We start from the raw sequence: 139,261 nt of genomic DNA on the forward strand, positions 1-139,261 counted from the left end.
GTCTCTACACAGGGCGACGCCAGGATCTGAACCATGGTCCTCAGAACTGTGAGGCCAGCGCATTACAGCTGCTCCACCTGGAGCATAAATACTCAAAATAAAACTACTTAGTAACAAGCTGAATATCTTAGTTTTACCTTTGTAGGTAGAATAGATCAGCTTGAGATCTGTGATATGCTGTTAAGTGACTTTATATACATAAACAGTGTTCACTTTAATGTATTTTAAGCTTAACATTGATGCAAAGCAATAAGGTTTTATTTATTTAAATGGTATGGAATACAAAGTTATACTGTGCGGTGGGGCTGGAGAGTGGGGGCAATAATTTATGATGAGGTGGAAGCAGCAGATTGACCAAACAATATTTTCCCGTTTTCAGCTCAGACTCGAGGACTGTAGAATGTTGGGGAAAAAAAAAAAAAAGGTACTAAGCACGACAATCAGTCATACCACAGTGGATGTATGCCATACAGTTAACAATCCTGATTTTAATTAAATGATGCAGAGTGATTTCAAATGTTGAACTAAAATTCTCGGGAATTCATAAGACTACTTAAAGAGTCATATTTATTTATTTTTTTATCAAATGAGGGTGACACTAAACTGTGAGGTTCAGTACATTGCTCAAACTATATTTCTGTTACATGCAACCTGTTGGTTAGTTTCTGTGCAGTCATCAAACCAAAGTGGGGGAGGGGAGAGTTGCTGTGACTGCTTTTGGAAGTTGGTAGACACTTGTGGGGGAGGGGAATGCACTTGCATGAGACGTTGGTTTTAAGTAGTACGGAAGTTACAGAACTACATGGATTGACATGTAAATCACCATGTTTATTTATACTAAAATGAACGATTGTTCAAGTTGGTGATGTTGGTGTGAACTATATATGTTTGTTTTGCCTGAGGTAATATTTTTGAATCTCAAACGTCGAATTTGCGAGTTACCTAAATCTCCCTTCAACATGAGGTTTGCGGTGCTCTGAATTTCCTTGGTGGAAGTGAATGCATCGTCTAAAACATAGTCTAGTTTGCTGCAGAACCAATGAGGCTTGTGAAAAGCTATTTATGTGGCGATCAGGAAGAAAAACGAATGAAAACAAATAACAACTAATCGAGTAAACAAATATGTCTTATATTTGATATTTCATCATACTAGGGGTTAATTTTTAGTTGTCCGTGGGATTTTCAGGCAGAATGAAACTGTTGCTAACTTCACAAACCTTTCTATTTTTTTACCCACTTTCATTGTGAGGACGTAATACATGCTAAATGTGTGAATATTTCATTTTCTGTGACTTTTTGGAACAATGCATCTCATACAGAGTAATGCTACTGAACAGAATTCTATTTTTAAGATATGCGAGGCAATTTAATAATTTTTCAATAGTTAATTAAACGTGTCCTTAGATGCATCAGAAAATAGAGAAGTTGGTGTGTCAATAAATGTAAAGAGAGATTTTGAGAATTATATCTTTGCCTTATTCTCAGCAGTTTGAAATTCGTCCTTTTTATATTACGCTACTCTACAGATGAAGAAAAAGAAGAGGAGACCAGAGTAGCAGGTACATTTCAACCGGGACATAATAAAAGTAACATTGAATTTTTTACATTATATATGAACCCATAATGTTCTTTAAAAAAATAAAACTTGAAAACAGGTTGGTTGCCATCTTAACAGACATTTTGTAACACAATTGCAAAATTTAACTCGTGATGATATACTGTATCTCAGGAACTCCTGGATGGATTTGGCTGAAAATAATAATGCGTAAAATGTGATGTTTGGGGCTGCATAGTAAATTCAACTTAATCTATACATGCCTGAATTTGTAAGACCTCCCCCTAAAAGCTACTCTTTTGGAATCTTTGACAACAATATCTGGGAAAATACCAATAATATGTGGTCAACAATTCTTCTGTGCGTAAGGAATCATGCAAAAGATGGGATTATTCCAAGATGCCATCTTTAGTAGATATCACAGTCTCTGCAATAGAAGTATAAATTTCAAGTACAGAATTTGGACCAACAGCATTTTAACATCCACTTGGGTTATATTTTCCCGATATTTACATTTTCTTAAACATTAACATGGGATAACTAGGCTTAAAAAAAGTAATTTGAGAAGGAGGCCTAAAAGGATAAAGGCATAACTGAACGACTGATTTTACAGTACAGTAATCCCTCGTTTTTCGTGGTTAGAGACCCACCCGTGAAAAGTAAAAAACCGCCAAGTAGGGGTAAATGGGTTTATTTATTTATTTGATTCATAGGTCCTTGTTGTTTCAATGGGGATGCCGCATTATACCCTATCAATACGGCTTCCCGCTACAGTACTGAACTAATGTATGGAAGCTGTTTCATTTATTTATTTTTGGCTTCATTGGTCCATGTCATGGCGCATTGGTACGCAGCGATCCGGGTATTTTTTTCTTTTTTTGGGGGGGGGGTCAGATATTCGTACACTGAATCCGCTATAGGTGATGCGCAAAGTAGAGAGGGTTTATTGTAATAGTTTTGTGCAATTGAAGAGTATTCAGACTTATTTTTGTTCTAATACAGCTTGCCATGATTTTAAAAATCTGGACATTTAGATGTTTTTTTTTTCCAGTGATTTTGTGATTTGTGTTGAACTTTGAGGTTGGCAGTTCTGTACTACTGTCAAGAGGATATCGCAGTAGTGTGTCTATAGTTCTGTTACCATGTCTCTTTCGAACCTCCCTGAAAATAATTTGTGTCAAAAACCATGAGTTCAAGTCACTGAAAAAACACAAAATCTTACTCAATGAATTGTTTCTCATTATTTCTTGTTGGTAAAATAGTTACTGTACTTATTTTAAGAAAGGTTTAACTTCTCTACATAAAACAGAAGAGAAAGACTAAGATCTTTCTTTTCAGAAAACTAAGATGTAAAATGGCAAAATGATTTAATGTAAGTGGAGTAAAATATTTTCACTAGAATTACGATAAATTCACTTTATAAGATTGTTTTTGCCATGTATATAGCACAGCAGAATTGTCATACTTTTACTGTTTATATAACACAAAACAATTTTCAGTGAGTATGCCATTACATTTCTTAATTTCTGATTTCTGTTTCAGGTCCGGATCACATATTTTTTCCCAGAAAGAAATGTCATTAGAAGCCTTGCAGTTATGAAGCAAATGGAGCAGTATTGTGACAAATAGGAGCATAGAATTATAATAAATTAAGATGTCATTTGACAAATACATTTTGTATTTCTTTGGGTTGTCTCTGAGTTATATTAAAATTGGTTTCATGATTTTAAACCTTTGTGTTTTGAGATTTATTCCCCCCCCCAAAAAAAAAACAAAAAACTGAAATCTTGAGGGGGCAAATAGTTTTTCACTGCACTGTAGATGCAGAACCAATTCTCTGCAATCATGATTGGAGGGATATTCAAAATCAAATTCACAATTCAATTATGTCACAAAAAAGGGGAAAGTAGACATATATATATATTTTTAAACAACAATGGATACTAAATACTACAGTTGTATTAAAAAAGGTATTCTGCTATCAAGTCTTACATCTCACTTTGATTTTAAAATAGGGGAAACTTACAATGGTGAATTAAAAAAGACACATGGTGTTTAATTTAGCTGCACTATGTGTTGCTGAAATAAATCTCCAAAATATGAGCAATACAGTGTCTTGTTTGAATAATATTGAGAGAGAAATTTTAAAATCAAACGTGTCATCAAATCTGCCTAGCAACAAGGGGCCGGTCCACACAACTACATAAAAAGATTGGCTTTTAGTTTAGTTTTTAGTTGGAGTGTTTTGCAATCTAAAGTGATATTCTGGCTCTCTAAACTCCTCTAGGGATGGCTATGTGAGTTGCATCATTCCAGCTATAGTGGAAGTGGTGGTCCTCACAATGAACTCAGAGAGTCATCGTCCACACAAAGTACCAAAAACATGTATGGGTGTGTGTGTGTGTGTGTTGTACCAGAATATTTAAAATATGTCAACAGTACAGCATTTATACTTTGTATACTTGAGACAAAAATTACAACAGTACAATTGTCTAGTTAAACAATAACAATAAAACAACAAAATTTTTATTGCAGTACGGAATTACAGTAACCTTCTTCACTGAGAGAATCTTCTGCTGAAGGTGCTTATGAGGTTTACGCAACCTAGGACATTTAACGTACGATATTCAAAGAAGAAAGATGAGGAATTTTTGCCCGCGAAGAAAACATAGGGTTTGCAATGTCTGCCCGTTCTCGCCACATCTCCACGAATCCTCCTTTTTATTCCCTCAGGCCAGTCCTCAACGTAACAAACAAAGCAAATGTGATAAACAAAGCAACCGTAAGCAAACATGACAAACACAGCAAATGTGTGATGCCTTCTACTGGAGAGCGCACAGCACAGAACCTTCCTGACGCACCCTTGTGATGTCCCCTCCGTCTCACTGTTGTGACGTCCTCTCTGTCCCATGCAATGTGGCTCTCTTCGTTGCATCACATTGTTTCGGCACGAGTAACATCAAGCATTAAAAGCAAAACAAGAGATAAATTTATGTACAATTAATCAAACAGTGCTGACGGTGTAACTGAGTTTTTTTTTTTTTTATCTTTGAGAAAAGCATGGTATTGTCTTTGTTTTTCCTTGTGCTTCAAAATTCCCCCGTACAAGAACATAACCTCATCAACATAATTGCTAAGCTCGACAGCTCGTATCATATTGTCGTTGATGTCTTGTGCAAATTCTCCCTCCACATAATGACGAGCAGCATCGTTGTTGCCGGAGGAAGCCTCACCATACAGAGGCACACTTCTGAGGACGTAACGCTTTTGAAATCTTTCAAACCTTCCTTTGCTTGCCGAAAAGCATCGTCCCCGGGAGGTGAGTGCCGCAATCGCTTCCGTGTACTTTCCATGAAGACGAATCTGTTCTCCCCCCCCCGATCATAGTTAATGAATGCGAGTTTGTGTAAAACCAGGGGTCATTTTTTTTAAAATATTGGTATTTGTATTGAATACTAGTTAAAAATGGATTCCAGCAAAGGTTAATGTGTGGCCGAACGCTTCCGCGTTCACGAGCCGTCAAACCGTCACTATGTGGGATTTATTCCTGGTTGAGAACAGATCCAGCAACTAAGTATTTGTATGCGTCCAGACTTTTATACGCTTTCAAACTCCTCCGTGTAAATCACGGCAATATACTCACCAGATAGATGTGTATATCCAGTTGTCCAAGACAAACGGAAGCAAAATTAACTGTCCAATTTTTGTCCTTATTGACGAAAACATCGAGTCCTCTATGGCGAGTGTATCTAATTTTTCCACGTAGCGTCCTTTATTTTCACCTAAATGTCTGACGATATTGGACAAGACTCTGGGCGTTGTGCTATAAGACACATTTTCTTGTTGTCTCCAACTGACTTAGCATGCTTTGTTAGACCGGCAATATGGCGACGTAAACAAAAGACGTGATTTTATGTAGGTGCACGAGCTCTCTCTCTCTCTCTCTCTCTCTCTCTCTCTATCTATCTATATATGTATATATATTTATTATTATTTTTTTTTTCTTAGCTGCTTATCATCACAAGGGTCTTGGAAGTGCTGGAGCCTTTCCCAGCTGTAAATGGGGAGGAGGTGGCGTCCACCCTAAACTGGGCACATAGAGACAATATATATAGTTCAGGGGGTGTACCCTGCCTCCTGCTCGTTGACAGCTGGGAAAGGCTCCAGCACTCCCGCGACCCTCGTGAGTATAAGCGGCTAAGAAAATGGATGGATGGATGGATAATATATTGGATAGGGTATGTCCATCTATGAGAACATATATAATTCTGTTTACTGAATAGGTATATGAGCTCTTTGTTGTTTTATCATATTTATTAAAGATAATAATTTAATAAACTGGATGGATGGGCACACAACACGGTCTGCGAATTAACTTTTGGTCCGGAAGTGATATACAAATGACGTTTGAGAACGCATGTTGATGTTATATTAATGTCCTGAAGAGGGTACCAAAGCTCCTCATATCACCTAACATCTCAACAATTTAAAAAAGAAGAAGAATGACTACTTCTGATTGTCCCTTTGCAGCGCATTGTTAATACAAATGAGTCAAGGTTTACTGTGTTGCCATAAAGCGAGTGTGGAGGTAAAGGAGGCGATTGGAACTTTGTGTAAATTACTCATGGCTACCGGACTCCAACATGTCCCGACGCCGGAGACGTTTAGACTGGCGAAGTTTGACAACGTCAATGTGGTAGGTGTCTCGACGTTTAAGTGCACTTTCATATGACTATGTCGGATGGTGTCCAAAGAGAAATATTAAACAATGTCACAGGCATGCCTCACAAGCAAGCAAGTTCAGGCCAAGAATGCACAGTAGCCTATCGTGTGCAAAGTTCGCAAACGTTTGTTTTACAAGAACTATTCTTTTCAGTTAACGAACTGAACCCAATTATTATGAAATGATTCCCTGTCTTTGCTTGGCGTGAGGCGAGCGGAACCGTTAAAGCGTTCTGATACTGTACTGTATTCGGCGAATGAGCAGCCTGCGTGCAGGCGGGGGCGGGACTCATGTGTGACCCCAGCAATGTCACTCTCGGCGTGAATGAGTAGACATTGTCGTGCAGGAGGGACTTAAAGTGTACGGAACGGCAATTTTCGAGTGGAAGTTATCTTGTTCAACTGTACCATAAAATAGACATCTTGTTCCATATTTTTACTGAAAAATATAAGTATTTATGAATAACAATACCTGAACTTTGACCTCGTTGGGCCTTACGTGTATTTTTGACTCTGACGTCATAGCTAGGTGATTTGTGTTTGTGGAACTGGATTATCGCTTGCAGCATGGCTTGTTGACAACAAAGAGAAAACCCATTTGTTTCGGGAATTGACCTCTCCGTGGATATTGCGCAATCCGCGTCACTGACCAATCAGAGGCCAGAGATCTGCATAAACCAAAGCCCGTTTTTGCTCCCGCCATTTTCTCAGACAACATTGCACGTTCCAGTATAGGTTTAGTTAGCGTTTTATCGCGTATTTGGGTTATTTAACAAAAAATATGGTTAAGAGGTGTAGTCACGGACTTTGTAATAGTGACGACAGGTATCCTGAAAGGCTAGTTGGTGGAGTTCGATTCGTACTCTTTCCAAAACCGAAGACCCAGTACGAAAAATGCCTTCGATGGATCAAACTTTGTGGGAGACCGCATCATCAACTAAATCCATCTAATATCAACCGGAATACATATGTTTGCACGAAGGTAAGCCCTATATTTGATTTTCAATACATGTCTCGTATAAATGAATTCGAAGTTCTTCGCTAGCATAACACTGCTGCGTGTGAACGATTGACACACTTATTCTTTGTTGAGCGATATTTAGCGATGATCGGACTGCACAAATGTATTGATTTCTTACTGGCTCGCGGCCGAAGCTTAACCAGACTGTGTTTGCGCGAAGATATGCCCTAAATTTGATTTTTAATACACGTCTCGTATAAATGAATGAGACGTTCTCCACTAGCATAACATTGCTACGTGTGAACGATTGACACACTTATTCTTTGTTGAGCGATATTTAGCGATGATCGGACTGCGCAAACGTATTGATTTCTTGTTGGCTCGCGGCAGAAGCTTAACCAGACTGTGTTTGCATGAAGATATGCCCTAAATTTGATTTTTAATACACGACTCGTATAAATGAATGAGACGTTCTCCGCTAGCATAACACTGCTACGTGTGAACGATTGACACACTTATTCTTTGTTGAGCGATATTTAGCGATAGTCGGACTGCGCAAACGTATTGATTTCTTGCTGGCTCGCGGCCGAACCTTAACCAGATTGTGTTTGCACGAAGATATGCCGTAAATTTGATTTTTAATACACGTCTCGTATAAATGAATGAGACGTTCTCCGCTAGCATAACATTGCTACGTGTGAATGATTGAATGAAATCAGAAGCATGGGGTCTCTCTCAGTTAAGAATGTATTGTATTTAGAATCTATAATATATCGTTGATTTGAATGAAATCAGAAGCATGGAGTTTGTCTCAGTTCAGAATGTATTGTATTGTATTTGCCATTTTTACTGTTTGTCTTACGTCAGCGCACGTGGCATGACATCACTTCAGGAGGCGTGGTTAAGTGCCCTGTACGGAGGGGTGAATTCCTCAGTGATTGGAAGCTAAAATCAATTTGTAATAATGATGAAGTGTGTGAAGCCAGATTAAGACTATTGTTGCTTTATATGCCTTATTAAACTGGAGGGTTACAAATCAAAAACATAATGTATGAACCCCTATTGTCCAGTTTAGAAGATATTGTCCAGTCAGGTTTGCTATAAGTCTCTAGTCTCACATGATACAGAATCAAGTAAAAATAGATTGGAGGCATGGAAACTAGATAATAAAGAAAATATTGAAGTAATTGATTGTGACATGCATGCCTTAAAGCACAAAAACAAACAATAAATACTAGAATGAGGCTATTACAATATAAATGGCTGATGAGAACTTATGTGGCTCCTGTTAAACTTCATCAGTGGACCCCTGACATTCCAGATACGTGTAGTAAGTGCTCTAATGACAAGGGTACTTTATATCATTTTTTATGGGATTGTTGGAAAGTCAAAGATTATTGGAAATCTATTGTTCAGACAATTTCAGTATAGTTGGAATTCAGGTTCCTCATTGCGCAACACTGTATATCTTAGGTATATATCCCAAGGATTTTGCTGTTCATAAAAAGAAGGCCATGCTTATAGACTTTGGTCTCCTGCAGGCCAGGAGAAGAATTGCATTATTTTGGAAAAAAGTGGACATTCCTTCAATAAAAGTATGGATGTTGGAAATGGCATCTTGTGTTGCACTGGAAATACTCACGTATATGGAATTTGAGGACATATGGAGACCCTTAGAAGAGTTTTTTGGAAAAAATGTGAATTATTTGTGATTTATGTGTGTTTTTTTTTTTAACACTATTATGTCTGTCCATACTGTGTTTTTTTGTTTTTGTTTTTGTTTTACTGTTACTGTGTTGTTTTTGTAAAATTATATATTAAAAATCTAATAAATATATTGTTTAAAATAATGATGAAGTGTGTTGTTTAATTTTGATGACATTCGATTTACTCTGCACACAGTTTGCATTATTTTACCCAAGATTCAAGCCTCAGAAGACAGTGGGTCAGGTTTGTGTAAACGAAGAGGACAAATTTTTCCAAACCCATTCAGCATTATGTCATATGCAGTGAACATTTCACCCTGGACTCTTTTACTGGTGGACTCATGTTTGAGATGGGTTTTTAATGTAAAAAAATGTTAAAACCTGGATTAGTGCTGACCATATAGCCAGCTCCGATACCTGAACAGATCGGTGTTGCTAAAGGGACCAAACAGCGAACTTGGATCAGCCGCTAAACCTGGACACGGTTTGACAAGATCAGACCCCCCCACAGAAAGTACCAAAACTTTGAAGAGCTTTTGTTAAGACAAGTTGCTGAGGTATGTTGATCATCTTTTATTTCCAGAAAACATTTAACACTGTTGACATAGTTTAATGAAAGCAGCATGTTGTTCTTGGCGAAAGATGTTTTATTACACCAAATCGTTTGACCGTTCTCAACAAGAAAAACAGGAAACTATTGTATACAAACCTTTATTATTTAACAATTTAATGACAGCTGTGCAAAATGTAAACAAAAAATGCCAGAGACTCCACCCCAAATGAGCAATATCACAAGGAAGTACTGTATATCTGGCTGACAACAGCAGGCCAACTTTTGTTCTGATGTGTGCAGGGTTTTTAATTCTAATAAAATACTACATAGTATTAAAACAAAAAGTTAAGCACTACATACTGGTCACTACCGGAATAGTTTCAAACCGCTAAATGTAAATAAGCGAAAACTGTGACAGTGACTGGCATCGGGTTGATTTATTTGGGAGAAAACACTCTTTGTAATACTTTAAATTAGATCAGTAAATTGAACTTTCCCTCGTGACCACATTGTCATGGAGATTTCATCGACATATGCTGCTTTAAAACCTCATCTAAAGTACGAAGCAAGGGTTGATTCAAATGAATTTGTGCTCTCCAGCGGGCCCGTTTTCACCTTATCAAAAATCCTTAGTGGACCATGAAATTCATTTGAAATAAACCTGTTCTTTGTCTGTACAATTTTTCTTATTTCATAAACTTTGATACTTATTTTTCTATATTAATTACAGATGTTGCAGGAAGCATCTTCTGCACAAGAGGTTGACATTGAACCAGCAAATGGTGAATCTCCATATTTGGTACATTCCAAAAACTGCCAGACTGAAGAAGTGCCTGTTCATAACAGTGATGAAAGTCCTCCGGATTTTCCCGGAATTCCGTTTTTTTTTTTTTTTTCATGAAAATAGCTCAGGAAAATTGAGGAATAATTGTCTAAAATTAATCCGAAGATTAGCTGACAACATTGGACGAACATGCGTTTGAGTTCGTTGTTTTGCCTTCACGAGCGTAGCCATGTTGAGTCACTAACGCTAGTAAGAGTAACGCCCCTCCCCTCGCATTCTCTCAAGATGTCGCTTATTTTGTGTGGTCTTGACATTAATTTACGTGTTTATTTCATAAACGTTGTTAACCAAAGAAGCCTGCTCCAACCGGTATTCACCCGGAAACAGGAAATGCAAGTTAACCGTACTGAACATGTACAGAGCAAGTACGAAAGCGCATGTTCAGAACTACTTCACGTAATGCGAGCGCATTTATGTCGACAGTCATCAAGATCATGAGGCATGTCAAAGGAAATTCAGTTACACCAGGGGTGCTTATTGCATCCATCGCGAGGCAGTGTGACTGCGTAAAAAACAACAAAAACAGACTATCATCCACCTTGTCGCTTTATTCAGGTGTGGCCAATACCTCGAGCGCATGCACATAAAGGTACGTTCTAGCAAGCCGGCCTCCTATTTACGGCAGTCCTGTGGTGCACCCCCCCCCCCCCAACAATACGTCACGATTGCCAACAGGAATGTTTGTTCCAATGTATCACGAGCTTGTTGCCATGAACGCCGATTCTGTTGAGCTAAACTTTGAGCATTTTCAAAACATTGCGAGTATAGTTTATTGTGTTTGTGTTTATTCCTTGACAGGCCAGTGCATTTAACTTTTCTTCAGATAAAGTTTGTCAGATTTATTGATGAAAATTTTTAAATACTGTTTTATATCATGTTCTACTAATATCAGTTGAAATTGGAAATTATCATTTCTGAGTTTTTAATTTTAGTTTTGTATTTATTCATGTATTTGTTTATTTAATTTTTAATTTACAGTTATGTTATATTAATCTAGTAAGTTATTTTAAGACCAACCCTTATCACACCCGCAACTTTATCTGCAAGCATGACCGACCACACCCGTATATTTTTCAAATATGACTGTGTGTATATAATATATATATATGTGGGTTTTTATTACAAAAAGAAAGTAGTTGGCAAAGAGAGGAAATAACTTGTTTCCCATTACTGAAATTAAGACTAAAAGCCCTTTTTGTTATATCAAATTGAGAGAGACAGACAAAAAAACCTAATTACCTATGTCCAGCTGCACCAAGTGCTATGCACATGACGCCATTAGAAAACAGAATAACATAACGATAAAGCAGATGAAGGTTATTTTGTGACAAGTGTTACAAACAGCATGACCGGGAGAGCAAGAAGCAACAACAGAACAAAGTCTGTGAAAGTTGAAGGTAAAACTTCCATCCATTTTCCAAGCCACTTCTCCTTGCAAGCGTTGCGGGAGTGCTCGAGCCAATCCCAGCTGTCATCAGGCATGAGGCAGGGTCCACCCTGAACTGGTTGCCAGCCAATCGCAGAGCACGCGGAGACGGACAACAGTCCCATTTACAATCATACCTTGGGGCAATTTAGAGTGTCTGATTAATTTCGCATCTTTTGGGGATGTGGGAGGAAACCCACGCAAATGTGGGGTGAGCATGCAAACTCCACACAGGCGGTTGCCTTTTGAAAAAATTGGGCCCCTTGAACTTTTCAACCTTTCATTTCACCACATTTCAGGCTTCAAACATAAAGATATAAAATTTTTCATTTTTTGTCAAGATTCAACAAGTGGGACACAATTGTGAAGTTGAATGAAATTTTTTTTGGACATTTTATCTATTTTTTTAACAAATAAAAAAACGGAAAAGTGTGGCGTGCAATATTATGCGACCCCTTTACTTTCAGTGCAGCAAACTCATTCCAGAAGTTCAATGAGGATCTCTGAATGATCCAATGTTGAATGGTGATGATAAATAGAATCCACCTGTGTGTAATATAGTCTATGTATTAATGCACCTGTTATGTGATAGTCTAAGGTTCTGTTTAAGTGCAGAGAGCGTCATGAAGCAAAACAAATTTATTTGTATAGCGTATTTCATACACGAGGTAACTCAATGTGATTTACATAATTAAAAGCATTTGAAAACATTTAAAACGGGCTAAAAACTAAAAATGACACAATCTTAAAAAAAGATTTAAAACTGCATACAGTGCAAGTAATATGATCAAAAAGTGGATATATTCTAAAAAGCATGAGGAAAAAAAGTCTTCAAACTGGATTTAAAAACATTCAGACTTGGGCCTGACCTCACCTCTGTTGGCAACTTGTTCCATTTCTGTGCAGCATAATAGCTAAATGCTGCTTCATCATGTTTGCTTTGGATTCTGCTCTCCACTATTTGACATGAGTTAATGGATCTCAGAGCTCGACTGGGTTTGCATTCCATAAGCATTTCTTTCATGTATTCAGGGCCTAAATCATTTATTGATTTAAAGACCAGTAGCAGAACTTTAAAATCTATTCTAAAGCTGACTGGAAGCCAGTGCAAGGACTTTAGGATTGGAGTTATATGCTCTGACCGCTCTGTTATGGCCAGAAAGCGAGCTGCAGCATTTTGAATGAGCTTCAGCTGTTTAATACTCTTACGGAAATCCAGTCAGAAGACCATTACAGGACTCAAGTCTACTTGGGATAAAAGCATGGATGAGCTTTTCCTGGTCTGCCTGACACAAAAGCCTTCACTGTAGGTATGTTCTTCAGATGGTAGAAAGCAGTTTTTGTGATTGATTTGATATGATTGTTGAAAGTCAGGTCGGAATCAATCAGAATACCAAGGTTTCGGACTTGGTCCTTGGTTTTTAAAGATAGAGAGTCCAGGTGTTTAAATAACAGCAATTATCTCAGTTTTGTTGTGATTTAGTTCAAGAAAATTTTGGCTCATCCAGTTATTTATCTGATTTACTCAGTGGCACAATACTTCAATTGAACTGTCATCTGGAAACACTGCAAAATACAGTATAACTATGTGTCATCTGCATCGCTATGGTTAGTCAAAATTAACGTTTTGAAGAATTTGACACAAGGGTAGCATATACTAACCCTTGAGGGACACCATAGGTCATTGCCATTCGCTGAGACCGAGCACCTTCAATGATCACAAAGTAACTCTTCTCTTCCAGGTAGGACCTAAACCATTTGAGGACCATTTAGTCCTACCCAGGTTTCCAACCTATTTAGCAATATATTGTGATTTACCGTATCAAAAGCCGCAGTGAGATCCAACAAGACCAAAATTGACACCTTTCCTGACACTGTCTGTAGAGGTCATTGTCAATTTGGAGTTTATTTTTTCTCCATTTGCGTTCCGCTTTCCTACACTCCGATTTAGATTTCTTGACCATCATTGTGCTCCTCCACTGTGTTCTAGGTCACTTCAGGATGGTCTTAATTTTAACAGGAGCGACAGCATTCGTGGCATTTGTGATTTTCGAGGTGAAATTGTCCAAAAGTTCTTCAACTGTCTCAGCATTCACAGTATGTGGCACAACCAGTCTACATAAACGTAGTGTTAAGTGAACAGAGTTTTCTCTTGGTGGTTTCAGAAGTGAGATCATTCTATGTTTTTGCTGATTTGTGCTGACATTTGACGACCAAGGAACACACCCTAAAGGCAGCTCCGAGATAATGTTGTGGAGAAGTTTAAAGCCAGATGTGAATACAAAAAGAATTCCCAAGCTTTAAACATCTCGAGCACTGTGCAAGCAATCAGATTGAGATGGAAGGAGTATCGGACCAACAAAGACCCGTCCCTCTAAACTTTCACCTCGAACAAGGAGAAGACTGATCAGAGATTCAGCCAAGAGGCCTATGATCACTCTGGATGAACTGCAGAGATCTACAGCTCAGGTGGGAGGGTCAGTCGTACACTGAACAAATCTGGCCTTTATGGAAGAGTGGCAAGAAGAAAGCCATTTCTCAAAGATATACGTAAAAAAATCTCGTTTAAAATTTGCCACAAGCCCCCTGGGAGACACACCAAACATGTGGAAGAAGATGCTCTGGTCAGATGAAACAAAAATCCAACTTTTTGGCCACAATGCAAAACGATATGTTTGGCGTAAAAGCGTTAGAGCTCATCACCCTGAACACACCAATCCCCACTGTCAAACATGGTGGTGGCAGCCTCCTGGTTTCGGCCTGCTTTTCTTCAGCAGGGACAGGGGAAGATGGTTAAAAATGATGGGAAGGTGAGTGGCGCCAAATACAGGACAATTCTGGAAGCAAACCTGTTGGCGTCTGCAAAAAAACTGAGACTGGGATGAAGATTTATCTTCCAACAGGACAATGATCGAAAATATAAAGCCAATTCTACAATGGAGTGCTACAAAGTATTAATGCAAGGATGCCGAATAATATTGCACGCCCCACTTTTCGGGTTTTTATTTAAAAAAAAAAAAGTTTAAAATATCCAATAAATTTCGTTCTACTTCACGATTGTGTCCCACTTATTTTTGATTCTTGACAAAAATATATTATTATTTTAAATATTTTATATCTTTGTTTGAAGTCTGAAATGTGGCAAAAGGTTGAAAAGTTCAAGGGGGTTGAATACATTCAAAAGGCACTAACAAAAACATTGCCGTTATCCCCTCCTCAAGCTGTGACCTTATCATGGTGGAGGGGTTTGTATGTCCCGATGATCCTAGAAGCTAAGTTGTCTGGGGCTTCATGCCCCTCGTAGGTTCACACATGAGAAAAAGGTCCTAGGTGAGGGACCAGACAAAGTACCCTAGGTCACAGTTCGATGATCAACTTTGTGGTCATGTCATCGGACTTGCGACTGCATGTCTTAGACACTCGGGTGAGGGGCGGAGGTGTCAACTGATCACCAGCTGGTGGTGAGTTGGCTCCGATGGTAGGGGAAGATGCCGGTCCGACGTGGTAGGCCCAAACGTATTGTGAGGGTCTGCTGGGAACGGCTGGCAGATTTCCTCGTCAGAAGGAATTTCAACTCCTAGTGCCGAAAGAACTTTGCTCACGTCCCAGAGGAGACGGGGGGACATTGAGTTCGAGTGGACGATGTTCTGCGCCTCCATTGCTGAGGCGGCCGACTGGCGCTGGGGCTGTAAGGTGGTCAGTGTCTGTCATGGCTGCAACCCGCGAACACATTGGTGGAGACCAAAGTGAGGGATGCTGTCAAGCTGAAGAAGAAGTCCTCCCGGGGATATTTGGCCTGTGGGACTCCAAGGCAGCTGATTGGTACCGGCTGGCAGCTTTGGTGGTCACTGAGACAAAAACCCGGGTGTGGGAGGACTTTGCTGAGGCCATGGAGAATGACTTCAAGACGGCTTTGAGGAAATTCCACCAACGAGTCTTCCCATGAGGAAGATAAGTCTGGGTGCTCTGAGACGGGCTCTTTTATCTCTGGGGTTGAGATCACTGATGTGTGTAAAAACCTCCTTGATGTCAGAGGCCTGGGGGTGGATGAAATTTGCCCGGAGTTCCTAAAGGCTCTGGATGTTGTGGGACTGTCCTGGTTGGCACGCCAGTGCAACATCGCGTGGACATCGGGGACAGTGCCTCTGGATTGGCAGACTGGGGTGGTGGTCCCCCTTTTTAAGAAGGGTGATTGGAGGGTGTGTTCCAACTATAGTAGGATCACACTCCTAAGCCTCCCTGGGAAGGTCGGGGGATGAGGTCCTGCACCAAGTGGAGGAGTTCAAGTATCTTGGTGTCTTGTTCACGAGTGAGGGAAGAATGGAGCGGGATATCGACAGACAGATCGGTGCAGCGTCTGCTGTGGTGGGGACTTTGTATCGGTCCGTTCTGGTAAAGAGGGAGCTAAGTCGGATGGTGAATCCCTCAATTTACCAGTCGATCTACGTTCGTACCCTCACCTATGGGCACGAGCTGTAGGTTGTGACCGAGAAAACAATATCCCAGATACAAGCGACCGTAATAAGTTTGCTCCGCAGGGTGTCTGGGCTCTCCATTAGAGTTAGGGTGAGAATCTCAGTCATCCGGGAGGGGCTGCTGCTCCTCCCCCCAGATGCCTCACGGACGGCTCCCTGGTGAGGTGTTCCGGGCATGTCCCATCGGAAAGAGACCCCGGTGCCGACCCAGGACATGCTGGAGAGACTCTCTCTCGGCTGGCTTGGGAACGCCTCAGGATCCCTCCGGAAGAGCTTGTAGAAGTGGCTGGGGAAAGGGAAGTCTGGGTATCCTTGCTGAAGCTACTTCCTCCGCGACCTGACCCGGAAAACCGGTAGAAGATGGATGGATGGATTTCCAACACATCAACCTCCAAATAATTCCTTGAGGTGGAGTAAGAAAGTTTTCGGTGAAAAAAATACTCAAGTACAAAGTAACAGTTGACAAAATTTAATTAAACCATGACCTCTTCTTCTTCTTCTTTTCCTTTCGGCTTGTCCCGTTAGGAGTCGCCACAGCGTGTCATCTTTTGCCATCTTAGCCTATCTCCTGCATCTTCCTCTCTAACCCCAACTGCCCTCATGTCTTCCCTCACCACATCCATAAACCTTCTCTTTGGTCTTCCTCTCGCTCTTTTGCCTGGGAGCTCCATCCTCAGCATCCTTCTACCAATATACTCACTCTCTCGCCTCTGAACATGTCCAAACCATCGAAGTCTGCTCTCTCGAATCTTGTCTCCAAAACATCCAGCTTTGGCTGTCCCTCGAATGAGCTCATTTCTAATCCTATCCAACCTGGTCACTCCGAGCGAGAACCTCAACATCTTCATTTCTGCCACCTCCAGTTCAGATTCCTGTTGTTTCTTCAGTGCCACCGTCTCTAATCTGTACATCATGGCCGGCCTCACCACTGTTTTGTAAACTTTGCCCTTCATCCTAGCAGAGACTCTTCTGTCACATAACACACCAGACACCTTTCGCCAGCTGTTCCAACCTGCTTGGACCCGTTTCTTCACTTCCTGACCACACTCTCCATTGCTCTGTATTGTTGACCCCAAGTATTTGAAGTCGTCCACCCTCGCTATCTCTTCTCCCTGTAGCCTCACTCTTCCCCCTCTACTTTTCTCATTCACGCACATATATTCTGTTTTACTTCTGCTAATCTTCATTCCTCTCCTTTCCAGTGCATGTCTCCATCTTTCCAATTGTTCCTCTGCATGCTCCCTGCTTTCACTGCATATCACAATATCATCTGCGAACATCATGGTCCAAGGGGATTCCAGTCTAACCTCATCTGTCAGCCTATCCATTACCACTGCAAACAGGAAGGGGCTCAGAGCTGATCCCTGATGCAGTCCCACCTCCACCTTAAATTCCTCTGTCACACCTAAGGCACACCTCACCATTGTTCTGCTGCCATCATACATGTCCTGTACTATTTTAACATACTTCTCTGCCACACCAGACTTACGCATGCAGTACCACAGTTCCTCTCTTGGTACTCTGTCATAGGCTTTCTCTAGATCCACAAAGACACAATGTAGCTCCTTCTGACCTTCTCTGTACTTTTCCACGAGCATCCTCAAGGGAAATAATGCATCTGTGGTACTCTTGCTAGGCATGAAACCATACTGTTGCTCGCAGATACTTACTTCTGTCCTGAGTCTAGCCTCCACTACTCTTTCCCATAACTTCATTGTGTGGCTCATCAACTTTATTCCTCTATAGTTCCCACAGCTCTGAACATCCCCTTTGTTCTTAAAAATGGGAACTAGAACACTTTTCCTCCATTCTTCAGGCATCTTTTCGCCCGCTAGTATTCTGTTGAATAAGTTGGTCAAAAACTCCACAGCCATCTCTCCAAATTGCTTCCATACCTCTACCAGTATGTCATCAGGACCAACTGCCTTCCCATTTTTCATCCTTTGTAATGCCTTTCTGACTTCCCCCTTAGTAATCATTTCCACTTCCTGGTCCTTCACTCTTGCCTCTTCAACTCTTCCTTCTCTGTCATTTTCTTCATTCTTCAACTTCTCAAAGTATTCTTTCCATCTATTTAGCACACTACCGGCACCAGTCAACACATTTCCATCTCTATCCTTAATCACCCTAACCTTCTGCACATCCTTCCCATCTCTATCCCTCTGTCTGGCCAACCTGTAGAGATCCTTTTCTCCTTCTTTCGTGTCCAACCTGGTGTACATGTCTTCATATGCCTCTTGTTTAGCCTTTGCCACCTCTACCTTTGCCCTACGTCGCATCTCGATGTACTCCTTTCGCCTCTCCTCAGTCCTCTCAGTATCCCACTTCTTCTTCGCTAATCTCTTTCCTTGTATGACTCCCTGTATTTTGGGGTTCCACCACCAAGTCTCCTTCTCCCCTTTCCTACCAGATGACACACCAAGTACTCTCCTGCCTGTCTCTCTGATCACCTTGGCTGTCGTCGTCCAGTCTTCCGGGAGCTTCGGTTGTCCATCGAGAGCCTGTCTCACCTCTTTCCGGAAGGCCGCACAACATTCTTCCTTTCTCAGCTTCCACCACATGGTTCTCTGCTCTACCTTTGTCTTCTTAATCTTCCTACCCACCACCAGAATCATCCTACATACTACCATCCTATGCTGTCGAGCTACACTCTCCCCTACCACTACTTTACAGTCAGTAACCTCCTTCAGATTACATCGTCTGCACAAAATATAATCTACCTGCGTGGTTCTACCTCCGCTCTTGTAGGTCACTATATGTTCCTCCCTCTTCTGGAAATAAGTGTTCACTACAGCCATCTCCATCCTTTTTGCAAAGTCCACCACCATCTGCCCTTCAAAGTTCCTTTCCTGGATGCCGTACTTACCCATCACTTCTTCATCGCCCCTGTTTCCTTTACCAATATGTCCATTACAATCTGCACCAATCACAACTCTCTCGCTGTCTGGGATGCTCAGAACTACTTCATCTAGTTCCTTCCAGAATTTCTCTTTCAACTCTAGGTCACATCCTACCTGTGGTGCATAGCCGCTAACCACATTGTACATAACACCCTCAATTTCAAATTTTAGTCTCATCACTCGATCTGATACTCTTTTCACCTCCAAGACATTCTTAGCCAGCTCTTCCTTTAAAATAACCCCTACTCCATTTCTCTTCCCATCTACTCCGTGGTAGAATAATTTAAACCCTGCTCCCAAACTTCTAGCCTTACTACCTTTCCACCTGCTCTCTTGGATGCACAGAATATCAACCTTTCTCCTAATCATCATGTCAACCAACTCCTGAGCTTTTCCTGTCATAATCCCAACATTCAAAGTCCCTACACTCAGTTGTAGGCTCTGTGCATTCCTCTTTTTCTTCTGACGCTGGATCCGGTTTCCTCCTCTTCTTTGTGTTCGACCCACAGTAGCTGAATTTCCACCGACGCCCTGCAGGTTAGCAGTGCCGGGGGCGGGCGTTGTTAACCCGGGCCACGACCGATCCGGTATGGGATTCTTTAGATGAACGCTCATATTTGTTTGGCACAGTTTTTACGCCGGATGCCCTTCCTGACGCAACCCTCTGCATTTATCCGGGCTTGGGACCGGCCTACAGATTGCACTGGTTTGTGCCCCCCATAGGGCTGCATTAATTAAATTAATGCATTAATTAAACCATGACCATCATTCAGTTAATCTTCTGAACTTCTTAACCTCATTAGGGTTTTGGGTGTGTTGGTTTGGTAGACCCTTAATTGGTCACCAGCCAATTACAGAAATTAAATAAATAAAATGTAAATGTGAAATATGAATTCAGATAATGCTGAGCATCATCACTTAATCCAAAGCAATAAATACAATCTTTATGAAATAACAAACAAAATAAAATCTTTTTAAAATGGATTAACATTAATTCAGGAAGGAATGGTCTTATACTATTCTGTTTCCACTTTTTAAACAGAATAGGGTAGCCAGACAGCGATTATATAAACAGGAAAAAGACGTGTGGATACAGTCTCCAAGGCCATGTTCAAATGCCAGCTTTTTTTTTAATACAGTTTCGACCTAAATAAATAATTTCATAACTTTTTCCACCATTAATGTGACTTAGGATTTGCACAAACATTTCTTGATGCATTTTACCTTTTTGAGAGGGGAGGTGAAAATAACTCAAACTTATATGATTAACTTGGACTTGTTTAATTTAATGCCTTCTTGGCTAGGTCACCATTGCAAAAGTCTCAACTAGTCTTTTACCTAGTTAAATAAAAGTTGAATAAAATAAAAATGAAAACATCTCGTTCCTCTTTTACAGAAAAGAAAAAAAACAGATGAAAGCATTTGCATGAAGCAGTGTGCATAACAGGACACTGAAGAAAATAAGTATTTGAACACCCTGCTATATTGCAAGTTCTCCCACTTAGAAATCGAGGGGTCTGAAATTTTCATCGTAGGTGCATGTGAGAGAGATAATCTAAAAAGAAAAATCGAGAAATCACAATGTATGATTTTTTTTTTTTTTTAAACGATTTGTGCGATACAGCTGCAAATAAGTGTTTGAACACCTGTCCATCAGCTAGAATTCTGACCCTCAAAGACCTGTTAGTCCGCCTTTAAAAGTCCACCTCCATTCCATGGCCAAGACCAAAGAGCTGTCCAAAGACACCAGAGACAAAATTGTACAACTCCACACGACTGGAAAGGGCTACGGAGAAATTACCAAGCAACTTGGTGAAAAAACTTCCACTGTTGGAGCAATCATTAGAAAATGGAAGAAGCTAAACATGACTCGCAATCTCAATCGGAGTGGAGCCCCATGTAAGATAACACTTCGTGGGGTCTCAATGATCCTTAGAAAGGTGAGTAATCAGCCCAGGACTACACAACAGGACTTGGTCAATGACCTAAAAAGAGCTGGGACCACCGTTTCCAAGGTGACTGGCGTTAATACACTAAGACGTCATGGTTTGAAATCATGCATGGCACGGAAGGTTCCGCTGCTTAAACCAGCACATGTCAATCCCGTATTAAGTTTGCCAATGACCATTTGGATGATACAGAGGAGTCATGGGCGAAAGGTTTGTAGTCAGATGAGACCAAAATGGAACTTTCTCACTGAGGAGGTGAGTTGGCAGGGAGGTGGGCGGCTGCGTGCGAGGAGGCGAAAAGAAAGTCACCAGTGGGCACCCCTGACATATTTACTTCGCCGGCATGGGTCCTCCTGAGTGCGCTATGTACACAAGATGTGTAAAAGGGTTAGGAAATCAAACAATTGTGGGCCAGTCATTTGGAATATTTGATCGGGTTCCTCATCTTCCTCATCTGTCTGTCGGGGAGTCTCTTGTCAGTTAAAGTTATCCACATATCATTTAATCTGGCTCAAAACGATAGGGTAATATGGCTCCGGTCGCTTTACTCGCTTCTGAGATGAGCTTCAGTCTCTAAAGGGGGTGTCAGAAAAATCCGAAAATCTCTCTTGTTCATCTCCCATAGCAGGTGGCACAGCGTGTTTTCAATGGTGACTGTCCCAGTGTGAATTTACATTTCGTCGCAGGCAATATGGCTGCCGCTGGGATATCAAGTGAGATGTCCGCAACTTTGCACATTGACACGCTCTCTGCTCATTTTTTTTCCGTATGAAAATTGAAGTGTATAATATATGCAGTTTTCATAAGAATATCTACTTTAAAATGTATATTTGGGTGTCAGTTGCTCTTTAAGTTCTGATACTGTCCTGTGTTAGCATGTCAAGTGTGCACTAAATTCCCGATTTACAGATTTTTTTTTTTGTGGCTCCGACAACACCCATATTTACGTTATTGGTTCATGTTGATGACGATATTTGGTAACTTGGGTTACATACATTGCCAAGTAATGGTTACAATTAGGGTGTGCCCTGCCTCCTGCCCAAAGATAGCTGGGATAGGCTCGAGCACTCCCATGATCCTTGTGGGTATAAGTGACTCAGAAAATGGATGGATGGATGGATGGATGGATGGGCACGGTTAATCTCGGTACCAATGACTCCAAATCAGTTTGGCACGGCCTCCATTCGCTCTCTAACTACAAGCGACGTTCACCCCTGATAGAAAACAAGAGCGAGCTAGGTGACTACCTAAATAGGTTTTACTGCAGATTCGAAATAGACTCTTCCCCACTACGTACCCACCAAGCCGCACCGCCTTCCACTCCACCTCTCCACCTTTTAGCATCCATGAAGGGGACGTTAGACAGATCTTCAAACAACAAACGATCAACAAAGCACCAGGCACAGACCTTGTCACCATCCTGCCTCAAAATCTGCGGAGACCAACTTGCTCCTGTCTTTTCAAAAATCTTCAATAGGTTTCTCTGTGTAGTACCAGCCTGCTTCAAATGCTCCACCATTATATCGGTCCCCAAAAATGCAACAGTCTCTGGTCTTAATGACTACAGGCCTGTTGCCTTGACATCTGTGGTCATGAAGTCCTTTGAACGCCTTGTGCTGTACCACCTCAAGAGCGTTACAGGTCCCCATCTGGACCCACTGCAGTTTGCCTATTGAGCTAACAGGTCTGTGGATGATGCAGTCAAGCATTGGTCCACACTTCATCCTTGAACATCTCGACAGTGAGGGTACCTATTCGAGGATCCTGTTCGTGGACTTCAGCTCTGCATTCAACACCATCCTTCCTGAACTCCTCTAAATTTCTCCCGCTTGGCGTCTTGCCTGTCATCTCCCAGTGGATCTACAACTTCCTGATGGGCAGGACAGAACAGGTTAGACTCGGGGACACCACCTCATCCACACGCACCATCAGCACCGGAGCACGCCAATGTTGTGTCCTCTCACCTCTGCCTTTCTCGCTCTACACTAACGACTGCACCTCATGGCATCCAACTGTCAAACTCATGAAGTTTGCAAATGACACCACGGTCATCGGCCTCATCAAAGTCCATATCGTCAAGCAGTGGCGAGACTGGAGCTTTGGTGTGGTCAACAGAATCTGGTGTTGAACACTCTTAAGACTGTAGAGATGATTATGGACTTCAGGAGGAAACCTTCACCGAAACAGCTGCCTCTGACAGTGTCCAACTGTCTTGTGGCGACTGTCGAGACTTTCAAGTTCTTGAGAATTACGATCTCAAAGGACCTGAGGTGGGAAACGAACATCAACTCCATCCTCAAAAAAGCCCAGCAAAGGATGTACTTCTTGCAGCTTCTGAGGAAGCATGGTCTAGCATATGAGCTGCTGAGTCAGTTCTACACAACGATCATCCAATCAGTGTTGTGTACCTCCATCACAGTCTGAGGCCGTCACAAAAAAGGACAAACTCCGACTACAATGAACAATCAAAACAGCTGAACGGATTATCGAACGGATTTGGTGCGATCCACTTGTGTTGTCATCGCCACAGAAATTAGTATATCTGGCCGCATTTGAATTGATCAGATAAAAGCCCACTGATCGTGAAAAATGGGAAGCAGTGGTATCGAAATACAATATTGTATTGTTGTAGTTTGACAGAGTGCAATCGTGAAAGTGGAAATTTGTCTTGTAGTCTGGTCCATGCATTCTGTGTTGTTTCTCAGCCGCCTTGTCGCTCCTATTGAACCAGTTTTTAAAAAATAACTTTATTGGCCATCAGATACTTACAGTACTCCGTCAACAGACACAGAAAAAACTATATAAATACCACTGCATAAATATGAATTAGCTTTTTGAATCTGATATACTGTGCACGACAGCTACTGGTCTATGAATCACTAAATGGTTTAGGCCATGTATACATGAAAGGAATGCTAATGGGATATAAACCCAGTAGGGCTCTGAGAATCAACAGACTCAGGTCAAATAGTGGAGAGCAAACATGGTGAAGCAGCATTTAGCTATTATGGTATGCACAAATGGAATATGTTGCCAACAGAAGTGACGTCAGCCCTAAATGTGAATGTGCAGTTCAGTCCATGTAAAAAAAACTTTTGTGTTCTCATGCTTTCATTTCAATTTCCAAATGTTTGTCACACTGTACACTGTTTTATTTGTACTTTTATATTTTCTGTTTTAAATATTTCCTTGTTTTAAATGTTTTAATCATGTAAATAACGTGGAGTTACCTTGTGTATGAAATGCATTAAACAAATTGCTTTGCTTTAAAGAGCCACTGTCATAAAATGCATGGTTTTTAGTATGTTATTAATGAAAAAAGGCAGCCGACATGGACCCGTCCATTTTTTCACCACAAAATATGATTTTGAGGTATACAGCTTTTTATAACTCCCACCATGAAAATCCTCTCGAGGGATTTGTTTTCGAGAAGAAGCAGGACGTGACGTAATGGACAGGACCGCCCTCAAGTGGACTCATTTCTTTCAATTAGTTTTACCTCCGAGAAGGTAGCTTGTTCTTCCTTCGTGTTAGCCAAAATGCCGGCTTGTTGCGTTGCTGGACATTGCTTGAACACTCGGGAGGATGTATTTACCCTTCATAAGTTTGCAAGAGACCCGGTTCATTGTGAAAAATGGATTGCATGGGTACAGAGGACGAGAGCTTCGTAGGTTCCAAATGACAGGTAGGTGTCGGCTACCAAAGAAGAATAATAGTTTGGGGCAGACCACGTAACGGTCTCTCATAACGTAACAAAAGATCCACGAAATGTGTCTGTGTTCGTTGGACGGCATCGGGCTGCTGCGTCGCTTCGCCAGCGAAGGCTGAGCTTCAGGCTCGCGGAAGGCGGCGGCTCTGAAGAAAGCTGCCACAGTGTCGCACTCAGCCGCGTGCTACAACAAGCGCCCCGGCTCGATGGTGTTGTTCATCGCATACTGCGGCGGCTATGAACAACCCCCTAAAGCAGCACGGTTCCGCTCCATTATAAACCACCACGGCCCTGAAAATGAGCCACACTGGCTAAGGCGTTGTGTTCGCCAGACACGGCTTCGGCGAAGGCTGCGCGTCGTGCTTGCGGATGGCAGCGGCTCTGAAGAATGCAGCTGACAATGCCTCACTCAGCCACGTGCGACGAACATGCAGTAAGGCGCCCGGCTCGACGGTGTTGTTCATCGTGTACTGCGGCCATGAACAACCCCCTAAACCAGCATGGCTTTGCTCCATTCTGAGCCACACCTGCTGAGGCGCCACGTTTGCCGGTCACTGCACGGCTCGGATAAGCCACCTCAGCGCCGAAAATGAGCCACACCGGCCGGCTGCAATGAGCCGCGATGCCTCATCTCTGCCACGGAAGTGGATCGGACGGGGAGGCGGTTTGGTCGTGATCGCTTATCATCTGAATATGGCTTGAGACAATCGTGTAATATTGCCCCGGTAACTTCACTCGGTTGTGTAGTGTTCTCCTTTTCGAAAAGAGCTTCCGTGTCAGAAGGGGCGTGTTCGTCTCACATAGTCTGGTGCACCGCGTGTTTTCATTGGTGAATGTCTGGGTGATGTCACGGACAGAGGATGCGGTCAATATGGCGACCACTTGGATGCCGTAGAATGACACTTCTGCAACTTTGCGCATGGATGACACGCTCTCTGCTTACATTTTTTTTTTCGTATAGACATTGAAGTGAATAATGTTATGTATTTTTCATTGCAATATCTATTTTAGAATATATATAGGGATGACACTTGACCTTTAAGATGCGCATGTTGAAATGCTAAACTGTATAAATAAAGTTGACTTGAGTATTGGTAAATTAGAATCTCACCGAATTTATCAACAATTTGTGCCAACTTTTCTGTCAAGGCACCTTTTTGGACAAAACGCCTGATAAGGATGTCATTAGATTTGTGCCAGTGTACCAAATCTGGTTGCTCGGTGTATGTTCAGAGAGATCAACTTTTCAGTTATCATAATGTGCAGTAGTCACAAAAACCCACAGTTATTCTATATAATTTTTTATTCTTTTGTTGTCTTACTGTTTTTCAGGAAGATCGATTGTGGCAGCTGCTCGTCAACATCTTGCAGACGACAACTGTGTCCTCTGTTGGCTGTACACGGATGATAAACGGTCAGTTGCAGGTTTTACACACTTGTAGGGCTTTCATGATATAATAATGTCAACATGCAAAGCGGAGCTGTTTCAATCAGAAGTTTGTTCCACTCGGGCTGATAAATGTTTTCCTCTTTGCTGTTTGTACTCTGTAGTCACCGGTGAGCGTAGGACGTTGGTGAGCACAGGCCTGTGGCAGAGTGGTTACCATGCGCGCTGGATGTATCGAAAGGAGGTGGGAGGAGTATCTAGTAGGGACCTCCTTCTGGCACTTGGCTGGCTGCTTGCTTCTGGAACCCTAGAGAAACTTCTGACCCAACGAGTACAAATGGACAAAACACTACTCCCACGCATACATGTAAGTCTGACCAGAACAGTCACCACTTTGTTCCTTAGTACACATTCGGTAAACACCATTCAGTATTTCCACAGTCTTTGGAATCATCATTGGCTACACACGAATGTTCTGTAATGATGACATCCAGTTTTAAAGCTGTATCAAAATCTGATTATGCATAAATCTTGTCACGTGGAGCGGTGGGTAGGAATCATGAAATCCAGATCAGGCTGACTGGAATATAACATTTTTTTGTTGCGGGGAATCCTGACTGAATCCCAATTCAAGCATGGGAAGAAAATGCCAACTGCAAAGAACATGCCATATGGAAAGACCCCTGAATTTGGGAAATAAGAATACTTCAAGCTATAGTTGAAACTTTTTTTCATTGAGGCAGCAGTGCTAACCACACTTCTCGCATGTTGCCAAAGATAATTATGTATGCATTTTTGAATTACACTTTAAAAGATGTAACAATTTTTGTAACATTGGCTTTTTAGTTTGCAGTGGTGTAGAACTCTATTCCAGTCTATCTAAATATGGTTTTCAAAAATCAGCTGTTAGCATACAGGTGGAGGGGGAGGAGGATGCAGTGCAGTTTAACACCTCTACAAACTACAACCGCAATGTTACATTGGTTTTTAAATCCAAGCTGTCAACTAATGTAGAAAAAGTATGCATTTAAATCTGTGGGTCGATTTGTTCACACAGCTGACTTTCACATACCTAGCATGGCATGCATTTCCATGAGAGCTGGTGGAAGAGTGGATCATTGCCAAAAGAATTTGGTGCATGATCTGTATAAAGATCCAGAACGAAAGTTCTTTGAAAAGGAAAAATTAATGTAGCCTGTGCTTTTCATTTGTAGATTATCATCATCATGTGTTACACTTTTGTATTGCTTTTGTAGCTACTTTACAACATCACATGTTATTCATTCACTCCTCAGTCATGCCTCATTAGCAGTAAACGACTAGTTGTAGTCCCAGCAGCCCTGGGCAGTCTGACGGATGTATGACTGGAATTCTGCACCTTCAGCCCCTCCGACCACCAAACATCCTACCACATTAATATGTCGGAAATAAGGCTTAAGTATCTTGTCGAAGGACACAACTACATGTGCTTAGGCGGGGATACGAACCTGCAAACATGCTGCTAACAAGTGTACCTAATGATTTGACAACTGTGTGAGTATATTTGAGATCTCGGTTTCTGTGTTTTTAGATGAAAGTTGAGATTCCTCAGGATACCCTGGTTGAGAACAGCTCAGTGAGAAGACTTCTGTGGCTCATTGGTTGCCTGAAACACCAGGGACGGATACTGCTATCCATGCAGGATGAGCAAGCCTCTTTGTTACATACTGTGAGGAGGTTTATCTTTATCTCTCTTGCCTAACAAAACCATCCATCCATCCATCCCTCTCCCTCCCTCCATCCATCCATCCATCCATCCATCCATCCATCCATCCATTTTCTGCTGCTTTTCCGGGTCGGGTTGCGGGGGAAGTAGCTTCAGCAGTGATACCCAGACTTCCCTTTCCTCACCCACTTCTTCCAGCTCTTCCGGAGGGATCCTGAGGCATTTCCAAGGCTGCTGAGAGACATAGTCTCTCCAGCGTGTCCTGGGTAGTCCCCGGGGGCTCTTTCCGGTGGGACATGCCCGGAACACCTCACCATCTGAATCAGATGCCCCAGCCGCCTCATCCAGCTCCTCTCAATGCCGAGGAGCAGCGGCTCGAAACTGAGCCCATCCCGGATGACCGAGCGCCTCACCTTAACTCTAAGGGAAGTCCCGGACACCCTGCAGAGGAAACTCATTTCGGCCGCTTGTATCTGGGATCTTGTTCTTTTGGTCACGATCCACAGCTTGTGCCCATCGGTGAGGGTAGGAATGTAGATCGACTGGTAAATTGAGAGGTTCGCCTTTCGACTTAGCTCTCTCTTTACCACAACAGACCGATACAAAGTCCGCATCACTGCAGCCGCTGCGCTGATCCGTCTGTCGATCTCCAGCTCCATTCTTCCCTCACTCGTGAACAAGACCCCAAGATACTTGAACTCCTCCACTTGGGTCAGGATCTCATCCCCAACCCAAAGAAGGCATGCCACCCTTTTCCGACTAAGGACCATGGTCTCAGATTTGGGGGTGCTGATTTTCATCCCAGCCGCTTTACGCTCAGCTGCGAACCACTCCAGTGAGAGCTGGAGATCATGGCTTGATGAAGCCAACAGAACCACATCATCTGCAACGAGAGAGCAGAGCAGAGATGCAATGCTGAGGCCACCAACTGGGCCCCCTCTACACCAAGAAACCGGACACACTCTACACCTTGGCTGCACCTAGAGATTCTGTCCATAAAAGTTATGAACAAAATCGGTGACGAAGGGCAGCCTTGGCGGAGTCCAACTCTCACTGGAAACGAGTTTGACTTATTGATGGCATTGCGGACCAAACTCTGACAACGGTTGCACAATGACCGAGCAGCTCGTATCAGGGGGTTCGTTACCCCATAGTCCGGAAGAACCCCCCACATACAAAACAAATTGACTCTCTCTCAATTTACTCTTGTGTGGTGGCTGACATGTCTTAAAGTTTTAAAAATCTGGTGGGGTCTTGTTGATTTGATGCCAATCAATGATTTTCACAAGTTTAGCTGGTTATTTGAAATTGGAAAGGAATTAGAAAATAATACATTGACAATTGCATGTGGATGCTGACAAATTCAATCATCAAACCAAATTGATATTGGCCTGATATGTTGGTTGACACATCATATACCATTATCATGTGAACAGAAAAAAAATTGGCTACTTGTATAAAAGACTTAACCATAAAATCAATTAAAATGTACACACTATTTGACATGATAACTGATATAATTTTGATTTTTCATTAGGTTTTTTCTACGAGTCTACCTTCTGGATTATCTTCGTCTGGTCAATGTTCTACAGCTCTGATTGAGGTGTGTGCAGAGATTACTGCTTGTAATCAGATAATAATGATAAATTATTATTACTTCAAGACGTATATTAATTTGTTAAAACTTTTACTCTAGGGTTAGCTAACCCTCAAGCCTTAATCTCAGTTTTATTTTGATATTTTCTTTGCCTGATTTGAATTCTGCAATGATGTTTGAATGTTTGAGATACAGGTATGACATGCAAAAAAGTGACATATTAATCCAGTAGAACCTTTAAAGGTCAATTTGATTTGGGATGTTGCCTGACCTCCAAATTGTTAAAATTTCTATTTTTTTTTTCATGCGTTCATGAACAAACTAATGTATTCATTGTAATATAAATATACAGATAATTTAACCACTATACAGTAAAACTGTATTGTGAGTGGTTGGGATGTGAGTTTCTTCACATTTACATTGGGAGGAAAAACTATGAGTACCCTTGGGAATGTATTAATTTGTTATTATTAGTCAAATGTGGATGCACTGATAATCTTCATCCACATCACAACAATAAAGACACGATCTGCCGAAACTCCACACATGATTTAATGTTTCTACCATGATGCTCCCTCCACCATGCTTCAGTCGATATAAGGTTTTGATACTTGTGTGCTGTGCGATCTATTTATTTTTTTTTAGTTATTTTTTCCTCCTCACATGACAGCACATGACCCCCCCCCCCCCCAAACAATTCAACTTTGGTTTCGTCTGTCTACAGAATAATTTCCTTGTACTGCTGTGGAAATTCCAAGTGTTATTTTGCAAACTCCAAACGTAAAGCAATGTTATTTTTTTTTTAAGAGGGCAAAGGCTCCCTCCTTAATGGAGCCCTATGGGGGCACAAACCAGTGCAATCTGTAGGCCGGTCCCAAGCCCGGAAAAATGCAGAGGGTTGCGTCAGGAAGGGCATCCGGCGTAAAAACTGTACCAAACAAATATGAGCGTTCATCTAAAGAATCCCATACCGGATCGGTCGTGGCCCGGGTTAACAACGCCCGCCCCCGGCACTGCTAACCTGCAGGGCGTCGGTGGAAATTCAGCTACTGTGGGTCGAAGACAAAGAAGAGGAGGAAACCGGATCCAGCGTCAGAAGAAAAAGAGGAATGCACAGAGCCTACAACTGAGTGTAGGGACTTTGAATGTTGGGACTATGACAGGAAAAGCACAGGAGTTGGTTGACATGATGATTAGGAGAAAGGTTGATATTCTGTGCATCCAAGAGAGCAGGTGGAAAGGTAGTAAGGCTAGAAGTTTGGGAGCAGGGTTTAAATTATTCTACCACGGAGTAGATGGGAAGAGAAATGGAGTAGGGGTTATTTTAAAGGAAGAGCTGGCTAAGAATGTCTTGGAGGTGAAAAGAGTATCAGATCGAGTGATGAGACTAAAATTTGAAATTGAGGGTGTTATGTATAATGTGGTTAGCGGCTATGCACCACAGGTAGGATGTGACCTAGAGTTGAAAGAGAAATTCTGGAAGGAACTAGATGAAGTAGTTCTGAGCATCCCAGACAGCGAGAGAGTTGTGATTGGTGCAGATTGTAATGGACATATTGGTAAAGGAAACAGGTGCGATGAAGAAGTGATGGGTAAGTACGGCATCCATGAAAGGAACTTTGAAGGGCAGATGGTGGTGGACTTTGCAAAAAGGATGGAGATGGCTGTAGTGAACACTTATTTCCAGAAGAGTGAGGAACATATAGTGACCTACAAGAGCGGAGGTAGAACCACGCAGGTAGATTATATTTTGTGCAGACGATGTAATCTGAAGGAGGTTACTGACTGTAAAGTAGTGGTAGGGGAGAGTGTAGCTCGACAGCATAGGATGGTAGTATGTAGGATGATTCTGGTGGTGGGTAGGAAGATTAAGAAGACAAAGGTAGAGCAGAGAACCATGTGGTGGAAGCTGAGAAAGGAAGAATGTTGTGCGGCCTTCCGGAAAGAGGTGAGACAGGCTCTCGATGGACAACCGAAGCTCCTGGAAGACTGGACGACGACAGCCAAGGTGATCAGAGAGACAGGCAGGAGAGTACTTGGTGTGTCATCTGGTAGGAAAGGGGAGAAGGAGACTTGGTGGTGGAACCCCAAAATACAGGGAGTCATACAAGGAAAGAGATTAGCGAAGAAGAAGTGGGATACTGAGAGGACTGAGGAGAGGCGAAAGGAGTACATCGAGATGCGACGTAGGGCAAAGGTAGAGGTGGCAAAGGCTAAACAAGAGGCATATGAAGACATGTACACCAGGTTGGACACGAAAGAAGGAGAAAAGGATCTCTACAGGTTGGCCAGACAGAGGGATAGAGATGGGAAGGATGTGCAGCAGGTAAGGGTGATTAAGGATAGAGATGGAAATGTGTTGACTGGTGCCGGTAGTGTACTAAATAGATGGAAAGAATACTTTGAGAAGTTGATGAATGAAGAAAATGAGAGAGAAGGAAGAGTCGAAGAGGCAAGAGTGAAGGACCAGGAAGTGGAAATGATTACTAAGGGGGAAGTCAGAAAGGCACTACAAAGGATGAAAAATGGAAAGGCAGTTGGTCCTGATGACATACCAGTGGAGGTATGGAAGTAATTTGGAGAGATGGCTGGGGAGTTTTTGACCAACTTATTCAACAGAATACTAGCGGGCGAAAAGATGCCTGAAGAATGGAGGAAAAGTGTTCTCGTTCCCATTTTTAAGAACAAAGGCGATGTTCATAGCTGTGGGAATTATAGAAGAATATAGTTGATGAGCCACACAATGGAGTTATGGGAAAGAGTAGTGGAGGCTAGACTCAGGACAGAAGTAAGTATCTGCAAGCAACAGTATGGTTTCATGCCTAAAAAGAGTACCACAGATGCATTATTTGCCTTGAGGATGCTAGTGGAAAAGTACAGAGAAGGTCAGAAGGAGCTACATTGTGTCTTTGTGGATCTAGAGAAAGCCTATGACAGAGTACCAAGAGAGGAACTGTGGTACTGCATGCGTAAGTCTGGCGTGGCAGAGAAGTACGTTAAAATAGTACAGGACATGTATGATGGCAGCAGAACAATGGTGAGGTGTGCCTTAGGTATGACAGTAGAATTTAAGGTGGAGGTGGGACTGCATCAGGGATCAGCTCTGAGCCCCTTCCTGTTTGCAGTGGTAATGGATAGGCTGACAGATAAGGTTAGACTGGAATCCTCTTGGACCATGATGTTCGCAGATGATATTGTGATATGCAATGAAAGCAGGGAGCATGCAGAGGAACAATTAGAAAGATGGAGACATGCACTGGAAAGGAAAGGAATGAAGATTAGCTGAAGTAAAACAATATATGTCCGTGAATGAGAGAGGTGGAGGGGGAAGAGTGAGGCTACAGGGAGAAGAGACAGCGAGGGTTGAGGACTTCAAATATTTAGGGTCAACAATCCAGAGCAATGGTGAGTGTGGTAAGGAAGTGAAGAAACCGCTCCAAGCAGGTTGGAACAGCTGGCGAAAGGTGTCTGGTGTGTTATGTGACAGAAGAGTGTCTGCTAGGACGAAGGGCAAAGTTTACAAAACAGTGGTGAGGCCGGCCATGAGGTACAGATTAGAGACGGTGGCACTGAAGAAACAACAGGAAGCTGAACTGGAGGTGGCAGAAATGAAGATGTTGAGGTTCTCGCTCGGAGTGACCAGGTTGGATAGGATTAGAAATGAGCTCATTCGAGGGACAGCCAAAGTTGAATGTTTTGGAGACAAGATTCGAGAGAGCAGACTTCGATGGTTTGGACATGTTCAGAGGCAAGGGAGTGAGTATATTGGTAGAAGGATGCTGAGGATGGAGCAGCCAGGCAAAAGAGCGAGAGGAAGACCAAAGAGAAGGTTTATGGATGTGGTGAGGGAAGACATGAGGGCAGTTGGGGTTAGAGAGGAAGATGCAGGAGATAGGCTAAGATGGCAAACGATGACACGCTGTGGCGACCCCTCACGGGACAAGCCGAAAGGAAAAGAAGAAGAAGAAGAAGAAGAAGAAAGGCTCCCTCCTTGTTGTTTTCCCGTGAACCCCCATTTTTGTTTGAACGTTTGCCTATGGTAGTTTAAAAAATAATAATATTTTTTTTTTTTCACCGAACATTCTGCGATTTGCTCTTGCAGTCAGCTTTGTAGGATGGCCACTTGTTAGAAGTGAAGAAACAATGATGAACTTTCTTAATCTATGGACAATTTGTCTAACCATGGACAGATGATGGCGGCACGGTAGAGCAACTGTAAAACGTTAGCCTCACAGTTCTGAGGACTGGGGTTCAAATCCCGGCCCCACTTGTCAGAAGTTTGCATGTTGTGTGGGTTTCTCCGGGCACTCTGGTTTCCTCCCACATCACAAACATGCATGGTAAGTTAATTGGAGACTCTAAATTGCCCCTAGGTGTGATTGTGAGTGCGGCTTTTGTCTGTCTCCATGTACCTTGCGATTGGCTGGCGACCAGTTCTGGGTGTACCCTGCCTCCTCCCCATTGACAGCTGGGATAGATTCCAGCACTCCTGTGAACCTTGTGAGGATAAACTGATCAGAAAATGGATGGATGGCTGGATGGATGAACATCAAGAATAATACTTTTGTAACCTTTTTTTGTTTCATACAAGTCATCAATTCTTAATCATTTTGAGTGAGGGATTGGACACATCAAGCAATGATACTTGATAAGAAAATTCAAAACAGATATGTGTTTTATAGTGGCTAGAGAAGCTTTAAGCGGACTCGCAGTGGGTCACACTTGATTTTTATAAGCGCATGGAGGATCCGCAGCCTAGAGGTTTTCTTCCCCCCTGTTGTGTGAATATTTCCATGTTGTGCTTCATAAAAACAAAAACAAATGTTTATTTGGTCTTAGTTTAAGCAGATTCCGCTCATTTATTGCTATGGTTTACATGAAGATCAGACCATATTTCATGACTGAAATTGGCCTTGTAATTTAATTTCAATGGGTTCACGTGCTTCTTTAGTGCCCACTCTTCTTCCTCTTTCCCAAAACAAAGGTGACGTTGGAAAGTCTAGTAAATCTACATCATTGTGTACATTTCCAGACATGCACTGGTGTACAGGAGCTTTGTGACCTTCTTGGATTGTACCTCAACTGGAAGCAGGTGGAAAACGTTTTCTGGATCTGGATGGTGAGTTGGATTTTGCGTGCGTCTCAAAACCCTCACAAATGTTGACACATATTTGTCTGTGTACTTGGAGGAAAGTGTGGTGGATTACCAAGTGAAGGACGCTGTCACTGAGAGCCCTATGGAAATTGTCACGAGGGGAGCAGATGCTTGCCACCCTGGACAGTTGGCTGTAGACGAGCTCGAGGATGTATTGCTGAGAGTGAAAACCGTGCAGGTGCTCTGTGACATAACTGACACAATACAGTGTAATACTCCATGTACACATTAAGAAAACTTGGATTGATCATTGTTCAGCTGTTGCCGTTACTACTGTCTTTAGATGGTGAGAAGTGGGAGTAGAAAAAGTGAGCGTGCAGCCACCCAAAGAGGGGAGAAGAATTGCCGTAAAAATATTTCATGATAAAAAAAATATTGAGTGCAGGTACAGAAATCAGTGCGCAAATTAAGCTTCTAGTTATAAATATTTTAAAAACATGATTTTTTTTTTTAATATAATAGTTGTGACAATTTATAGTTTGCTCACAATAAAAAGTGAAGTCCAGTATCTTAATTATGGTTAATTATGGTAATAAATACAACACAGCTCCTCTCGGAACACCAGTTCCACAAACAATAACCTCCTCAATGCGTCGATCACAAGGCAGTCTCGGTCGATCACGGGACGGTGTGCCCAAAAAAAAAAAGACGTCAGCCAATGTTCCCTCTACACTGCCTGCGTGCGCAATTGTGCACCGCTGATGCAATCTCTTCACAGATATTCTGCGTTGCGCGCAAAAAAAAAAAAAATCCTTTGCAAATTGAAGAATAACAGCTATTTAGTTTGTGGCATTTTGCAATGTGATTCAAGGAATGAGGGATGAGTGGTTGTTACATCAAACGGCACTATTCACATACGTACCGCCACTGGTTTCTTTTAAACAGCACATGGAACTTTCTCTAACAATGACCGCTGCTCTGCCACACTCTCTTTTTCCTAGTTTACCTTACACCTGAACCCCCCCCCCCGCTCTTAAAGACATACACTCATAATTATAAATGTTACAGTACTTACGCAGCCCATCAATGTGTTTTATAATGACAGCATCCACCACCGCTCCTTTCATTAGCAACACAGTCTGGGCAATGTAGCGCAAAGATGAGCTAAAAGAAATTGTGTTGTTTTAAGATTCAATGACTGTCAGAATATGTAAATAATAGATGAAAAAGTGGTTAAACTGGACGAGATTTTCTCTTTTCCGAGTGGGAAAGGTCTGGTCTGAAGCCAAAGTAGAAAGTGCAGGATGAGCTGGTGTGTAATTTTAAAATTCCACCTTGGCTGCAGCCTGATCCAGGATGAAAGCACAAACAATACAGTGCACAAAAAGCAAATTCTGGATTTTATATATAGGAGGCAACATAACATTAACCTTAAAACTCTTTGAGAGCATCATGCCCCACCCGTCATCGGTTGCTCGCGAGAAGCTGGCTGCTTGAAAAGTAGATCTGGGCACCCCTGACTTAGTGTAACCAAGATTTGTTTCCATTCAGTATCATTCATTTTATTCATTGTATTGGTGTTTATTTGCAGATCATGGAAAAGATTTCCTAAATTACACTCAAAAAGTTAACATTTCATAATTATAGAGTCGTCCACAATTTCAAGTATTTCATAATTTCTACATAATTTGGGTTTCCATTGTATATAACCCATGAAATCAGGAATTCAAAAAATTTGAATACTGTGAAGAAATCAGGTGGAACAGTGAATGACTGGTTAGAGCGTGCCTCACAGTTCTGAGGGCCGGGGTTCAAATTCCGTCCCCACCTGTGTGGAGTTTGCATGTTGGGTGGGTTTTCTTCAGGCCCTCTGGTATCTTCCCACATCCCAAACACATGCATGGTAAGTTAATTGGAAACTCTAAATTGCCGTTAGGTGTGATTATGAGTGTGGATGGTTGTTTGTTTCTATGTGCACTGCGATTAGCTGGCAACCGATTCAGGGTGTACCCTGCCTCTTGCCCAATGATAGCTGGGGTAGGCTTCAGCACTCCTGCGACCCACCAGATAATGGATGGATGAAAAAATCTGCCATTTTGCAGCCCATAAATGTTTTAAACTGATATTCACACAAAACACATATTAAACTAAAAGCACCTATACAGGATCCCCCCATGTCTCATTAAATGGCTTTGGTCCAGTTGTCTCATTTGGATTCAACATGGGAAAGACTGCAGATTTGGCAACTGGCCAGTAGACCAACATCAATACCCTCCATTGCTTGGGTAAGCCTGAATGCAGCCGTATGGGCACACAAGCCAGTGCAATCCGTAGGCTGGTCACAAGCCCGAATAAATGCAGAGGGTTACGTCACGAAGGGCATCCGGCGTAAAATTGTGCCAAACAAATATGAGCATTCATTTAAAAGTAAGTATATTGGTAGAAGACTGCTGAAGATGGAGCTGCCAGGCGAAAGAGTGAGAGAAAGACCAAAGAGAGGGTTGATGGATGTTGTGAGGGAAGACGTAAGGGCACAGGGTGTTAAAAGAGGAAGATGCAGAAGATTCGCTTGGATGGGAAAAGATGACACGCTGTGGCGACCCCTAAAGAGACAAGCCAAAAGGAGAAGAAGATGAAGCATGGGTAAAGCACAGATATTCCTAACTAAGGAGATTGGCTGTTCACACGGTTCTGGGTCCATGCGTACCAGTGGAAGGAAAAAAAATCTGGCAGCAGATGCACCAGTAAAATAGATTGCTGCGTCTTATCAGAGAAGATTCAAGAATCTAACAGAGATCCAGAAAGAGTGGAATGAGCCGGGAGTCACAGCGTCAAAGACCACCAGTCAAACTTATCCAGGAGATGGGCTACATCTCTCAGCTTAAGTAACTTCTGAACCTGAGACAACTTAGGAAGCATCTAAACTGGGCCAAGGAGAAGAAGGACTGTGGTCTGAGGTCCTTTTTTCTGATGAAAGTAGTCTTTCATTTGGGGATGTCCCCCATGCCTTCAATCTACAAGTAACTGTTGTGATGATACTTGTGTTCAAATATCTAGCAATCTCACTCTTGTTCTGCTGTTGTTTATACTCCTTGACCCTCTATTCCTCTATCCATTCCCTAAAACTCTTTTCTGACCAGCGGCAATTTAAAAAATCAGGTGTTGCAGGCATGTCACATTGGGAGGAGACACCGGGGATGCCCTAGGACACGCTGCAGAAAATACGTCTCTCAGCATTCTTGGGAACGCCTCAGGATCCCCCCCGGAACTGCTGAAGAAAGTGGCTGTTGTTGGAAGGAGGTCTTTTTGGGGTCCTTCCGTGTGATCGTCCAATTCCAGGTTTGGTCAATGACTGGACTCCAGAGGCGTGAAATGTGAAAGACTTCGAAGATTATTGAACAGAGCGCTTTGTTGACACACAGTGTGCACAGGCAAAGGCTGTGGTCCGTGTGTGTGTGTGTGTGTGTGGGTGTGGTGTGTGTGTGTGTGTGTGTGTGTGTGTGTGTGTGTGTGTGTGTGGTGTGTGTGTGTGTGTGTGAGTGTGTGTGAGTGAGTGAGTGAGTGAGTGAGTGAGTGAAAGGAGAACAAAGATTATATAGGCAATGTTGGATAGCTGCCTTTGGCGGACAAGTCTCAATACAGGATCTAACTAATGTAACTAGACACCCAAGGCCGTTGAGTCTGCTGAGAACACCTCTGTTGCGACTGGATACTCAAGACAGGTGCCTGCTGAAAAACAACTTCATTTTGGCTAGTCACACAAGGCTGAAGCCTGCTTAAAAACAACTTCATTTAAGGCAGTTCCTGGAACTGGGTATTAGCGCAGGTTGCTGTCCTAACTTAACCTTTCAGTCCCCCTTTTGGACTTGACAGAGTCAAACACAACAAAGCACGAAAATTTGATTTGGCAAAAAAATCCAATTTTTACAATCTGGTAATGAAAGCAATTACGACAACCCAGCAGCGAAATTTTAGCATCCCCCTTTTGAGTTCGAAAGAAATCAACAACTCAACAGATAAATAAAGGTTGATTGACAGGGACAGTTGTCTTTCGCGGTTGAGAGTGTGAAATTGGCCAGCAACAAAAAGGGAAAAGTGTGTGGTGCATTTTATTAATAAAATGTGGCATGTTGGGGTAAGTGTGTGTGGCGGTAAGATGGTGATAGGAGTCAAGGTTAGGGAATGGCAGGCGGGATGATGGCAGGGGCTGGTGACGTGGGGGCAGAACCGGGGCAAAAGGCTGTCCGGTCTGGGTACAAGCAGGGCGGGTCGATGAAAGATGGTACCACGTGTCCCCTTCTCCCTCCAATCGAACAGCGGATGAAGTTCGTTCCACCACCTTGTCGAGACCATCCCACCGGGGTTCAGACCACTTCCGCTTCAGTTCCTTGAGCCACACAAAAACACAATCATTAAGCACACAGGGAGCATCGGTTTGTTTTTTGGTGAGATGTGAAAACTTGAATGTTAATTGTTTTAGCTCGGGTGGCCCTTCAACTGGTCTTGCTGATAAAGGACTTGAGGGCGCTGGGAACAGTTCATTAAGGCAATTGGAAGTGCTTGTAGCCAATTGAATTTGGATCAGGCCAGTGCCTTAGCTAATTTTTCTTTGTTTCCATTCATGCGTTCGACTTGGCCTTGGGATTGGGGTTGATGTTTGTTTTTTAAATGGGTTCCATTGTCTGATCTTATCTTTTTCAGGAACCCATGGAAAGGAATGTAATGATTGACTAGATGTTAGATTGATTGGGTATTGTGGAACATGAATCGGGTTGGGTGTCATTTGAAACGTGACTGTAGTTACGTCGCAGAGGCCCACATCGGTGGGATCGGTAGACCAAAAAGTGTCAGGCATATCAGCCAATGCCAGTGGAGCCAAATCACTGTCTATTGTTTCTCGACCATGGTGTCTGTCCAGTAGGCTATGCTCCAAAATGGAAAATGGGTGAATTGCGTTAAATTTGAATCCAATATGCATCAAGTGATGGAGGATGGAACAATGTATCAGATACCGTTGGTTGCCAATCAGTAGCCATCGTACATTTTTTGACAAAAGAGCCAAGCTCTCTGGCCGAATGTCCGGGAGACACCACCAAAGAAATATGCGGGTGGCATGGTGGGGTTGGTTGGGTCAGCCATCATGTACCATTTTAATTGTTCATCATTCAATGAAGTGTTGAATGCCACTCCAGGTTTTCCCACAAATAAATCGGCGATCTTCAATTGCCAAACATCGCCGTCGATCTTTTGAAATGAATCTGCATAAACCTTGTCGCCGCACCTGTCATAGTATAGAGTGCAGTGGATACAATCACAAACCATGTCATAAGCGCAAAGGTGTTGAATCCATGGCAGCCATAATGTCGAAAATTGTCTGCCTCTTTCCATCCGTCAGATTATTCTTTCCATCCTTCAGATTCAATGTCCACGTGTCCCCAATAGACTTCAGCAGAGGTGGGGGCAACAACGGCAGATGTTTCTTGAATCAATTGTAGAAATTGGGCATCAGAATACTCAATTTTCGTAGAGCAATGGGAATTGTTAGCATCCGGAAACTGTAGACACAAAAGAATGCATGAGACTCTCTGAATAACATTGAGTGGTGGTTCGGTGGCTGCATGTATTGGCCAGCAGGTAGCGGCAAATACTGCTGGTTTGTTGGTTGCATGGATTGACTAGCTGGTGGCGCCAGCTGGATGGGTGGGGGAGCGTGGGGTGGCTGTGGAGGTGGAGCTACTGGTGGAGTTTGCTCACGATGGTCACCATGACCCTACCAACCATACTGTCTTCTGCCTCTTCCTCTGTTTGCCCAGTGTCGAGGAAGCTGCAGTGTGCGGCAGTCACGAGCCTAATGTCCCATTTTTCCACAGTTGAAGCACGCTCCCCTGGAGCGGGGTCGGTCTCCCCAGGTGGCTTGCCGTTCAATGTAGCACTGCTGTTCTTCAGTGAGGTTGCAAGAACAGAAATAGACATCCTGCGCAGCGATGAGGCCGAATTGATGCACATGACACTATTAGGTGTGTGAGGACTTTGAAATTGGACCTTGGAAACATTTTGTTTCTGTAAAGTTTGTAATTGTAACATGGCCAATTGGGATTCAGCATTTTTACGTTTTTTTCTACTTTTGTGTCAATTTCTTTGGTGTGTTTCATCAAATAAAATTTCAAATGAGTCAGTGGGCTGGTGCCCTTTTCACTGAACGAACTCAACCAAAGCACGGTAAATAAATGAATCAGCATTCTCATTAGATTTTGGAGCAAAGACCAGGTCGGACAGTTCAATCTCAGGGAGGGGAAAAAACACATTCAAAGCACCCAGTATGTTATCAAAGTTAGTGACCGTGAGTGCTTTACCATCAAGGAGGCTGCCGACAGTGGAGTCTCAAGACGTCGAGCTGAGAAAGGAGAGTTGCTTGTGTCATCAGCATTTTCAAATCACAGCAGTCAAAATTTGCCCAGTTGTATTACCCTGAACAGCCCTCAGCCAATTCGCCCCTCCAATTTGTATCAGAGGAAGTTCCTGTAACAACATTCTCAAATTGGATGGAGTGAATGGTTTGTGAGTAATAAATCATTAACAGTGTCTTGCAAGTGATTAATTGAGGCGGTGACACCACCCCCGAGAGCCATGGCAACATTATTGTGTCATGAGTCCGTGGCTGCTCGCAATTGGGGAAGTGTGTCTCTACTGTGTTTCATCCCAATCACACAGCAAAGCTCCCCCGGACACGGTCATTAAGGGACACGTCAAATCAGATGCATTTTGCAATATTTTGTGACAGTCGGAATATGGCGATTCTGTGCGGTAGAAAAAAGTGGCAGAATGTGTGTGATAGGTGGCTTGGCTTCTCCCAACACAGACAGAGACATTTGCTTTCTCGCAACCTTCACTGAAATTCCATGCTTAATCTAGCCTTATATATTTGACACTCTTTTCGATGACTCTCTTACTCTTCTCTCACTAAAACCCTTTTTTTGTGGACCTTAAAATCAATTTAATATTTCAAGTAAATATACGTACACCTACAGCCAATAAAGTAACATTTTTTCATCCATTCATCCATTTTCTTTGCTGCTTATCCTCACAACGGTCGTGGAGAGTGCTGGAGCCTATCCCAGCTGTCAACGGGCAGGAGGCAGGGTACACCCTGAACTGGTTGCCAGCCAATCGCAGGGCACATTGAGACAAACAGCTGCACTCACAATCACACCTAGGGGCAATTAATGTTGCATGTTTTGGGAATGTGGGAGGAAACCCAGGCAGGCACAGGGAGAACATGCAAACTCCACACAGGCGGGTTTGGGATCAAACCCGGGACCTCAGAACTGTGAGGCCAATGCTTAACCAGCTGATCCACCGTGCCACCACATTTTTCAACCATAATATTTAAAGTAGTCATTGAATCTACAGGTAAACCATTGTCCTCACTCTCATAATTCCTCATCACAGACATGAATATTGTTTGTATCGTAAAATCATTCATCAATGACAAGATCTGACATTCACAACAATTGAGATGTTACATGAAAATAAAGGCACACCCAAAGGTGACAAATTGGCTCGACCATGATTTTTTTTCATTTTTTTTAGAACGCATAAGTTAGAACTCTTCTGAGATGTGACAAATAAATATTGCTCTGAACAATATTTATTAAAGGCAGAAATAACCAAGTGCCATTTTTTTCTTGCACAAAATCCTATTTTTGTGCATGCTAGCCTGTAATTGACTATGAATCTTGTATTGATGGTGGACTTGGAGTCCCTGCTGATTTTTTTTTTTTTTTTTTTTTAACATCAATCTCAAATTTCTCCTTTTTAACCACACAATACTTATCCACTCCTTTCATCAACATGACAACATGACATTCATCAAATGATGCTGCAGACATCAAGGTCGGAAGCCAGTCATTCATACAAACATTCCTCAATCCAATCACACAATTGTTTTTTTCTTTCTTTCTCTCACGCTCAGGAAGGCCTTCCAGACATACTTTGCATTCATTTTTTTTTTTTTTTACTGGGTCATCAAGTGGAATTTTCTGATTGTCATCGGGGATGACGTGTAAATCAAACCATTCTTTTTCTCTGTCAAATTCCCCTTCGATTCTGTAATTTCAGTGATCAGTTGGTTGTGCAGAGTCAATTAATTTAATTGTCGTACTATTATATTATTTCAATTTATATTATTATTATTTTATTATTTATAGCTTCTTTTTCTTTTGGCTTGTCCCATGAGGGGTTGCCACAGCGTGTCATCTTTTCCCATCTAAGCCCATCTTCTGCATCTTCTTTAACACCCACTGTCCTCATGTCCTCGCCCACAACATCCATCAATCTTTTCTTTGGTCTTCATCTCGCTCTTTTGCCTGGCAGCTCCACCTTCAGCACCCTTCTACCAATATACTCACTCTCTCACCTCTGAACATGACCAAACCATCGAAGTCTGCTCTCTCCAACCTTGTCTCCAAAACATCCAACTTTGGCTGTCCCTGCCATGATCTCATTTATTATAATAATTATTGTAATATATTATTATTATATATTTTTATTATTATTGTATAATAAAATCTTTTTTTTTTTTTTTTTTTACAAAATACCGGTACTCGAACTACTTCACACCATAACGTGAGTAATTTTAAGACATCTAAGATTCTTCTGAAGAACGATGTCGCCTCTTACACCGCAAAATTAGGAATTACTGTTTCTATGATTCTCTAATAGAACGAAACCACTTGTATTTGCTGTATAGTGTAGCCGGTGTGATTAGTCTCTGTCCCCGTCAGGTTTCTTTTTCTCTCTGTCCCTGACAGGTTTCTTCTTTTCTCCACACACATTAAATAGTTGTTGGTTCGAGGAAATTGTGGTATCTCAGATGCCGTAAGGGAACGATACCGCCTCTTAAAACAAAACAGGACTTAGTGATTCTAAAACTCACTAGAAGAGTGAATCCGCCTTCTCTTTGTGCTAATTACAACACTTAATGTATTGGTTATGTCTCTGTTTCTCTTTGTCACCACGATTACTTATGCGCTTTTATTCTCTTAACTTTCTGCCCATAACATCACATTTCACTTATTCAATTTCAAACAATAAGAAGTGAAACCTTACCACACACTGGCCGACAGACAGAAATTAGATTGAGAAGATAAATCTCTTCTTACCCTGTCAATTGTGGGACGCCAAAATTTCTGCCTGTCGGTCCAATAGATGTTTCTGAATCACGTCGGGGTCACCAATTGTTGGAAAGTGGTCCTTTTGGGGTCCTTCCGTGTGTTCGTCCAATTCCAGGTTCGGTCAATAACGACTCCAGAGGCATGAAATGTGACAAACACTTAGAAGTTTAATGAACAGAGCGCTCTGTGACAATGTCCTATTTTTCCGCAGTTGAAGCACGCTCCCCTGGAGCTGGTGCTCAAAAACAACTCTGTTTTGTCTAGTCACACAAGGCTGAAGCCTGCTGAAAAACAAATCCATTTAAAGCAGTTCCTGGAACAGGGTATTAGCGCAGGTTGCTGTCCCAACATAACCTTTCACTGTTTAGAGGGAAGTTTTGGTTTCCTTGCTAATGTTAATGCCCCCGTGACCTGACCTTGGATGAGTGGAAGGTGCATCAGAATCCATCCATCCTTCCATCCATCCATCCATCCATTTTCTTAGCTGCTTAACCTCACCATGGTCGCAGAGAGTGCTGGAGCCTATCCCATCTGTCAATGGGCAGGCGGCGCGGTACACCCTGAACTGGTTGCCACCCAATCACAGGGCACATTGAGACAAACAGCTGCACTCACTATGACACCTAGGGAAAACTGAAAGTGTCCAATTAATGTTGCATGTTTTTGGGATGTGTGAGGAAACCGGAGTGCCCGAAGAAAATCCACGCAGGCACGGGGAGAACATGCAAACTCCACACAAGGAGGGCCGGGAATGAACCCTAGTCCTCAGAACTGTGAGGCCAGCTCTTTACAACTGCGCCACCGTGCTGGTTCAAATTACATTAACATTGTTTCAGATCAGTCAGGATCACCAAAATGATTTTATTTTGTTAAATGTCACAATAAAAAAAGAGAATTTCACATTATATATTATATTTATTTTTATAGAAGGGGCAGCAGGATCTTTAAATCTTTAATTAAATACCTCTCTTGGATATTGATAGTGAAAATGAAACTCCTAAATCGGCAGATCAGGAGTTTGGCTTGATACAGAGTACTTAAGGTAAAGTGCGGAAGACTTCGGGTAGTAAACCAGAGCGACAAGATGAAAATGTGTTATTAAAGTAGAAGATGCATTCATATTGTTCACATCTCAGGTCCACAATTGGGTAAATACGCGGCAGTTTAACTAAAGAGAGAGAAAACTGGTGGACAACTTTCAAGTTTACAAGGTTAAATGCTCCTGGTCCAAAATCAGAGTTGATGGATTGAAGGTCTTGTTCCCTAACAATGAAATTTGGAAATTAGGTTAAATTGAGATAGCACACCTTTAGAAGTACCACTGATTGATAGAGCTACCTCGAGAGGAGGATCTAGGTGTTTATGGGGAAGTTGTGGTCTCTCACTTTTAACAATGTTTGACTTGCAGAAACCAGAAAAAATATGGATGCTGTTACAATTTTTTTTGTTCCCTCAGAAAGGATAAAAAAGTTTCCATCTGAATGTAAATCTACAAAGCATCTCACCCCTTTTTCTTGCCAGCCTCATAAGCCATGTGATTGAGCAAGCAGGTGACTTGCTGCAATTGGGCTCAAAAGTAAAAAAGTTGAGAGACCAAAGATTTTCCTGAAATGGGACCACAATTTTAGAGACTAATAACCGGGCCGCAGAAGGAAGTGGAACAGGTAAGAGGAAGATGTGAACCTAATGTAAAGAAGTTCCTGAACCTCTAGCACAAGCTTCCATCGTCACCCAGATATATGGTGGTTCCAAGTCAAAGTACCAGTCAAGGAGCAGCTCAGTCGCAGTACTGGAAGTTGGGCAAGACCTTTCCACCTGACTTTTAGACCTTTAAATATTTTTTTTTTTTGATCTGGGGTGTATAGCATTCCAACTAAAAGACAGTATTAATGAGTCCAGAGATTAAAAGAAGAATTTAGGGATCATAATAGTTGGGATTCTAATTTTCTTAAGCAGACGGTGTTGTCCTTTTTTTCCCCCAACAGAAAGGACAGAAGACTGGGAGAGGGGATGCTACGAATAGAAAATGCAGACTTCAGGATACCTTGGAGACTTCCAGTGAGCAGCCATATTTTGACTCTTTACCTCCATTGCTGTCTGTCTCTCAGCCATACAGAGCCAGATTCCAAGTTAAGACGCTCAACAGCTGCTCATTTAAGAATTTACCTGGTATGGTTAAGGAGACAAACGAGGTGCCAGTGTCTCACATTTTAGAGCTGCTCACTCACACTGAGCGACGGCTGCAGGAGGGGAGGGACACACAGAGACTGGCGAACAGGATGCAGCTGCAGGAGATGATTGGCAGACTGAACAAGCTTGTGCTGATAATGCTGCAAACATAAATTATTTTTCAATTTCTTAATTTTCAGCGCATTGTTAACATATGGGTGATATTTTAGGCAAAGAAAACAAGGATAATTTTCCCTACAATTTGATCAATTATGGTAAAGACATGGCTCACTGCATTTTTTTTTTTATTTTACTGACATATGCATTTGAATTATTTTTATCCACCAAAAAGTCAGTTTTGTAAAAAGTAATATCTAAAGCAATGTTTTTCCAAATTTTTAATGCCAAAATGTTGTCTTGAAATGAAGTTTATATATAATGTGTATATATACATTCTATCACACACACATATATAAAGATAGGTGGACGGAGAGAGCCTGAGTGAATAGCTCGTGTGTGTGTGTGTATGTTGTGTCTGAGTAACCGTGAGTCGGTAAATGTGTGAGTGGATAACTGAGCAGGTTACTCTGATTCTTGAAACGTTTGTTCCATTTGTAAATGTTAATAAACGGTAATGTAGGCCCACAAACATCATCTTCTGCGTGATTAATATGTATATTGCATCATTTAGAAACTTGGATTGCGATTCATTCATTCCAGGACGCCCGCCACCCTTGTGAGAATAAGCAGTACAGATAATGGATTTATGGATATTGCTATATATATTAATGTCCTAAATAGTTGTGTAAATCGGCTTGAAGAGCCATAAGCCCTTTTAAGTTCGTTTCCCCCAAAAACCAAAAAAAAAAAAAAAAATAGAAAAAAAATCTGGGAATAGTTGATTCTGCAGGTACAGGTGTTACGTGTGAATTTAGACTGATGTTCCCTTTGTTCAAACCAGAAAAGTGCGACAAGGCAATTGCATTGCTTTTCTGACAATTTAATCTCACACACATCAACACAACACAAGCACAATAAAATAGCTAATACAAAATAGGCGTTCAAGAACAGAGTAGTTGAGCCACAACGGCTAATAGTCACCAATGTTGAACGAGTGTTCCCAAACAAACAAATGTTCATCTCAGTGGCTATTCCAAGTTAGCGACAGTTCCAGCCGGTCCAAAAACGAAAGGCAGCAGGCGTCCGTGTAGTTAGTGTAGTTTCCCAGTCTTAAGAAGAAGCCCCGTTGTCCTTTCTTTCTCGTCCTTATATAGGTAATCCTTGAAACATTTCAGACTTCCGTGTCACAAAGGACGGACCCAAGAGCAGTAGAGGAAACCGCGTCACATCATGAGGTCTTAAAAGTATGAAAGGAGACATTGTCACAAAGCTACGCATTATAACAAAAGCATAATAGGAAAATAAAGAGAACAGAGAATAAAGATACACATATAACGCAGACCACAAACAAATATGCTGGGATCCACTGTATTGAGAAATTACAGTAAACATGAAAAAAAAAAAACTGGGGAAAGAGTACTGAGTCTCTGTGGACTAAGATATTTGGAAATGACATTACAATTTTTGATGAGAGTAGGAGGCCGATGGAAAAGAACCTCGAAAGGACTTTATGCACAGGAGAGGCAAGGAATGAATATTAGGTGCAATAAGACAGAACACTTTTGAGTAAAAGGAAGCCCAGTGAAATAGTAAGTTTACAATGGAGACCGTGTAGAGAAAATGCAGGTGCTCCAGTACTTGGCAACAATTGTATGGAACAATGAGTGTGGAAGAGAGGTAAAGAAGAGTATACAAGCATGTTGTAGCAGGGGGAAGACAGTACCAAGGATGACTTTGTGACAGAAAAGAACCATCTTAAGTTAAAAGAAAGGTTCACGGGTCAGTAAAGAGACCAGGCATGTTATATGGCTTTAAAATTTAATGGTAGCAAATGAGCAGAAGACATACCTGGAGGTTGTCACAGGTATGGGGCATGGGGTAGGATCCAAAACCCAGGACTCTGAGGCAGTGACATAATTTTGAGGGTGATTTTGTTCCTATTATAGGTCATACACTGGCAGGCAGCTCAATCAAGGGAAAGGCAATGTCCAAAAACATGAAAATGAGGTCAGATTACTAGGCAACAACAAGCTGTAACAAGACTTGGCTGTGGTGGCACAGGAATGTTGGATGTGACAAGGAGCTTGTATACTCCCACAGACTAATTCAGTGGCAACTAGGAAAACAACGCACAAGGCTGAAAAACATGGCATAATTAGAGCCACTGAGTTGCAGTTAAGGAGCTGCTGCAACAGGTAGCTACGCACAGGCCAGTGGACGAGAGGAGGATGGTGGGCCTGGCACCACCGACATGTGGACGGATGGGGGGGCGGTTGGAGTTTGGGCACCCCCAAGACAAGGACGAGAGGTGGCTAGGGGGGGTCTAGCACCGCTGAGACATGGCCTATAGGTGGCGGATGCTCGGGCTCAGGCAATGCCAATGCCAGGGTGAAAGGTGGCTGTGGGTCAGGCTCTGCAGAGACATGAGCGAGAGGCAGCTTGGGGTCAGACTCTGCCGAGACATGAGCGAGAGACAGCTTGGGGTCAGGATCCCCCAAGACATGAGGGAGAGGCGGCTCGGGGTTAGGCTCCGCTGAGACATGAGCAAGAGGCGGGTGTGGGTCAGGCTCCACCGAGACATGAGCAAGAGGCAGTTGCGGGTCAGGCACTGGCAAGACATGAGCGAGAGGTGGCTGCGGGTCAAGCACTGCCAAGGCATAAACAAGAGGCAACTTGGGGTCAGACATGACTGAAAGATGACAGACTGTCTGCAGATGCCTCCTCAGCGTGCTCCCATCGAGGCTTGGTAGGAGTGGATATGAGGGGCAGAGTGCACAGGGACTGGTGAACTGGGAAACATACGTGGTATGTAACAAGATGACTCACAGGCGGAGTTTGCTTGGCATGGCTTTGACGGAATGGAGCGCAAGGCATCAACCTGTGCTCTACTTGGATGTCTCGCTTGGTCACTACGCAGGGGTCCCAGAAAAATGGCCAAAGGAGTGCCCCAGAATAGGTCTGAGGAAGAGGATTTGGTCTTAAACACGGGGGATTCGTGACACAAATTGACTAAAAATAGGGACGTGGAAAAACAAACAACAAACTAAATCTATATCAGAGTCAAGATCGGCCAGGCGGTCGTATAAGTCAAGGTCCTCCTCAAAATCGTAAAAATCTGAGTCTAATGAAACATGTAGCAGTGAACGGGTCGGGCGTGGAGGATAATCATAATACGTGGGGGGGAGTGCAGATGAAAAGGAAAAAGAGGACAAAAAGACAGCCCACTCAGCGAGAGGATGTTTGGTCGGCAGGCCGAATGCGCTGGGTAGCAGACTGGCGGCGTGACTGGCAACGCTGTGTTTTTCCTGCCGGGTCCTGTTCTGGCCAGTTCTTTCGCATTCGGTCATAGTCATGTGACAAGGGGTAGGAACCAAGTGCAGGACTCAAAGGCAGTGACATGGCTTTGAGGGTGGTTTTATTCCAGGCAGAGGTCGTACACAGGTAGGCAGTCCTACAAAGGCAAAGGCACAAAAACACGTGGGAAAAGGCAAGGTCCGAAAACATGCACACAAGGTCAGATAACGACTCTGCAAAGACGAGATTTAACTAGACTTGGCTGTGGTGACCGAGGTGGATGATTTGATGGTAAGATTCTCTTTGGGAGTGAAGATGATGAATGTTATCTGAAACGATCAGAGGGACAGTGCAGACTGGAAGGTCTGGTCAGCGGCCAGTTTGAGATTGTCCGGACATTTGCTTAGCAGGAATGGTGCATAGCTCAGTAGGAGGACGCTGGAAATGGAATCACCAGATATGAGGCAAAGAGGAAGACCAAAGATAAGATTTGTGCAATTGGTGAGCGATGATATTCTGGTAGATGGAGTTAGAGATTAATATTATACTGTGCAAAGGAGGCTATGTAGAGGGAACAGGAGGCTCGGAATCTATCAAAATGTGTAGAAGTCTTAACGTTCTCTCTCCTGCTCCAAACCTACACCTGGCAGAACTTCAGTCAAGTCACTTGGTTGGGTGACACATCGAGGCACAGGTTAATGTTGGGTTCCATTCTTCCACTGATGGTTTTTAGCATTTTAGCCTTTAAACCAACTGAAGAACTGATGACAAACACAAAAATGAAATATAAATTGCTTTACCATAATGGAAAGAAAGTAGATTACAAGGTTAGTAATTAGCTAAAACTTCACCAAACACCAAACTAGCAACTTCACATCATAATAAATTGGGACAAAATTCACAAAAACATATCACAGTATCACAAACATTAACTGTGTCTCATCGGTGGATAGGTTAAGGAATCAATGTTTTACAGAGCATTTGGTTTAATTCATTTGTCTTGTTTAACTTTCATTTTTACCAGTGCAGTGGGAAGTTATTTAATTGCGCCAAAATGGAGGATTCTGGTCCGAACCTTTCAAAATAAAAGGCTTCATACTTAAAAGAGGAAGTCAAGTTAAAACCTCCACATGCAAACCATTGGATGTGATAAGACATCCATCCATCCATCCATTTTCTTAGCCACTTATCCACACGAGGGTCGCGGGGAGTGCTGGAACCTATCCTAGCTGTCAACAGGCAGGAGGCAGGGTACAAACAGTCACAAATAACTATTTTAACAATGCTATGTTTAACTTTTAGATGAATACTAAGTCTATTCATTCCATAGAACAGTGATTCCCAAACAGTGTGCCGGGGGTACATTAGTGTGCCGTGAGTGCTCTTCAGGTGTGCTGTGGGAAGTTATCCAATTTTATGTAACTGCTAAAAAAAATTTATTTCCAAGAAATAATGTATCTTTATTCATCTATTTATGCCAGTGAAACACAATGACAAACAAAAAAAAAATCCTCTTCAATCAGATGGCAGGAACTACATACAGTTAATTTATCCATTTTTGGTGACATTAACTTTTGTTGGTGTGCCATGGGATTTTTCAATTGTAAAATATGTGCATCGGCTCTATAATGGTTGGTTCATTCTGGACTGGAATATTGTTAACATACACAAACAAAATGATTAACATTACATTGTAGCATAAACAATATAATTTTACAAAAAGGAGTTCCGGACCCCATCCATTTTTCCAAGCTGAGAAAATTAAGCACATAGTTGTCATGCTATACTATATTTATACATTGCTTGGACAGAAGACTCAAGAAACACGTTGGTATAAAATTGTTATAGACTTCAGAAAAGCACCGGGCAAAGCCGCATTTTCTATCAAACATTTGGCACCAGTGTTGTAGTTATGTAGAAATACAAAAGTAGATGCTGCGGAGGTCAAGCAACTACCAGCTAATCAGGCTTGCCTCTGCTTCAGGTTTTTCATCATCAACAGCTAAATTTTTTTTAAAAGCCCTTTGTGAAGGTGGTCGTGGGGGCTGGCTAGTGGGGCAGCTGCGCCCAGGCCAGCAGGCTTGTTGGATTGGTCCATTGTCTCTGGGGTGATAGATGAAGCAATAGGTTCCTGGTTGACATTGGTTCTTCACACTCAGTGCCAGCTCTGTCGGGGCCAGACGTCGACGAACGGCACCTTCATCGATGCTGAGCATGTATGAATCTGGAGGACAGAAAAAAACACATTATTATACATGGAGAACTCTGCGGATAATTTTCTGAATAAATGACTATTTCCTTTTGAAAAAAGATGTTATTTACATTTTGTGATATATCAGATTTTTCTCTTTTTGCTTATTGTATATGTATAAAACAAAAGCATCTTAAGTCTTCAGAGCTCCTTTTGTTGGCTTTTTTACAAACAGTTCTTTTGTCACTCAAGCTCTTTTTACTGTGAATACCACCCGAGAGAGCCCATTATTTTGTTGCAATACACCAGAGGGATCTGCAAGTCTATAATGCTAGAAATAGGCAGGCATTTTGGATTCACAGAATAACAGACAGCAAAATATATGCTATTTGTGAAAGATTAATAAATATCTTTGAATTTGTAAAAGTGTTGGAACTATTATATGTCTATACCATTATTCCGATTATGATAGACAGAGTTTGAAGGACAACATGTAGACTGTGCAACCCTCACAATTTTAATGATGGTTGGTATGTCTTTACTGTAATGCTCTTTGCCTTTACCATGACAAAAAGAAGTGTACTTCCATGGACCACCAGCATTTCCTCTGTCAGTGAGGACTGCCTAAAATTTTACATCAGTGACATTTGAAAACGCGACTTAAAGCATGTCTGGTTCAACAAGGGAGACATTTACCCATATAAAACCAAGTTAAATTGTGTATTTTTTTTTTCAAGTGTCCTTTCTGTTATTGATCAAAATACATTAAAATAACAGCACTAGACAAAAATCCAGACACCTTTGCATCAGACGTAGAAACTGATCAATTTATTTACACGTTTCCACAAGTTACATGTATCTACCTTGTTCAAAGCGTGCAGCACATTGTTCGGACAGCTGTTTGATTGTTGTGGTGGGAAGGATGCCCAGCGTTAAGGAATTACTACCAATGTCAGGACAGCACACTGTCAAGAAGTCCTGCACAACACTCAGAAACACAAGAGTTACAACCATGAACATTTATATAGTCCAAAAAAAAAAAGGTCACAGCTACAGGAGGGACACAGGGAGAACATGCAAACTCCACATAGGCAGGGCTGGCGTTTGCATGTCTCCCCGTGCCTGCACTGGTTTACTCCGGGTACTCCGGTTTCCTCCATCTCAAAAACATGCATTGATTGGAGACTCTAAATTGCCCCTAGGTGTGATTGTGAGTATGAATGTTTTCTGTCTCCATGTGCCCTGCAATTGGCTGGCAACAAGTTCAGGGTGGACCCTGCCTCCTGCATGATGACAATTGGCATTGGCTCCAGCACTCCTGTGACCCTTGTGAGGATAAGCAGCTCATAAAATTGATGCATAGTTTTAGGGGGAGAGGGAGGAAAATGGTTTACCTGTAGATTCAATGACTACTTTAAATCTTATAGTTGAAAAATGTGGCGGCACAGTGGATCAGCTGGTAAACCGTTGGCCTCACAGTTCTGAGGTCCCGGGTTTGATCCCTGACCCGCCTGTGTGGAGTTTGCAAGTTCTCCCTGTGCCTGCATGGGTTTTCTCCAGGCACTCCGGTTTCCTCCCACATTCCCAAAACATGCAACATTAATTGCCCCTAGGTGTGATTGTGAGTGCAGTTGTTTGTCTCAATGTGCCCTGCGATTGGCTGGCAACAAGTTCAGTGTGGTCCCTGCCTCCTGCCTGATGACAGCAGGGATTAGCTTCAGCACTCCCGTGACCCTCGTGAGGATAAGCAGCTCAGAAAATTGATGGATAGTTTTAGGGGCAGACAAAGAACAGAGTGGACAAGAAGACTAGCAGTGAAAACCACAGTAGAACACAATGAGACAGTCTAGATCAGGGGTTGGCAACCCAAAATGTTGAAATACCCATAATTGACAAAAAAAAAAAAATCAGCCTGGAACCGCAAAAAAACGAAACGCTTACATTAGCCTTATGATGAAGGTAACTCATCCTTTAAGTGTCTCTATTAGCCCCATATCAAAATGACAGAATGACCATGAATGATTAAATGTTTATTTTTCATGCTGCACATCCTTGGGAGAATGATGCAGCATGTGACAACCCTGCTGTACGATACTGTTTTAAGTTCAACATTCATTATTTAAGTTGAACTTTTCATTACTGGATTCATTTCATTGATGAAATTATAGAAATATAAGACAGAAAATATTATATTTACATTTATTTTTAGGATTAAAAAAAATGGAAAATGCCGCATGTAATCTCAGATGTCTTTTTTACCCCTTATCTGCGGAACAGACAATGTAATAAAACACAGCCTGCAAATCTAAAAATCAAACAGCAGCCTTTTGATGAAGTACTATGAAAATAAGCCAGTTTCATCTTGATGAACAAAAAAAAAAAAATACTGCACAACCCTCTTCTCGTTCCCCCTTAATGGCGGCGACAGGCATAAATGAATAGGCTACAATTGCATGAGTGTGATAAATCAAATTAAAATGAATTGATTCAAAATGAATTAAAATACAGCCTGCCTGAAAAATAAAACTGCACCCATTTGAAAAGGTGAAGTATGTAAAATTAAAATCATAGAGTTTAAATTTGATTTATGTCCATTATCCGCTTCCCGTTAGTTTTCTCCAAATGCTAAGTCAGTGCAAGATAAAACTGGCATCTTCTTCTTGTACAGTATAACACAGACAACCTTAGACCTGAGCAACAAAATAATATCACTATGCGTCCTTCCAAATATACACTGAAAAATAAGAAACCACTGATAAACACAGACACTTTGTTGCTAAATATGTGCCCATGACAGAAGTGTATTCTTCTCTGTTGAATGTGACTTCTGTTTTCGGACATCAATGGACAATCCGCTGCAACAACCGCAAAAAGCATGTGTTGCAGGCTATGACGGGAATCTTCATTGACAGGAATATTGTTAAATATTACACACATTTTTACCGCATTGGAAACCATTAAGCATGTTTGTGTCATGTCTCTCCTACAGAAAACATATTAAAACCAAAAATACATTTTTATCCTCAATCTCTTTTCCATTTCCATCCATTTTTGAAAAAGCTACAGGGAGCCACCAGGGGAGCATTAAAGAGCCACATGTGGCTCGAGAGCTGTGGGTTGCCTACTCCTAGTCTAGGTGTTTGAACATAAGTAACATTATAAGAGTAATTTTGTAGATTGGGGCAGAGACACCCAGTGTGGACATGCAATAACTAACCAAGATAATAATGTCAAATAAGATCAAGATAAGAGATGACAGAAAAGGCCAGGACAGGATCTGAGAAAATGACAAAGGCTGTGCTACTGTCAAGTGGTTCCATGGGATTCTGTCTATCTAAATACCTATAAGAACCTGTGTTGATATGATATTATAAACTGTGTTGTAATTAGTTATCCCAGCACAAGGAATTAATGTCAATAGTTTCTATCAAATTTATTAGTGAATGAACACCATATCACATGCATGTTAGTCAACTGGTGTACAAGGGGTTGGGGGCGGGCTGAGTCGGCGTCCTCGTCTAGCTGGGGACCCATCAAGGGGATGCCATCAACACCCCAGGACCCTGGGAAGTCCCCAGCACGACTGAAGTGCCCCAACTAGTCCTTAGGGGATGGGGACGGGCACGTGACCCCCAAAAAATAAATAAAAACCCACCACACGAGCCCCAAGGCTGCCACCGCCCTCGTCATCCCCAGAGCATGGATGCCCCAGCTACCAAGAGGGCCCAACGCAGGAGCCAAGAGCCACCAAAAAAAGAAAAAAAAGTCATAGCCAGCCAGCGCGAGTCCAAGTTAAGTGCTCGTTGTGCGCAATGACAGGCAAGGGCACTAAGAGAGGGGAAATAACTTTTTCACTCTGTATTGTAGCTGACTGTAACTGTTCAACTGCTTTATGAATACATTTTATTGATTAATTGAATAAATTCAGTTGATTGAGTACAGTTTAATTTCTCTGGGTTACATAGCCCGAGATAAGCACAACTACAAACCTAACCTTTATATTACTTTATGTCTGAGAATATGAGAAAGAGATAACCTGAACAGATTTTTTTTCCAAACATTCTTGGTTGAGTGTGCGCCGTCTCTCCCAACGTTGGATTGAGTCCTGAATCTCCCTGCTGAGCTGACCTGGTGCAGACTTCTGCTGGTCGAATGTTTTGATATGCTCAAGGGCACCATACGTTGTTGTCAAATAATATGAACCTGCATATACAGTACACACACACACACACACATATATATATATATATATATATATATATATATATATATATATATATATATACACACACACACACACATATACATACTTATAATCAGAGGCCGTTAATAGAGTCAGTGTGGCTGTGTAAATGAAAATACGTTGTACTGTACCTTCTCCTATTGTTAGCGCAGGATCCATCAACTCCATCATGTATTCCACATCCAGCAGTAAATCTGACAGATTAGATCTAGCCAGGACGTACATCATTACAGGCAGGAAGTCATCAGCTCCGTGGGCCCGCCCTACAAAATCATCCAGACGTTATCACAAAATCAGAGGATAGCTGATTTAATTTCATTTACTTCTTAGGAAACATTATGAAACATTTATATCAAACATGGTTTATAACTAAAATGCATGTTTAAATCACATGACTCTTTTTAATTGTACCTCCCAATGGTTGTCAGTCAGGGCCATCATGCCCTTCTCTTCTATCCTAAACATTACCAACACTGACCTGCATTGAGAAAAATATTTGAAGATTTGTTCCAATTAAATATTCTATGCCGGAATGGTGAACGACTGGTTATCATATCTGCCTCACAGTTCTGAATACCCAGGTTAAAATGCTGCTTTGCCTGCCTGAGGTTTGCATGTATTCCCCGTGCCTGTGTGGTACTTCTGTTTCCTCCCACATCCCCCCAAAATGTTAGTGTCATACACAGAACATGGGGATGTACTCAAAGTGCAAAACTCCGGTGACAAAGTACAGTTTGAGCAGGAGTATGAGGTCCGTACAAAGGCAGGCAGTTCAAGAAGGCAACAGTAGCAAAATTGTGAGGCAAAAAGACATGGTCAAAAACAAGGCAGGGTCTAGCTTATGAAAAGTCATTTACGTGGAACAACATACTGCTGGAACATGATGGTGAGTTCAACGATACCACATCAGGTTTGCCGTTCTTGGCTCAAAGCTGGCAGGAGACCACGAAATTTAATCGAGTACAGAACAGAGATCACATAGCCTGCGTAACGTTAAGACTTTTGGCAGATTCAAGGTACTCTTGAGTTCTTGTGGTTGGTTAATATGAGAAATGGGACCTGGGCTCTTCCACCCAGTGCCTCCACTCTGCCAAAGCCACCCTGATGGCTAGTAATTTGCGATGCCTGACATTGTAATTTCTGTCAATGGGAGTAAGTTTCTTGGATAGAAATGCGCAGCGATGCAATCTGGCATCCTTGGGGTTTCTCTGAGGGAAAACCGGCCCTATATTGGAATCAGATTAGTCAGACTCCACTACAAATGTACGTTTGGGATCTGGCCAGGTGAGGATGGGATTGGAAATGAAGTTCGTCTTTAAAGGCTTTAAAGGCAGTCTGACACGCTGGATCCTAGGAAAAAGGGTCTGTGTGGTGATGTTGGATCATGTAATGGCGATGCTATAATACTGAAGTTCCCAATGAATTTATGGTAGAAATTTGTAAACCCAAGTTAACCTGTGAACCTCTTTGCCTGATGTGGGAATGGGTCAATTAGACACAGCCTCGACTTTGCTGATGTCCATTCGGATCTCCGCCTGAACTAACACAAATCTCAGAAAAGATAAAGATGCCTGGTGAAACTTACGTTTTTCCACCTTAATATAGAGCATTCAAAATTCGACCAACATGACCAATATGGGATTTTTCATCCGAAGAGAAAATGAATGTCATCCACATTCACACGAACATAAATATTGAGCATGTTAGGCAATACGTGATGAAATTCTGAAAAACTGCTGGGGCATTTGTGAGCCCAAAAGTCATTAACAAGTATTCGTAATGACTATTGTGTTAAATGCAGTTTTCCACTCATTCCCCTCTCAAATACTGATGAGGTGATAAGCATTCCTAAAATCCATCTTGGTGAATATGTTGATTCCCTCCAGGAGGTAAAAGGTGATGGACATGAGGGGACGAGGGTACTTGTTTTTTTATTGCAATACATTTCAGTCCCTGATAGTAAATGCAGGGTCTTGTCCTTCTCCATGACGATAAAACTTGCTCTGGCCAGGGATGACGAGGGCCTAATGAGTCTAGCTGCCAGTGACTCCTCCATGTACTTTTTCATGGCTAGGTACTTGCAGCCTGAAATCAAGAATAGCATCCCACGAGGAGTTTTGGTACCAGGCAGCAAATCAATTCATAAGGTCTATGGGGGTGGGTGGGGCGGTTGGGATCTTGGCTTTTGACGTTGAGAACACCTCGTTTATGTCATGATAAGAAGGCACCAGCAACAATTCTGGATCCTCTAACAAGGTCTGTGGCTGTCCCTTATATTTAATTTTTAGTGCTCAGCGACTCAAAACAGGTCCAGGTGCAATTGGGGCCCAATTACTTGACTTGCCCAGAAGACCAGTCCATATGAGGGCTGTGTAGTTTCAGCGAAGGATTCCCCAAAATAATGTCATGGTTTATGGCATCAAAAATGTGAAAGCTAATCCGCTCTGAGCGTGAGTCTGTACATCTCAATTTGAGTGTTTGGGTGCAGTGAGTTATTTTATCCAAAAAACTACCAAGAGCAGCGTATGCATTTCGAGGTCACTGGATCTTAAAGGTTGTGAGACCCATATGTCTGACAAAGAGCATGTTCAGAACTTTGGCATCTGAACCTAAATCAATGAAAATGGTTGCATCTATTTGCTGCTCGGGAGAGCAAAGTGTTACTTGAGGTAGTGCCTTGGCAGGGTCTTTCTTAAGGAGATTAAGGCTCGCCGTTTTCGGGACCTTGGTAGGCTGGCCTTTTTTTTTTTTTTTTTTTTTTTAAATCAGGAGCTTTGACATGACAGTGGAACATGGAATGGCCCAACTGCCCGCAGTAGAAGCATTGTCCTTCCATCTGCCGGCATAGACGTTTCTCAGGGGAAGGGGTGGAACCGGGGCAGCTGATGTATGGTGACGTATTCTTCCATCGGTCTTTGTCCTCCTCGTGATCCAAAAACCTCTTGTCGATTTTAAGGGTGATAGTGATGAGTAAGTCCAGGTTGGTCGATAGTTCAAGCGGGACCAGCTGATCCATGATGGCGAGGGATACACCCTGAAAAAAAATGCATCTAGTAGCAACCTGTTGTTCCACTGACACTGAGCTGCTGGAATACGAAAGATATGCAAAGATACCCTGCATTTGCTTTGCTGCAACGTAATCAAGGAACTCACTGCCTCACACTCTGGAGTGGTATTTTGGAATACCTACTACATAGTCTTCATGAACGACATCCACAACTTTCTGTGGGAAAGATGGCTGCTGCAGCTCAAAGTGGAGCTTGCACTGTACACAAAACATGCATTTGAACACTATTTACATCCTCCCAGTATGATTTGAGGCCCTCAGAAACTCCATCATGCCACAAAGCATGCTGGGAGCATGTAAATAGTTTTTAAAGTGCACGTTTTGTGTCAATTATTTTGTAAGTCTTTCTTGTATTTGTTTTATTATTTGCTAGTTATGGTACTCTGTTTGCTGTGATGTGATAATTTTAGTTTCGATGTGACACCGTATGTACAACATTGTCAGTCATGCCCTGCCTACACAGGCAGTGTGGGCAAAACAAGATTCTTCTGCTTACAGATGTGAAATTGAATTGTTCCTCATTGCCTCATGAGCGCTATCCTCTTGTGTCTTACATACATGCTAAAACACTTGCTGGCATGCATCCCAACAGTGTAACCAGGGTATTTAAGTGTACTTTGTTGGACAAGTCATCCAACAACAATTTCAAATGTTGGACCTTATGGCATTGTCCTCTGGAAGCCTGCACTCTGACAACCCTGAGAACAGCCCTGGTGGCAATGAAGGATGTCAAAAAGGCAACTCTGGTAAAACTCATCAGTGAAAGGTCAGCCTTATATTGTGGGAAAGGTTGTTTATACTTTCTTTCGTGGTCACTGTATCCCTCATTGGGGTGAAACCCTCAGGTGTTAATCTTTTGTTATTTATTTATTTTATTAAATTATTTTCAGTTTATTGCGATCTAAATCCCATTTTATATTATACTGTCTCCTTTTTGTGAGTCTTCCTAGAGAGAGAGCAGTGAGAATATATGTGAAGAAAAATCTGTGAACACCCGTGAATTAGTCTCCTTTATAACGCAGAGAGAGTATTAAACCAAGTTGAGACCAGCCAACATGTGTGTCTTCTCATTCATCCATCAAAAAAAACACACAATGCAACGTTAGACCCACTACATATACATTGGGGAAACCAAGCAACCACTGAGCAGATGTATGCTCCTCAGGGTCAAGACTCAGCTATCTACCTGCACCTCCAAGACAAACAGCACTCTTTTGAAGATGGAATTGTCCAGTTTCTGGAAAGGGAAGACTGACTCTTGTGCGCTGACAATAGCCTCTCTGCCAGGCATCTTAATGTCTATCTAGATTAGAATAATGATTCTGAAAGAAGACACACATCTTTTTAGTGTGTTCAGTGACAAATAAAAGAAAAATAGGAAAACAAACACACTTAAGATGTTTAAGGAGTATTTGGGGCCCTTACCTGGACAGCTGATAGACATGGAGTCATAGATGATTTTACAAGCCTTCAGCAGTAGCTCAATCTTCTTTAGAGGAGAATATTCAAGATGCAGATTACTGAGTTTCACGCTAATCTTCTCCATAGCTGAGGCCTCAGGGACAGCAGTGGTGACTCCCAGAGCTGTGGTGGTACTGCCGAGAACTACAGACTAATTTACAAAAAATTGCACATACCTCATTAAATAAAGCAGCTGAGCATGATGAATCAGTCAAACAGATAAGATTTTTGCCATACCTGGTTCTGCGCCAGTTGTTTAAGGCTGCCGTTGTTGGTGTGTAGTTTCTCCAGATTATGGTAAACAGGTTCCCTCAGTGGCTTCAGTACACTCTTACATAGAGCTGCTTCGACTATGCTCTCTGGATTGTCACAAAGCACAAATAAACTTATCCCTTGCTGAAACTGACATGTATCTATGATTTTTGGCTTGGTCTACATAGGCGCATAACCTACACTATTGGATATACCTCTTGATCAAAGTCAGGGGTTGACATTAAATCCTTTTCACACACAAATCTGAACCCTTTGGCCTTCCTTTACAAACCTGTACTAAAATGTACATGCCCAAACAAATTGCTATAAAATCATCATCCACACATCAATAACCTTTTCTGCTTTGACATGAGAAAATCTATTGCTTTATACCCAAAAGACAGAGAATAAAAACTGTCTGGAAAAAAATATTAATGTACAGTGTTCCCTCACTCCATCACATTCACCTCACGCAGATTCAGTATATTGCAGATTTAAATCAACAAAAATCACATTTCATGTAATTTGCCGTATTGCACGATTTAGATTTTTTACTGTACATTTTTCTGTGCTAAAACAAACGCTTCCTAGCCTAATTAAAAAAAAATTACTGGCAATAAAATATACACACTTTACAATATTACTGTCCCTTACTTTATGTTTAAGAGTATAAAATGAGTTTAAGAGTATAGAAACTATTTATATAAGTACAGTAGAGGTTAATAGAAGTGTGAGAGGATTAATAAGCGTCTGAGGTAGATACGTCTTTAAAATATATAAAAATTATCCCAACTGCAACCATCAAGTTCAAAGATTTCACTTATTACGGTGGTGGTCCGGCTCCAGTGCCCCACATTAAATGAGGGATTACTGTGTCATAATTTAACATGTGTGTTTTGTGCATGTAAGTTTTGTCCACCAAGGTGTCCGGAGTGGGGATATACGTCAGTACATCATCCAATAATTTCTTTGTATAATATAAACTGCATACCCAGTTTGTCTTGTGAATATTGATGTTGTAGCTCCATCATGGCCTGGAGTTCAGTACTCTGTAGTAGGTAGTTCTTTAACTGAGTCATCATCTGCCTAATTTCCTGCAACAACTCAGTGGAGGTGGAGTGGTTGGACATGGTCTCAAGGGTGAATGCTTGATACTCTTTCACCTATAAATCACATATGAAAAGCAAACTTGATTTGTTGCGGTAGATGATTTGAAACAGGTACTATTATATTTCAAGGTAATGCATTTACCAGGTTACCAAAATAGCTCAGTGGGTCTCTAGCCAGCTCCACAATGCGTTGTGAGAGGCGGCGGTCGTGACTGATCAGGCCGGTGATTACAGTAGACAGGCGAGAACGAGCTTTGCCCAACGTAAAGGTGGTTGGCGTCCGCTTTATTTTACTGCTATGATTCTCGGATGGGTTACTAAAAAGAGGTATACAGTAAAGTTAGTCTCTGCACTCTTGTCCAATAATTAATAGCATCCAAACACAACACACATTTTTGCAAATTTTTCATGACAACAGGGAAACAATTCTATTTTTGTGATCAATATAAATCTGTCTTGGGAGTTGGCGTGAATCTCCGCAAAGGGTGATTAGAAAAGGTTCTCAATTTCAGTGGCATATGCAAGATGATATATGTAAAAAAAGGGTGTTCTGCACCATAGTGGGAGTGGACACAACTTCATTTCAATCAAAGTGGCTCCTCTGAGTCCCCTTTAAATGTAGCAATGAGACTTGCATGGAGACATCTCTGCGCAGAAGAGTGATCCATGCGTAACTGTAGTATTAACACTGCTCATGGTTGGCAGAATGAGCTGGTGATAACTGCTAGTGATTTATACTGTATATGGCTCCAGACCTCATGTACAGTATCTGCCTCCACCCCTACTCTTCCGCGTGCTCCCCAATGCCAGCCGGTGGGATGATTTAAAACTACAACAATGATAACAATATATTCATATCAATATATCGATTTCTTCAACAGTTCAGAGGGTTTCACATTTTTATGAATGGTAAATGAACTGCACTTATATAATGGTTTATTTAAACCAGGGGTGGCCAGACTTTTTTTTTTTTTACCCCAAAATCTACTTTTCAAGCAGACAGCCTTTCGCGATCTACAAACAGGAAGGAAAGGGCAAGGGTGGGGGGCACACGCACTTCGCCGCGACTGCTATGGAGAAAGCAAAAGAGAGACTATAAATAGGAGGCCAGCATCCGGGAACGCGCCTTAATGTGTGTGTGATCGATTTTTCTGCCACACCTGAATCAAGTGACGAGATGCATGATAGGCTAACTTTTTTTCTCCCACAGCATCATACGATCGACCAAAACTGATCGAAACATTGAGCACCCCTGACTTAAACTATCTCAGTGCACAAAGCCTCACATTCACATGCCAATGGGCAGCTGCTGCCATACCCACTGGGACCAAAATAAGGTTCAGTGTCTTGCCCAAGGACACAACGTATGGAGAGCTGGAGCTTGGATTCCAACCAGCTATCCTTCTTCACCTGACAACCCGCTCTACCTACTGAGCCACACTATCTGACATCCACTGCACATGTTTAGACCTCCAAATCTGTTTCACAGAATCACCAAAACTGGTAAACTGGTGGTCTACCCAATGTGCTGGATTTAGACATGGTCCCACCAGGTAAAGCCTTAGACTATTCTAAAATGACTTAAGATGAGCAACATAATGTATCACAATGTATATGATTGAGAAGACCTGGAGCTGCCAACTCCAAAAATCTTAAAAACTATGGATTAAGCTGTCTGACTCAGTAAAGCTCTGGCGATGTTGTGATATTAATCTCATTTTGGAACCATTAAAAATTTACAAATTAAACACATTTTGTTTTTGATTGAGTTTGGGTTTTTCTTTTACTAATGCGGCCGCGTAATAGAAAATACACACAATTTAAAAAACCATGTTGGTGCACAAATGCATTATTGTGAATGATTGTCTATCAGCATTCATTAATTTGTTCCAGACATACTTGTGGTTTTGATCTTGTTCCTGGTGTATGTCTCCATCTTCTTCAGTGCTGCTGTTAGAGCAGGAGTCGTGATCTGTTCCCAGCATGGTACCCCCCTGAGGAGAGTACAGTGACACATCTGGCCTTCGTGTTGGGGAGGGAGGGCCTACTCTTGTCCCGGCATTCTGACTGGTGAATCCACTGTCAGGCCTGTCTGGAGAGGATGTTTTTTTCCTCGGCTGAGGTACAGGACGAGTGGGTCTCTTCACTAATGGTTGGGAGCCAATTTGTTGTTTGTCTTCATCTTTATCATTGCTCGCATCGCTTTCATCCCCTTTATCCTTCATTTTGTCTCTTTTCGCCTCCACTTGATGTATACTGTTAAACAGTTCAACACTCTCACCCGACAGACATTGTTTCTCTTCCTCTCTCAGTCCTTCCCCCTCCTTTACAATTTCCTTCACAAGTTTTTGTGCCTTCTCGCTATCATCTCTACTGTTCTTGGAGGATGTGCGGTGGAGAGGAGCAGGACGCAGCAAAGTGGGGGCTCGACTCTGTGGGCGGATGGAAGGTCTTGATGGAGGAGGTGATGTCAATGCTGTCTTCCTCTCTTCTTTGTCACCTACCACGATCTTTCCTTCCTCATTTCTGTCAGTTGCAGAGGTCAAAGATGAGGAACCTTTTTCCAGTGGGGCAGCAGAAAAGAGAAGCCCCATCCCTGAGCTTGATCCCAAACTGGGGGGCCTGGGAGGAGGGCGCTTGAATTTTGTGTCCTGGTAAGACTTACTTTTAATCTGATTTTTAACCTCTTTTTTTTCTTTCTGAAGGGATTCTCCATCAAGCAAGTAGGAGGTTATACTGTGAGGGGTGTTGATTGGCAGTTTGGACTCAGAAAAGCCTTTTGGCTGCTTGGTTGAAGTCTCTGCCAAAGTGATTGGGTCGATATACATGTAAACATTGTTGTGATTCTGATCCAAAATTACGTTCTGTTTTTTTGTCTTCTGATTCATATCTGATGTCCAAAAGTCTGCAATACATACAATGGAAAATGCACAATAGTTACCATCCATCCATTTTCTTAGCCACTTATCCTCACGAAGCTCGCGGGAGTGTTGGAGCCTATCCCAGCTGTCAACAGCCAGGAGGCAGGGTACACCCTGAACTGGTTTCCAGCCAATCACAGGGCACATTGAGACAAACAGCCGCACTGACAGTTACACCTATCGGCAATTTAGGGTGTCCAATTAATGACAATAGTTACCATATTTATCTAATTCTTATATTCTATCCATCCAACTAATAATAATCCTAACCCTAACCCTGAACTCCTTATCCTCACAAGGGTCACCGGAGTGCAGGAGCCAATCCCAGCTATCTTTGGGCACGAGGCAGTGTACACCCTGAACTGGTTACCAGCCAATTGCAGCGCACATGGAGACAGACAACAGTCGCGCTCACAATCACACGTAAGTAAAGTTTAGAGTATCCAATTAATGCATGTTTTTGGGATGTGGGAGGAAATCGGAGTGCCTGGAGAAAACCCACGCAGACACGGAAAGAAGATACAAACTCCACACAGGCGGGACAGGGATTTAAACCCTGGTCCTTAGAACTGTGAGGCCAACGCTCTAACCAGAGGTTCCACCGTGCCGCCCAAATTCCTATAGTGGAAATCCTAATTATGTCTCTGATGCAGACAGTATGATAAAAAGAATAGAAAATAAAGAATACGTACGAGAAGCTCATTTATTCATTCATTCTTAGTCATTTTCACATTATTTGATCAATATTGGTACAGACACTTGTAAAAATACATAAAATAATGATGATTTAGCAATTGAAATCTGAAATGCAATTGTTCTTTGCTGCCTCGTAACCTCCATCATATGGTAGCTTACTTACACGCAAAAAGGTGATGGCCTGCATGCTGACAGTGTAACCAGTGTGTATTAATACTGCATCCATTATTCGCAGATTTTCGTTAGTCATGGGCGTGGAAGGAACGTGACCCAAGTGAACAACACGAGGAACACTGTACTCATATTTGTAAAAGTAACTGATTTTCAAAAAGGAAATTTGGTGGTGTATGCCGTAATTGAATAAATAAGATGAAAATTACCTTTATAAGGGCGGTTGTGAGATTTCATGGCCTGCTTTTACAAATATTTTAGTATTTAAAATATCTACTGTACATTGGCTTATGTGATCCAATTTAAGACTTTTTCAGCTGTCATGTTGTTGTAATTCTATCCCAAGTCCATCTTCAATTTTATACTGCTATTTAAAGAGCTTGTACCTGCACCCATCGCAGCGATGATCTCCAGTTCCTCTTTCTGTGTTGCTAATGAAATGGCTTGCGGTAACTTCAGTGGTGCAGGCAGGATGTCCCTGATTGGATTCAACAACAAACAATGTGAGGAAGTAACAAGTAAGTAATAAGTTCCACAATCACCATGATATTACTGCAACACCTCGGATGGGAGTAGGTATTACAGTATATCATTCATGAGGTAGAAAATCAATGTGACAATGAATCATTATGATATACTTCAAACTCATAGCAAAGTATGCGATTACAATACTTTTTACATTTTTTAGCATTACCTTTGTTTGTCTAGAAGAAATCAGAATGTTATACGACATGGTTTCAATTCACAATTATAGTTCTTGTCATCATGTCGAGACCTACACATGTGTAGGCTGAATTATTTACAGAATGTACTGTTAGTCACTGCTGCTATTTACTGTACTTGCGGACAATTACAGTGTGCTAATAGGATGTTAGTTCACCCTGAGAAATTGGATCTTCAACAGCTCTGTCTTTTAATGATGTAGAAGGTCTGCCTCATTGTTTTTTTTTTGTCCTCATTTAGTGCATCTGTCATGAGCACGCGACGAAGAACAGGACCCAAATGCAGGACTCCCAAGCGAGGACTTGATGTTGAGGGTTTTTTCGCCCATTCAAGAGACAAACTCAAGCCTTAAATGCCTGGTCTAATTAGCGTCCATACAGCGCAGGTGTGGGGCTTCTGCCAGAGGCAGCTCTGCACAGGGCAGTGGCTTGGCCGTGGCCCTGACAGAATCTTCCCATGAAACTACCTGTTCTCAATCATCCCTAACATTTCATTCGCAGGACATTGGATTGATCCAGAACAGTCCAGTTGAGATCGAATCAATGACCTGAGAATTTCCATGAAAGTGTTTGTGTGTCTTTTACCTGCTGACACAGTAGAAGGAGATGAGTTTGTAAATGTTATCAAACACCATAGCAGAACCATCCAGGTGAAGAACTGCAGGAGAATATTAACAGGCTGGTTTTGGAGTGTCCACATTATTGTGTATATATACAGTAGAAAGTGGATACACGTACATGTCTTTTGCTGTTTGATCTTCACGTTCTGTACTTGCAATACTTGCTGCTCCTCAGGCAGGCACACTGACAGCGTCATCCCTTGCTCCTCTCTGTTCTGTACCAGGAAGACCTGCAAGTGATAGTCACCCTAGGTTATGAAACTAAATGTAGAGAACTCCAATTGTGCAGAGTTGACCAATATTTGGACGAGGAGTGGGCCTGTATCTGAATATCTGACATGGTTTTTAGGTATGTACACTATACTATAATTTTACTAGAGCAACTTCAACTTACCGTGTATGTTAACAACTATCCAACATATTTCAGGACAGCAGTAGATCATCAGTGAGGACTTGTGCTTTCTGAAAACGTTAGAGTCCTTCAGCGGACACATTAACTGGTCTCTTTGCATGTTTAAGATAGCCTTCTCTGTGTTGTGTAATCCACCTTAACTCACATCTATCCAACTATCCATCCATCCATTTTCTTTGCCGCCTATCTTCACAAGGGTGACGGGAGTGCTGGAGCCTATCCCAGCTGTCAACGGGCATGAGGCAGGGTACGCCCTGAACTGGTTGCCAGCCAATCGCCGGGCATGTAGAGACAAACAGTCGCACTCACAATCACACCAGGGGCAATATACAATGTCCAATAAATGTTGCATGTCTTTGGGATGTGGGAGGGAACAGGAGTGCCTGGAGAAAACCCACGCAGACACGGGGAGAACATGCAAACTCCACACAGGGAGGGCTGGGATTGAACCTGGGTTCTGAGAACTGTGAGGCCTACGCTTTCCAGTTGCTCCACAGTTCCACCCTTCACTCAAATATGAATTTAAAAGTTAAATCCCATTCCCAATCCAATGGTTCAATATGATGTCAGTCCACCATTTGCAAATACAGCATAACCACTGAGAAGTGAGAAGTACTGGCTCTCAGTGGTTGCTCCAATTTATCCAAAAGTATTCTTTTGGGGCCAGGACTCAGTGCAGACATTTATGACTTACTTGACCTTGCTTAGTGCAATGATGCACAGCAAAGCTATAAATGAAAGAAGTGTTCCCACAATCATTGGAGCATGGAATTGTCTATAATATTGGTTTCTTAGTTCCAGTAAATCGGCATGGTTGAACAATGGTTAGAGCGTTGGCCTCACAGTTCTGAGGACTGGGGGTCAAATCCCGGCCCCATCTCTGTGGAGTTGGCATGTTCTCCCCATGGGTTTTCTCCAGGGACTCCGGTTCCCCACCACACCCCAAAGACATGCAACATTAATTGGACACTGTACATTGCCCCAAGGTGTGATTGTGAGTGCGACTGTTGTGTGTCTCCATGTAGATTGCGATTCGCTGGCAACCAGTTCAGGGTGTACTCTGCCTCCTGCCTGATTACAGATCGGATAGGCACCAGCACTCCCACGATCCTTGTGAGGATAAGCAGCTAAGAAAATCGATGGATGAATGGATAGTCCCAGAAAAAAAGAACTCTGATGGATTCAGCATACTAATTTTTGGGACAATTTATTGGTCTGAAATATGTGGGAACAGTTTGGGGTTAGGTTAGACCTCAACCCAAAAAAAATAAATAAATTGGATGAATTAGAGCAATGGGTGAGAAGCAGCGTACTCGTCCAACATCAGTGTGCCACTTCACAGGTGCGCTTCTGCAAGAATAGTCAAAAATTCCCTGCATACAGTTCTGAACCTTGTGTTGAGTTAAAGCTCTTACATCAGTAAAAGGTGCATCAATGTCTTATTAAACACTGTTGATTAAGAAGATCATACTAGATGTGAGTCAAAATAGATGAGTGAATACATTTGGCAAAACACAGTGGGTGTGGAAAGTATTGAGACACCGTTAAATTTATCGCAGCCATTTGTTAAAATCATTTAAATTAATGTTTCCTTTTTATACACACAGCACCTCATATTGACAGCAAAAAATGGAAATTTAATTATTCATGAATACAGCTACTAATGTTAGTAGTATGGTGCAGTATTTCCCACTAAATCAACCACAGTTTTGGGGATTTTTTTTCTTTCTTTTTTCTTGGTATTTTATTTGCCATTGATGCATTCTGCCTCGAAATTTAATGGACGATCCATTCGTACCTATTAGTATTAGCTCATTAACCCAAGTTGCTTAAAAAACAAAGATACCAAAAATTAACCTAAGGATTGTATAGAGCTCGTGTACGTGATATTGCCGGTCAAACAAAACTGTTCTTCAAAGATATAATTCTTTAGAATAACAGCTGAAAAGACGAGAAAAGATCAATGGATTGCCGGTCAAACAAAGCTGCTCGGCAGTACGGGAGTTGCTGATCTGGAGTAGATTTTCACAATTCCCAAGACCTGTTGTGCTGTTGGTTGTCACAATAGACGAGACAGTTCTTCACAGAAATCATTCTATAGAATACAGGCTGAAAAGACCAGAAAAGATCGATGGGTTTTGCCAATTAAACGCGATGGATCGTGCCCAAAGAAATACACACGCCTATGCAGCGATCATATCATTTCAGGTAGGAATTATTCCTCTCAATCTCAAATTATCAAGAAGTATTTATAATGCCAAATTGACTCATTTGGGAACAATGCATGTTTAAAAAAAATGATAAACCGTCTGTCACAGAGAGGTGTACGGAGGTAAGCGTGTGACAGCAATACGCTTCCGTGTATGGAGGAGACGACTCCCTGTCCTAAAATTTTCTTCCAAATATAGTTAATGAATGGGAGTTTGTGTAAAACCAGGGGTCATTTATTTAAATATTGGTATTTGCATTGACAAAATCTGAGTGGGTCCATTACGATATGAGATTTATTCTTGATTGAGAACAGATCCAGCAATGCAGACTTTTATACGCTTTCAAACTCTTCTGTATAAATCTAGACGTCTTATTCACCAGATCTTCTTCTTCTTCTTTTCCTTTCGGCTTGTCCCGTTAGGGGTCGCCACAGCTTGTCATCTTTTGCCATCTTAGCCTATCTCCTGCATCTTCCTCTCTAACCCCAACTGCCCTCATGTCTTCCCTCACCACATCCATAAACCTTCTCTTTGGTCTTCCTCTCTCTCTTTTGCCTGGGGGCTCCATCCTCAGCACCCTTCCACCAATATACTCACTCTCTCGCCTCTGAACATGTCCAAACCATCGAAGTCTCCTCTCTCGAACCTTGTCAGCAAAACATCCAACTTTGGCTGCCCCTCTAATGAGCTTATTTCTAATCCTATCCAACCTGCTCACTCCGAGCGAGAACCTCAACATCTTCATTTCTGCCACCTCCAGTTCTGCTTCCTGTTGTTTCTTCAGTGCCACCGTCTCTAATCCGTACATCATGGCCGGCCTCACCACTGTCTTATAAACTTTGCCCTTCATCCTAGCAGAGACTCTTCTGTCACATAACACACCAGACACCTTTCGCCAGCTGTTTCAACCTGCTTGGACCCGTTTCTTCACTTCCTTACCAAACTCACCATTGCTCCGGATTGTTGACCCGAAATATTTGAAGTCGTCCACCCTCGCAATCTCTTCTCCCTGTAGCCTCACTCTTCCCCCTCCACTTTTCTCATTCACGCACATATATTCTGTTTTACTTCGGCTAATCTTCAATCCTCTCCTTTCCAGTGCATGTCTCCATCTTTCTAATTGTTCCTCTGCATGCTCCCTGCTTTCACTGCATATCACAATATCATCTGCGAACATCATGGTCCAAGGGGATTCCAGTCTCACCTCATCTGTCAGCCTATCCATTACCACTGCAAACAGGAAGGGGCTCAGAGCTGATCCCTGATGCAGTCCCACCTCCACCTTAAATTCCTCTGTCACACCTAAGCCACACCTCACCATTGTTCTGCTGCCATCATACATGTCCTGTACTATTTTAATATACTTCTCTGCCACACCAGACTTACGCCTGTAGTACCACAGTTCCTCACTTGGTACTCTGTCATAGGCTTTCTCTAGATCCACAAAGACACAATGGAGCTCCTTCTGACCTTATCTGTACTTTTCCACTAGCATCCTCAAGGCAAATAATGCATCTGTGGTACTCTTTCTAGGCATGAAACCATACTGTTGCTCGCAGATACTTACTTCTGTCCTGAGTCATTGTGTGGCTCATCAACTTTATTCCTCTATAGTTCCCACAGCTCTGAACAACCCCTTTGTTCTTAAAAATGGGAACTAGAACACTTTTCCTCCATTCTTCAGGCATCTTTTCGCCCCCTAGTATTCTGTTGAATAAGTTGGTCAAAAACTCCACAGCCATCTCTCCAAATTGCTTCCATACCTCCACCGGTATGTCATCAGGACCAACTGCCTTTCCATTTTTCATCCTTTGTAGTGCCTTTCTGACTTCCCCCTTAGTAATCATTGCCACTTCCTGGTCCTTCACACTTGCCTCTTCAACTCTTCCCTCTCTCTCATTTTCTTCATTCATCAACTTCTCAAAGTATTCTTTCCATCTATTTAGCACACTACTGGCACCAGTCAACACATTTTCATCTCTATCCTTAATCACCCTTACCTGCTGCACATCCTTCTCATCTCTATCTCTCTGTCTGGCCAACCTGTAGAGATCCTTTTCTCCTTCTTTCGTGTCCAACCTGGTGTACATGTCTTCATATGCCTCTTGTTTAGCCTTTGCCACCTCTACCTTTGCCCTACGTCGCATCTCGATGTACTCCTCTCGCCTCTCCTTAGTCCTCTCAGTATCCCACTTCTTCTTCGCTAATCTCTTTCCTTGTATGACTCCCTGTATTTTGGGGTTCCACCACCAAGTCTCCCTCTCCCCTTTCCTACCAAAAGACACACCAAGTAGTCTCCTGCCTGTCTCTCTGATTACCTTGGCTGTCGTTGTCCAGTCTTCCGGGAGCTTCTGCTGTCCATTGAGAGCCAGTCTTACCTCTTTCCGAAAGGCCGCACAACATTCTTCCTTTCTCAGCTTCCACCACATGGTTCTCTGCTCTACCTTTGTCTTCTTAATCTTCCTACCCACCACCAGAGTCATCCTACACACTACCATCCTATGCTGTCGAGCTACACTCTCCCCTACCACTACTTTACAGTCAGTAACCTCCTTCAGATTACATCATCTGCACAAAATATAATACACCTGCGTGCTTCTACCTTCGCTCTTGTAGGTCACTATATGTTCCTCCCTCTTCTGGAAATAAGTGTTCACTACAGCCATCTCCATCCTTTTTGCAAAGTCCACCACCATCTGTCCCTCAAAGTTCCTTTCCTGGATGCCGTACTTACCCATCACTTATTCATCGCCCCTGTTTCCTTTACCAATATGTCCATTACAATCTGCACCAATCACAACTCTCTCGCTGTCTGGGATGCTCAGAAGTACTTCATCTAGTTCCTTCCAGAATTTCGCTTTCAACTCTAGGTCACATCCTACCTGTGGGGCATAGCCGCTAACCACATTATACAGAACACCCTCAATTTCAAATTTTAGTCTCATCACTCGATCTGATACTCTTTTCACCTCCAAGACATTCTTAGCCAGCTCTTCCTTTAAAATAACTCCTACTCCATTTCACTTCCCATCTACTCCAAAGTAGAATAATTTAAACCCTGCTCCTAAACTTCTACCCTTACTACCTTTCCACCTGCTCTCTTGGATGCACAGAATATCAACCTGTCTCCTAATCATCATGTCAACCAACTCCTGAGCTTTTCCTGTCATAGTCCCAACATTCAAAGTCCCTACACTCAGTTGTAGGCTCTGTGCATTCCTCTTTTTCTTCTAACGATGGATCTGGTTTCCTCCTCTTCTTTGTCTTCGACCCACAGTGGCTGAATTTCCACCGACGCCCTGCAGGTAAGCAGTGCCGGGGGCGGGCGTTGTTAACCCGGGCCACCACCGATCCGGTATGGGATTCTTTAGATGAATGCTCATATTTGTTTGGCACAGTTTTTACGCCCGATGCCCTTCCTGACGCAACCCTCTGCATTTATCCGGGCTTGGGACCGGCCTACAGATTGCACTAGTTTGTGCCCCCATAGGGCTGCATTTCTTATTCACCAGATACATGTGTATATCCAGTTGTCCAAGACGGAAGCAATTAACAGTCAAATTTCTTATCGGCGAAAACATCGACTTCGGCATTATTTATGAATGGCCTTTGCCAAGTGTCTCTAATTTTTCCATGTGCCTTCGTTTATTATCACCTTCTAAATGTTAACGGTATCGGAGAAAACTCTGGGTGTCATGGTTAAGACATTTTTGTTTTGTCCCAACGGAATTAACTTTCAACAATGCTTTGTTTGACCGGCAATATGGCGACGTAAACAAAAATCACAAGATTTTATGACGTAGGTGCACGAGCTTTATACAAATAAACATTCGAAAACTAAATGAATTGTCATTCAAACTCTAATTTCACACTATTCCCAAATAAAATGATGTGGTAGATGTTCACTTTTATTGTAAATCAGAGTCAGATTTAATGGCCAAGTGTGTAAAAACACACAAGGAATTTTTCTCCAGCAGTCGATGGTACGACATACAGAACAAGGAACAACATAGCAATATAAATATAGACTTTTCAGAAGAATCTTTATAATATGAAACAGTAGCACCAGCCTGTTCCATTTTTCTTCATCAGGCCACTTCTCTTTCTTTGTAATGTAAACATTTTTGTCAAAAGTTAAAAATGTGTGTCTGTCTCTCACCCCAGCAGCCTCTTCTCCCAGGATGCATGTGATTTGTTCTTGGGTGAGTCCTTTTGCGAGCCATACTGAACTGCTCCCCACCAAATGATCGAGAAGGCTCAGCGCTGGTGTTGGAGAGAGTGGCAAGGTGACAGGGGGAGAAGGCAGGCAGGAGGAGAAGGAGGTTGACACTGCCTGGACTGAGGGTGGAGGGAGAGGAGTTAAGCAGGGAATCAGCTCAGTGGTGCAAGAACTCTGGAGGGGAAGTGAGGGAGAAACAATGTGTGGGCTAGGAGAGAGACGCAGTGGGAGAGATGAGGGAAGTGAGGTAGAGGGGAGTACAGAAGTAGGCTTGGACAAAAAAGGTAGTGAAGGAGGAGTGGATGCAGGTAGAGGAGGTCGAGAAGGGAGTTGGGAGGACTTGAAGGTCGGAGGAGGAGGCTTGGGTCGACATGGCCTTGAAGGGGGAAGGGAGGAGGTGTTGTTTGCTTCTGCCAGAGTGTTAGTAGGGCTGTGAAGGATAAAGAGAAGGTTACAAATTCCATGCTGGCAAGATGTCCTAACTTTAGTTTGCCTGAGGGGCAAACTCTCCTGTGTGCATTTATTTTTTGCTCTTGAGAGATGCATTTGATCACAGTGAACCATTATTTACTCTGACAGATTTGGAGTTTGGATGAACGTTTTTGTTGCTCATTTATGTCAAAAGCGGTTACATTCAAACTTAAGGGTTACGGTTCCAAAGTTAAATTTTCTTGTTCAAATAACAACAATTACACAACAGTATTTTTTTTTTTACACAATACAATACTTCTATTCATCCATGTACTGGTAGACATATTAACCCTCTTTCTGATTCACGAGGGAAGTGGAAACAGAGCCACATTATCACCTGAATACATGAGTAATGAATGACTCACTATAAGTCCGTTTGGATTCTACTTTGTCTTTAGTCACAACACAGTTGATACATTTTAGCATTCAGCATTGTCTGAGGACAGATCTCGTGTTTGTGTCATGATACCAGCAAAAAGCAACATACCATTTTTTGGGGCAAAATGCATATGTTGATAGATCATGATGGAGACTTAAGTCCTTTATCATTAAAAAAAAGAAACACCTTGAACCATGATTTTTTTTTTTTTAATATTTCACGTATTCAATTGGCAGCTCACCTTGAGAGAAGTCTCAATTGCTTCTGACTTTAAGTCAGAAAGTGCAACAATTAAATCACGTTAAAGGTGACATATTTTGAAAAATTGACTTTTAATGTGAGTAAACAAATAGTTAGCTCACTGGATTGCTGAATACCAATCAAGTATGGAATTAAACAACCGAGTAAATACGCAATTATCTATCTTTTTATCCATCATTGTGAGTAAGCAGTTCTCGCAGTCAGCTCCATTGTTATGTTTCAGTGGGCCTAATTAAAAAAATAACCACCACCACAGCAAGCTTCTCAGCCAGTTAAGCCAATGGTGGGTCTAAACAAGTGTTGCACTTAGTTTTATGGGCTTAGCAGATTTGTGTTATCACAGGGTTAGCTTCAGGTAAACATGCTTATGTGATTGCTCCATGAAATTGTTGGTGGCCCAGGTAAAGGTGGGTGTGATTCGCGAGCTTGCCATGCAACACAAAAATGTATTGATTCGGCTTTATTTTCATAGATTGCGCATTTGTGGTGGAGCGTAGAAACTGGCATATCTGGATTTTCGTGCGTTTTTGGTGAATTTGATCATGGCACATGTGATGGACGTCAAATCTTTTTCATTCATATATGTGTACCCGGCGGCATTGTGGCGCAGCTGTAAAGCGTTGGCCTCACAGTTCTGAAGAGCCGGGTTGAATTCCGGCCCGCCTGTGTGGAGTTTGCATGTTCTTCCCGTGCCTGCGTGGGTTGTCTCTGGGCACTCCGGTTTCCTCATACATCCCAAAAACATGCAACACTCTAAATTGGACACTTTAAATTTCCCCTAGGTGTGATTGTCAGAGTGACTGTTGTCTGTCTCCATGTTCACTGCAATTGACCCCTCCGTAGAAGTTGCGTCATCCGCGTCGCTGACCAATCAGAGGCCAGAGATCTGCATAAACCACGCCCCTTTTTTTGGACGCGCAGTTTCCTCAGACACCGTTGTATGGTCCAGTATAGCTTTTGTTAGTTTTATCGCGTATTTGGGTTCTTTAACAATAGATATGGTTAAGAGGTGTAGTCACGGACTTTATAATAGTGACGACAGGTATCCTGAAAGGCTAGTTGGTGGAGTTCAATTCCTACCCTTTCCAAAACCAAAGACCCAGTACGAAAAATGTCTTCGATGGATCAAACTTTGTGGAAGACCGCATCATCAACTGAATCCATCTAAAATCAACTGGAACAGAAGACCGAGTACGAAAAATGTCTTCGATGGATCAAACTTTGTGGAAGACCGCATGATCAACTGAATCCATCAACCGGAACAGATATGTTTGCACGTAGGTAAGCCCTATATTTGATTTTCAATACATGTCTCATATAAATGAATTAGCAGTTCTTCGCTCGCATAACATAGCTAAGTGTGAATGATTGACACACTTGATCTGTGTTGAGCGATATTTTGCGATGATCTGACTGCACAAATGTGTCCCTTTGTTTGCGGCTAATTAGCTAAGCTAAACCGGACTAGCAGTCCTAAAACCCTTTGACGTGCACAGGGACACCAAGACTGAAGGAAGGATGTTTGATGACACTAAAGTATTGATTGTCGTACTTGCTTGGGACTTACGTAGGTTCGGCACTAATTCAAGAATAATTAGTGAGGGGAGCGCGTGACGTTACACAAAGAAAATGAGAGAAACAACTCGTAAATCAAGCTTCGCCTTCTTTTCCTTCATACGGCGGTTCAAAAATGGCTATACAGATACATATACAGATTCTGCACACAAGTGTGATATGTAACACGAAAATAGGAAACTGTCAATGACGAATTCGTCTTTGGGTTATAATATATTATATTATGTGGCTTCTTGGTCTTCCTCTGACTCTGGAAAGATCTCGAGCTAATATCAATGGTTTCTCCGTCGATATGCATGTAAATACCATTGAAATACCCCTCGCTGAAATACTTGAAGCCCTGCTGTCTGCTTTTCAACGATATTTCACTGTTAGCTAAGAATGCGAGTGAGAAATCAGCCGGTAAATCGGACAGTTTCGCTCTATTCTTTTCTTGCTCCGCCGCCCTTTTTGCTAATTGTTTGTCTGACGTAGGCGCACGTGGCGTGATGTCACTTCAGGAGGCGTGGTTAAGTGCCCTGTACAGAGGAGTCAATTGGTTGGCAACCAGTTCAGGGTGTACCCTGCCTCCTGTCCGTTGACAAATGGGATAGGCTCCAGCACTCTCACGACCTTTGTGAAGATAAGCAGCTAAGAAAATGGACAGATGGATATATGTGAACCCTCTGAATTATTGTCTAAATGAATTAACTGAATTCATTATCCATCCATCAATTTTCTTAGCCGCTTATCCTCATAAGGGTCGCGGGGAGTCCTGGTGCCTATCCCAGCTGTCAACGGGCAGGAGGCGGGGTACACCCTAAACTGGTTGCCATCCAGTGGACCTTTCCGACTTGTCAATCACTCGTACAATAATAGCTAATCAGATAGCCGCATTGTCTTAACCCCTGGCTTGACACGCCCCTCTTGCCATATTATCCCACAAGCAATACTGGTTGTCAGTAGCGTGCGCTTGGAAAAGTTACGAAGAAAATGGTCCTCACATGCACTTGGGGAACGTGCAATTCTAGTGAATGATATCCTGCTAGGTTACAAGGGGCCCGGTTGATTCATTTTCCAAAATCTAAAACACAGTTGACAAAGTATCTACGATGGATTAAGGCTTGCGGAAGACCGCACGTACAACTAAATGTGAACAATATCAACAAACACAAGGCTGTGTGTTTGAAGGTAAGTGAGGGAGAAGTATCTTCTCTGAGTTTGATTTAGCTATTATCAGTGCTTTATACATTGCAGGAGAACAGCTTTCACTTTGCTGAATGAAGTTGTCTATCTGCCCATATTTGTCACATCAGACTTTTATGACAGAGCACCGGGTTCGATTACAAGCCAAGTCAAATGAATACACCCACTCACTTATAAAAACTACAATGATATTACTCGTGACCTTTCCAAGTAAAAAGTACTCACCCTGCTTTACATGTGCAGTACGATTCCACTATTTTATCCTTCTTGGATTTCAATATGAAGTTTGTGAGGCGTCAAACTTTTTTGCATCGCCAACATTTCGCTGTAACTCTGACATTGCGTCCTGCTCAGTCCAAAATCTCAATTCCGTGTACATATCCTTGCGTGAAATAGTTTAGACCTCCCTGTGGAACTCTCTTAGACAAGTCTGACGCATTTGGCAAAAAACATACCGCAATATTATCTGGAATATGCGGTAGAGAATCGACTTCAAACATGTTCTGTTCAGTCGCCATTTTGGAAGCTTGTAGGACATGGCTATAGGAGAGGAGCTTAAGATCGCCATCGGTAAGGTCCATTGCAGGGCACATTGAGACAAACAGCCGTACTCACAATCACACCTAGGGGGAAATTTATGTTGCATGTTTTTGGGATGTGGGAGGAAACCGGAGTGCCCAGAGAAAACACACGCAGGCACGGAGAGAACATGCAAACTCCTCACAGGCGGGTCCAGGGTTGAACCCGTGACCTCAGAACTGTGAGGCGAAGGCTTTACAACTGAGCCCTCTCTGGCGCCTGAATTCACGATGATCATTATATTTTTAAAGGTCAAGTGTAATGCCTATAGACATTCTAAAATAGATATTGTAATGAAAAATACGTGTAACATTTTCCACTTCCATGTCTATACGAAAAAATAAATATGAGCGGAGAGCACATCATCCATGCGCAAACTTCTGGAAGTCTCATTCGACATTCAAGTGGTAGCCATATTGGCTGGATCTTCTGTCTATGACACTGGGACATTCGCCATTGAAAACATGCTGTGCCACCTATTATGGGAGATGAACATGACCCTTCTGACACGGGAGCTCTTTTCAAAGAAGAGAACATCTCACTACCGAGAGAAGTGACCAGGCCAATAATACCCTATCGTTTCAAGCCATATTTAGATGATATGCGGATCACAGCCAAACCGCATGCAGCCAAACCACCTCCCCGCCCGAACCTACTCCATGGCGGCAATGAACAACGGCGCCTGCAGCCGTGAGCGACAACGACGACGCCCGGGAGTGACGATGACGGCGTGGCCAAACTGCCTCCCCATCCGATTCACCTCCGTGGGGGTGATAAACAATGCCACCCGCGAGCGACAACAACGCCCCGGCTAAGCCACATATGCCGATCACGGCTTTGGCCGGGGTGGCACCCCTGACTCAAGGATTATGTCCCTCCCCACCCCAACTATTATTTTTTTTTTAGTAGTTGTATACACACCTACCTACATTTGGAACCCTCGAAGCTCTCGTCCTTTGCACCTGTGCAATCCATTTTTAATGATGAACCGGGTCTTTTGGAAATTATAAAGAGTAAATCCATCCTCCAGTGTTCGAACAATATCCAGCAATACAACGAGCCGGCATTTTGGCTAACACGAAGGAACAACGAGCTACCTTCCAGCAGGTAAAACTAGTATAAACATACGAGACCGCTTTAGTGGGCTACTGCCCTGTACGTCACTTCCTGCTTCTTCTCAAAAACAAATCCCTCGAGAGGATTTTCATGGCGGGAGTTACACAAAGCCATATACATCAAAATCATGTTTTGTATTGAAAAAAACGGATGGGTCCATACCGGCTGGTGTTTTTTATTTCATTCATAACATACTAAAAATCATGCATTTCATGAGAGTGGACCTTTAAGGTCATCCCACTGGCCGGGCACATAAACACCCAGGGTGCGAGTTGGTCTCCAAGTCCCGACTTCACAGTGCAGACCTCTGATCTCTTCCCTAGCCAATTTTACATCATCTGGCCATGGTGGTCGGTCCAGTTCCATACCAATGTACTTTGTGCTCTTTGACTTTCTGTACTCCAACAAATCAGTTTCTTCCTCCACCATGTCAAAGATTGTCAGTGTGGTTCTCGTACACCACATTTCAAGGGAATGAGAGGAGTCGCTTTGATTAGACTGTATTGAAGTTCGCTGCGATGATTCCCACAGCAGCAGATGTCAACGTAACATATCTGGTCCACGAAATTACCAACAGTGGGACTAACCACACAGAACTATGCCATGCGCCACACTAGATTTATATACTGTATGTTGCACAAATAAAGACCTTGGAATAGTTTGACTAAAATGTACCAGAGTTAACTGGACACCTGCAAGTCCTTAAATTGTGAAAATAATGCATTATATTTCTCTTTAAAATCTGACTATTTTGGTGTGTCTGTAGGATGGATAATAACAAGCAGTCCAAAACCAAAAATCATACATTTTGATCACATAACATTTATGTCACTTGAAATGGTATGAAAAATTTCACATCCATGATTATAAGTACTACAGCCACTGTGATTTGATGGGCATGTATGCGCCTGCGTGCCATTGCACTTGCAAATCTGCAGAGTCGAGCACGAAAAATCACACGCGTAAAATTTATGAGCTGTGCCACTGTGCAATTGTGCACCTGTCGCACACTCAGCGCACATGAAAACCGATCCAGCGTAGTGAACCACAGCCTGATGTTTTTTTTTTTTTTTTGGAAACACAGAAGCACACGGTCTCTAAAAATCAGCTGCTGCTCAGCCTACTTCCACTTCCTAGTTTACCTGACACTGCCCCCCTCCGCTCTCAAAGGGGTACACATAATTACAAACAGAATACACACCCACAACTGTATATCTGCGGGGATGACTGGTGGACCACACCCGCAATTTTATATATGCGGGCATGACTGACCACACCCATACATTTTTCAAATGAGAGTGACTGAGTACTATCACTAGATTATTAAAATAAATGAGAAATACATGCACTGAAAGCATTGAAAGTTGTACTTGGAGCACATTATCAGCAACCCCATGTAGTTTTACGCACACTAGAAATTGTAAACCCCAGAATTGATTCCTTGATTTTTTGCATGCTTTCTCTGATTATCTTGGATTATGTTTTCCACCAAAATACTAGTCCTCTGTGTAGATTAAAAAAAAATACCAATGTCACTTCGGCTAACATTTACTGTTTTGTAGCATTATAGGGATAGTACATACATAGATTTAACAACATTTTTCTTCTTCGGTTGCATAATATGAAATACCTAAAAATGTCAACTTAAACACGACTAAGTACAGTATATAATATATTTGACCAGATGAACAGATCCGCACACTAATTGACAAGTTAAAATGTCAGGATTTGTCTGCTTTACCTGACTTTTTGTGACCAAGTAGCTTTGTCACGCTGCAACAGGCGCAGTGACTCATTTGGTGGTGACAGAGCCGCTCATCAAAAACTCAATTTTGAGTGGCATTTTCCAATTGGATGTTAAGTGCACTGTAATTCTTCATACATTGTTCATTTTGATCCAAAATGTCAGAAACCTTTCCCTATAAAAACATAGTAACTGACTAAGTAAAAAAAAAATATATATACACACATATATATATATATATATACACACACTATGAATGACAAACTCATTCTTCACCTCAATTTTATATCAAATGAGTTAGACCAATATATCCATCCATCCGCTTCAAACATAAAGATATAAAATTTTCATTTTTTTAATCAAGAATCAACAGCAAGTGGGACACAAACGTGAAGTGGAATTAATTTTTTGGGGATATTTTATATTTTTTTAACAAATAAAAAAACTGAAAGGTGGGGCGTCCAGTATTATTCCGCCCCCTTACTTTCAGTGAGCCAAACTCACTCCAGAAGTTCAGTGAGGATCTCTGAATGATCCAATGTTGACTGATGATAAATAGAATGCACCTGTGTGTAATCAAGTCTACGTATAAAGGCACCTGCTCTGTGATAGTCTCCGGGTTCTGTGTAAAGTGCAGAGAGCATCATGAAGACCAAGGAACACACCAGGCAGGTCCGAGATACTGTTGTGGAAAGGTTTAAAGCCGGATTTGGATACAAAAAGATTTTTCAAGCTTTAAACATCTCAATGAGCACTGTGCAAGCGATCATACTGAAATGGAAGGAGTATCAGACCTTTGCAAATCTACCAAGACCTGGCCGTTCCTCTAAACTTTCACCTCGAGCAAGGAGAAGACTGATTAGAGATGCAGCCAAGAGGTCCATGATCACTCTGGATGAACTGCAGAGATCTACAGCTGAGATGGGAGAATCTGTCCATAGGACAATAATCAGTGGTACAATGCACACATCTGGCCTTTATGGAAAAGTGGCAAGAAGAAGCTATTTCTCAAAGATATCCATAAAAGGTCTCGTTTAAAGTTTGCCACAAGCCACCTGGGAGACACACCAAACATGTGGAAAAAGTTTGCTCTGGTCAGATGAAACCAAAATCAAACTTTCTGGCCACAATGCAAAATGATATGTTTGGTGTAAAAAGCAACACAACCAATCACGCTGAACACACCATCCCCACTGTCATGGTTTGGGCCTGCTTTTCTTCAGCAGGGACAGGGAAGATGGTTAAAATGGATGGGAAGATTAATGGAGCCAAATACAAATAGGACCACACGTACAGTCTGGCCTTTGCCTGATTGTTGCCTCAAGCCTCGTTCCCGCACTCTCCTGATTCTGTTCCTGCTCTCACGTGTACCGACTCCTGCCTGCCTACTGACATGCCTTTCATGCCTGCTGATTTCATTTCTGCTGCATCCGTGGACTGCTTCCGAAACTGCCTTTGCACCTCCCGAGTTGTGCATTTGGGTCCAACCCCGTGTTCTGGTCTTGAGAGAACGATCTGGCTTCGCTCCGTCAGTCCCTGCAAATCCAAGGTAGATGTATCGTGGAGCAGGAAGCCACTCTCCAGGTGTCTAATCACCGGTTAAAGATGATATGTGCTCGGCTGGATTCTTGGTTCACGTCCATGTCCAGTGCTACCGGTGCCAGTCCGAAGGCAGCTACCGCCACTACGAGTCCAACTCCGTCCGAACCCGCTCTTCTGCACGTCGCTAACACCCAGCGGACCATGTGTTTTCCACTCTCCCGGCCTGAGCCGTTCTCCGGAAACTCGGGTAATATTAAGCCCTTTCTCACCCAATGTGATCTCCACTTTGAGTTACAGTTCCACCTTTCCCACCGACCTCTCCTGGAGAGCTTTCATGATCTCCCACCTGACGGGGAGGACAGAAGCCTGGACCACAGCTAAATGGCACATCGCACCTGGGTCTCATTTGTTGGAGCAATGACGTAGGTATTCCAATACACTTCCCCGGAATGTAATGCGGCGACGATGTGGATCTCGCTCTGGCAGGGGCAACGCAGAATCAAAAATTATGCGATCGAGTTCCGTATCCGGGCAGCCGAGTGCTGGTGGAACAAAGGATCACTCTATGATGCGTTCATCCAGGGGCTGTCGCCCATGATCCAAGACCACCTCGTCGCATTGGAACTGCCTACAAACCTGGACTCGTTTATCACCCTTGCCTTGAGGATCAACCAGAGGCTCGAGCTACAGGGACGGGTCGACTCACTACAGGGGGATCCCCGACAGAACCCCGGACCACAACCGCTCTCCAACCGGCCCATGTTGATAGGATGGAGCCCATGCAAGTCGAGGGGGTTAATGGCTCCCCCGAGGAGTGCCAACGACGCCATCGAGAGGGTCGCTGTTACTACTGCGGATGGCTGGGCCACCTCGTGGCTCATTGTCCGATCAAGCCTGTAGACCCGTACTCAGGGTATCCAAGACAGTGAGTGTAAACTCCACCACGGGCGGTTCGACGCGGTCCCTGCTCCATGTGACACTAAGCACAAATGGACGTTCATGTACGGCTATGGCGTTCATCGACTCTGGGTCAGACGCTTTCACAAGCCACTGTGTATATATATATATATATATATATTATATATATATATATATATATATAAATTTTCTATCCTCACAAGGGTCTCGGAAGGGCTGGAGCCTATCCCCAGCTGTCAACAGGCTGGAGGCACAGTACACCCTGAACTGGTTGCCAGCCAATTACAGGGCACATAGAGACAAATAGCCGCACTCACAATCACTTAGGGACAATTTAGAGTGTCCAATTAATGTTGCATGCTTTTGGAATGTGGGAGGAATATGGAGTGCCGGCTATTAACAACATTAATCTTTTGAACTGTACTGTATATTGTTGTTACTGTATATTCACTGCAGGCTTTAAATCAGAAAGGTTTATAAATCAGACACTTGCAACTGTATAAACTACTAATATGTTCTGTTATGTGTATGTTAGTATGTAGTAGTACTAGTATTGTATTTCTCATGTTTACTACAATTACATGCACGCACAGACAAAACGACTTAAAATATACTAAAATAATTTTTTGGGGTGAAAATGTTGAATTTCCAAATATGAGTTCATTGAGTACCTTAAAAAGGAAAATCACACTATCCCATAAAGTTCTACTCTACCATCAAAGCTCTCAAGTTGGCACATGTGGTGAGGGTACTGCAAACATTTCTTTTGCAATCCAGCATTTGTACTCATGTGTGTGTACATGAAAAAGATTTCTTCCTTTAAAACATGCAAGACACGAAACTCAAAACTGCTAGGCATGGTCTAAAGTGCTCGCATGTTTAAAGTGCGTATGGAACCAAAGTTTATAATGAAGATGATTTAATGGCCTTAGTACAGATTACGTGTTACAACCCTGATTTTTGGGAGACAATGTCAAAATGTCATGACGTGAACCCCTCATTCCGCTTTTTGTCGCTCGCCATTGACCTATTTATTAGTGAGTGATTCACATCTGTTTTTCCTGCTGTGGCTTGCTGACTTCCACCCCCGACTATCCTCCCTCCCTCCCTCTCTCCCTTCTTGGCTCTGCTGCTTTGACAAAATACTGTTAATTCATCAGATATTCAAGCATCTCACAAACTCACCCTCTTTCCTGAGAATCACTGCTGACTTCCATCATAACTTCTCAAGTTGACTGTTGGACTGCTCTTCTTTTCTTTCTGCTCTAAACTTCACGCAAATCCCGCCTTCTCTCTGCCATGGACCCCTCCCTGGTACTTCCTCTTGTTTAGTCAAGCCGGACTAAATAAGGCAGAATAAGGGGAAAATATCTGTATGTGTCAGCTCTGGCTCTCAACTTCCTGAGCTGTAAAACAGGAAGAGGCTGACAACTGTGGTTAAGTGTCGTTTGCACTCTTGTCTTATTCATTGATAACCTTTATTTTACAATCCTAGCTGCATTTCATGATTTTTCATTTCTTGCTTTGTATTCTTGTCATACCTCGCCGAATTCCTAAAACGACCAACCAACTGCACAGTTACATACAATCGTCTTTTATTTATTTAGTTTCTCGTGTTGTCTACTCAAATTTTCAGGAAAAATCTCTCAGCAATGTCAGGCTGCTGACAGTAATCTAATTTATCCAACATATTCAACAGCGGCTAGTCCAGGCTCCTCCCTGTCTCCTTCCCTCTCCCTTGACAGCTTCCAGATGAATTCAAACTCACACTTTGGAATGTAAAACTTCATGTTTCACTCTCACTTCAATGTATCTGACACGCCTTACTATTTCCTTGCTTCTTTATTTTTAACCATTACATTTCCATTAAATGTCTTTGCTTTTACTTCTGTGCTCCTCCTACTGCTCGGCTTTGCATATCTCAAAATGTTTTGAGAAGCAGTGATGTAATTTGTTGAGCACTACCTTTGCAACTCTGACTTAAATCGTGAATAGTGAATAACTAAGCCTTAATCCATAAAATACTTTAAAGTGTGAACGTTAGCATAAAACCAAAGTGGTATAGAAAAACAAAACCCAACGGGAGCATTTGTTAAATACTATATCCTCAACAAATGTAATGTTATTCATAGCTAATGCAGAAAAGCAGGCTCAAGACTCATTTTCTTTTTTGCATTACATTTAGCATTGGGCCACTGTTGTAAGGGGTCAATATTTTGACATGCATGTGTGGTGGTCAAACCATATGCACACATGCACACCAAACAGTGAGCACTTTATGTGCAGCTGCTTCCTGAGTAAACACCAGTATTATTAGGTGCGTGTAGTTACACCTACAGCTCACTGCCACTGGATGGAGGAAAGATACAGAAAATGCAGTCATCTCAGCACTGCTTAAAGACATCCTTCAATTACATATGCAATCCATTCATTTTCTGAGTCGTTTATCATCACGAGGGTCACGGGAGTGCTAAAGCCAATGCCAGCTGTCATGGGGCAGGCAGCAGTGTACACCCTGAAGTGGTTGCCAGCCAACCACATGGTACATAGAAACAAACGGGGCCAGGATTTTAACCCTGGTCCTCACAACTGTGAGACCAACTCTTTACCCAGTCAAGCCACCTCGAAATCAGGGTTGGACAATTCATTTTTGCAAGAGGGCAACATGAGAAACAGGAATTGTGTCAGAGGGCTGCACCATTGAACTTAATTCTCAACTTTGTCCCATTGTAAAATGCATTAAATCCTGTTTTTCAATTAGCTGGTATTGGTAATTGGATTAAAAGTATTCTGTCAATATTTATATAAATAGGCTACAGTGAAGAAAATGAGTATTTGAACACCCTGCTATATTGCAAGTTCTCCCACTTAGAAATTATGGAGGTGTCTGAAATTTTCATTGTAGGTGCATGTCTACTGTGAGAGAGATAATCTAAAAAGAAAAATCCAGAAATCACAATGTATGACTTTTTTAACCATTTATTTGTGTGATACAGCTTCAAATAAGTATTTGAACACCTGTCTATGAGATAGAATTCTGACCCTCAAAGACCTGTTAGTCCGCCTTTAGAGGTCCACACGGTACGACTCTGCATGGCTGGAAAGGGCAACAGAGAAATTTCCAAGCATCTTAGTGAAAAAAGGTCCACTGTTGGAGCAATCATTAGAAAATGGAAAAAGCTAAACATGACGGTCAATCTCAATTGGAGTGGAGGCCCATGCAAGATATCACCTCGTGGGGTCTCAATGATCCTTAGAAAGGTGAGGAATCAGCCCAGGACTTCACGATAGGACTTGGTCAATGACCTAGATAGAGCTGGGACAACCATTTCCATGGTGACTGTTGGTAATACACTAAGACATCATCGTTTAAAATCATGCATGGCACAGATGGTTCCCCTGCTTAAACCAGTAAATGTAAAAGACTGTCTCAAGTTTGCCAATGACCATTTGGATGATACAGAGGAGGGATGGGAGAAGGTTTTGTGGTCAGATGAGACCAAAATGGAACTTTTTGGTCACAATTCCACCAACTGTGTTTGGAAGATGACGAAGGATGAGTTCCATCCCAAGAACACCATCCCTACTGTGAAGCGTGTGGGTGGTAGCATCATGCTTTGGGGCTGTTTTTCCTGCACATGGTACAGGACGACTGCACTGTATTAAGGGAAGGATGACCACAGCCATGTTTTGTGAGATTTTCAGGAACAACCTCTTTCCCTCAGTGAGATCATTGAAGAAGGGTCATGGCTGGCTCTTTCAACATGACAATGACCCAATACACACAACCAGGAAAACCAAGGAGTCGCTCCGTAAGGAGCACATCAAGGTTCTAGCATGGCCTAGCCAGTCTCCAGACCTAAACCCAATAGAAACTCTTTGGAGGTAGCTGAAACACCATGTTTCTCAGTGACAGCCCAGAAACCTGTCTGATCTAGAGAAGATCTGTGTGGAGGAGTGGGCCAAAATCCCTCGTGCAGTGTGTGAACCTGGTGAACAACTACCGGAAACGTTTGACCTCTGGAATTGCAAACAAAGGCTACTGTACCAAATATTAACATTGGTTTTCTCAGGCGTTCAAATACATATTTGAAGCTGTATCACACAGATAAATGGTTAAAAAAATCATACATTGTGATTTCTGGATATTTCTTTTGAAATTTTCTCTCTCACAGTGGACATGTACCGACGATGAAAATTTCAGACCCCTCCATGATTTCTAAGTGAGAGAACTTGCAATATAGCAGGGTGTTCAAATACTAATTTTCTTAACTATGTGAAATTGTGGTGTACATCAAAAATGAAAACAAAACAGAAACAATCATCACATTCGTGCAATTTTTGAACTCGTTCATCTCAATAAACACTGAAACCTTTAGCTTATTTTCATTGCATTTTATGTCTTCAGTGAGAATGCGAAGTATGCCTTCTCAGGTGTACAAAATTCTCCCGTTTGAGGGAAAAGTGAAAATCCATATGTGAGACTGACCTCACTCATCAAACTTCACATAGGCGGGCTGGGATTTTAACGCCAGGAGGGGCCAGCGGCGAAGGACGATTCGGGCGTAGTTTGCCAACGTGGAATGTAGGGTGCACCCTCATCGACCTGGGTAGTCTAAGTGATACAGCGACCGGGTTAATGATTTTGGTGATCGGGAACGGACCAACGAACCTGGGAGCAAGTTTGCGGGATTCCATCCGCAGCGGAAGATTCTTAGTGGAGATCCACATCCGCTGCCCCACCCTGAGTTCTGGTGCGGCTCTCCTCTTGTGGTCTGCTGCGGACTTGTAGATGTTGCCCATGCGCAGCAGCATCCTCCGGGCCGCCTCCCAGGTCCGTTTGCAGCGCCGCACCACTGCCAGGGCTGACGGGACCACGGAGTCTGTTGGCAAGGGGAGAAACATAGAGGGGGGATAGCTGTGCAGAACGTGGAGTGGAGCCATACCTGTTGAAGCGGAGGGCAGAGAGTTGTGGGTGTACTCTACCCATTTGAGGTGCTGGCTCCACGTGCTCTGGTCCCTGGATGCCAAGCATCGAAGCCCGGTCTCTAATTCCTGATTTACCCTCTCTGTTTGGCCGTTAGACTCTGAATGATGGCACGAAGTTAGACTGGCCGAACCCCCGGTTAGGGTGCAGAATTCCTTCCAGAAGCGGGCACTGAATTGCGGGCCTCTGTCCGAGACGATGTCCCGGGGGAACCCATGATAGCGGACGACCTCGTCCAATACCAGCTGGGCTGTCTGCTTGGCTGACGGGATCTTCGGAAGTGGCACGAAGTGAACCATCTTGGAGAATCGGTCCACTACAGACAGCACAACAGTGAAACGTCACATGCACGAGCTCTATCCCAGCTGTCAACGGGCAGGAGACGGGGTACACCCTGAAATGGGTGCCTGCCAATGGTAGGGCAGATCGAGACAAACAATCGTACTCACAATCACACCCAGGGGCAATTTAAAGTGTTCAATCAATGTTGCATGTTTTTGGGATGTGGGAGGAAACCGGAGTGGCTGGAGAAAACCCACGCAGGCACGGAAAGAATATGTAAACTCCACACAGGCAGGGCCAGCATCAAACCCGGGACCTCAGAACTGTGAGGCCAACACTTTCTAAGACAGCTGTAGTGGAGGAAATAATTATTTGATGCCTCACTGATTTTGTAACTTCACCCACTGATAAAGAACAACAATCTATAATTTGGTAGTGTAGATTTATGTTAACAGTGAAGGACAGAATTAGTAAAAAAAAAAAATAGGAAACCACATTTAAAAAGTTTAAAATGCATGTCCATTTCATTGAGTGAAATACATTTTTGATCCTCTCCCAACAGCAATGTTTATATACGTTTATACTGGGGCCGAGTAAGTAGGTCAAACACGGAATCTGGATGAGATGCTACATGTACCACCTGCGCTATTTATCACAGCTTCTATGGTATGGTACTTTTAATGTGTGCTTTGGCACCCTCATTGCTCCAATATGTTTGTCATAAAAGAGAAAAGTGGACTGAGTGCTGCGTGTTCCAAGAAAAATGGTTGTCCTCCCACTTATTCACAGAAGTGAATGGGAAAGCTTTATGTTTCGTGTGTTCTGAGTATGTTGGTTGCAGTACTGAAATAATATAACCTGCATTGCCACTATTTGAGTCTTCATGCCGACAAGTACTGTTTGACAACTTTCAAGGACAGCCGAGAAGAAAGAAGGTGAATGAACTATTTGCCGGTTTGAAGAAACAGCAGTGTTTAGTCACAGCAGAGAGACATCAGTGCTGTGAAGGCTAGCTAAGTCATTGTTAATGAAATTGCAGTAGCTTTGAAACCATTTAATGAGGCTGAATTTGAAAAAAACATGCATGATGAAGGCAGCGGAGATTGTGTGCCCTGAAAGGCGGCAGGCTTGTCCAAATATGAGCTCGACGAGAAACAGGGTTGGAAGTGGGATTTTCAATTTTTCAGTTGATTTGGACACCTAGTTACAGCACAAAATAAAATCATTCATAGGGTTTTCAGTTGCAATCTATAAAGCATGGATATTAAAGACGTTGCAGGTGTCACGTCCCATCGGAACAGGAGTAGGACCCAAATGCAGGACGATGCAAGGTAGTTCAGGGAGAAACGTTTTTTATATGCCGAGGTCGGGAATCGAGCAGGCAGTCAGGTGCAGCAGCGGTAGTTGGGACGTCGGACGAAGACATCAGGTGAGCGGGCAGGCAGGAGTCAGTACACAGGAGAGCGATCAAGGCAGCCAGAAGTATCAAAGGAGTCAGGCTTACAAGGTTGGTCGGAGAACGGCCGAAGGTCGGGACACACAGGTTGTCGACCAGGGAACGAGAGTGCTGGAAAGGGACATGAAGCTCAACGAACTGGCGCCGGCCAGTCATCATCGGGGTCATATAAATACACAGCATAATCAGGCTGCATGAGGCGCAGGTGTGCACCTCCCAATCAGCGGACACCCGCACAGCCCGGGCTGGAGCGGCAGGATCATGACAGTACCCCCCCTCAAAGGCACGGCTCCCAGAGGTGCCTAAACGAAAGAAACAGACAATAATTAACAGAGGCAGGGGTGGGCGGAAGGGGTGTCCGTAGGAGGGCACGCCCCCCCCGAATCCCAGTCTGGTGGCCATCCAGGCCACCAAACGCAAGGCGTCCGGGTGGACAGGTCAGGAGGATGACCCAGACGCCAAGCACCAGGGTCCCCACGGAGCGATTCGGGAGGACGACCTCTGTGAGGAACGAAACGGCGAAGCAGGAACCAGAACAAGGCAGGCAACTGCTCCGGACGAGAACCTCCCACGCCGTGGTTGCGAGACGACCAGGGACTGGTCGCCACCGAGGCTTGGTCAGGAGGCAGTCGTGGATTGGTCACCAACGAGGCCAGGTCCTGAAGCGGCTGGGAGCCCTCAGGAGCGAATAGGATGATGGAGAGATGGACCAGAGCCATGACCGCCACCATTACCATCACAGCCATCCCAAAGTCTCTCCAGCTCCGGGGTGGCTCATCAGAACTCCCCAGCTCTTGTCGCCGTCGAGACAAGGGCGTGGGACGGCCGCGGACCAGTCACCGCTGGTACTCATGGACAGGAACGTGAGGCGGCTGGGGAACAGTCGGCACCTCCTGGACAGGAACGTGAGAAGGCGGAGGCAGCATCACCAACTCCACCTCCTCCTGGACGGGAACGTGAGGAGGCTGTGGTGCCATTGCCCCCTCCTGGACGGCAACGTGAGGCGGCTGAGGAACCGTTGCCACCTCCTGGACAGGAACGTGAGAAGGCGGAGGCAGCATCACCAACTCCACCTCCTCCTGGACGGGAACGTGAGGAGGCCGTGGTGCCCTCGCCCCCTCCTGGACGGCAACGTGAGGTGGCTGGGGAACTGATGCCACCTCCTGGACACCAACATGAGAAGGTGGCGACACCATCCCCGCCACCTCCTCCTGGACAGGAACGTGAGAACGCGGAGCCAGGGCCACCTCCTCCTGGACAGGAACGTGAGAAGGCGGAGCCAGGACCACCTCCTCCTGGACAGGAACCTGAGAAGGCGGCGCCACTGCCACCCCCTCCTGGACAGGAACGTGAGAAGGCGGCGACACCATCGCCACCTCCTCCTGGACAGGAACGTGAGAGGGTGGTGGCACCATCGCCACCTCCTGGACGGGAACATATGGACGTGCCCGTCGCCGTCGGGACAGGAACAGGGGACAACCGCGGACCGGTCGCCGAGAGAGCAGGAACAGGGGACGACCGCGGACCGGTCGCCGACAGAGCAGGAACAGGGGACGATCGCAGACCGGTCGCCGACAGAGCAGGAACAGGGGGCGACCGCGGACCGGTCGCCGACAGAGCAAGAACGGGGAACGACCGCGGACCGGTCGCCACTGGTACTCCAGGGCACGGACGAGAACCGGCTGTGGAGACGTCGCCACCTCCTGGACAGCAACGTGAGGCGGCATCGGGTCGGTCCCCACTGCCACGTGAGCTTGTAGTGCATCCGTTGAAACAGCAACGTGGGCGTGGTGCGGTGGCGAATCCGTTTCCAGGGCAACGTGAACGAGAGTCGGCAGAGAGTCAGTTGAAACTGACACGTAAGCGTGTCTCGGGAGCGGGTCAGTTCCCACAGCTACGTGCGCTTGGCGAGATGGCGAGTCCGTTCCCACTGCAGCGTGCGCTTGGCGAGGGGGGGGGGTCGGTTTCCACGGCAACGTGAACAAGAGGAGGCAGAGAGTCAGTCGAAACTGACACGTGGGCGTGTCTCGGGAGCGGGTCAGTTCCAACTGCCACGTGAACCTGCGTCAGTAGCGAGTCCGTCGCAGTTGAGACGTCAGCGTAGCTCGGCTGGTTCGCCAATCCTTGCCGGACCTGGGCTGTGAGAGCCGCCAATTCAGCGCTCTGCCGCTCTATCTCCGCCCGCATTTCGCGGCGGAACGCCTCGTGATTTGGTGGCTCCTCCTCCCTCTGGGCTGGAAGCTTTGCCACCAGCTGCGGGTCTGCTGGTCTCGCTGTTGCCGGCGAGGAGTGGGAGGACGGTGTCTTATTTGCCGCGCAGCGGGAGGCACAAGGGAGCGCCCGGCCGGGGCGTCTCCTCTGGCCACCACGCGGAGGTCCCGGGTAGATGGCCAAGCGGGTTCCCTCATACGGATTGGTGTACTTGGACGTACCGGGCGAAAACGTTCGGGTGCTGGGAACGCGGGGAGGTGGAGCAAACTGACTGGGATGAAAAGCCGGGCAAAGAGATTCGAAATCAAAGTAATCGGAGTCGTACTCAGGCAGCCGATCATACAAATCACGGTCCTCCTCATATTCCGAAAAGTCAGAGTCCAGAAGAATATGAGGAGCCGGACGGATCATGTTCGGGACGTATTCATACCTCGCTGGTGGAGGAGCGTAAGACACGGAAGCGGAGGATGTCAAGGAGCCGACCCGGATCGGACAGGCTTGTTCCTCCGGCAGACAGTCTTTCCTGCTGGGTCCTGTTGTGGCCAGTTCGTTCTGTCACGTCCCATCGGACCGGGGGTAGGACCCAAATGCAGGACTCGGACGATGCAAGGTAGTTCAAGGAGAAACGTTTATTATATCCCGAGGTCAGGGATCGAGGAGGCAGTCCGGTGCAGCAGCGGTACTTGGGACGTCGGACGACGAGAGCAGGTGAACGAGCAGGCAGGAGTCGGTACACAGGAGAACGATCAAGGCAGGCAGAAGTATCAAAGGAGTCAGGCTTACAAGGTTGGTCAGAGAACGGGCGAAGGTCGGGACACACAGGTTGTCGATCAGGGATACGAGAGTGCTGGAACGGGACATGAAGCTCAACGAACTGGCGCCGGCCAGTCGTCATCGGGGTCATATAAATACACAGCATAATCAGGCTGCATGAGGCGCAGGTGTGTACCTCCCAATCAGAGCAACCGTGGACACCCGCACAGCCCGGGCTGGAGCGGCAGGATCATGACAGAATTATTTAAAATAAAAAACTTGAAATTTTTTATGATCACTGCTTATATTGGGCTTGTACTGTTTGGGACTGTATTAAAACAAAGAAAACAATCATGATTTTTTTTTTCCCATTTAAGTTATAAAGTATATAACTTGGTATTATATAGGCTGTGATTTACCGGTCTGGACCTCTTAGTAATAGATGTTCCTCCATCTGGCCCCTGAGCTAGAATGAGTTGGACACCCCTGATGTACACTAAGCAGATTCACCAAAATACCATTAGATTCCCCGTGCTTCAACAGAGAGGTGGTATGAGGAGGTCAAAGTTTAGACTTCCTGACATTATAATGTCACTCTGCCAAGCAGGGCACACCTTCGCTGTGCTGACACCACCCCCCTCTGCAAAGACTGGTCCCTGCCAATGCACAGTTGAGTCTTGCGCTGGCAAGAACATGAAGATGCATCACTAAAAATAGAACTCTTGTCATCAAAATGTAACATGTTCTGGGCGGAAACCAAAGGATAAGCAGTGCTCAATATTTGCCAATTTGACGCAAACCAGTCGGCCAAATAGGCAAATCTGCAACGAGTCTTAGTGACACAACGGTGCATCATTTGTGGTCCGGCGCACGTTTTGCAGTCTACAAATATAGAGCCTCAGCATGACTCTGGCCATGGCGACCCAAGAAAAGGTCTATAACGTTGATTCCCTTTGGGTACCCGGAAAGCAAGAGGTCACCATAACATTGGTTACCTCCAGTGAAGAAAATGAGTATTTGCTAAACCTGCTATATTGTAAGTTCTCCCACTTAGAAATCATGGAGGGATCTGAAATATTCATCGTAGGTGCATGTCCACTGTGAGAGAGATAATCTAAAAAGAAAAATCCAGGAATCACAATATATGTTTTTTTTTAAACGATTTAATTGTGTGATACAGCTGCAAATAAGTATTTGAACACCTGTCCATCAGCTAGAATTCTGACCCTCAAAGTCCTGTTGTCCACCTTTAAAAGTCCACCTACACTCCATGTATTATCCTGAATCAGATGCACCTGTGTGAGGTCATTAGCTGCATAAAGACACCTGTCCAATCCATACAATCAGTAAGACTCAAACTTGTAACATGGCTAAGACCAAAGAGCTGTCCAAAGACACCAGAGACAAAATTGTACAACTCCACCTGGCTGCAAAAGGCTACAGAGAAATTTCCAAGCAGCTTGGTGAAAAAAGGTCCACTGTTGGCGCAATCATTAGAAAATATAAGAAGGTAAATATGACTGTCAATCTCAATTGAAGTGAAGCCCAATGCAAAATATCACCTCATGGGGTCTCAATGATCCTTAGAAAGGTGAGGAATCAGCCCAGGACTACACAACAGGACTTGGTCAATGACCTGAAAAAAGCTGGGACCACCATTTCCAAGGTGACTGTTATCAATAAGACGTCATGGTTTGAAATCATGCGCGTTCCCCTGGTTAAACCAGCATATGTCAAGGCCCGTCTTAAGTTTGCCAATGACCTATTGGATGATACAGAGGAGTCATGGGAGAAAGTTTTGTGGTCAGATGAGACCAAAATTGAACTTTTTGGTCATAATTCCACTAATCGTGTTTGGAGGAAGACGAATGATGAGTTCCATCCCAAGAACACCATCCCTACTGTGAAGCATGTTGGGAGTAGCATCATGCTTTGGGGGTGTTTTAAGGAGAGGATGACCGCCGCCATGTATTGTGAGATTTTGGGGAACAACCTCTTTCCCTCAGTCAGAGCATTGAAGATGGGTCATGGCTGGCTCTTTCAACATGACAATGGGTCAAGGAGTGGCTCCGTAAGAAGCATATCAAGGTTCTAGCGTGGCCTATCCAGTCTCCAGACCTAAACCCACTAGAAAAAATCTTTGGAATGAACTGAAACTCCGTGTTTCTCAGCGACAGCCCAGAAACCTGTCTGATCTAGAGAAGATCTGTGTGGAGGAGTGGGCCAAAATCCCTCCTGCAGTGTGTGCAAACCTGGTGAACAACTACAGGAAACGTTTGACCTCTGTAATTGCAAACAAAGGCTACTGTACCAAATATTAACATTGGTTTTCTCAGGCGTTCAAATACTTATTTGAAGCTGTATCACACAAATAAATCGTTAAAAAAATCATACAGTGTAATTTCTGGATTTTTCTTTTTAGATTATCTCTTTCATTGTGGACATGCACCTATGATAAAAATTTCAGACCCCTCCATGATTTCTATGCAGGAGAACTTGCAAAATAGCTGGGTGTTCAAATACTTGTTTTCTTCATTGTAGATGGAACCTGGCCCGTATCCATGGATGCCATGAGTAATGGTGGAAACAGATGTATGTCCCCAAAACATGATGAATGCAAAGACATAACATAATTTGTCCATAACCTTCCACTCTCACGAAAGCCTTGTTAATTGTATGCGCTATGATTATATGATTTCATGCTAAATTAGTCTGTTCAATGATGCAATGTCATGCTCTCTGAGTACACTTATTTTTGGTGCTTATATTAAGTGTTTGATGTAAATCTGAATCAAATGTCTCAGTGTTCTTGTGGTGATGTCACTAAATCACTGAGTGTTTCTATGTCAATCAAATCGATCTTATCTTAGTTGGATGAGGCTGGCGGTAGCAGCCGTTACTGTGGATGTTGTTGCTGTTGCAGCTGCTGCTCCAGCCTGTACTAACTACCTTGCCACCTCCACAGTGATGCATGTTGCATTAATGCTGAGGTGAAGAGTGGGAGGTAGAGGGCCAGCTGAGAAGGCTGTACAAGCGGGATGGAGAAAACAAGTGTGTGGGAGCTGATAGATAGATAGATAGATAGATAGATAGATAGATAGATAGATAGATAGATAGATAGATAGATAGATAGATAGATAGATAGATAGATAGATAGATAGATAGATAGATAGATAGATAGATAGATGACATAAAATTAGAAGAGGATTATCTCAAAATGGATTTATTCATTTATTCTTCATTTTATTATCAACTTACACACTTAACTTTAACGTCTTCCAAAAGATACCCCTATATCAGGTCTCACAAAAATAAATAGCATATTCACAAATGAAGCACAAGTATAATGGACAATCAATCACAAATTGATTATTTAATGAGGGCAATATGATTATGAAGGGTGAATGGTGATCTATTGCAAAGGATGGAGAGAGAGGAAAAGTTGGTTGCTGTATATATATATATATATATATATATATATATAGATAGATAGATAGATGATAGATAGATAGATAGAGATAGATAGATAGATAGAGAGAGAGAGAGAATGAGGGGAGGTAGCGCAAATAAGGATAGAGGAGGAGGGTTTGCGTTGGTGTGTTGGTTGGCAGAGAGCGAGCTCGTCAAAAAAAAACCTTCCTCTGACAGAAGGCATGATTCACAGCAGAGAGAGAGAGCAAGAAAAGAGGAGGAGAAAAATACAGGCTAGTGAAAGAGAAAGCGAAAACCACACAGCTCAAGATGCAAGATGCATTAAAAGGCACGGCACAGGGACAATTCTGGTAAGGAAAACAATTGTGCATGCATAAGGGCAATGCATTCCCAGAATGGGATGGGGGACTGGATTCTAAAGGTTGACCGCATTAATAAGGTTTTCTTTTAACTCGAGGAAATTGAGCAGGTGGCAGTGGCATGGATGAAATGGAAATAGAGATGCTTGGATTCAGCTTGATAGAATGGTACATAAATGTTTTAAAACACAATGTAATTTTAATTAGATGAATTACATTTTGTAAGGGGTATCAATAATGCCGGCAATTAAGCCAATTAACTTAATTCTTATCTTTTGTCAAAAGCACAGCAAAGATTTTTCTTTGTATTTTCTTTAGGTTTAAAATTATGAACTTATTATTTTTATTATGAAAAAATGCTTAACTGCCTTTGAAGGCTACACACACAAAAATAAGATAAAATAAAATCTTTATAAGGATGAGCTATATGCAAATGAATGAATGAATTAATGAAAAGTCTTGATAAGAAGCTCTGATTTTAATTAACGATAGGGAAACACAAAATAATTAGTTCATGTGAAGGAATGCCATTTTTAGTATTTATATACACTGCATATAGATATCAATCCCATATTTCAATGTTATTGTCAGATGCGGTTTGTTCTCACTTTTGTAAATTTCCATGGTATACAACTCTATTTTGGATACCAAATGTCATTGGCTGTTTTAATAATTGCAAAATTCTTGATTAGATCTGTTGTTTTAAGGGATTAGTAGTCACCAAACCTTCCATTAAGTTTGTCACCTGAAAAAAAAGTTATTTTTTTTTTCTGTAAAAGGTCTTTTCAAATGTAAAATCATGAATTTAGCTGTTCAGATCACATCTGAACAAGTATGGAATACACAATGACAGTTCAGGAAAGAGTTTCATGGTCTAAAGCATCATTTTCTTGTTTGTTTTGCACAGATGGAGGACTCAACTCAACAAACAGCAAGACAGAGAAGAAGCTTTGTCTCTATCCATTCTTCCATCCACTGTTCTCCGTGCCTGCCTTCCTAATACTTTGGCATCTGAAGACACAGCTGACTGCAGACACACCAATAAATACCAGATAACATTAGATACCAAAGAACTGTACTGGAAGAAACATGGGAGAGAGAACATTTTTTTATTAATAGATGAGCAAAGAACCGTGGACGTGAAAATGGACGTGTTTGGTATTTTCTTTTACCCAAGGCCATTTTTTTAACAAAATTACTTAACATCTGAACTTCTTTGAGACATGTTACAAGTCACAGAAGTCGTTTTAACTTAACTTTTTGAGCAACTTAATTATTAAAAAGATCTATTTTTCCCTATCAGCATAGAATGAAACATAATTTTTCAGTTTTTACTGAAAGACAATTTAAAAAATATCTTTAAATCTGTTGTAGTCAAACTGTCTGGTTTGTCTTCTGCTCGCTGTTGTGCATACTGCAGTTTATAAAATCAACAATCTTCAAATTTAGTTCAACAAAAGACTTCACAATTGACGCTTCAAACTTTCCCCGTGTCTCCCATCTACCCTTCCCACCGTCTACCTACCAACAAAACATGGGCAAACCACTTAGCCGCCCAGGCTGTTTCAGGAAGAGCTCATGTTGCCTGGAGAAACATGCAGTTGGGGTAAGAGGAGTGAGAGGTCAAAATGTGAAGATGGAAGGGGGATACGGTGATGGCTATGTACCACAACGCTCCATCTATGATACCATGTGCATCAATCAACAAATTGACAGCCGCCACCACCATCATCACCACCCCAGAGCATCAATGCGACAAGATAATGGAGGTGAAGAGAGTTTCAGCTACTCTGCAAGTGGCTCTCTTAGGGTTAGCAGACCCCCAGCTGAAATGTTTGACTCCCAGCCCTGCTCTCTAACTCCAAACCCGTCATTTGTTCGCCGCCTTGATGAACGGACCATCTATGATTCACTGAAACTCGGCGTTCAGGATACAGATGGCGGTGGCTGCCCTTCACCTGGTCATTTCACTCGCTCGGTTTCTCCAGCTGTATCGTCCATCTCAGCACCAGGTGTGTCTTCATCATCCAAGAAGCACCACCATCACTATCATCGTAATCACGGGGACAGCAATAAGAGTAGAGATGGCCGTCACTCCTGGAAAGTTATCACACCTCCGAAACATCTGGAATGTTTGGACATCACTACAAATGAAATGCTGACTCAAGGAGGGGGATGTTTGAACCCTGTACACTATTCTCACCCTGGAGGGCCATCTTCTTCGCTTACATCTCCACTGATATCCCCCTTCTCTGGCTCGCCTCTCTCATCTGGTTACCATACTCCAGTCTTCTTCTCACCTGCCAAACCTCGCCAAAGTCAATCTCAAAGTTTGCGATGTTCACCTCCTCATATGATTCACCCGAGACATTACTCCCAAAGCCAGAGCCTAAGGATGTCACCACCACATGAACTCAGACGTTCCCCCTACCGAGCCCCATTGGTCCAGCTGTCTGCTCATGATCTTGAGCAGGACCTGAGGGAGCAGGGTGGCTGGGGATGTGGTGAGCGAGAGCGTGAGTGGGAAAGGGAAAGAGAGAGGGAGATGGAGAGAGGGTGGGCACAGCGAGAGTGGGAAAGGGAGAGGGAAAGAGGGAGACTGGAAAGAGAGAGAGCAAGAGAAAGGGAGCGGAAGGAAACGAGTTTTGGGACATTTGGGTATGGTGAACCGGTTCCTCTACGTTCAGAAAGAAACTCAGTCTTTTTAGAACATGAGCAGGTTTTAGACACAACCCCTCTTTTACTTCCCCAGCCTTCACCTTCACCTTCACCTTCACCTTCACCAAGTGCTGCCCCAAGAATGGGGACTGGTGCAGTGGGTAGGAATAGAGCTGGTTCAAAAGTAGGCTCAGATACTATTGGCGGAGGTATGGTTTCTAAAAGTGACAATGGGAATATATGCCTAGGATTAGCTGAAAGCAAGCCAAGTTGTGGATCAAGGTTAATCAGTGGAAGTAGAAGCATGGTTGAGGCTAACAGCATGACTGGGATACACAGAAATAATAGACCTGGAAGTTCAAGCAAATATGAAAATGGATCCAAATCTGGTGTTAAATATGGATCTGAAAAAAGAATGGGCTCACAGGTAAAAACAAGTGTGGGAGGGAGGGATTTGGAAGGAAAAGTGGAATCTGGAGTACAGGTCGAAAAAGTGTCAGAAGCTGTAAACAGAGAGAAACAAAAGGGAGAGACAAGGGTTGCTGAAAAATTTGGAAGTGGTGTTGATAAACCAGAACCAATTGCAGAGGCTACACCTTCAATTTTGTGTAACGTCGACAATGGAGTTGTGCTTGGAGATGAAATTGATAATGGAACTCTATATGATTTTAGAATAAAGAGCGGTATTGAAACAGGGCCCAAGATAAAAGATGGTCCAAGGCCAGTGGAGAATACCACAGAAGAAGCTAACATTGTTGACAAGCTGAGCTCAGCACGAGCTTCAAAATTAGAACCAAAACTTGAAAACGAGGCAATGATTGTGTCTTCACATGAGCACGAGACAGTGCCTAATGTGGGCTTTGGCAAGGAAATAGAAACTAAAAATAACAATGAGAGTGCCAATAAAGAAAACAACACCAGGATGGATAAAAGTCAGGGAAATGAAGAGGCTGTGGAGAAAACTGAAACTCCCCCTCAAGAGCAAGCTCTCAAAACCCCTTTCGATATCGAAAAAATTAAATCTGGCCATGTTGGAAAAGGATCCAAAAGCCAGAAGTCCAAATCATCAAAGTCCAATTCCAGGTCTCGACCCGGTACTGCCACAGGTTTGAGACCTGGAGTGCTTAGCCCACGACTAAGAAAAGGTCTTGCAGGTATGGAATCAGCAGGCCCAGCTGAAGGCATTGAGTCCACCTGGCCCCGTCGAATCATGGTTCGAAAGAGAACTGTTCGGCAAGGTGGTGCAATCCATAACCTTCCCATCCTTCCACCTCTTCCATCAGTAATTTCTGCCTTAGAGAAGCGCCGCCCACATTCCCATCTCCATTTCCGTCCAGGCCATCACTCAGAGAATCCACTTTCGACAGATCTTACAATTTTTACAGGCCGCTGCTCACTAAAAGAGCCATTCCATCAAGAACAAGTACAGGGAGGAAATTTAGTGGGCAGAGCGTCCCTGAAAGAGCAGAACCTGGAACACTGGAGGGTCTACAGAGACCAGGAAGAATTCCGGATATGTAAAACCAGGGAAAAACAAGGCAATAAGATTGAGAATAATGATGAGAAAGAGGGAAAAGAACATGTTGGGGAAATTGACAAGAGCTATGATAAAATTAAAGAGAATGGAATAGGAAGGACAAGGTCCATAGCTGGGAAGCAACAGGTGGATGAAGTCAAGAAAGACCATATGAAAATGAGCTCAGAGCAAAAAGCTCAAGAAAGTGGAAATAAAATCAAAGAAGTGTTACAAGAAATGCATGATGAAGCAATTTGCGACAACATGGGAGCGATAACTATTAAAGATAGAAAACAAGAGGAAGAGTTGCAAATGCTGGAGGTGGTGGCACACATGAAGAATGAAGGTGTGTTGGAAGGAAGAGTTAAAGAATCCTTTGGAGAGGAGCATGAGATGGAGAGTTGGGATTCACTGCTCGAGATGGTAAACACTATATGGGATGATGGCTGGGAGAAAGGAGCAGCAGGAGGTGATACAGATTCTTTGTCAGGGTCTCTTCAACGTTGGCCTCTCCTTCGGCCCCCAGTTGGCTTTGGAGGCTCCCATCCTCCCTCCTCTGCAGCTTCTGAGCTCAGCTTGACAGAATTAGAGAGGAGAGCGAGAGAGGTAGATTCTGATTTGGAGCACCTAGATCTGTCTCAGAACCATGGGGATGCGCAGGATTTATACCAAACACTGCTGGAGTCTCAGAGGGATCGTGCTGACATGGACCAAACAAACCCAAGGCCACAGCGAGAGAAAGAGTCTTTCTTGGCAGGTAGGCAGAACCTGCATTTTTTTATTTATGTATTTTTATCTTTACACTGTACATTTGGCATTTTAATTAATCTTTTTGTGCATTTTCAAATCTGAAAAATCTCTTGTTTCAGATTTCCCTTTCAATTTAAAATCCCAACACTGATGGTTGAAAATTAAGTAATGTAGTGCATTATATTTTTTAGGTCATTGGTAGTGTATGGCAAGAACAGGATTATTCCCATTCCCTTAGTTCAAAGTGTCAAACACAAGGCCCAGGGCAGGATCTAGCCTACCACATTAGCTAGATTTCATGTACAGGGAGTCGTTGGTCTACAACCATGATCCATTCCGCGTAAATGGGATTCCGAAGTTAAAGTCAAAATTTACGATGACAGCTGGGATTGGCTCTAGCACTCCCGTGACCCTTGTGAGCATAAGCAGCTCAGAATATGGATGGGTGTGGGTACTTCGTATAAAAAAACTGAAATAAATTAAAATACAAAAAATAAGATGCTGTACTTACCATTGCTGCGAGAGGTGAATACTTAAGAAGGGGGGAGTCTGTGCTTAGTTATTGCTCAGGAAGCATTTTCAGGTAGCCCTTGCTACCGGTTAAATTCCTCCTCAGCATCCTTGCCTTGTCGTGCCTTTTCCCTTAATGAACATTAGGCTGATATTAAGCCTACGTTGATTTGGATCCTCGATCCATAGTGTAAGTAATTTTTCCATCTAGGAAACAATTGAAGAACATTGCTTCCTTCATTTTTTTCTTCATGAAAAAATTTGCTTCGTGATCACTGTATCCCTCATAGGGGCAAAATCCTAATGCTAAACGCTGTACGCTGTACGCTGTACGCTAAAATACAGGCTTTGTCCTTAATAATAGTCACCACCGAAGCCCAAGCCTTTACCGATGTTCATCGGTGTTACTCCTTTCTCTAATCGCTTCGTTCCCATGGTCATTGCTTTTCTTTCAGCTGGACCAGCACTGCTAAAAAAAAATCCACCTCACTTCTTTTGGGCCATAATGTGGAAAAAGGTGGGAGGAAAATGCAAATATACTCCTGCTGGACAAACATATAAGCAATATCCATTAACTAAGCAGATACACCATTGTGTTGGGGCCAAAATGGACAGGACACGGGCGTCGTAAAATCGAAATGTAGGTCCAGGATGTTTTAACCTGAGGACACCCTGTATCTTTCTACTTTAGAAGATTTCTTCACATTTTATGACATTGAGATACTGTATGCATTTTTGTGACCAAGATCCCTTTTTAAAATACACTGAATAATGGTTGAACAATTTGTTTTTCCTGACTCTCATTTTTCAAAATGAGTTCTTCATCAGTTTGTTTTATACATGTAATAATATGAGCCGAAATTATATTTCTGTGGGTTGATATGTGGGCTGGTCATTGTTGAGAAGCTCACTATTCGATTTCAATTCTTTAGGTTGCGATTCAATTCAATATACAGGTATACTTTTTGAGGGTTGTGATTTTATCAGATATTGATTTAAATGTTCGATCAAGTAAGAAATAAAAGTATAAAAAATTCTGAGTATATTTTGCCAACTCTTAAATATTTAATTTTGATGCCATGTCAAAATGTCGTGTCACCACATTTTTCAGAAATAAAACATCTGAAAATAAAAATTGTACTTAACCTATCTGTATAGATGGAGTAAAAAAGTAAAAAATATGGCAGTTGCGTATCAGCGCTGAAAAGGTAAAGTGCATGTTAACTTGTTTATTTCCTCTTGGTAATTGGAATTAAAAACAGAAAAAGAATTGGAAACTAAAAACTCATGGTTACATTTTTTTTTCTAAATCACTTGAATTTTAGAGTGTAGCCCCCTAAATTAGCTAGAAATACCTAGTTTTCATGTTTTTTTTAATTACTGTACTTACATATTTATGTACTTATTTACCCTAAAGTAGTGTGAGCTAACACATTTGGAGCTTTTACTTTAACAACTAAGTACTGACATCACAATTAGGATTTGTCCATCAGGTGTGTGTTGGGCTCAGTGACGCTTCAGTGAGGACTGCAGAATTTACCAGTACTTGCAGCATTTACCAGTACTTGCAGCGTTTTTCCATATGATGCTTGTGTCAGTAGAATGTATGCATCAACTGTTTATATGTGGCGTGTACAGTATATCTTTAGTTGTCGGCCTCTGTGTGCATGTTGAGCTTGTCCAAAAATGCCCCAGAACATTGCAATAGTGAGCAGGATAGGAAGATGTACAATGCAGCATAGGAATTCAAGTGAGTTTGCCTTAAATCTGGCTGTTATTAACCAATGCAGATTCTATAGTTTTACATTTAGGTTCCCTCAAGCAAAGAAAAGAAAATTTATTTGTATGGCGCATTTCATATACGAGGTAACTCAATGTGCTTCACATGATTAAAAGCATGTGAAAACAGAGATAAAACATTTAAAATGGGATAAAAACAATAACAATGACAACAAAACACATACAAAAAAAACATACAGTTTTGCCAGGGCGATATTTGATGTCAAACTGGAAATCGGCCAGTTGTCCCACCCATCAGTGTCCCACTGCATTTAGTTCAGCAATGGTTAGGACATATGTGAGGGAGTTATTATCCATAAAGACTGTGAAGTGTGATGCGTAGAACGAATAATCCCAAAATTTGGCCCACTGCAATGCCAAGAATTCCTGCTTTCCACTATGCAAGTAATAATTCCATTCAGCTGGCGTCAATGTGTGTGACCCATATCCAATCACCCTCATCTTGCCATCTTGGTTCTGATAAAGGATTGCACACAGACCTTGTTGGGAGGCATCAGTCTGCAGTGTAAATGGGCGAATGAAGTCAGGATACACCAACAATGGGGGTTTGGTCAGTGGATCTACAGGGTGCTCTCGGACCTGTTGATGTTGTGTGGTCCATTCTATTTGTGTTCGGGAAAACAGCTGTTGCCCCTTTGATTTTCCTTGTGGTAGGTCAGGCTGGCGAATGTCCCGTTTTGACTGGAGCAGGTCATACAAAGGCTTGGCTATGCATGAGAGGTCCTGTACACAAGTCCGGTAATAGGTCAGGAACCCAAGCAATTGCTGACAGGTTTAAAAAGCCTGACTCTCTCCTAAAAAAGTCAAACGGACAAGGCTTCAAGTTTTACTTGCTGCAAGGGGAGCAACAGGGCCTGTCCCTGCTACTAACCAACTCCGACTCGTGTCGCCCTGCAGCTTCTTTTTATTCACATAAATCACATGATGAGTGTGTGTGTGTGACTGTTTGATTGATTCGATCTGTCTGATTGATGACATCTGTCTGATTGATGACATCTGTTTTCAAGACAATGAGTTCAAAGGTACAAGTTAGATGGTGATATGTAACCAATGACAGTATGTACAAAATGAGAACATGTGAATTATTTCTTTAACATTTCCCTCCTGATTATCATTTTGGAAATACGAGTGGGGACATCAGAAGCTTCCCTCTTGATGTTGCATTTTCAGAAAGTTCATCATTTACACTCAAGCGGACAAAAAGTATCATACGTTTCCTTTTGGCTGTAGCTGCATATAATCAGGGTCTACTTGTTGTAGAAGTGTTAAATTTGACATTGATCTAGCCATCATGGATTTCAAAAACGAGATTATACACATTTTGAAAAGGAAAAATAAACCCAGATCAGTGATTAAAGGTGCAAGGAACTTCATCATAACACAATATCAAGGTCCAGAGGTGAACCAAGACCAAAAATCAATAATCAAAGGGTGAACATCATTGCTCATCACATCTCTCAAATTATACAGGGCTTTCATTGCCACATAAACATTGGTGTTTATCTCATTAGGGATATATGTACAGCATGTGGTGTTAATCAGAATGCAAACTCCTCCCATAGATGCTGTGAGGAAATCTAGAGCTATACGATTTTGTAGAACCATTGCATGTATGGTGTTCTTTCTCTATTCTGACCTTCTTCAATTAAGATGGACTGATTTACAAATACTTTGAGTCGATAATCAACTGTTTCTAAACGGAGAGTATTTTTAGCAGTGTCTATCCAGGGGAATAGTGCCACAAGGACTTTCTCGCCGTTTGTCCAACGCTTGTATTCTTTTGGGATGTCTGAGTCTCAAACTGAATCATGAGGTTCAAACTGAACACTTTGCTTCATTTTAGAGGTTTTTGACATAATGGAGATCGATATGATTCCTGTATAATCTGTGACTAAAATAGGGGCACATGTGCCTGTCCAATTTGCAGGAAGATGGAAATGGGCATAATCCCCACACAATCACCATCCTCTCCCCACCATGTATGATCCATTGGAGGCGGACGTGTAGTTGCGAGGAGCGCAGTGTCATGATCCTGCCGCTCCAGCCCGGGCTGTGCGGGTGCCCACGCGGTCGTGCTAATTGGGAGGCACACACCTGCACCTCATGTGGGCTAATTATCCCCTGTATATATAGGATCCGGTGACGACTGGTCCTCCGCCAGATCGTTGAGGTTCATGTCCTGTTTCAGCACTCCTGTATCCCTAATCGACAACCCGTTTGTAACCACCTTCGCCTGTTCTCCGACCAACCCGTAAGCCTGACTCCTTTGATGCTCTTGCCTGCTTTGCTCGTTCTCCCATGTACCGACTCCTGCCTGCCCGCTGACCTGCGCTCTATGCCCGACGTCCCAACTACCGCTGCTGCACCTGACTGCCTGCCCGATCCCCGACCATTTAATAATAAACGTTTTTCCCCGAACTACATGGCATCTCCCAAGTCCCGCATTTGGGTCCTACCTCAGTTCCGATGGGCCGTGACACGCAGGAGCATTTGTCTGATTACATTTCTGATGTGGTAAGGTGCCTATTGGTATATTACCTTTAGTTTGGCTTTAACAATTGGGATGTATTGTGTCGATGGGTAGATTTACAATGTGAGGGACAGGGAGTCTCATTATAGTAAAGTTAACATTTACCCAGAAGGCTGAATCACAGGAGTTAGCTCTTAGATCTATTTCCTGGGGGTTACTGCTGTCTATATGGCTAATAGTAGGATGTTGGGATCCAATTCCAGCATAGCTAGCAAAACATTTACCCTGATGATCTGTCATTGGTTGTGCACGTATGATCACCTGAGAAGATGATTTTGGCATGATAGAGCAGATATAACAGTTCAATTTATTATGGATGCTCGCTACCATCTTCACATATGAGTACCAAGTGTTGGGGTCTATTGGAGAGGTGGGATTGTCCTTGGTCTACAATGATTCATTGCCGTAGATCCAACACATACAGTCCTGGGCTGGCCAATAGGGAGGAACCATGCTCGATCAGCACCAAAACCAGCATTCCCAATGGTGCCGCTCCTTTACCTAACATGTTCAAGTGCGGATCAGATGAATTCTTCAGTGGTTTGAAACCAGGGCAGCCTATTGCTACCCCACCCTTTGTAGCCAGACTTCCACCACTACTCATCGTTGGATGAAAAAGGAGGCACAGGCTTAAAGTGGGACAGGTGTATCCACGTGGGACGTTCCGCTATCTTTGTCGCCATGGGAGTGGTCAGCAGGACCTGGTAAGGACCTTCCCAGGAGGTGAGGACCAACACTTCCTCTTGATGAATTTTATTAGGACCCAATCACCAATGGACACCAACAGCACCTGTGATGACGGTACAGTAGGCGCCAAATCATTTGGTTCTTTAACAGTTTTATTTTTCAGCATCTCTTTCATCCAATCAGCTAGACTATTTTCTTCTTCTGACTGCTGAACCGGCTGCTCTACCATGGGCAGTCTAAATGTTCTAGCGTATATTATTTCAAATTGGCGGGTGAAAGAAAATTCATTTTGGTTTGCAGTAGCAGTGACTGGTGCCAGTAGTGTGTTAAGTAGATGAAAAGAATACTTTGAGAAGTTAATAAATGAAGAAAATGACAGAGAAGGAAGAGTAGAAGAGGTAATTGTGAATGACCAGGAAGTGGCAATGATTAGTAAGGGGGAAGTTAGAAAGGCACTGAACAGGATGAAAAATGGAAAGACAGTTGGTCCTGATGACAAACCAATGGTGGTATGAAAGAAATTTGGAGAGGTGGCTGTGGAGTTTATAACCAAACTTATTCAATAGAATACTAGCGGGTGAGAATATGCCAGAAGAATGGAGGAAAAGTATGCCGGTTCACATTTTTAAGAACAAAGGTGATGTTCAAAGCTATGGAAACTATAGAGGAATAAAGTTGATGAGCTACACAATGAAGTTAAGGGAAAGAGTAGTGGAGGCTAGACTCAAGTCAGAAGTAGTATATGCAAGCAACAGTATGGTTTTCATGCCTAGAAAGAGTACCACAGATGCATTATTTGCCTTGAGGATGCTAGTGGAAAAGTACAAAGAAGGTCAGAAGGAGCTACATTGTGTCTTTGTGGATCTAGAGAAAGCCTATGACAGAGTACCAAGAGAGGAACTGTGGTACTGCATGTGTAAGTCTGGTGTGGCAGAGAAATATGTTAGAATAGTACAGGACATGTATGAGGGCAGCAGAACAGGAATAAGATGTGCCATTCATAGGTGTGTCAGAAGAAATTAAGGTGGAGGTGGGACTGCATCAGGGATCCGCTCTGAGCCCCTTCGTGTTTGGTGGATTTAATGGATGGGCTGACAGACGAGGTTGGACTGGAATCCCCTGGTACCATGTTGTTCGCAGGTATTGTGATCTGCAGTGAAAGCAGGGAGCAGGCGGAGGAACAATTAGAAAGATGGAGGCACGCACTGGAAAGGAGAGGAATGAAGATCAGCCGGAGTAAAACAGAATATATGTGCGTGAATGTGAGGGGCAGAGGAGGAGGAGTGAAGCTCCAGGGAAAAGATATAGTGAGGGTGGATGACTTCAAACACTTCTTCTTCTTCTTCTTCTTCTTTTCCTTTCGGCTTGTCCCGTTAGGGGTCGCCACAGCCTGTCATCTTTTGCCATCTTAGCCTATCTCCTGCATCTTCCTCTCTAACCCCAACTGCCCTCATGTCTTCCCTCACCACATCCATAAACCTTCTCTTTGGTCTTCCTCTCGCTCTTTTGCCTGGGAGCTCCATCCTCAGCATCCTTCTACCAATATACTCACTCTCACGCCTCTGAACATGTCCAAACCATCGAAGTCTGCTCTCTCGAATCTTGTCTCCAAAACATCCAGCTTTGGCTGTCCCTCTAATGAGCTCATTTCTAATCCTATCCAACCTGGTCACTCCGAGCGAGAACCTCAACATCTTCATTTCTGCCACCTCCAGTTCAGCTTCCTGTTGTTTCTTCAGTGCCACTGTCTCTAATCCGTACATCATGGCCGGCCTCACCACTGTTTTGTAAACTTTGCCCTTCATCCTAGCAGACACTCTTCTGTCACATAACACACCAGACACCTTTCGCCAGCTGTTCCAACCTGCTTGGACCCGTTTCTTCACTTCCTGACCACACTCTCCATTGCTCTGTATTGTTGACCCCAAGTATTTGAAGTCGTCCACCCTCGCTATCTCTTCTCCCTGTAGCCTCACTCTTCCCCCTCCACTTTTCTCATTCACGCACATATATTCTGTTTTACTTCGGCTAATCTTCATTCCTCTCCTTTCCAGTGCATGTCTCCATCTTTCCAATTGTTCCTCTGCATGCTCCCTGCTTTCACTGCATATGACAATATCATCTGCGAACATCATGGTCCAAGGGGATTCCAGTCTAACCTCATCTGTCAGCCTATCCATTACCACTGCAAACAGGAAGGGGCTCAGAGCTGATCCCTGATGCAGTCCCACCTCCACCTTAAATTCCTCTGTCACACCTAAGGCACACCTCACCATTGTTCTGCTGCCATCATACATGTCCTGTACTGTTTTAACATACTTCTCTGCCACACCAGACTTACGCATGCAGTACCACAGTTCCTTCTCTTGGTACTCTGTCATAGGCTTTCTCTAGATCCACAAAGACGCAATGTAGCTCCTTCTGACCTTCTCTGTACTTTTCCACGAGCATCCTCAAGGCAAATAATGCATCTGTGGTACTCTTTCTAGGCATGAAACCATACTGTTGCTCGCAGATACTTACTTCTGTCCTGAGTCTAGCCTCCACTACTCTTTCCCATAACTTCATTGTGTGGCTCATCAACTTTATTCCTCTATAGTTCCCACAGCTCTGAACATCCCCTTTGTTCTTAAAAATGGGAACTAGAAAACTTTTCCGCCATTCTTCAGGCATCTTTTCGCCCGCTAGTATTCTGTTGAATAAGTTGGTCAAAAACTCCACAGCCATCTCTCCAAATTGCTTCCATACCTCTACCGGTATGTCATCAGGACCAACTGCCTTTCCAATTTTCATCCTTTGTAGTGCCTTTCTGACTTCCCCCTTAGTAATCATTTCCACTTCCTGGTCCTTCACTCTTGCCTCTTCAACTCTTCCTTCTCTCTCATTTTCTTCATTCATCAACTTCTCAAAGTATTCTTTCCATCTATTTAGTACACTACCGGCACCAGTCAACACATTTCCATCTCTATCCTTAATCACCCTGACCTGCTGCACATCCTTCCCATCTCTATCCCTCTGTCTGGCCAACCTGTAGAGATCCTTTTCTCCTTCTTTCGTGTCCAACCTGGTGTACATGTCTTCATATGCCTCTTGTTTAGCCTTTGCCACCTCTACCTTTGCCCTACGTCGCATCTCGATGTACTCCTTTCGCCTCTCCTCAGTCCTCTCAGTATCCCACTTCTTCTTCGCTAATCTCTTTCCTTGTATGACTCCCTGTATTATGGGGTTCCACCACCAAGTCTCCTTCTCCCCTTTCCTACCAGATGACACACCAAGTACTCTCCTGCCTGTCTCTCTGATCACCTTGGCTGTCGTCGTCCAGTCTTCCGGGAGCTTCGGTTGTCCATCGAGAGCTTGTCTCACCTCTTTCCGGAAGGCTGCACAACATTCTTCCTTTTTCAGCTTCCACCACATGGTTCTCTGCTCTACCTTTGTCTTCTTAATCTTCCTACCCACCACCAGAATCATCCTACATACTACCATCCTATGCTGTCGAGCTACACTCTCCCCTACCACTACTTTACAGTCAGTAACCTCCTTCAGATTACATCGTCTGCACAAAATATAATCTACCTGCGTGGTTCTACCTCCGCTCTTGTAGGTCACTATATGTTCCTCCCTCTTCTGGAAATAAGTGTTCACTACAGCCATCTCCATCCTTTTTGCAAAGTCCACCACCATCTGCCCTTCAAAGTTCCTTTCCTGGATGCCGTACTTACCCATCACTTCTTCATCGCCCCTGTTTCCTTGACCAATATGTCCATTACAATCTGCACCAATCACAACTCTCTCGCTGTCTGGGATGCTCAGAACTACTTCATCTAGTTCCTTCCAGAATTTCTCTTTCAACTCTAGGTCACATCCTACCTGTGGTGCATAGCCGCTAACCACATTATACATAACACCCTCAATTTCAAATTTTAGTCTCATCACTCGATCTGATACTCTTTTCACCTCCAAGACATTCTTAGCCAGCTCTTCCTTTAAAATAACCCCTACTCCATTTCTCTTCCCATCTACTCCGTGGTAGAATAATTTAAACCCTGCTCCCAAACTTCTAGCCTTACTACCTTTCCACCTGCTCTCTTGGATGCACAGAATATCAACCTTTCTCCTAATCATCATGTCAACCAACTCCTGTGCTTTTCCTGTCATAGTCCCAACATTCAAAGTCCCTACACTCAGTTGTAGGCTCTGTGCATTCCTCTTTTTCTTCTGACGCTGGATCCGGTTTCCTCCTCTTCTTTGTCTTCGACCCACAGTAGCTGAATTTCCACCGACGCCCTGCAGGTTAGCAGTGCCGGGGGCGGGCGTTGTTAACCCGGGCCACGACCGATCCGGTATGGGATTCTTTAGATGAACGCTCATATTTGTTTGGCACAGTTTTTACGCCGGATGCCCTTCCTGACGCAACCCTCTGCATTTATCCGGGCTTGGGACCGGCCTACAGATTGCACTGGTTTGTGCCCCCATAGGGCTGCATTCTGACTTCAAACACTTGGGGACAACAATACAGAGCATTAGTGAGTGTGGTAAGGAAGAGAAGAAACAGGTCCAAGCAGGGTGGAACAGCTCGCGGAAGGAGTCTGGTGTTCTATGTGACAGAAGAGTCTCTGCGAGGATGAAGGGCAAATTTTATAAAACAGTGGTGAGGCCGACCAGGATGTACAGATTTGAGATAGTGGCACTGAAAAGACAAAATGGAAGCAGAACTGGAGATGGCAGAATTGAAGATGTTGAGGTTCTTGCTTGGAGTGAGCAGGTTGGATAGGATTAGAAATTAGCACATTAGCGGGACAGCCAAAGTTGGATGTTTTGGAGACAAGGTTTGAGAGAGCAGACTTCAGTAGTTTGGATATGTCCAGAGGCGAGTGAGTGAGTATATTGGTAGAAGAGTGCTGAGGATGGAGCTGCCAGGCAATAGAGCGAGAGGAAGACCAAAGTAAAGGTTGATGGATGTTGTGAGGGAGGACATGAGGACAGTAGGGTTAGAGAGGAAGATGCACGAGATAGGCTTAGATGGAAAAAGATGACACGCTGTGGCGACCCCTAATAGGACAAGTCAAAAGGAAAAGAAGAAGAAGTTTGCAGTAGCAGTAAATCAACTTCATGAGGAACCAACAGTGTCAATGGATGGAATAAAATTAGTTCTGTGGAGCCTTGTAGTGCAAGAGATGCACCACAAACAGCATGGACGCATTGGGGGTCGTGGGCATAAAACTGGATCAAGACGTTTAGCGTAAAAAGCTCATTCTGTCACCATGTTTCTGTGATAAGAGTGATGTCATCTACTGGAACAGCCTTTGCAGTCTACTATTTGAGTAAAGGGTTTAGAATAATCTGGGAGATTTAACACTGTTGAGTCCTCATGATGTGCCTAAATTGGGTGAATGCCTCTTCAGCTTCAGTTGCCCAAAATGATTTATCTGCCATGGCTAAAGGGGTAGTGTATATCTAGTCTAACAGTGGTTGAGTTATTTCTGCATGGTTTGGGACCCAGAGTCTACAGTAGTTGCACAAGCCCAAGAACTGCATATTCTGCTTTTTGGTTTGTGGTTTCTCAGCTGTTAGTATTGCTTGTTTCCTATCTTTGCTCATGCGCTTTTCGTCTCCACTGATCAGATGGGCTAGAAATTTTACTTCTCTCTAAACATAGTATAGTTTCTGCAGTGAGACTTTGTTTCCTGTTTTTTGCCTAATGCTTAAGTAATTCAAGGGAAGTTTTTTTTACAATGGTCTTCTGTGTCTTCTGACACAAAAATTTCATCCACATACACGAGCAATTGCGAATGTGAGGGCACGGTAAGCATAAAAATTTGTTTATCTGTAGTAGCTACCGTTCCGTTGCTGGTGTAAATTACAGCTACATTAAGTAATTCCATCAGATCTCTTCCTAGCAGATTTATGGGGCAATGTAGCACGTATACAACTGTACATTCAACTCCTCTAGAGTGTTTCTGAGCTTTGAACCATAATGGTTTTGTCACTGGCTGTGCATTTATCTGTCCATTAGCTCATTTTACGAAAACTTTCTCAGAAGATAAGGTTAGTCCAGGAATCTTCACTTTTAGTAAAAATGTATCTGCTCCTGTATCGCATAAAAATGAAACAGATTGGCCATTTACCAGTAGAGTAAACATTGGCTTGAGTTGAGTGGATGAATTGTTGAACAGTAATTCTGCGTTCGTTGTGTGTATTGTGCAGACAGCCTCTGCTGCATGTAGCTTCTGCAGTTTTTTCCATCATCCTTGTGCGGGGTTGTGTGCAGGAGATTTTTCGTATTCAGTTGGGTAGGCACTGCCTGATTTGGAATCTCAAGCTATGTGTCCCAGTTAGCCACACTTCCAACACTCTATGTCGCTTCTTGTGTTTGGCTGACCCCGTCCATGTGCTTGCATCTGTCCATGTCCTCAACTCCTTCCTCTAGGCCCTGAAGAGCTTATATAGAGTACTCCAGTTTCTGCTGGTTCATCTAAGAAGAATGTATTAACATGTACGGTAGTTTTCTTCTTTTTCATAGCTAATGTTTGAGCATCCTCAGCCCAGTTCATACACTCAGTTAATGGGCATGTTCCATGATTAACATTGTGTTTTCTGATGAAATCTGACCACTTTGGTTGAAGGCCTGACAAAAGGGCTTGTTTGAGCTGTCTCTGATGGGTACTGTTATTGTCCCCATCTTCTGCCATTCCGTTGTGTTGCCTAAAGGTCTCTCCTAATCTATGCCTATACTCAGAGACATTTTCTTCTTCCTTCTTCTTACACTGCACTATCTTATTGAAATCAGGGGTTGGTCTGAACAGTGTTGTTATCCTTTGGTAAACTGCATCTATTTGTCCTCGCAGGGCATCATCTGTATGTGGTAAAACTCCTCCCTGAGCATTTCTGCCTGTATAATCTCTAACTCTTGCCCAATCATAGACGAAGCACTTCCTGAGCGTGATTTCAACTTCTAATCCATTAAGGTGATCTGAGTCCCTCAACTGTCTGTATCTGTCTACAAAGCTTTCTGCATATGTTTAGACATCTCCAAGCTTTTACATGTTTCAGTACATTCAACCTCAGTCCATGGTCTATAAACCAAAGTGTTCTCTCTGCATCACCTCCTACCCCAAAATGTGGATTTGCTACCTCAAGTAGCGGATAAGTTTGTACAGTAGATGGGTGGCCTTTTTATTATTTTACTTTATTTATTATTATTTATTGGATAAATGTCAGTTCTTCCATGTTTAGTACCTCCTCTCGTAACCTTGGGTGGCAAAAGCTTTGCTGCTGTATCTTCGTATTCATCAAACTCATCATCCTCCTCTTTTTCTCTCTCCTTTTTTCCTTTCTCTTTCCCTTCTCGTTGCTTCCTATGGCTTTCTCTCTGCCTCACTCCTTCTTTAGCCTGTTTATGAACTGTTGTAGCTGGAGTTTCTTCATTTGGCTTTATGATAGCCGCTGCTTGGATTACTTCAGCTGTCTCTCCCACCTTTCTCTTTCTTGCCTGTGCTAACCAAAGTCTTGCCATCCTGAGCTGGAGGTCTTTCTTAATCTTGGCTTTTCCCTTTGTTCCTACTACACTAGCCATTAATTTTTCTACCAACCTGCTGCATCCTTCAAATGTTAACTTGTTATTAAAGCCATGTTTTCTTTCCCATTTTTTAAGAAACATCGTGCTGCCCGGTAAACATTGTTCCATAAATTTGACATGCCTCTAAAGGGCAGACTGTTCCCGCTCCCTGTTACGGTTCACGCTCCCTATTATGCTTTTCTGCAGTTGTTGAGTACAGACTACTTGTCCATTTTGGGACCTAAATTCTAATCCACTACTTTGTGTTCTTCACCGGAACACAGACTTCTGTCAGCACCATTAGGTTTCCATTAGTGTCCTATGACTCCTCAAGTAATGGCATTCACCCTCGCATTCACTCACTCATACATTTATGGATCCTTATAAATACCCTCTTTAAAGGTGGAGTAACCTTAAAACCTCGTTCTGGCGGAGTAGCCTGAAAACCTTCTGGTGCTGGAGCCTTAAAACCTCCTTCTGGCGGAGTAGCCTTAAACCTTCTTCTGGCGACGTAGCCTTAAAACCTTCTTCTGGCGGCGTAGCCTTAAAACCTCCTTCTGGCGGACTAGCCTTAAACCTTCTTCTGGCGGAGTAGCCTTAAAACCTCCTTCTGGCGGAGTAGCCTTACTTACCGGTTCAAGCGTTGTTTTGCCGCCAGTTGTTTGTGATCCTGTCAACCTTCATCCAACAACGGGAGATTGGACCCTGGCACGGCATGACCATGAATTTACGTCCCTCCAAAGCTTTTATTCAGGAACAGCTAATTGTCGACAGACTTCGGTGTGTCTTCTCACTCCTCAATGGGGGGTGGTGTGTTGGGATCCAGCTCGAAGGACCAAAATGTCACGTTTAAAAGTCCTGACTCTCTATTAAAAAAGGCGAACAGACAAGGCTTCAAGTTTTACTTGCTGCAAGGGGAGCGACAGGGCCCCTCCCTACCACCAACCAATTCCGATTCGTGTCGCCCCTGCAGCTACTGCGGACGGCTTTGCGGCACCTCGTCTGCCTAACACGGCTTCGGCGGTGCCTTGTCCGCCGCGGACAGCTTTGGACACAACGCTAACGGATGTACAACGCCACCAACGCCGCCGATGATGGTGCACTCAGCCGCGAGCGACGACAACGCCGTAAAGCATCCTGGCTCGGCGCAGTGATGAGTCAATCCGGCCGAAGCAGTGATTGGCCTGTATCGGACAGGCCGCGGTGGCTCGTCATGCCCGGGCCGCAGCATTGTCATCGCTCGCAGCTGAGTACGCTACATACTGTCATACTGTCTGTTGGTAGTTAGAAGTGATCCGCACATCATCTAAATATGGCTCGACACAAAGTAATATTATAATAATAATAGGGTAATATTGCCCCGGTCACTTCACTCGATTGTGAGATTTTCTCTTCTTCGAAAAGAGCTTCCGTGTCCCATAGCAGTTTCCACCACGTGTTTTCAATGGCGAATGTCCTGGTCGTAAAATCTGATGATGATATTGCAGGCAATATGGCTACCACTTGGATTTTGAATGAGACTTCCGCAACTTTGCGCATGGATGACATGCTCTCCGCTCATATTTATTTTTTCGTGTCGACATTGAAGTGAATAATGTCATATGTATTTTTGATTACAATACCCATTTTAGAATGTTTATAGGCATAACAGTGGGGCTTTAAAGCGACTTCCAAGTGGTAGCCATATTGCCTGCAATGTCATCAGCAGATATTACACCGGGACATTAGCCATTGAAAACATGTAGTGGCACCTGCTATGGGACACAGAACCTCTTTTCGAAGAAGAGAACATCTCAGAATTGAGTGAAGTATAGCAATATTACCCAGTCGTTTCGAGCCATTTTTAGATGATATGTGGATCACTTCTAACAACAGACTCCCCGACAGTATGTATGAGCCACTTGGCGGCGCCACGATGAGCCACCCCGGCCGAAGCCGTGCTCAGCGAATGTGACGCCGCCGGGCACATCGACACATTTAGCACCCATAACCTACGTACGAGGATCTTTTGTTACGTTCTGAGAGGATTACGCTCCTCCAACTATTGTTTTGTTTTTTTTAGTACAGTGAAGAAAATATGTATTTGAACACCCTGCTATATTGCAAATTCTCCCACTTAGAAATCATTGAGGGGTCTGAAATTTTCATCATAGGTACATGTCCACTGTGATTTTTTTCTAAAAAGAAAAATCCAGAAATCACAATGTGTGATTTTTTTAACGATTTATTTGTATGATACAGCTGCAAATAAGTATTTTAACACCTGTCTATCACCTAGGATTCTGACCCTCGAAGATCTGTTCGTTAAAAGTGCACCTCCACTCCATGTATTATCCTGAATCAGATGCACCTGTGTGAGGTCGTTAGCTGCATAAAGACACCTGTCCATCCCCTACAACCAGTAAGACTCAAACTTGTGACATGGCCAAGAACAAAGAGCTGTCCAAAGACATCAGAGACAAATTTGTGCAACTCCACACGACTGGAAAGGGCTACGGAGAAATTGCCAAGCAGCTCGGTGAAAAAAGTTCCACTGTTGGAGCAATCATTAGAAAATGGAAGAAGGTAAACCTGACGGTCAATCTCAATCAGAGTGGAGGCCCATGCAAGATATCACCTTGTGTGGTCTCAAGGTGAGGAATAAGTCCAGGACTACACAACAGGACTTGGTCAATGACCTGAGACTTGCGCATGCAGTACCACAATTCCTCTCATGGTACTCTGTCACAGGCTTTCTCTAGGTCTACAAAAACATAATGTAGATCCTTCTGATCTTCTCTGTTCTTTTCCACAAACATCGTCAAGGCAAATAATGCATTTGTGGTACTCTTTCTAGGCATGAAACCATACTTTTGCTCGCAGAGGCTTACTTCTGTCAAGAGTCCAGCCTCAACTGCTTTTTCCCATAACTTCATGAAGAGTGATCAGAGACTCTGGCTCAATGTGGCCTGCAGGTTGTGGTATACCGAGGTCTAAATTAGGGCTATGACAAAGGTGATTAAACAGTGAACCTGAACATGTTGTGATTAACATCAAGTAAGCAGCTGGAGGTCTGATGCTCAATTTTAATATTGTTTTAGGTGACCAGGACCACAAATCCCTGCACAGCAATAATACACAAGGAGGGAAGTGAACCCACAAACAAAAAAACACTAAAGGCTATGATCATATTTCATACTTTTTATGTACTGTAAGGGCAGCATGGCGGATCACCTGGTAAAGCGTTGGCCTCACAGTTCTGAGAACCTGGGTTCAATCCCGGCCCCGCCTTTGTGGAGTTTGCATGTTCTCACCGTGCCTGTGTGGGTTTTCCCCGGGCACTCCGGTTGCCTCCCACATCCCAAAAACATGCAACATTAATTGAACACTCTAAATTGCCCCTAGGTGTTATTGTGAGTGTGACTGTTTGTCTCTATGTGCCCTGCGATTGGCTGGCAACCAGTTCAGGGTGTACCCTCCCTTCTGCAACTTGACACCTGGATAGGCTCCAGCACTCCTGTGACCCTTGTGAGGATAAGCGGCTCAGAAAATGGATGGTTGGATGGATGGATATGTACTCTAATAATACAAACAAGTTATACTAGATTTCACAGATGGCATCAGATTCATTTTTACCTTAGCTTGACTTAATTCAGTGCAGAAAGCTGTTGGCCTTTACGGTTTACTAAGATACCAACAAAAGGGGAAATTAAACTATTTATTGTATCACTGGCAAATGCCTGATAAGATTAGAAAGATGTCTTCCCTCACCATATCCATCAACCTTCTCTTTGGTCTTCCTCTCGCTCTTTTGCCTGGGAGCTCCATCCTCAGCATCCTTCAACCAATATACTCACTCTCTCGCCTCTGAACATGTCCAAACCAAGTCTGTTCTCTCGAACCTTGTCTCCAAAACATCCAACTTTGGCTCTCCCTCTAATGAGCTCATTTCTAATCCTATCCAACCTGCTCACTCCTAGCAAGAACCTCAACATCTTCATTTCTGCTACCTCCAATTCTGCTTCCTGTTGTTTCTTCAGTGCCACCATCTCTAATCCGTACATCATGGCCGGCCTCACCACTGTTTTATCAACTTTGCCCTTCTTCCTAGAGGAGACTCTTCTGTCACATAACACACCAGACACCTTCCGCCAGCCGTTCCAACCAGCTTGGACCCGTTTTTTCACTTCCTTACAACACTCACCATTGCTCTGGATTGTTGACCCCAAATATTTGAAGTGGTCCACCCTCGCTACCTCTTCTCCCTGTCGCCGCACTCTTCCCCTTCCACATTTCTCATTCACGCACATATATTTTACTTTGGCTAATCTTCATTCCATTTTTAATATGGTACATCTAAAGTAAAATGGAATCTATATTGGCTATCATGCTCCTCCTTTTGTATGAGAAGATTACTCCAGACAGTATAATTCTTACATCAATATTTTGGATTGATGATGTCAATCATGTAAATATTTACCTTGTCACAGAACACTGAGTTGTATTAGCCCCATGGAATTAATTATTTTTCATCAGTATGTAGATCCTGTTTCAGGAACACACAAATGTTATAAATCTCCATGTGATACTACCTCGTAATAACATATAGTATCCAAAAGATAGACCACATTGATTATTTGTCCTGTTGCTCTTACTTCATTGCATTAAATGTGTGCTCTTTTCTAGGAGTGGGAAGCAGGTCCCAGGTCAGTCTTGAGTGCAGTGCCATGGTCTTACCAGTTACTGTCACGGACAAAAATACTACCGGATGGTCATTAAAATCTCCTGCTGGGCCCCCCATGGTGGTCACAAGGTTAGTGTGAGTGTCAATGTGATGACAATAAAGCACATATACATTAATTTTGTTACATCTGATTTCACCCTTTAAAGTTCAATGTGAATAAAGCTGCCATGTTTTAAAATTTCCGGTCCAGTATTTACTGAAAGTCTATCCATACTAATAATCATCTTTGAAAGTTCATTCTTGAGACAAACGGTGCTGTTTCTTGAGATGCAAAATCTATGCATCTACCTATTTGATTTGATATTTGTTAGAAAAAAACAATGTTAATATTTTAAACCCATCAAATGAGGTGTTTTCACTCACCAAACTGCCACAGATGCACAGTTAAACTGACCATATTGATGTGCCAAAACATTGATCATGTGGTAATTTTGTTAATAAAATACTGCACTTTTTTTTAGTAACTTGAGAAACATTCAGTGATCCTCTTAATGTAGATTTATTATCATGCTCAAAATTATAATTATTTCAGTCTTGTAGTCTAGTAGTATCTATTTTAGTGTACATATAAATATATCATGTTTAGACTACATGTATCATATTTAGATTATATGTTTCAACTTACTTAGAATGCATACCATGAAGCTTTTGTGTTTTATTTATTTTTTAATGGGAACATCTTTAATATTCATGCATATTTCTTTTAAACAGCTGGAATACACTAGGTTTTTCAAGGGAATAAAGGATGCATTGCCATGTTTCATATCATAGTGGTAATAAGCAATTGTACGATCTTTTTTTCAGCCCCAATAAAGAGGACAGTTCTCCAGACTCCAACCTAACGCTGGAATCTGACTCCAGTGGTGTCTTTCTCTCCTTATCCAATCAGAGCCAGGAGGGGGACTGCTCTGACAGCGACCAGCCAGTCAGTGGCTCCGACCTAGGTAGCAGCAATACATCACTGGAGAAGGACGGGGATGATGGAGGTCTAAAGGAATGGGGCCGAGATGAGAGTGCTGAACTCCAGTGGTGCTACCCCTCACTGCTCAGCACAACCCCTCATGAAGATGTGGAGGGAAATAAGGAAAGAGAAGGGAATATTTGTGGGTCGGGAGATGTAGAGGAATCGAGAGGGAGAGATGGGGATGGATGCCGAAATGAAGAAGGAGGACTATTTTCAACGTATAAGTCCACACCGGACCACACAGAAACAAGTCAGTATGAAGCAATGCCACTGAGAAGAAAAGTTACCGTCATGGTAAATGACCCACTTTTTCCACCTTCTCCCTTGAAGCAACCCATCAAAAATCTAATTGATCCTTATCATAAACCAATTAGAAGCTCAGGACTGGACTGTAGTGACATAGATCCATTTGCCCAACCAGATAGCTTTGTTTATCTTGCTGTGTCTGCAAGACCTGGCCCATACCGAGAGATCTCCACTGTTACAGATTACTCCGCTCATGACATAAAGCAAGAGAGCATGCACCAACACTTTGACCACAAGAAACCACACATGGAGCAGTCCAACTTGGAACTGGATGCCAGGCCACATCATCTTGCCCCCCGTAAACCAGAAGAAGGAGATTTTTTGTGCACTGACAGCTTTGTATACCTAGCTGCTCCAGCTTGCCTTCTCTTAGGCCCGGAAGGATCTACATCATATAGTGGCAGGTATGTTTATTTTATTTTATCCTGAGAGTACGTTCAAACAATCACCCTTTCTTAATAATCAAGTCATGGTTCGTTTTTCCCTTGATGGGGTTCTTTTGGTCAGGGGTGAACATTTAATCGTCTTGCTGCATGTGGCCACTCAAATGAAAGCCACGCTGCAAACATCCAAATCTGGGTTCATTCATCCTGTTTCCTAAATAATGGAGGTTGGAAACCATAACAGGGAATGAATGTGCACATACCAGTGGCAGAGCTGGTGAATTAGTGGGGATATTCTATCCAGAGGAGGAATGTGCTCCAGAAGGTGGGGTTAGTTGCGGCAACGCAACAAGATGTCAATTCCAGGGACTGATTTACCCACTCCGTCTGGCCATTGGTCAGTGTATGGTATGCTGAAGACAGGGTGGTTACTGCACCGACCGCTTTACAAAACTCCTTCCAAACTAGGGAGGAGAAACGAGGACTTTTGTCTGAGATAATGTCCATAGTGATTCTGTTAAGTTTGAAGTTATGATTGACAATGAGGTCAACAGTTTCAAAGGCAGAGGTTAGCTTGGGGAAGGGCATGCAAGAGACACACTTGAAGGACCGGTGAACAATGGTAAGGATGATGGACTTACCTTCAAATGGGGGTAGGCCAGTGACATAGTCAAGGGAGATGTAGGACCATGATGTAGTATTTCACGTTAACGGTTGTCATGACGACTGGATAACTAAATAAAATCCTCATGAGAGGAGGGCTGGTCCTGGGCTGTGAGCTCGTCCCTGAGCTGCTCCAAAAGCCCATTTAAAAAGCCACCTCTTAGCAAGCCACGGAACTAGTGCACATAGGATCCTTACTACTCCATCCATCCATCCATCCATCCATCCATCCATCCATCCATCCATCCATCCATCCATCCATCGATTTTCTTTGCCGCTTATTCTCACGAGGGTCTCGCGGAGTGCTGGAGCCTTTCTCAGATGTCAACGGGCATGAGGCGGGGTACACCTGGAATGAAGTTGTTGCCAGCCAATCGGAGTCCTTACTACTCCTTAAACCCATTATACTCTTGTCTGTAATCACAATAAAAACTTACAATAGTTCTGACGCTTTCATACATATTCATTGACATGTTATAAATAATATTATTTTTGCCTATTCTGCTATTATGTGCATGCTAAAGGACTGTCTCATTCTGGCACTTCAGCTCAGAGATCCCTCGGGTGTATTGCAACAACATAATGAGGCACGAATAGTGGCACTAATGATAAGGACAGTGAGTGGCAAAAGACTATTTGTAAAACAAACCAAAAAAAAAAACTTTGGAGAATCTCAGATTGTCTTCCTCAAAAAGGCACATTAAATCAAAGAAATATTCTATACACAATAGATAGGTTTCCAATTACCCGTCATGCCTAGGTTTCCAATTACCCGTCATGCCTTGCGACGGCTGCCATCTTGTCTGTCATAGAGGTCAGAGAAGACAGGTGATGGGTGAAGCGGGAAGTTTTTTTCAATCGTTAATTTATCCGATTGGTCTGAGTTATGACGTAGTAGAAAAAGGGAATCCTAGGACTGTGGTGAGGTCATCAGAAACCCATCCATATCCAAAAATGTAATGAGCATTTTGAGAAAACGTTTTGGAAATCATAAAACAAATAACAGTACAGTAAACACATTTTGGCATTAAAAGTTTGAAAAATATTACTTTTGAAAATTTTTTTTCTTTCTGACTCATTTTGATCTTTTGATGGATAACAGCAGCCAATAATTCAAATATCCATCCATCCATCCATCCATCCATTTTCTGTGTCACTTGAGGTTTTCTAACTTTTTTGGCCCCCCTGACAACAGACGTTTACAACCGCAGCGCCCTTATCCTGTGCCCACCGCCAGTGTTTAGTTAGAAAAGTGGTCTGGGCAACAGAGAGTGAAGACGAGCTCAAAAATAATAATGCTAAAAGTAAAAAAAGAAATGCTGTTATTTTAAGATGTAATGACTGTTGGAGTATGTGAAAAGAGAAGACAAAGTGATGATACTGGACAAGATTTGCTCTTCTTTGAGCAAGAAAGGTCTGGTCTGAAAAATGTGTTGCAAATCCAAAGTAGAAAGGCAGATTACGGAAGGAAACGTGTGGACAGAATGGAAGCTGCACTACCGCAAGTGTCACATTCAGCACAGGTCATTTGAAAGCATTTAGGAATAAAGAGTTTGTTTTCAAAACGAGACATGGGCATTTTTTTCAGATTTACGATACTCGCGCCAAAATTATCCAGCTCCGAATGGATAATTTTGGCGCGAGTTTCGTAAATCTGAAAAAAATGCCTATGTCTCGTTTTGAAAACAAACTCTTCAAATGTACACAGGTATAAAATGGGAATTGGGATTGATACTTTGCTGGGGGAGTGCGCCGAAGACAAAGAAAAGGAACAAGCTGACACTGGTAAACAAATCAAACCCAGAACAAGTTCAAATTTTCATCGACAAGATTCTGCGAGCCATCAATAGGAATCCATCTCTGGTATAGTTCACCAAATTCACATTCACGTGGAAAAGTAGTGTACCAGAAAGCTGGTGTAGCAAAAGTTATGCCTTTGATTTTTTTTTTTCAATTCAATCAAGCAAATAGTGCAGGATGAGACCTTGAATTTAAAAATTGCACCTTGTCGCACCCTCATCGAGGATGAAAGCAGACAATACAGTGCACAAAAAGCTAGTTCTGTATTTTAAACACCGTCAGCAAAACAAGTCTTCAGAACTGTGAGTTTGCCATGCTCACTGGCTGACTCAGTATGTAGAGCAGGTCAGCCAGTAACCGAAAGTAAACTTTTTTGAATCCCGGCAACAAGTGTCCGCATGGGCGAGATGCTGAATCTTAATATGCTCCCAGTGGGCCTGGGGCCTTCTGTGACAGTCGTCACACATTTCTGTTTGAATGAGTGGGTCAATGTGATGCTTTGGGCCATGTGATGGTGTAGTTAAAGTGCTAAATAAGTGCAGTCCATTTACCAAATCGCCCACTGTTCTGCTCAAATACTATCAGTATAATTGATTTCAAAAAGGGAATTCAGTGGACAATGATTTCACTATCATTGATCAAATTATATGAAAGTGACCTGTATCCTAAATACAAATTTCGGTGTGTTTTTTCCAGGGAATCAGACACTGAAAGTTCTGGTTCTGACCCTGTCGATGAGTCTGTTTTGGGTTGCGGTTCAGTGGGAGGTGACAGCGATTGGGACTCGGACCTGTCCGATTCAGGTGCGAGTCGCCCCTCTCTAGTTGCTGCTGCAGGGGCTAAATCTTCTGCATTAGCACGACCCAAAAGGCTGCCAGCAGAGCCACGTTGGGATTCATTTGGAGAAACCACAGAACCTGAGTTACCAGATGAGCCAGTCATTGAACAAGACCAAGACAACAAACCAATAAGGGGTCCTGTTGGATTGGCAAACTTGGGCAATGCAGCTGCTGCAGCAACAATAACACCAACGACTGCAGCTGGGCAGTCATCAACAACCAAAAAGGTTACCTGGCAGTTCAAACCATCTCAGAGGTCCGTCTGCACTGGAAGCAGGAAAGAGAAGAAGATCATATCATTATCATCAGCATTTTCTGAGGCAAGGATAACTGAACTTGCAGGAGGTAAGGAGCATCAGCCTCCCCATTCATCTTCATCATCTTTATCATCATCGCCATCCTCCTCCTCTTCTGGTTGAACCTGGGCCTTTGGGAGAAGCTTTCAACGGCCAAGATGAGTTGATTCCAAAAAGATAGAGAAGTTATTGAACTTTCTCTATCGAAGCGATGGCTTGAACAATCACAGCCATTTTTTTTACCTGTAATCTTTCAATCTTGCATCTAGCTTTTGCCATTACCTTGTTCCGACTTTGCTAAATAAAACTGCATAAACATTTCGCCAAATGATTATGACAGTATGTGATGAATTCAGTTAAAAGACTATGAGAGACTGTGAGGAAATACAGCCAGTGAAAGTTTCTACTGAAAGAAATGCACAGTGTTTTTCAAAATTAAAGATATCGATGGACAAATTTCCAGTATTCAGGGTCGGCCTATTGGGTTTATTTTCAAAATAGTCTTTTTATTATGTTGAATGTTGAACAAACCAATACAGAAGTAATTCAACACTATATATAGCGTGAGACAGAGAGAGGCTCATATTTACCTTAGTAAATAATTAGCATTGTTCTTCACCATTAAATGGTATGTGTGGGACTATAAGCAGAGAGGCAATCCAACTTAGTCACTGATGTGTTTCTTTCCCTTATGCTAATTTACAGTATATGGATGTATTTCACTGCGAAACCTTTAAGAACTGACGGAAGTCAAGTTAAAGTGTACAGCGTATTTTATAAGAACATTTAACATTACAGTGTATTTAACTCTGTGACCAATATATTTTGAATGTTGAAATTAGAGCATTGTATTCTGTATAGTATGTGATACAGTAAATTTACAGATATGGAACATTCTGGAAGAATGTATTAACATTTCCTTTCAATGTTTTGATTACACTTGAAAATGTGAATGTATTAATGCTTACAGTTCCATGTTATATCTGATGTGAAAAGTGTTGACTGGGTGATTTGTGTATAATGTGGTTTATGATAAGTTTAATTTTTTTATGAGACAGCCAGATGCTAGTTAAGACTGCAGTTTTAGCCTTCAGAAGAGGTATTACCATTACCATGAAAGGTAATTTAATTAATGGCGCCTGAAATGTTGGAAAGGGTTTGTCTTAAAATGATTGTATTAGCTCAGATATTGTCAAACCTTATCAATAGCAGTATTACAAACTTTCTTGCCCATCACTCTTCTAACACTAAATATCGCTTTTGAGAAGTTGCCTTTCACATCAATATGACAGCATTAACGGTTTCAGTAACTCTAATCTGACTGTTTAAAAATGAATTAAACCAAAATTTTGATGAATTAGTTTTCAGGAAGTCAACATGCGTCTACATTTTATCTTTTAAGAATCAAACATTTTTACTTTAATTCTCGGTGTATGTTTGGTTATAGTCTCTTTGGCTTTATGTGGCAAAAACATACATATGAGAGAGAAGCTTCCGATCCAACGTTTGATGATTATATAACTGCTAATGGTGATGGAAAACACAGCAAGCCTTTCCCTGTTCACGCTGGTGTCAAACAAGGTTGTGTGTTCACACCCACACTCTTTTGGATAATCGGGCCGTTTCACGGGACCTCTCCTGAATCATGGCGTTGACATTCACTATTGCTTTGATGGAAATATTTCAGGCAAAAACAAAAGTATGCAGCACAATTGTTGCGCTCCAATTTGAGGGTGACTCTTCTGCTCTGGATTGGATTACAGTAGATGGACCATGGATTGGAGACAACTGTGATTGCCTTGTAATCTTTATTGTTGATCATCAGATCAAAACATTGCGTTCAATATATCTACTTGTTGTAATGATGCTCATGCCAAATGGACTGATATTTAGCTTCCCTCTAACAAAATCGATGGGGGAAGTGGAGTTAGTAGCTGGAGTAAATTTTTCATGGACACTCTGCAAATAGAGGTTTAGATTATATGGAAATGTCAAAACAGCCAATTGGACCTTAGACAATGTGTGAATTAGAAGAGTAGTAGGAGTTGCTTGACACAATCAAGGGAGAGTACAATGCTGCCAGATTAAATGTGATGAAGGCATAACTGATGTAAATCAGGTGCCTACAAAATGTGTGTTCATGGGCTGAAAGAAAAATCACTTACAAAGCATGTTGACATTGTTAGACTGGACTGGTAATATGAAGTTTGAAGTTTTATCTCTTGGGCGTCAGTTTAGGGTGACGTTAAAAATTTATTTTAAATGTGAATTAACTGTGGAGATGCTACATACCTTGCTTGAGGCTGACATATGGATCATGTGTGCTTTTCTACTCTGAATAAAACAGATTAATAAAGTATTGCCTCGTTCAATGTAACCAATAAGGTGCAAAATACAGTCATGTAAAAGTCTTTGACCAAAATGAGCTTATGACCTCTTGAACTGCAGTCATTTAAACGTAGTGAAACAGCAAATAGTATAGTCAGGAATTCACAGAAAAAAGCAAACCAATTTGCACTAACATTTTTAAAGGGGAGGTGCAGAATAGGATTGTGCTGAGGATCTCTATACAGATGCAGATACAAAATCACAAAGCTCCATGTTTTTATTAAAAATGTATTTTAAATGTGAATTAACTGTGGAGATGCTACATACCTTGCTTGAGGCTGACATATGGATCATGTGTGCTTTTCTACTCTGAATAAAACAGATTAATAAAGTATTGCCTCGTTCAATGTAACCAATAAGCTGCAAAATACAGTCATGTAAAAGTCTTTGACCAAAGTGAGCTTATGACCTCTTGAACTGCAGTCATTTAAACGTAGTGAAACAGCAAATAGTATAGTCAGGAATTCACAGAAAATAGCAAACCAATTTGCACTAACATTTTTAAAGGGGAGGTGCAGAATAGGATTTTGCTGAGGATCTCTATACAGATGCAGATACAAAATCACAAAGCTCCACGTTTTTATTTCCACTTTTGCTCAAAACCTTGGCATAGGTCTGCACTCTACTGAGTGTTACCATAGTTATCCTGCATATGGACAATCTAGTATTGCAAAATTAAAATAATCAAGGGTGGCTTTTTTGCATGGTAATATAAGTTTTAGCCATGGAGGAAGTTTTGTGGATTTAATGGTGCATCAAATGAATCCATTTCAGTGGTGTATTTCTAACTGGTGCTTTTGAGGACAGATCACTTCAGGATAAAGTGTTTACTTTTTAAGAAAACTGTATACGATTTATACACACAACACACAGTAATTCCTCTTTATCATTGAGCAGATCTAGAGAATACGCTGCTTAAAAAAATAATTTTAAAATAGCTTGGAAGGTATAAGTGTTAAACTGACTGAAACATATCACATCGGTCATAAGATTAGGTAGGTCATAGGTCAATAAAATGTTCCTGTACTGAAAAATACCAGACATGACAGTCAGCGACTCAAGGACTCAAGTCAATTTTATATATGTACCGCCAATTAACAAAAGAGGTTGTCATAGGGTATTTCACAAATTGAGGGCCAGGAGGTCAAGTACCAAATTCATGAAGTGGAAAAAACCTTGTACAGAACCACGCTCTTTAAGGCAGGAGGCAATGGTCTGCTTTGGCTGACTGGTTTGAGATGGAGAGAAATTGTAGCATGACAGAGAAGAAACAATAGTATACAACGGCTGGGCGGGAGGGTATGGGTGTGTGTGTGTGTGGGGGGTAAGAGAACAAATATGCACAACAGCCAATATCTGTGACAAATAATGTCCCATGACAACAGCAAGAACAATGATAGTAATCCACACCCAACACTACTGTCCCCGGCTGGGGACTTGCTCCTGTCGATAACACGTAAATGTGAAGGCTCACCTCTAGAAGAGAGAGAAAGAGAAAGTAAAACAGGATATTAACACACAACATGGATCGTGATGAAACAGCAGGACTGTATCCATGGTAATAGACGAGATGTTAATATAAAGAAGATGACATAAGGAGGTGGGAACGATAGAAAGAGGAGGACGGGAAGCTCAGTCTAGGTTTATAGCAGTGAGATGAGGCAGGACAAGCCGGAATCATTCCAGACAATAAGTCTTAACAATAGCAGCTTTAAAATGTACTGTTGAATCGAGAGAGGATGTCTTCACGGGAGGAGCCTGTTAGCTAGAAATTCTACCTCATATTTGGCTCTTCAAAATTGTGGGAACCATAAGCAAAAGTAAGCTCTTTGAATCATCAAATTCTACTCAGTTGATAAGGCACCGTAAACATTTTCTAGTATGATGGTGACAGGTCTTGTAGTAGTTTTCATGTAAGGAGGAGGACTGTGGATTCAATTTTCATTGTCATGGGCAGTCACTGCAAGCTAGTACAGGAGGAAATGTGACCACTTTTTCAGGTTGGAGTTAGAATTTGTGCAGTGGTGGTTTTGACCAAGTGGATGCTTTCAATAATCTGGCCTCAAGGTCACAAACGTTTGAACCATCTTGGTTTTAAAACTCACAACTTTATCAATGAAACCAGTTATCAAAAACTGAATAACTTCTTATGACTTAATTTTGAAAAAAAAAAAAAAAAAAAAAAAAAAAATTCATTCCTTGGCTCGCTGCACCTCAGGAATATCGGCATTACGTTTGACAAAGGAGCAATCTTTAACTTCGACATATTTCAGTCATTGATTTTTCGCTTGTGAAACATCGACACTTTGCGGGTTTATTGGATGGTATGGGTTAAACACAATTTTGCCCCAAAAGAATTTCCTGACATCATCATAAAAAATAAAAATATATTTGAAGTACAATAAAACCGTCTCTCAGATGTTGGTGAGTGAGTTTATCCAAACTCATCCACAGTGCATACTTATGGCTGATTCCTTCCTGAACAGGCAAATGGAGAAAATTATCAATGATATTCATTCATCCATTTTCTAAGCCACTATCCTCACAAGGGTCGCAGGGAGTGCTGGAGCCTATCCCAGCTGTCATCGAGCAGGAGACGGGGTACACCCTGAACTGGATGCCAGCCAATCGCAGGGCACATTGAGACAACAAGCCACAATCACACTTTTTAGGCAATTTAGAGTGTTCATTTAATGTAACATTTTTTGGGATGTGGGAAACCGGAGTGCCCGGATAAAACCCACGCAGGCATGGGGAGAACATGCAAACTCCAGACAGGCAGGTCCGGGATCGAACCCAGGACGTCAGAACTGTGAGGCCAATTCTTTCCAGCTGCGCCACCGTGCCACCCTGATCAATCATATTTCAAGTTCAAAAACTGGTTTGGTCTCTTAGTCTGGATAGAATTTGTTGAGGTTCTGAGCAAAAGATTTATAGGGACATTGGCAATGAAGAAGATTTTGTGAGTTGAAGTTCAACCAGCAAATTGGTTTTCAGTATAAAATTGTTCAAATTCAACATTTGCTCAAATTCAACATTTAAATTCTAGATTGACGGAGAAGTGTGAGTGAAGTAAATTTAAAATAAAAGCTTGAAAAAAGTGAAAATCTAACCAAAACAATAATTACAGTGAACAAAATAAGTATTTGAACACCTTGCTATATTGCAAGTTCTCCCACTTAGAAATCATGGAGGGGTCTGAAATTTTCATCATTGGTGCATGTCCACTTCTTCTTCTTTTCCTTTCGCCAAGCCTATCTCGTGCATCGTCTTCTCTAACACCCACTGTCCTCATGTCCTCCCTCACAACATCCGTCAACCTTTTCTTTAGTCTTCCTCTCGCTCTTTTGCCTTGAAGCTCCATCCTCAGCACCCTTCTACCAATATACTCACTCTCTCGCCTCTGAACATGTCCAAAGCATCGAAGTCTGCTCTCTCTCACCTTGTCTCCAAAACATCCAACTTTGGCTGTCCCTCGAATGAGCTTGTTTCTAATCCTATCCAACCTGTTCACACCAAGCGAGAACCTCAAAATCTTCATTTCTGCTACCTCAAGTTCTGCTTCCTGTTGTTTCTTCAGTGCCACCATCTCGAATCCGCACATCATTGCCGGCCTCACCACTGTTTTATAATCTTTGCCCTTCATCCTAGCGGAGACTCTGCTGTCGCATAGAACACCAGACACCTTCCGCCAACTGTTCCACCTCGCTTGGACCCGTTTCTTCACTTCTTTACCACACTCTCCATTGCTCTGTATTGTTGACCCCAAGTATTTGAAGTCATCCACCCTCGCTATCTCTTCTCCCTGGAGCTTCACTCCTCCTCCTCCGCCCCTCACATTCATGCACATATATTCTGTTTTACTCCGGCTGATCTTCATTCCTCTCCTTTCCAGTGCGTCCCTCCATCTTTCTAATTGACCCCTCCGTGGATATTGCGCAATCCGCGTCACTGACCAATCAGAGGCCAGAGATCTGCATAAACTAATCATCAGAACTGTTATAACTGCTCCCTGTTAAAGAAATGATGACCACACATGTATTCAGCAATTTTCCACACATGCACACGCACATGAACGAACATGTACACCTTGTTTTGCTTGTCGTCCCCTTTTTGTAACATCCATGTAAATAAGGGACGTCTTAAAACTAAATAAATAGAGGTGCTGAGGAGAAGATAATCAGAGAGAGCAGTGGTGAATTGTACGAGACAGTTCCTCTCCTCTCTCCTCGCGAGACTTGAACTGGTGTCTTTGCTTCCTTTTTTGTCCTGTTTAATGAATGTCTGCTTGGTGAACCTGACATTTACTTGGTCCTTCGAGCTGGATCTCAAGATACCTGAGGTTTCCAGGGGCTGAGTTGACGTCCAGGCAAAGACCGTGGCCATGGCACTTGAGACCCTTTCTGGGACTGGGCCTCGACTTTGCGCCTGGAGGCTGAGGGTTGACATCTCTGGTGAGTAGGAAACTCCCACACTCATGAGGAATGAGTGAATGCGCGTCTGGGTGACTGCGGCAGAACCAAACCTCGAGAATACTAGTCACTATCGAGTAGAAAACTGAGAAAAGGGCAAGGTGTGTCCTGTACTCGAGAGAGTGTGTATCAAGGGCAATTAAAAAATGCTCTTCATGTGAATTCAAATTATCCTATAAAACAATGGATTGAAAAACATTGGATTGACAAACCGACTGGCAGCCTGTAACATTACATTAATCAAGCACTAGAAAGAGTGCTACAAATTAATAAAAAGAAAGTTGACACCTTCCTGACAGAGGAAGGAGAAATTTATGGAGCTTTATGCTGTTCTCATTCCCACTGCCAAAGTCGCTGTCGTCCGATTACACATGGGAGTGAGACTGCTACATAATGGCAACTAAACAGTTGGGTGTTGGATGAAAACGCTACCCGTTATTTTCATTTTTCTGTTCGAGTGGTACCTGTGGGAACCACTCAAGGTCCCACCCCCAAAAAATAGATAAAATAAAATAAAAACAAAACAAATTAGAAAACTCCATACGAAAAACGTGTCCAAAAGATTGTTGTGTTTGCACAGATCCAGAGATCATAACAATGCTATTAATTGATAACGAATGCAAAAAAAATAAAATAAAAAAGTTGGGGGATTCTGTCTATCCATTAACTTCTCTTGAAAAACAAAAAACTGTTTTGTAATGGTGTGTCACTAGGAAATTTCACATGGATCAATTTGATAGGACTAGAAACAAATTGGGAATTTTATCAGCATTGATGTGTAAAGCCATTTTTGTCCCATTGTCATGGTGGTGCGGCAGTAACTGTCTTTTTGATTTTTTTTTTACGCCGGTTGCCTTTCCTGACGCAACCCTTCTGCATTTATTCAGAGAGAGAGCTGGAGCCAATCCCAGCTAACTTCGGGCAGCGGCAGACTACATCCCGAACTGGTCGCCAGCCAGTCGCAGTGCAGATGTCGAAACCATCACTGAGCGGGAATCGATCCCACGCTGCCTTTACTCGAAATGTCCCTCTGAGGCAAACGAGAACTACAACGTGGCCCGCGAGAGAAATGAGTTTGACATCCCTGCACTACACCATCAGATGAAAAAAAAAAATTAACAAGTTACTGTGCTTTAATAACCTTATTACTGCCATTTGTCTATTCATCCTATGTCTGTTTATGAATTAACATCTACTGTACATGCAGTTTTACCCAAACACTGGCGTAGACTGAGCAAGAGCTGAATGACATGGACAAAATAGCAGAAAGAAACACGTGGACCTTACACACTGTAAAATGTCATCTCAGCTGAGTCACCCAGGGAGAAAGGTGAGGAAAGTCCAGTATACGGTGGGTGCAGATTTATAGTATCTGAAAATACCTGAAGGCTGGTGAAGATTTAAAAGACAATTGACTCATTTAGGACTGACTTGGTCGACATGACTTCAAAATGGCTAAATAATATGATAGCATGTTGGGCTGCAACATTGACAGCCGTAATGATATTTTTGTTCATATGCTACTTTTGGACACCTATAAAGCTGACAAAAATACATAACAACAGAACCAATAATTATACTCAGTCAACTATGCCTACCACACATAAGATAAAGAGGCACAATCTCATTTCAAATAACATTGGTAAACAACTATGCGGGAGTCACCGAGGCATGAGAGGAGGACTCCATATGTGCCTCCCAATGAATCAGTTCAGCACTTATTCAATTCCTTGGCAGAGTCTAATTGCTGGGGATTCCATCTTTGGGCTTATGCTAAATGAAACCCCCACTTTCTTCTCACCATTTGCCAATTTAATGCTAACTTAGACCCGAATGCCATACAAAACCGAAAGTTTACTATGTAAGGAGTATTTTAACCGAAAAAGCCTCAGGAACATTTTTTCATTATTATGATTATCATTTTTACAAATCGGAAACAAACTGGTTGTTATTAATGTAGAATGCAGCTAACAAGGTAAACTATAGTCACATCACATGCATGGGCCCTGGGCCACTAATGTGTGTCATTCCAACAGAAATCCCAACACAATGTACCCTGGAGGTAATGACTAAAACAACTCCTAACACCACTTATCAAAAATGGAATAGTGTTTATCCAACAACTAAGGCAGAAAATGAAAACTGATATTTTCTACTAATGTTGCATTGGCTAATTTCTCCTGTGTTAGCTTTGCAGGGACAGATTTTAAGGTGGGAAGTCTCAACAAAACATGGTGTCATGATATCCATCTGCAAACTGCCCCACTGCTCCCATGCAGCGATTTGTTGTGGTGGTGTGTTGGTCAAAAGTTGTTTGACACACTGATAAATGCAGCAGGAACGTGTACACTGGTATCACTGCTCTTATCTGTGACTGTGTTTCCATCCAAAGCAGAGGATATACAATTGGCCGCATCCATCTTTGGACCTCCCCCTGGGTTCTCCCGAAGGCGAAGGTCCGCTTGGAAAGATGGAGATCTGACATACATTGATGCAAATGGCATCCCAACTGCATACCAGATGAGTATAAGTTGGTTAACGAGATTGCTGCAGGATGGGAATCCTTCTTTGGTCTTTGAGTTCTTTGACCGGAAATGATAGAATAAATTGACAAGAGGCTATGAATTTATGTGGGAGAAATTGATGAAAAATATACATGTTCAGCGAGAGGACCAAGGGGAAATTGATGGAAGCACAAGAAAAGCGCCATACCAAAAAGTCTGAGGCCAAATAAGAACCTCTTTGCATTAAGGCAGCAATGACAGACCTGTGAGTCAAGTCATCACCACATTGTGTGTTTCTTTCGGCTTGTCCCTTTCGGGGTCGCCACAGCGTGTCATCTCAGATGAACGCATATATATGTTTGGGACAATTTTTATGCCGGATGCCCTTCCTGATGCAACCCTTCTCAGGGAGTGGAGGCCCCAGTGGGATATGAACCCACAACCCCTGGTTTACCAAACCAGTGCTCTAACCACTGTGTCCTTAAATTTATTTCAAGAATATGTAATAGTAGTTATTTTAAATGGTGTCGTTTTTGAAAGGGTTAGGGTTAGGGTCTATTTACATTCCTACCTTCACCTATGGTCACAAGCTGTGGGTCATGACCAAAAGGATAAGATTTCGGATGCAAGCTGCTGAAATTTGTTTCCTCTGCAGGGTGTCCAGGCTCTCCCTTGTGAAAAGCTGAGAAGCAAAATCTGAGACCATAGTCGGAAAAGGGTGGGATGCCCTCACCGGGTCGGGGATGAGATCTCTTCCCAAGTTAAGGAGTTAAAGTATTTTGGGGTCTTGTTCACAAGTGAGGGAAGAATGAAGCAGGAGATTGACAAGTGTATTGGTGTGGGGAGAGGACACAACCTTGCATGTAAATGAGATGGTGTCCCCCAGCCTCACTTGCTGTGACCGCCCGACAGGAAGCTGTCAATCCACTGGCATATGGCAGGCGAGATGCTGAGCTGGAGAGGCTTGAAGGAAAGGAGTTCAGGGATGATAGTTTTGAATGCAGAGCTGCCACGAACAGGATCCTCACGTAGGTCTCCGCTCTGTTGAGGTGTTCTAGGATGAAGGGCAGTGAAGTTTGATAGCCAGGGTGTTGATGGGGAGGTCTGAGAATCCCCCCGCAGATTTTTTCAACATAAATTAAGCAATCTGGAAGTCTCTGAGGAGTACCAGTAGACAAGATAGCAAGCAAGCTTCCACAGAAAAACATTTATTTACACCACTGGAGTATGTTTTTTTTTTTAATTCATTCTTGACAGTACTTTGCACACAAGGTTGGGTGGAATGAATTGCACAAAATCTCTTGGAATGCTGAACCCTTCAGTGTTCCTCTCACTGCAAAGAGAAGTTTTGGACAATTGTATGCTCCCTGACCCAGAGAGTTGAGTCACCACAACTTTCATAGGGTGACAAATAACTGGAAAGATAGAATGAAGAGATTACTGTATGACTATTGGTTGACAATTGCAATCCGTAACCTCATTTTGTACTGGATATGATCATAAGTGCTCTTGTTCTGACAAAGAGGATTAGCTGAACATTTGGAGTAGATTGTTGGCAATTGTAATTAATCCCTTTGGAGACTCACTCTCATATCTTTTAGATATGCATACAATTTCGTGTTTTCCTTTTACTATAGGACAATGATCACGAAAACTTTGAGACAAAATGCATGCAGAGCACCAGGACCAATAGATTGTCTGAACATTTAGATCAAATCGCTGAAATCCACCAACTGTTTTTCTTCTTTATGGTGAGTGTGAAAAAATATAGGCTGTGACAAATCGAATATTTGAACTGACCAAATAAATAGTCACAATCCCCTTTGGTGGTTGCAGAACTGGCACATGAATTAACTATTCATGACGGGAATGTCGCTCTATCTATCTCTGGCCTTATTCAAATGCTCTAATTAATCAGCTTTAAATAGATGGGAAGACCTACATTACTGACACAGCATCTCAAACAGCTCCATGTATCTCAAACACAGATGGTGCCACAGGCTACTCCTATCCACAGGCATGTGAGAGTCTGTTTCTGTGTGTGTGTGTGTGTGTGTGTATGTGTGCATGTGTGTGTGCATGTGTGTACGTGCATGTGGTGTAACAGAACATATTTTGTCAAATTTGGGTTACATTGAAATTCATCAATCCATCCAACCTTTTTCTGTAGCACTTATCCTCACTAAGGTCGCGGGCGTGGCGGAGGCCATCCCAGCTATCTTTGGGAGAGAGGTGGGATCAATGACGTAGAATAAAACTGGACTGCGCACAGGCCCCTTTCACATGGAAATTCAGCTTCAACTTCCAGTCATGGCAAAACTTGAGTACTATTTCATGTGAAAGTTGACAATTTTTTACATCCCTTACAATTGTACAATGTGAAACATAATAACATTGAATCTAATTGGAATACGTTAGGGTTAGCGTTTTTGTTGCGCTGTTGGCTGTCAAAAGTGTGCAGGCCGTCGCAAATAAGTACGTTTTCACCAGTCAGTGTATTTCAGCTTAACCTTCATAATTAATGATTATATATTTATCGCATTGTTTTCCATAACAAAAGTGTGTATGTTTACCATACTTTTGCCCTCACCAGAAGTCAGAGCCTGTTGACCATGGCGGAACCAATAATGGATGCAGAGTGCACAGTCCAGTTTTTATTCTACGTCATTGGGTGGGATACACGCTGAAATGTTCACCAGCCAATTACACATAAATAACCATTCGCACTCACATTCACACCTACGGAAAATTTAGTCTTCAATAAACCTACCACGCATATTTTGAGGATGTGGGAGGAACCTGTAGTGCCCTGAGAAAACCCAAGCAGGAACGGGGAGACCATGCAAAGTCCACATAGGTTGGGCCAGGCTTTGAACCCTCGTTGTTCAGAACTATGAGGCAGATGTGCTAATCAGTTGCCCGCCATGCCACCAGAGATTGATTACATCAATCAAAATATTAAAAACATATTTAATGATGTTAAAATACTGTTCAATACTATTTTAAACAAAAACTACATTCATAAACATAATGGCAAATTAGGATGTAGCTACATTCATGGTGGATGAGACAGCTCTGGTGTATTTCTCCCATGTGGCCACAATCTCAAATACAAATCATAGCAGGTGGAACACATGGAAATGAGCATCTCCAAAACCAAATCAAACCTCAATCATTTGCAAATATAAGTCTGATGTGAATCTGATATCTGCAAATGTAAATGAAGTATCAATGGTCAGGGCAGATAAGAGTCACCCTATTATTGTTTCTGTTTTACACCAATCATTGATGCATACATATGTTGTGTACAGCACCCACTTAAAACTACAGTCACAGCTCAGACATGCATATACTGTACATCATTAAGCAGGAAACCAATGGCTGATGGGAGTGAAGTAAGACAGTTATTACGCCTTAGAACAACCAACAACAACAGTAGCCAGGCCAAACAAAGAACAAATAAAAAAAACACACACAATTACAAAATAATCTCCACTGTAGGTGAAAAGCAGGGTTAAAACCGAGTCACTTCAAAACTGAAGTACTGTGCAGTCCTCACGACACGTGATGATGTGAAACTCGACAACCAGTGAATTTATAAACAAACTCTGTACACAAGGCGTTCTTTTCTTGCTTTTATGGAGGTCTGTAGGAATAATTGTGATCATAATTATCATACATTTGCTTCCAATAAAGAAATGCTTTGCTCTGCCCTAGATAACGTGGCAGCCTTCTAGCAGGAGATAGCAAGAACAAAAACATCTAATCATCAGAACTGTTAGAACTGCTGCCTGTTAAAGAAATGATGACTACACATGTATTCAGCAATCTTCCACACATGCACACGCACATGAATATTTACATCTTGTTTCAAACTGTTTTGCTTGTCGTCTCCTTTTTGTAACATCCATGTAAATAAGGGGCATCTCAAAACTAAATAAATAGAGGTGCCGAGGAGAGGATAATCAGAGAGTGCAGTGGTGAATTGTATGAGACAGTTTCTCTCCTCTCTCCTCGCGAGACTTGAACTGGTGTCTTTGCTTCCTTTTTTGTCCTGTTTAATGAATGTCTGATTGGTGAACCTGACATTTACTTGGTCCTTCAAGCCGGATCTCAAGATACCTGAGGTTTCCAGGGGCTGAGTCGACATCCAGGCAAAGACCGTGGCCACGGCACTTGAGACCCGTTCCGGGACTGGGCCTCGACTTTGCGCCTGGAGGCTGAGGGTTGACGAGAAGCCGAACGAAGTGAAGACACCTCTGGTGAGTAGGAAACTCCCACACTCATGAGGAATGAGTGAATGCGCGTCTGGGTGACTGCGGCAGAACCAAACTTCGAGAATACTAGTCACTATCGAGTAGACTAATTAGTGTATAAAACTGAGAAAAGGGCAAGGTGTGTCCTGTACGTGAGCTCCGTGAAACGTGTGCATGTGTAAAAGTGTGAGTGGAGGTTCGCTACCTTATTTGAACAGGAAATTGAGTGACAACTGTTTGAGGATGCAGAGGTAAAAATTCTCCACCTCTTGTGGTAGAAGCTTGAGAATTACCTCAAACAGAACGTAATTGTCACCCTGTTCAGGGGGAAGTCAGTATAGTCATCCTAGGTGAACCACTGACTCCAACAGGGGAAAAACAAATACCAAAATAGTTGATAAATAGCAAAATAGTTGAAACACAACATCTGAAAAAAAAAAATAATAATGATGTGTAAGGACTAGAAGTTTGTAGAAAGCAAATGTCCTACTAAAACAAAACATCTACATTTGTGGATAACACAATATGACTTTGCTGGCCAGCTCAACGTACACACAAAAAATATATATAGTTAACCTGCAGGATAAAATAAGAGAAACACACACACAGACACAAAAAAAAACAAAAAAACAACAACAACAAAAACAAGCTAGACTCAAGATGATGTGAAAACGGCCATAAAAGGTATCACATCTCATAAAGTTGATGTAACATAATTCGTCCAGGGAACGGAAGACTTGAGAAAATCTTACCACTTAAATGATGTGGAAGTACAAC

The 139,261-nt window shown here is 42.7% G+C and overlaps 3 protein-coding genes and 3 long non-coding RNA genes across 11 annotated transcripts; 4 read left to right on the top strand and 2 right to left on the bottom strand.

The window, feature by feature from the left end:
- The first annotated feature begins 995 nt into the window (after positions 1-995).
- Positions 996-3,188, top strand: LOC133512853 (uncharacterized). Of its 2 annotated transcripts, none has more exons than XR_009798310.1 (3): positions 996-1,112; positions 1,486-1,559; positions 3,098-3,188. It is a non-coding gene; the product is annotated as an uncharacterized LOC133512853 (long non-coding RNA). The 2 variants fall into 2 exon arrangements; XR_009798311.1 differs by having other exon boundaries at positions 1,031-1,112; positions 1,489-1,559.
- A 2,812-nt stretch (positions 3,189-6,000) lies between these two features.
- tedc1 (tubulin epsilon and delta complex 1) lies at positions 6,001-46,580 on the top strand. 5 transcript variants are annotated; one of them, XM_061842947.1, is made up of 8 exons: positions 6,002-6,251; positions 26,133-26,214; positions 26,352-26,554; positions 27,758-27,895; positions 29,430-29,495; positions 34,522-34,608; positions 34,679-34,822; positions 45,743-46,580. In XM_061842947.1, exons 1-8 carry the CDS (start codon positions 6,102-6,104, stop codon positions 46,097-46,099), a joined length of 1,227 nt encoding a protein of 408 aa, XP_061698931.1. In that variant the 5' UTR covers positions 6,002-6,101; the 3' UTR covers positions 46,100-46,580. The 5 variants fall into 5 exon arrangements, with proteins under 5 accessions (XP_061698934.1, XP_061698935.1, XP_061698931.1 ...); XM_061842950.1 differs by lacking the exon at positions 34,679-34,822 and having other exon boundaries at positions 6,001-6,251; XM_061842948.1 differs by lacking the exon at positions 29,430-29,495.
- LOC133513742 (uncharacterized) lies at positions 38,110-44,902 on the bottom strand. Its single transcript, XR_009798592.1, has 3 exons — positions 43,746-44,902; positions 40,938-40,978; positions 38,110-38,971 (listed from the first exon to the last, which is right to left on the bottom strand). It is a non-coding gene; the product is annotated as an uncharacterized LOC133513742 (long non-coding RNA).
- A 3,540-nt stretch (positions 46,581-50,120) lies between the features above and the next one.
- rin3 (Ras and Rab interactor 3) lies at positions 50,121-84,747 on the bottom strand. The gene is made up of 14 exons (XM_061842945.1): positions 84,590-84,747; positions 73,575-74,064; positions 66,912-67,023; positions 66,759-66,831; positions 65,838-65,929; positions 63,563-64,568; positions 61,806-61,980; positions 61,546-61,717; positions 60,540-60,661; positions 60,267-60,453; positions 55,906-56,037; positions 55,568-55,734; positions 52,395-52,509; positions 50,121-51,564 (listed from the first exon to the last, which is right to left on the bottom strand). The coding sequence occupies exons 1-14, from the start codon at positions 84,622-84,624 to the stop codon at positions 51,293-51,295; spliced, it is 3,150 nt and encodes a 1,049-aa protein (XP_061698929.1). The 5' UTR covers positions 84,625-84,747; the 3' UTR covers positions 50,121-51,292.
- LOC133512890 (uncharacterized) lies at positions 65,860-66,808 on the top strand. The gene is made up of 3 exons (XR_009798334.1): positions 65,860-65,969; positions 66,415-66,559; positions 66,675-66,808. It is a non-coding gene; the product is annotated as an uncharacterized LOC133512890 (long non-coding RNA).
- A 15,315-nt stretch (positions 84,748-100,062) lies between the features above and the next one.
- Positions 100,063-127,529, top strand: LOC133513787 (uncharacterized). The gene is made up of 4 exons (XM_061844871.1): positions 100,063-101,815; positions 119,556-119,682; positions 120,418-121,287; positions 124,426-127,529. Exons 1-4 carry the CDS (start codon positions 100,357-100,359, stop codon positions 124,985-124,987), a joined length of 3,018 nt encoding a protein of 1,005 aa, XP_061700855.1. The 5' UTR covers positions 100,063-100,356; the 3' UTR covers positions 124,988-127,529.
- The last annotated feature ends 11,732 nt before the right edge of the window (positions 127,530-139,261 follow it).

This window comes from Syngnathoides biaculeatus, chromosome 15, assembly GCF_019802595.1.
Source record: "Syngnathoides biaculeatus isolate LvHL_M chromosome 15, ASM1980259v1, whole genome shotgun sequence".
NCBI lineage: Eukaryota > Metazoa > Chordata > Actinopteri > Syngnathiformes > Syngnathidae > Syngnathoides > Syngnathoides biaculeatus.

Excerpts from the sequence above, each read along its gene's own strand:
- LOC133513787 (XM_061844871.1), top strand. The coding sequence starts at position 100,357 with ATGATTGTGTCTTCACATGAGCACGAGACAGTGCCTAATGTGGGCTTT. Across the intron at positions 101,816-119,555 it reads GAAAGAGTCTTTCTTGGCAG|GAGTGGGAAGCAGGTCCCAG; the intron begins GTAGGCAGAACC and ends GCTCTTTTCTAG. Across the intron at positions 119,683-120,417 it reads CCCCCCATGGTGGTCACAAG|CCCCAATAAAGAGGACAGTT; the intron begins GTTAGTGTGAGT and ends TCTTTTTTTCAG.
- rin3 (XM_061842945.1), bottom strand. The coding sequence starts at position 84,624 with ATGATGGAAGTCAGCAGTGATTCTCAGGAAAGAGG. Across the intron at positions 66,832-66,911 it reads GATCAAACAGCAAAAGACAT|TTCTTCACCTGGATGGTTCT; the intron begins GTACGTGTATCC and ends ATTCTCCTGCAG. Across the intron at positions 56,038-60,266 it reads CATGTCTATCAGCTGTCCAG|GGCGGGCCCACGGAGCTGAT; the intron begins GTAAGGGCCCCA and ends ATGATTTTGTAG.
- tedc1 (XM_061842947.1), top strand. The coding sequence starts at position 6,102 with ATGAGTCAAGGTTTACTGTGTTGCCATAAAGCGAGTGTGGAGGTAAAG. Across the intron at positions 26,555-27,757 it reads CACTACTCCCACGCATACAT|ATGAAAGTTGAGATTCCTCA; the intron begins GTAAGTCTGACC and ends CTGTGTTTTTAG. Across the intron at positions 34,823-45,742 it reads TGAGAGTGAAAACCGTGCAG|AAAGGACAGAAGACTGGGAG; the intron begins GTGCTCTGTGAC and ends TTCCCCCAACAG.